Below are 136,170 nucleotides of genomic sequence, written 5' to 3' on the forward strand. Positions count from 1 at the left end.
TTCTAGATTTTTATTTGCTTTTCAGTAGTGTTTGTGGCATTTAACTCATATAGAAATTTCAAAGATGTATGTATTCAACCTAGTTTTTAATTATACAAGGTATAAGATTATTTTCACATATTATACCTATATTTCTTCTAATTCTTTTTACATTTTCACATCTAAATCTTTGTTCTAATGGAATTTTTTAAAAACACTGATATGGGGGTATTATCATGGTTAGCATTTTGGTAAATAAGTTTTCAGATATCTTTCAATGCATTAATATATACAGGGTAGGTTAAAGGTAGGTTAACAGTTGTTCATATGGAAAATAATACAATAATTAATAATAATACAAGAATAAACTATATTTTGCATACTTGCAACTATAAACCTACTTTTGCACCACCCTGTATTTACAGAAATGTGCATATGATTTTGTATAAGTGTGATCAGAGACAGCCTAAATAGGCCTATTGCCATTGATCTCCACCCCTCTGAATAAGAGAAAGCCTGGGGAAGGGGAGATGATTTGTAGGTAAGGAGAAGTCAAAAGTTTGCGGTGGTGAGTTTGTTCTTCTATCTACTGGGAAGGTTCTTCCCCAACTAACCCCCAAGCAATATGCTATGGATCTCCAAGGGAATCACTCACAGAGACAGACCTAAAATCCTATTAGGGAAGACCCACTTCTTGATCCCTGGCTGGGTAGTCAAACATGTAGTCCATTCTGGTGTTGTGGTGGGTTGAGGTTAGCTGAGCATTCTCAGGAGAGCTTGATGAGCATCCCCTGAAAGTGTGGGATTTCCTGTATCAGGGAGACTGGTGTCTAACTTATGTCTAGAGATCTCCAGAGGCAAGGGCTTTTTGGAATAGCCCTTTGGGCAGGGCAAGGAGGGACTGCAGCCTAGTGCAACTGGAAGGAAAAGCTGGGGGGCCTTTTCACCCCAGTTTCCTGTGGTTCTTGAAGAGCAGAGAAATGAACTAGTGTGTCTAAGCCTCCTTACTCTCCTATCATATCTGTTGCCTTTCCTTTGCTTCCTTTTGGGTGAAAGACTTCACCTCAAACCAAGTGTTCCCAACCAGGACTGAGGGTCATTGCCACCTTTCTTTTTTTATCCTTTACCTCTAGTCAACCACCAGCCCTTTCGTTGTATATTCTTACTATTCCCTCAACCTTTTTTTCTTCTTTTCCCTTAAGGCTTCTTCACTTATTGCTTGGGTTACTTCAAGAGGCCTCTCTTCCAGGATGAGAAAAGCCCTGACTTTAAGGCTGTACTCCTGAGAGAGTGATGGGAGATGTGCCCCTGTTCTCGCTGACTCCATAGCCAGCAAAACAAGGCAGTGAGGATGTCCCACGTCTCCCCTGGCCAGAAGAACAAATAGAGCCCATGCAGACAAACAGGAAACCCATTTTCCTTCACCCATTCCTGCTTTGAGTAGACCCTGACCTTTCTTTCTTTATACCACAAGAAGTCATGTTTACATTTTCTGCCTACATTTTCTTATCACTCAGTTTCCAATCATTGAATTATGGCTTCCACCTATTTTTGACTGAATTTGTTTTAAAGATTGCCAATGTCAAATACAACAGTGTAACAATTAGGAATTTTTTCTGGTGAGAGAGATAGAAATTCCAACCAAACTGATTTAATAACAAAAAAGAGACGACAAAAGTTTGTTTCACTTTCAGATTGTGTCCTAACTCCCTGAACCAATCACTGTTGCCATGGGAACGTGTTGCTCTGATTGCTCAAGGTTGAGTCACATGCCCTATTTTTAGTCTTTGAAGCAGGGAGGTCCAACAAAAATATAATGGGAGTCACAAATATGAGATACAGATGTAAACCACACATGTAACTTTAAATGTTCTAGTAGCCAGATTTTAAAAAGTTAAAAGAAATACAAGAAATTAAATTTAATGATATATTTTATTTATTTACTTTTTAAGGTTTTATTTATTTATTTCTGGAGAGAGGAAGGGAGAAAGAAAGAGAGAGAAACATCAATGTGTGGTTGCCTCTTGGACGTCCCCTGTGGGGGATCCGGCCTGCAACCAGGCATGTATGCTGACTGGGAATTCAACCAGCAACCCTTTGATTTGCAGGCCGGCACTCAATCCACTGAGTCACACAGCCAGGGGCAATGATATATTTTATTTAATCCAGTATATCCAAATTATTATCATTTCAACAGTAATCAATATAAAATATTATTAATGAACTATTTTACACACTTTTATTATACTAAGTCTTTAAAATCAGCATTTTTAACAAGGCTTCCAATGATGACAATGTAAAAGGGGGGTGTCTATAAGACATAATTTGAGAAACACTGTCCTACAGGCTCTTTCATTTCTTCTGTGTTCCCCAAATCACATTTATAATGGTAGGAGCATGACAGGAAAGTAAGAAGCTAGGAAAATTCCTGGGCAAGTGGAATGGGGAAACTGAGACAAGGAAATTAAACAAGGACAAATAATTGGAACAATTTACAGTCAGCTGATGAATCACAAGACCTAATCTCTCCTAACCAAGGATACTAGAGAGCAAAAGATTTATACCTCCCCTTCCTAACCAGAGAATACATAGATTAAATCACCCTGGTGGGGAAAATAGAGAACAGAGACCCAATTAATGCCATTTCTACCAGCTAAGCCCAAAGACAGATGAAGTCAGGGGAACAAATAACACAAATCCCATTAAAGCCAGACACACTGAGGATAAAAGTAAAACAATAAAGCAGACCAAAGAATAACCCTGCCCTGACTGGTACGGCTCAGTTTAAGGTGTTGTCCTGCAAAGAGGTGTCATCCTGCAAAGCTAAATGTTGCCTATTCAATTCTCAGTCAGAGTACATGCCTGGGTTGTGGTTTTGGTTCCTGGTTGTGGGGTGGGGGTGGGGGGTGGACATGTGAGAAGCAACCAATTGATGTTTCTCTCCCTTTCTTTTGCCCTCCCTTCCCCTATCTCTAGAAAAATCATTAAATAAAATCTTAAAAAAGAGAGAGAAGAATCCCAACCCCCTCATATACTCATTTTGATGCATTAGCACATTAAAAATGCATCTGGAAAGCCGATGAATATTCTAGTGAAAGCCCCTAAGATTATCACCTGCAGAAGAGAGATAAAAACCTCATGACAAAGACCCGGGGAGGGCGTGCTCTTGAGCGTGCCCAAGTTCCTTCTTGGGATGAACTTCTACTTCTTCCAAGAGTCTAAGGATTCCCATGAGACTTGCAACAAGAAGAGCAGTGGCAGTGGCACCTCGCTCTGGGCTTATCCTCTGATTGTGTCTCCAACGGCCCCTTTTTCTCTGACTTCCCAGTGAGCTAAAAGCAGCCCTGTCATGGGTCACTTTTGTCTCCGTGACCTTCACTTCCCAGTGAGCTAATGTTAGCCCTGCCTAGGCCCACCCCTTTCCTATAGGGCCCCAAAGCGGAGTACTGCCTAGGTTCTCCTGTTGCTTCTTCTACCATAAGTCCTTCCTTTGTTTCACTGTCCTCAGCTTTAATAAACATTCTCTCAAAATCACCTGGACTTGTATTGTAAAATCTTGCCTACATGAATTCAAGAACCTACACATTACAGGCTGGCCTGAGGCAGACCCACTCTAAGCTGGTCCCTGTCCAATAAAAAGAGTAGTGAGACATCTGCTGAACTATATTTGAACAAGTGGAAATTGAAGATTGAAGACAGGGTTGTTACTAGTGAGATGGAGCAGAATAGTGACATTTAATATTGTTGTATGTTGCCGCCACCTGTTGATTTTGGCATATATTGCAGCCACTTAAACCCAACAAGTTTTGGTCATTTGTGAGCCCTTGAAATTTCTGGCAACACACCTCCTCAATGGTATTGTGAGACAACTCTCCTTTGGAATCCCCCTTTATACCAGAGCACAGAAAGTCTTTGGTGGGGGCAGGGGGTGGGAACCAAATAAAATTCATTACTAAAATTAATTCCAGCTATTCCCCTGTACTTCTTTTTTTCAATTGCAATTTACATTCAGTATTATTTTGTATTAGTTTCAGGTGTGTAGCATTGTGGTTAGCTAATCATATACTCTACAAGTGGTCAGAAAGTCTTACTAGTTTGTATTATACATCTCAGACATATGTTGACCAGGATGGTTTTTTTCAGCCCATTGTGGCACACAGATTCCCCCCTCCCCTTAAACTCTTAAATCTATATGTCAGTAATCTTTTTGTCATTGTACCTGCTTTCTGTTTCTGTGGGTTATTTTTATTGCTATTCTTGTACAAGTTCTGAAGGTGGTGGTCAGAGGAAATTTTTCAACACCTCTAAGCTGTAGTTCCTTCAGCTGTACAATGTAGCATAATTAGCATTGTCACAGTGTCACTAAAGATTAAGTGGCATCAGGTTGTAAAGCGTTTGGCACAGTGGCTGACATGTATGAAGACCACTATAAATAATATTATTCATATTGACAAATCTTAAATGGGAATTTGAACAGAGACTGGATTATTGATATTAAGTTAATATTTATGTTCTAGTTTTTAAATCCTCTTTTAAAAACCTTATCTTTTAGAGACACCTAGTGAAACAGTTATAGATGACATGATATGACCACTGGGAATTTGCTTTAAAATAAAACAGGAGGAGGGAAGTGGGGTGATATGGATGAAACAATATTGGTCATGAGTTGATAATTGTTGAAGCTGGGTGATGGATATATGGAATACCATTATGGTATTTTTCTACTTTGTGTTTGAAAATTTCCATAAAAATTTCCATAAATGGTATCTAATGGTAAATTTAGAAAAATAACAAGTTTTTCTATTTCCTACAACACTGTATACAGTGCTAGACATACTGTGGGTATTACTTAGTTTGTTGATTAATTGCTACATTGGGATAGAATTTTGGCATTTTCAGGAAAGTGTTGTTATTGTCTTTTTAAAGGGATAAACTTAAAAGAATTGGCTGCACATGCTTCCAAAAAATGTTAAATGGAAATATATTTTAGCTTAATAACTAAGGCTCATTTTGTTAGAAAAATAATGGCATGGGGAAGATTTGCAATTCTATAGAAAATTCAGAAAGAATGAATTGCAGAAATTACCTCTTTGAGCACCTTTCTTTTTGATTCTAGTAAGTAACTGAAGAAAGTACCTGCTCAGCCTGTGGACAGGAATCAAAGAAATGCCTGATTTGTGCAGACGATGATTATGTTCTTTAGTGTAACAGGGAACCTACTTAATCACAAGGATAGCCACATTTCTACTACAATTACATCCTCACATCCACACTTCATCTGACCCCCTTCCATCAAGTTTATTTGTAACCCTGCTCTGGTGTGCCTTTCCATACTCCGTCATGTTAAGAACAAGGTGCAGTTTCTTCCTGCTTAATTTTTTAATATCTGACAACAGGTTTCTTCTATCTTTTTCTTGCCCTATTCATCCTTGGATATAACAACACACTTTCCACCTCAATGTGCATTTATTCACATATCCTAAGTAATTTTTGTCTCTTTAAAATTTCTTTTGTTAATTTTATTTTAATTAATGTTCAAGTACAGTTTTCTGTCCTTTACTCCCATCCCTCCCCACCTCCCTCCCATTTCCACCGTCCCCTACCCCCAGTTTTTGTGCATGTGTCCTTTGTATTTGTTCCTAAACCCTTCCCCTTTCCCCCTGAAATTCCCTCCCCTCTCCCCCTCTGGTCACTGTCAGCCTGTTTTCTATTTCAGTGTCTTTGGTTATATTTTGCTTGTTTGTTTTGTTGATTAGGTTCTACTTAAAGGTGAGATCATATGGTATTTGTCTTTCACTGCCTGGCCTATTTCACTTAGCATAATGCTTTCCAGTTCCATCCATGCTGTCACAAAGGGTAGGAGCTCCTTCTTTCTTTCTGCTGCATAGAATTCCATTGTGTAAATATACCATAGTTTTTTGATCCATTCATTTACTGATGGACACCTAGACTGCTTCCAGCACTTGGCTATCGTAAATTGTGCTGCTATGAACATTGGGGTGCATAGGTTCTTTTGGATTGGTGTTTCAGGGTTCTTAGGATATAGTCCCAGCAGTGGAATTGTTGGGTCAAAAGGCAGATCCATTTTCAGTTTTGTGAGGAAGTTCCATACTGTTTTCCATAGTGGTTGTATCAGTCTGCAGTCCCACCAACAGTGCACTAGGGATCCCTTTTCTCCACAACCTAACCAACACTTGTTGTTTGGTGCTTTGTTTATGATGGCCATTCTGACTGGTGTGAAATGGTATCTCATTGTGGTTTTAATTTGCATCTCTCTGATAGCTAGCGATACTGAGCATCTTTTCATGTGTCTCTGGATTCTCTGTATGTCCTCCTTGGAGAAGTGTCTGTTCAAGTCCTTTGCCCACTTTTTAATTGGATTCCTTGTCTTCTTAGAGTGGAGTCATGTAAGGTCTTTATATATTTTGGAGATCAAACCCTTGTCTGAGGTATCATTGGCAAATATGTTTTCCCATACAGTTGGTTCTCTTTTTATTTTAATACTGTTTTCTTTAGCCGTGCAGAAGCTTTTAATTTCAATGAGATCCCATTTGTTTATTCTTTCCTTTATGTCCCTTGCTCTAGGAAACATGTCAGCAAAAATGTTTCTGCGTGAAATATCTGAGATTTTCCTGCCTATGTTCTCCTCTAGGACTTTAATAGTGTCACGGTTTATATTTAAGTCTTTTATTCATCTTGAATTTATTTTTGTGTATGGTGTGAGTTGGTGCTTGATTTTCATTTTTTTGCATGTAGCTGTCCAGTTCTCCCAACACCATTTGTTGAAGAGGTTATTTTTACTCCATTTTATGTTGCTGCCCCCTTTGTCAAATATTAATTGACCATAGAGACTTGGGTTTATTTCTGGACTCTCTGTCCTGTTCCATTGATCCATGTACCTGTTTTTATGCCAGTACCAGGCTTTTTTGATTACAGTGGCCTTGTAATATAGTTTAGTATCAGGTATTGTGATCCCTCCGACTTTGCTCCTCTTTCTCAAAATTTCAGCAGCTATTTGGGGTCATTTATGGTTTCATATAAATTTTTGAAGTGTTTGTTCTATGTCTGTGAAATATGCTATTGGTACTTTAATAGGAATTGCACTGAATGTGTAAATTGCTTTGGGTAGTATGGACATTTTGATTATGTTAATTCTTCCAATCCATGAACACAGTATATGTTTTCATTTGTTTGTGTCTTCCTGGATTTCTTTCTTCAGTGTTATGTAGTTTTCTGAGGTCTTTTACCTCTTTGGTTAGGTTTATTCCTAGGTATTTTATTTTTCTTTTTGTTATATCAAATGGGATTTTTTTCTGATTTCTGCTTCTGCTGTTTCATTGGTGGTGTACAAAAAATGCCTTTGATTTCTGGATATTGACTTTGTATCCCACTGTTTTGCCAAATTCACTTATTAGGTCAAGCAGTTTTTTGGTGGAGTCTACAGGATTTTCTATGTACTACACTATCATGTCATCTGCAAACAGTAACAGTTTTGTTTCCTCCTTTCTAATTTGGATGCCTTTTATTTCTTTTTCTTGTCTGAGTGCTGTGGCTAAAACTTCCAGTACTATATTGAAGAGAAGTGGTGAAAGTGCACAGCCTTGTCTTGTTCCTGATCTTAGTGGAAAAGATTTTAGTTTTTGCACATTGAGTATGATGTTGGCTGTAGGTCTCTCATATATGGCCTTTATTATGTTGAGGAATTCTCCCTCTGTTCCCACTTTGCAGAGTGTTTTTATCATAAATGGGTACTGTACCTTATCAAATGCTTTTTCTGCATCTATTGGATATGATCATGTGATTTTTGTCTTTGCTTTTGTTTATGTGATGTATTACATTTACTGATTTGGGAATATTGTACCATCCTTGCATCCCTGGAATGAATCCCACTTGGTCATCGTGTATGATCTTTTTAATGTATTGTTGGATGCGGTTTGCCAATATTTTGTTGAGGAATTTAGCGTCAATGTTCATCAGTGATATTGGCCTGAAATTTTCTTTGTTTGTTGTGTCTTTATCTGGTTTTGGGATTAGGATGATGCTGGCTTCATAAAAAGAGTTTGGGAGCCTTCCATCTTTTTGGATTTTTTGGAATGGTCTGTGAAAGATAGGGGTTACGTCTTGCTTAAATGCTTTGTAGAATTCTCCTGTGAAACCATCTGGTCCAGGGCTTTTGTATGTCAGGAGTTTTTTGATTACTGCTTCAATTTCATTAGCTGTTATTGGCCTTTTTGGGCTTTCTGCTTCTTCTTGATTCAGTTTTGGAAGATTATATTTTTCTAGAAATTTGTCCATTTCACATAGGTTTTCAAATTTCTTGGCATACAGTTCTTTGTAGTAATTTTTTACTTTCCTTTTTATTTCTGTGGTATCAGTTGTAATCTCTCCTCTTTCATTTCTGATTGTGTTTATTTGGATCCTTTCTCTTTTTTTCTTGATGAGCCTGCTTAAAGGCTTGTCAATTTTGTTTTTCTTTTCAAAGAACCAGCTCCTGGATTCATTGATCCTTAGAATCATGCTTTTAGTCTCTATGTCATTTAATTATGCTCTGATCTTGTTTATTTCCTTCCTTCTACTTGCTCTGGGCTGTCTTTGTTATTATTCCTCGAGTTCTTATAGACATAGGGTTAGGTTGTTTGTTTGAAATGTTTCTATTGTTTTTAGGTAGGCTTGTATCGCTATGAACTTCCCTCTTCAGGACTGCCTTGGCTGTGTCCCATAAGTTTTGGGTTGTTGTGAGTTCATTTTCATTTGTTTTCAGAAACTTTTTAATTTCTTCCCTAATTTCATTCCTGACCCATTCATTGTTTAATAGCATGCTATTCAATCTCCATGATTTTGAGTGTTTGGGGTTTTTTCCCTTGGAGTTGGTTTCCAGTTTCAGTCTCTTGTGATCTGAGAAAATGCTTAGTATGATTTCAATTTTCTTGAATTTGTTGAGGCTTGTTTTGTGTCCTATCATGTGATCTATCTTTGAAAATGTTCCATGTGCATTTGAAAAGAATGTGTATTTAGCTTCTTTGGGATGAAAGGCTCTCTCTATATATCAGTTAAGTTCATTTGATCTAGGACATTGTTCAATGCCACAATATCTTTGTTGATATTTTGTTTGGAAGATCTATCCATTTTTGACAGTGGGGTGTTAAAATCCCCTACTATAATTGTGTTGTTGTCAATATCTTTCTTGAAGTCTTCTAAGATTTTCTTTATGTATTTGGGTGCTCCTATGTTGGGTGCATATATATTTTCAATGTTTATGTCTTCTTGGTGGATTCTTGAGTATTATGAAGTGACCTTCTGGGTCTCTCTGTATGGTCCTTCTTTGGAAATCTATTTTGTCTGATATGAGTATTGCTACCCCAGCTTTTTTTTCCTGTCCGTTTGCTTGGAAAATTTGCTTCCAGCCCTTCACTTTCAGCCTCTGTAGGTCTTTTACCCTGAGGTGGGTCACTTGTAAGCAGCATATGTGTGGGTCATGCTTTCTTATCCATTCAGCTATTGTATGTCTTTTGATTGGAGCATTTAATCCATTTACATTTAAGGTTATTATTGATAGGTACTTATTCATTGCCATTTATGTGCCTGTGTTCCTCTCTCTCTCTCTCTCTCTCTCCCTCCCTCCCTCTGTCCTTTCCTTAAAGCAGTCCCTTTAGTATCTCTTGCAGAGCTGGTTTGGTGGAGGTGTATTCTTTTAGACTCCTTTTGACTGGGAAGCTTCTTATTTGGCCTTATATCTTGACTAAGAGCCTTGCTGGGTAAAATAGCCTTGGTTGCAGGCCTCTGGTTCTCATTACTTGGAACATTTCTTGTCATTCTCTTCTGGCTTGGAGTGTTTCCATTGAGAAGTCAGCTGCTAGCCTTATTGGGGCTCCCTTGTATGTTACTTCCTGTTTCTCCATTGCTGCCTTTAAGATTCTCTCTTTGTCTTGATATTTTGCCATTTTCACTATGATATGTCTTGAAATGGGCCTCTTTGGGTTCCTGTTGATTGGGACTCTCTGTGTTTCCTAGATTTGTGTAACTTTTTCTCTCATCAAATTAAGGAAGTTTTCCATCATTACTTTTTCAAATAGGTTTTTGATCCCTTGCTCTTCTTCTTCTCCTTCTGGTATCCCTATTATACGGATATTATTACGTTTCATATTCTCTTGCATTTCTCTTAATTCTTTGTCTTCATTTTTCTGAGCCTCTTTTCCTTTTCTTGCTCTTTTTTGGTGTTTTTTCCTACTTTGTCCTCCAATTCGCTGATCCAATCTTCTGCTTCATCTACCCTGCTTTTCATTCCTTCTACTGTGTTCTTCAGTTCAGAAATTGTATTCTTCATTTCCTCTTGGCCCTTGTTGATAGTTTCTATTTTCTTTTTCATGTTGACACAGTTTGCAGGGAGTTCATTGTAATTTCCCTGTAATTTCTGGTAGCTCATTGTGAGCTCATTGAGCTTCCTGATAATCATTTCTTTGAACTCAATATCTGATAGTTGAGTTGCCTCCATTTCATTTAGCATTCTTTCTGAGGCTTCCTCCTTTCCCTTCATTTGGGGATTGTTTCTTTGTCTTCTCATTGTTCGTGAGACTCTTCTTGTTAGCCTCTGTTTCTTAAATTTATCTGTTCTGGTTCCCTGGGTTTATGGTGTGAACTTCTGTGGTAGAATACCTGTGAGATTCAGTGGTGCAGTCTCCTTCGGGTATCCTGGTGCTCACAGCTTCCCCCTATTCTTTTTTGTGATCAGCTGGAGGGGTAAGGCAAAATGGTTTAAGACAGCAAGAGAGTATTCTATGATATTTACAGTAACTGCCAGTAGAGAAGAGATAGGAGATCCTTTGGCTATGTAGAGTGTTAACCATGATCTTCCACCCCACTAGCCACTTTTTAGAAAGGAGGGAAAGAAGATAAGACTCTTGTTGGGGAGGAAAGGATTGTGAGTTGTATCTAGAAAGCAGTGAGGTTGAAGGAGGTCAGATTCTGAGGTAGGGTGAGAGTAAAGAATAGTAAATAGGTGTTATGTATGAGAGAATAGAGTTAATCACTACAGTAATAGAATTCAGAAAACTGTGAAGTGGGCTAAGATCTGGGAGGGGTGTTGTGTAGTATTTACAATTGTATGGAATAGCTCTTATTTACAGTAGTATTAGAGCAACAATCATATGACAGAATCTATGAGATCTAGATAACAAGAATAGGGAGTATAGGACTTTGAATAGTGTGCTAATGGAACACAATTGAAGGACAGTAAATTAGCAATACACTATTAATGAGATAACAGGGGAAATCTATCAAACGATACAATATAACCAGCCAAACAAAGAAGACTATACAGAAAGAAGAGGAATACCAAAATACTATTAAAATAAAAATGTAAGAATAATGAAAAAAAGATAATACAAATATGCAATAACTTGCAGGTTCAAAAAGAAAAAGAAGGAAAAGAAGCAGAAGATGGAATGAAGAGGAGATAAATTTGGAAAGGAAGAGGGATAACACTAGAGTGAAAGAAAGAGAAGCATAAGGAATTGAGAGATATAGAAATAAGAATTAAAAAATAAAATGTTACTTAAAAAACAAATAAATAAAATCAAACAATCAAAGAAAAAAAACCTCTTGTTGGTTTCTAACTGGACAAACCAGTTTTTCTGGTCTTGCTGGCTTCAGCACACTGAAGGGAGATTGGAATCGTTTTTCTCCCTTCCCATCAGAACTCAGTCGTCCTCTTGAGTACTGTCCCCAGAACTAGCCACGCAGTCTCCCCAGAGCCAGTCTGGTGCCTCTCTGAAGGGCCCTGGGTGTGGGTCTGGACGCTCCTAAGCACACTCTCCAGAGCTCACCGCAGTGGGCTCCCAGGCTCCAGGATCCTGCGGAGCATCCGTGTCTTTTCCCGGTTCACGGTGTAATCTCCCGGAATCCCGAGGGGGCACAGGGCACATTCTTCACCCAAGTTCTTGGTTCTGGGCACTGGGGATCCTGTGGAGTGCCAGTGCCTTTTCAGTGTTCAGGGCTGTGGGGTCTGTGTCTTCCACAAAACCATACTCTCTCTGGGTTGGGGGCACGGGTGCACGGCCAGGCCGCCCTTGGTCGCACAGGCTGGGGCACACACTCTTCCCAGGTCTAGGCATGGGTGCTCACAGCCCCTGTGTGGTTGTCTCTTAGCTCTCACTCCCCTCTTTGTGCCTTCAAGCAAGGAGGCCTCCCACAATTCTGCTCAATCCCTGTTTGGCTGTGGAGGGAGTGGTTGACCCAGCTTTCTCCTGAGTGCCCTGAGGCAGACCCAGGAGCACTGGGCCTGAGTCTACAACCTCCCTGGTCCCCATACTGATCCCTGGGCCCTTATTATCCTGAAGAACTCTCCTTACCATCTGGTTTTTCAATGTCTGCTACAATTTTTGATCTCCTATTTTCATAAATAGGAGATTTTTCCTAAACATTTCCTAAATGTTGTGATATTGTTGGCTTTTTGCTCTGTTCCTCTGTAGATTGGTTAGTGTTTCTCCCGTGTGTAAGGGGAAGTGGAATCTGCTCCCTTCTACTACCCTGCCATCTTCCTCTCTGTCCTTTTTTCAATTTTTTAATGATTAGGATGGATTCTTTCTTAACTGGAAATGTTAAAAGAAACACATATGATGAGTGAGATAAAGTAAAGGGTATGTCTAACTCATTTCCTCCCAAGTACCATTTCCACCAGAAGGGGTTAAAATTTTGTGAGAACAAAAACTATGAAGAGGGAATCTTTCATAAGCTGGCAGCAAGTGGCCTTGAGAGGCACACTCCAGTTCTCCAGTTCCTCTTATCTCTGTCTCAACAAGACAGAGACAAAATGAAGTCTAGGCAGCTACGGATTTGAGAAGCATCAGGAATTTTTCAACTGATTGAACAGATCAACAATATAATTGTATGGCTCAAATCTATTAAATGATTAAAAGTAGGGAATCATTCAAAGGAAAGAGTAATGGACATGAAATCAGAAGACCTGGTCATGAGTTCTGCCTTCATCTCTTAATATATTTGTGAGCTTAGACAAATAACTTCATCTCACTGATAGTACCCATGTCAGGGTAACTGTGTAGACCAGTGCTAGTATATGTGGGACGGAATTTTGTAAACTGTAAAGTGACAGTCACATATTCATTCTTAGAGATACTTAAATGTTCACATTTCATGACCACCACCTAATTTGTCTCATTATAGATGGGGAAATTCAACCCACTAAAACTGGGTAAAACAGTGAAAGTCAAGCAACTCAAGATGGATTTGTTTTTTTGTTTTTAAGATTTTATTTACTTTTGGAGAGGGGGAAAGGAAGGAGAAAGAGAGGGGGAGAAGCATCAATGTGTGTGGTTGCCTTCCGCCCACCCCCTACTGGGGACCTGGCCCACAACCCAGGGATGTGCCCTGACTGGGAATCAAACTGGTAACCCTTTGGTTTGCAGCCCATGCTCAATCCACTGAGCCACACCAGCCAGGGCTCAAGATGAATTTTGAATGTGACTTCCATGAAAGTGCCTGATAAATGTCCCAATGTATTTACAGCAGTGTAAATAATTTCTCTTTCTGGGGACCTATTATGTGCAAGATGCATTATTTAAGTTTATAAAAATAATTTTAACATTTAATGTAAGCATTATTCTCTCCATTTTACAGATGAGAAAACAATTTAGAGAGATTAGCAAATTTGTCCAAGGGCACAAGCAAATGGATTGCAGAAGGAGGATTTATGACTCTGAAGCTTTTTTTCATGACCTTTTCCTCTCTACTTTGGTGTAAATTATATTTTTCTGTCCTTTCTTAAATTAAATTTATTGGAGTGACATTGGTTAATAAAATTATATAGGTTTAATGTGTACAATTCTATAGTACATCATCTATATACTATATTGTGTGTTCACCATCCCAGGTCAAGTCTCCTTCCATCATCATTTATCCATCCTTTACCCTCTTCTATCTCTCCTCACCCCTATTTTCCTCTGGTAATCACCGTACAGTTATCTGTGTCTATGAGGGTATTTTTTTTGTTTAATCCCTTTATTTTTTTCGTTCAGCCCCTCAACCCCATTCCACTCTCTTCTAACAGTTATCAGTCTGTTCTATGTATTATAAGGCTGTTTCTACTTTGTTAGTTTATTTTACTCATTAGATTTCATATATAAGTGAAATAATATAGTACTCAACTATCTCTCACTGGCTTATTTTACTTAACATGATACTCTCCAGGTCCACTCATGCAATTGCAAAGGGTAAGATTTCTTTCTTTTTTTATGGCCGAGTAGCATTTCATTGTATAAATGTATGACAGCTTTTTTTTATCCACTCATTTACTGGTCGACACTTGGACTGTGTCCATATCTTGGCTATTGTAAATAACACTGAAATGAACACAGGGGTGCATATCATCTTTTGAATGAGTGTTTTGGGTTTCTTTAGATAAATTCCCAGAAGTGGAATTTCTGGGTCATAAGGTAGCTCCATTTTTTATTTTTTGAGGTATCTCCATACTGTTTTTCACAGTTGCTGCACCAATCTTCATTCCCACCAACAGCGCACAAGGATTCCCTTTGCTCCACGTCATTGCCAGCACTTGTTGTTTGTTGATTTATTGATTATAGCCATTCTGACAGGTGTAAGGTGATGTCTCATTGTTGTTTTATTTGCATTTCTCTGATGACTAGTGGTGTTGAGCATTTTTTAAAATATGCATATTGGTCATCTGCATGTTGTCCTTGGAGATTTATTCAGGTTCCTTTTTTTGTCCTTTATTCTTATTTGCCCAGATGTCTTCATACCTCAGAAACCACATTCTCCTGGGTTTTCCCTTTACTCTACTAAAATCCTACTTACCTTTCAAAGGCCAAATTAAGTCATTACTGTTGCATGAAGATTTGCTTCCCACAGGTTCCCAGTCCACCCTGATCACTCCACCTCCAAGTTCTCACAGCACATAGAATTACCTTTTCTACTTATTCTTGTGCATTCAACAATTTTTTTGAATGTCTATTATGTGCAAGGCAATGTTCTAGGCTTTGGGGATCTATCAGTGAACAAAACAGACAGAAATATTAGCCCTTGTCAGCTTAAATACTTGTGGCTGTAGAAAATTTTATAAAATAAACACAACTAAGTATTATACAATATGTTAGAACATGATAAGTGCCATTGAAAAAATTAAGTTGGATCAGGGAAAATGAGGGTGAAGGTCAGAGGTGGTGTCTATTTCTCGATGGACAGACCTCACTGAGAAAGTGACTTGACTGAAGACTTAAAGAAGGCAAGTCAATGAATGGTGGTTGGGGGAGACCTAAGATGGTGGAAGAGGAAGTGGAAGCTACATTAACACCCTCCTGGGACTAATCTGGAATTACAACTAAAATATAGAATAGTGGTTAGGAGTGGGAGGTGTGAACAGATGGTCCAGCCTGAGCCATCCTGTCGCCTCATATTTTTTTCTTGCTTAAGAAACAACTCTTGATAATTGTTAATTTATTTATTAAACATATCAATGGCTTAATATCTTTGTATTTAGAATCAATTTGAAAAGTTAATGGTAAATTTCTTCATCCCTGCCCCAACATACATACTTTGTTTTTGGTGTTTCCTGCTTTTTTAGAAGTTACCAGGTTGAATGACATGAGACAACAATTAGTTAGTACTGTGACTAGCATGAATGGATGTAACATGGAATTGTGGAAAGAGAAGGGTCACATTGGAGTTAGCCGCTTACTGACCGCATGACCTTAGGTATGTTATTTAAACTCTCTGAGCTTCTATTACCTTCCCTTTAAAAATGGTCTTGCAGTTATGAGATTAAAAAATAGTTCATTTTTTAAACTATAAAGTGACTCGTTTTAATAAATGGTAGTGTGTCAATCATGATTTTGGAGTTCAGGTAATCTCTGAGAAATAATTGCTGGTTCACTTTTGCAGAAAGGAATTTATGGGCAGTCTATAGGATCACCACAGGACCAATGTGATGTTTTGAGAAACAGTCCGAAAACTATAGAGATAGCCCTAGCTAAAATTTTCCACAGGAAGGTTCTAAATAGGACACTGCCATTGCCACCACTGGCCACAGACATGGGAGCCATGGAAACTGTCAGTGGGTGATTCTAAATTATTAATTTCTTTGTGTCATGCCTTTGACTCAGGTCCTCATGGAAATATCTAATTAGCCAGGGTTCTGTGCCTGCTCTACCTGCCCATGTCCCAAAAGGGCCAAAGGTGGCCACTTGGGCTTCCTAGTGGAGTCTGGTCTCACACTGTCACAGATTTCTTAAATGTACAAAGGGGGTTCCAATAGGCAACAGCCCCAGAAGTAACAGACATCCCCTGTAAATTTGTACTGTAAATATCTGTGGTTCTCTGAAAGCCAACTCTGCAACTCAATAGCATAGGTTTCTAGCTAGAAGGGAACTTGTAGCCTCTCATTTTAAAGTTTGGGAAACCAAGATCCTGAGAGATGACTTATGTTAGATTATGCAGCAAGTGAAGGGCAGTCAGGTCTAGAACTTGGCTCTCCTAATTGTCAGTCCAGTTCTCTTCATGGCATTCTTTCCTGTCTGTAAAAAAGAATAAGTTGCTTACTGCCCAGAACACTCCTACAAATTGTATGGATATTAGTTCAAGCATTGCTTTCTTAGGGGAGCCTTCTGTCCCTTGTCCAACTGGTCCAAATTTCCTTTTAGATCACCATAGCACTTACCATAATGACAACTTTTCTATCTCATTATGGAAGTATTTGGTTGATATAAGTCCCCATTAGGATGTAAGCTCGAAGAGGGCAGAGACTGGTTTTGGCTTTGTTCCCTGTTACTTCTCCAGGTTTCACCACGGTGCCCACCATAGAGTGGGCCCTCTGTGATTATTGACAAGTACAGAAGTAAATGGATAAAGAGAGCTTACAGACTATAAAGAAATTCAGGTTACGATTAGAGTTGTCACTACTGTTACTGCAGTGGTCACATGCATACACCAGGGAAGTATCCAGTGAAAGTCTTTGACTTCTCATGTATTTTGGCTTCTCTTTTCTTTTTGCCTATGCCTTTTACCTGCTGTTCACTTGTCATCTACTCTACTCCACTGCCCCCATCCCATGTCTTCTCAATAGGGGAGGATTCTCGGCCTCCAGAAGAATCCCCCCATACACTTGACAAACCACTTTACAGGGCTGGGGTGAGAATTTAATGGAGAAATGATGTCCTCTACCACAGGGTTTAGAACATCTGTTCAACAGATAGTAACTTCCTACTCTCTTTTCCCTATGGGAAAAATTATAGCCAGCAACTGATAGTTTATTTTAACAGAGAATGCTAGGGAAAGGAACAATAGGAGTGAATCTCTTAATGGGAAACTTTCAAGTCTGGAGTGAGGGCAGTGGAAAGTCATTTAAGGACCCCTTAAATGTCACTGTGTGGGTATCACCCTTGTCTGGGGCAGTTTGGAAAAGAGTAGCAGGATGTGGGGATTCTGCTTGTGCAACAGCCTTTTCTAGAGTGCCACATAGATCAATTAAGAGTAAATTAACAGCCCTGGATGGCTGGTTCAGTAGGTTGGAGCATAATCCTGTAGACCAAAAGGTTGTTGGTTTGATCCCAAGTCAGGACAGATTCATAGGTTGCAGGTTCAATCCCAGGTAGGGACACATATGGGAGGTAACTGATTGGTGTTTCTCTCACACATAGATGTTTCTCTCAAATCAATGAACATATCCTTGGATAAGGATTAAAACATTTTTTAAAGTAAATTAATGAACAGTAATTGGGACTTGCTCCATGCTGGAAAAATGTGTTAATTGTGCAATCCCTCTGATAGTTTCTTCTCACTCTCCCTCATAAGCTCCTTTTAAGGTGTTATCCTTAGTGAATTCATCTATTCCTACAATTTCAACCACTCTCTGTATGCCAGTAAACTTTCAAGTTCATGTCTTGAGTTTCTATGCTCTAGACTTATATTTTCAATAACTATTGAAGATCTCACCTGGGTTGTCCAGCTGGCATAAAAAATTCAAAGAATGTAACTCATTGTCTTCTCCTCAAAGCTGTTCTTTCCCTTATGTTGCCTATTTCTGTATTGGTTTCACTACCCACCTAGCAATCTAAGCTAGGAGCCATCTTCAATGTTTCCTTCTCTCTCATTTTCACACAGAATTGTTAAAACTTGGTAGAGACCTTATTAGTGTCTTGATTGTATCCTTCTAGCACTCACATTTCCCTGCATGCTCACCCAAGGCCTTTTTACTGCAAGCACCAAAGACTCTTTGCCTGAGCAATTTCTCTAGCTGCTGGCATTCACTCAGCCCACTTATTGGGCAGGCCAGAAGTGCCAGAAAAGTTAAAATCCCTGGGAGCAGCCCTCAACCAATGACTGGGCAGTTGATGGATGTATTTTGGGAACAACTCTGAAGTGCTCTCTATGCTGTCTCCTAGAGGCCGCCAGTCTCCCTGAGTCCTAATTGCCCATGGTGGTAATCTACTCATTAGTGCATCTGGAATGATTTTCATGCCTTTTCCACCCCCAACTGATGCTTCTTTGGATAATCTCTCAAGCAAACTCATTGCACCTGTAAGACAATGCTTGTCTGTGAGTCTGCTTCTACTTGTCAAATAAAACAGTGACCAATTAGATATTGGGATAAGGGGAGGAGTTGAGAATGGCTATAAATTTTTTACTATGTATGATTGGCTTTTTGTAGGTATCATTTATGTTTTAGATATAATTGAAACTGAGGTGTTAGCAGGACAACCCAGTTAGATTCAGGAGAGAAGGAAAGCCTGGAGATAAGGAACTATGAGTTATCAGTATACATAGGCAGGTGCTAAAGCCGTGAAAATGATTATGATGACCAACATGCTATGTTCAGAGGAAAGAACAGGGAGAATGAATATTGGATGACAAGTAGCAGTCTCTATAACAAAACTAAATATCATTCATGTCTTCTTCCCTAAAACTGAGGTAAGATGTAATTTTGAACTAGTGTTTAAATCCACAGAGCCCAGCACAGTGCCCGGGCAGTAAGCTTTCAAGAAATGTAGAATTACGTTTTATCCACACTGAAAGGACAAAGCCAGCCCCGTTTGCTATTGTGGCACCATTTGTCTAGCAGGCCTATGACCTTGTTAAACATAACTGCCATTTCACTCTTCTGAGGCTGTTCTGAGGACTGGAAATGACTGGAAAGCAAGAACAGAACTAACCACTATGCCCTATAATCTATAGGCAAACGATAACATTGGAACAAACTGCAGCCTTGTGTTACAACGCCTCAACAGCCCGGGGACCCCACGGCAGCAACCCCCCCCACCCTTTTTTAATCTAATTATAATCCAATAAAAATTCAAAGCCCCACTCCTCAATGCTGGGGTATCTGTCCACACCATGCCCCTCTCCTTTCTTGGTAAATAAAAAGTTTATTCTTGCACTTTCTTTCCTTTGTGAATTCTTTCACAGACTCCGTCTTGCACTTTCTTTTCTTTGTGAATTCTTTCACAGACTCCGTCACTGACCATCTTAACACACACTATATACACCATATTTTGCAGTGTATAATGCTCACCAGCGTTTATGGTACCCATGGTATGTAATCGTTATGATGTATAATATGCAGCCTTATTTTTCCTTCAAAATTTTGGGCAAAAAGTGCGCATTAAACATGGCAAAATAGTATAGTTATTGCAAAGAAAGAATCAGACCTTAGATCTTTTTGCTTAATCTTGAATACAATGTTTTTCTTATGAAACCCTAAAATCTTATCTACCACCCCACCCGTTATTTACTCTACCAGGGAGGTGTGTTGTCCAACTGAGAAGGTAGAAGACAGTGTGTTGTCTACATATTGCCAGTTAGCCTACTTAGAGCAAGATGCTGGTGGTGTCAGTCTGTGGCCCCATCCCTTACACGACATTTGATATGGGGAGGGGAGGGGAGGAGGGCTGTAAAGTAGTAGTTAAGACCAAAGGCTTTGACCTCAAAGCTGCAGTCATCTTTCCCTTGTGAGACCACCGGGATATAGTCGTAATGTGTTATATTGTTGTAAAGATGAAATGAGGTAATGCCTGGAAAGTGCTGAAATTCCTCGGCCTAACCCAATCAAGATCTTGTCAAGCTTTACTGTCTGCAGCGTGCATTAAACTAAGGATACTCTCGTTTATTTCGTCTTCCCAGTGGATCGCATTGAAATTCCAGATACTTTTTTACCATCACCACTCCCCTGCCAAATTGTCCTGCAATTCCCTGCTGTCAAAAAGCACTATGCTCTTTACGACAGTGTACGACGCTGAGCCTCAAAGGAACGACTTTCCCGTTGGGTCCGGACAGCCCGGGCCAATCGCGCTGCTTCCGACCCGTGACGACAGCTGCGCTCGTGCATGCGCAAGGCTAGGAGACCTTGGCGAGGTGGTGGAACTTGGCGGAGGTGAAAGCTTTGGCGGAAAGGAAAGACCAGCGGCAAAATGCAGAGCTGGAGTCGTGTATGTTGTTCCTTGGCAAAGGTGAGGACGAGTAGGTGGGGTCATGCTGAGCCAGAGGCACAGAGACGCGCTGACAGGGTCCGGGACGCAGCCTAACTGATGGGAGTGGGAGAGGCCGATGGCCTGAGTGGGACTGTCCGCGGTCCCGCCCGTGAACCGGCTCAGCCCAGGGCCGCAGCGTGGAGGTTGGGACTCGGGTTCTGGAGAGGGCCCGTCGGTTTCAGGGCGGCCAGCAGTCACACACACTGCACTCCACTTCCAAGTCAGGGCTGTGGGGCGTGCGGTCGCATAGAGGCCTCTGTACCTTTGCAGGCTAAAGAAATTGCTCTTGTCCGGTCTGGCCTGGCTCTTCAAACCTATCCGTTCCTAATTTCGGTCCCTGCCTAACTTTCTGCTGTGGGCAGGTGACCTTGGAGCCACTGCTTGAAAGACCCAAACCCAGTCAGCCCCTACAGGTAGCCCTAGGAATTCCTCAAAACCCCTTTGCCGCTTTAAGCTAATCTCCCTTCATCTCTTTTCATCCGCGTACCAAATATAGCCAAATTGTATATATGTGGGATCGTGGCTGAGTACTACGTTGCTGGAGACCCTAAAGACAATAAGGCGTGAAACTCTTTGTTTTCGAAGATGAGTATCCTGCATTCCTGAAATTTGATGTGACATTGCTGGAAGCCATACATTTAGTGACGGCCAGAGCTCAGTCTCAGGACTCACATTTAGTCTGCGCCTCTTTGGTCTACCTTCGTGACCACAGGTGCAAGAATTGCCTTGGAATAGAGAACATTACTAGATCACTGTAGGTTTTGTCACTGCCTCCGTTTTCCTGATGTGGTCGGGGTATTTGCTTTTTTTTGTACCTCACTGTTCTAGGAAATAGTAGCTATCCATATTCAAAGATTGTGTGAACATTATTATGCAGTTTGTAAAGCTGCAGTAGCTCTTGAATATGAATATATTAGAACATTTTCCTAAACTCTCTAATTTTCTGTTCCTAGTTGATAATTCAGGAACATCTGCATAGATTTTACATGGTAGATTTGACTTAAGAAACAATAATTAGAAGAAAGGATTGTCATAATGTAGATTAATCAGATGCTTAGGTTAAAACTTTATTTTTAGGTTAAAACTTATTATTTGTAAAATAAAATAAACTTTTATTTTAGGTTAAAACTTGGGTTAAGAACTTTATTTTTGGCATTAAAATGATCCCTGGCACCAACAATTAGCCATGGTTTCTGAAAATTTAATAAAAATTAGCACCATCAAATAACATTTTTTATTAGGGTAAACATGAGATGTTTGACTATTTATAAGAAAAAGATAATGTGGTAAGCTGAGGTTGAAAAGTTTAAATAATTGCTGTTATCAAAGAGGAGAAATGGATGGTAACCTCTGGGTGGCAACTGAAAGTCCATCGATAATTAGTGCTTGATATATTTGCCCCAAATCACATGGGACCTTAAGTAATTTTTTGTTTATATAATAGGAGCATTTACTGTTTTTCTTCCAGAGAGGCCATTTCAGTCGAATATCTCATGGCATACAGGGAGTTTCTGCAGTGCCTCTAAGAACTTATGCAGATCAACCAAGTAAGTACCTAGTGAAACAGTTTCCCCTCAAAATTGTTCATGTATTTATTCACTTAAATGTTAATTGAAAACCTGGTGTGTTCTAGGTAATGAACAAGGTGAAGCCCTGTTCTTATGGAACTTCTAGTCTGGTTCCATAAAAGACAAATAATACACAAGTACCACATAAATATTTTGGGTTGTGATGGAAAATTAAAGCAGGTAATTGGAAGGAAAATCAATTATTTTAGATAAGGTGGCAGAGCTTTTCTGAATAGATATGTCTGACAAGTGCCTCAGTGAAGTGAGGGAGTGAGAAGGTGATTTCAGGCAAAGGGGAACATTAGTAAGAAGGATCTGAGGTGAGAATTCGATTGTGAGGTTTAAGGAATTGTAAAAGGCTGGTGTAGCTTGGCAGAGACCTGTAGAATGTAAAATCAGAGATCAGATGATGGAGGATTTGTAAGCCAGGCCAAGGGTTTGGATTTTACTCCAAGTGTGATGGGAAATCACTGAAGGATTTTGATCAGGAGGGTGATTTTATATATTGACATTTAAAAGTTCATTCTACCTGTTGGCCAGTTTGTGTTGGTGGTTTAACACTGCTTAGAATAGTGAGATGACGTTTTTCAAATCCTAAATGAAAGTCTTGATGGGCTTATCAAATCACATTTTAAAGAGTAGAAGGATGTGCCTGAAAGGGAGCTGTGGATTATGTGTTTTTCTTCCTTAAAATTTTTTTATGCCTTTGAAGTTTACATGAAGGATATGTGTTTTATTTTTAAAAGTATTTAAAACAGAAAGTTAATGGGATTGTAGTAAGGTATATTGGCCTCCAAGTACCAATGATATTGATTATCTGAAATTATCTCTTCTGACATATACTAGAATCACCCATGTAATTACAAGTAAAGTTACATGTCATGTCTTACAGCTTCATTGTACCAACCATTAGCTGGGGGAAACTGTGACCATCAGTCTCCCTGTATTCTGTGAAATAATTTTATTCTGTATCCTTAACTGTTGTCAAACTGTCATCATTCTGGAGATTTTATTCCTAGAAGAAAAAGTAGGGGGAGGATTCTGTCACTTGTAACCAGCAGTGAGTGATTTATACTAGCTTTTAATGGGTCAAGAAATCCTTAAAAAAATACTAACTTAATGGTAAGGAAATAAGTTGGACCATTGTACCCTTTGCCCCCTTTTTTTCTTTTCACTTTTATTGAAATACAATTGTCATACACCTTTTGTCTGTTTTAAGTGGGAATGTTATTTATTCTGCACTTACACAACAGTAGAAATGTTAGATACTCACTTCCAAAGCATGCAGTTAAAAACTTCATGGCTGATTCTGCACTCTCGGAATTATTCAACAAAGATTGTCTAGTGCCTTCTATCTACCGGGCAGTTTGCAGCAGGAACTTAGATTTTAATGGAATGAGGGTAGCTGAGCCCTCATGAATCAAACAGTTTAGTGATCCCTCGACATTGAGTTAATTATAAATTCCTTAGTACTTGTGTAGATGTAGTATGTAAAGTCCGGTTGGATATAGTAGCAAAAGTTTTTGCTTACATATTTATATTAATCTGAGGTATTTATTTAATGGCCAGGACTGTGACTCTTTTTTAGTACTTAAAATGGCACAGTAGGTACTCAATACATATTTATTCATTATTTCAACAAATCAGACTATCTATCTACTCTGTGCTAGTTGTTTGGGCTAGTTGCTAGGATATAGCAATGAACAAGACAGACAAGGTGCAGCTTTTATGGAATTCATAGTCCATTTGTGGAAGACAACTATCCAACCAATAATTAATTGTAATTATAATAAGGACTCCACAGGCTAAGCATAGGGAACTATGAAATCTACCTATAGATTGGGAATGTTCACAGAATTCTTTCCTAAGGAAATGATTTCAGTATCTGAAAATGGAGTGATAGGGTGTGGGAAGAGGTGTTCTAGGAAGAAGGTACAGCATGTTGGAATATTTTGAGTGAGGAAGGAGCATAGCACGTGAAAAGAGCCACTGTGGCTGAAATCTGTTGAAGACTGTGAATTGACTCTCCAAGTTAGGAAAGACCCTAACTCTTTATTTTAAGGGTAGTTGGAAAGTCACTGAAGTGTTTTAAGCAGGGGTGTAATATGCTTAGATTTGTTTTTAAAGATTATTCTGGTTGCAGATGGGAATGTTTATTGTAATTCTTTTTCTTTCTTTCATTAGACTGTAAGAACCAGGGCTATTACATTTAAAGGTAGTCCAAGAGCTTAGAGTAGTGCTGGTAATGTGAAATGCGTGCTGACAGGATTTATCTCTAAGTAGATGGAAAGAATGTACATAGGTAGATCAGTGCAATTCTGTGGGCATAAGCTAACAGTAATTCACTGTTGTTGAAGCTTAAACTGCATGGTATTAGTAAATAAGCAGAATGTGGTGGGAGATGAGACTGGAGAAATAGTTACTGAAGAGATTTTGATGCTGTATTTACGAACTTGGATTTTATCCAAGAGACGGGAACCAATGAAAAGTAGGGGAATGAGGTCCAAATTGGGTTTTAGCAGGGAGTAACACTGGTATAGCAGTGTGTAGGGTGTTTTGGAGGATGGGAATGAGACTGAAGGTTCCAAGACTAAGGTGGATCTGAGAAGGGGAGAAATATTTATTGAGTGCCTAATAGGCACCTGGCATCCTCCCAGGGTCTTGACATGCATTATCTCTGACCTCACAACCCTGAGATGTAGGTATTAACTGTCACTATTAATCCCTGTATTACATCGAAGCCCAGAGAGATTAAATAATTTGCCCAAGAAAATAAGAGGTGGTAGGCCTCATCTTTGAACTCAGGTTGTATTACTTCAAATCCTTTTTTCTTTTACTGTATTTCTCCTTCCTTATGGACTAGGTGGTTATAGGGTTATGATCAGAAAATCAAGTATTAGAATTCAAGATTTCAGAGGCAGAGCAGTTTCAGGGGGTGACAAGTATATGGAAGAAGGTCACTAAAATAAACTGAAGATTAAGGACATTGATAACTTAAAAACAGCAACCCTTCCTCTGCAATAAAACAAGTAAACCTAATGAAGTAGCTTTATACTCATTTAGTGAATCTGGTAATTAATGATTACGGTCTTATATATCTCTTCATATTCCTGTTTTCTTTTTAAAAACAATTTTCTTTTGATTTATCTACATTTTGATATGTGCCTATTTTCCCTTTGATATGTGCCTGTTTTCCCTAACTATAATGAAACGTTATTGAAGGTAGTGATGTTTTTCACATAGAGTAGGCATTTATAAATATTTATTGATTTCATTCTGAAAATGAAGGAGGTGCTTGTCATTTTAGTTTGAGTTCCTGATTGCTTAGGAAAATAAGGGGTTATCTGAATGTTTGGGAAGGCATGAGGACATATGGTATAGGCTTTAGAATCTAAAGAACCTAGTTTGAATCTTGGCTGGATCATTTGCTAGTTGTGCAACTTTATGCAAGTTAGTTACTCTCAGCCTTGTTTTCTCCCTGGTAAATGGAGGTAATAACTATGTAATAGAGATAATAATGAGGCTTAAATATGACAACGTGAAGCATTTAGCTCACTGCCTGACACACAGTAAATTACCCAACATGGCAGATATTATTGCAGACTGACTTCTTAATATACCTCTTATAATTTGTTGATGATTACAGTTTATTTATAACCTGACACCTTTATTTCAGTGTAGCCTTAATAATGTAGTATCTTTGTTTTTCTCAGTGATATAAGTAACATTTGTATAATAATTGTAGGGCACTTCTTCCTGCTTTTTCTCTTTCAGTTCATTTTATGGCATTAACTGCCATGTTTCTAAAGTCCGTCACCTCTCAGTTTACCATTTTTTGAAGTATCAATCTAATAGCTTTCTTCTGGTATTTCACTGCCACCTGAAATGCAGCTTGCTGTCTAGCTGTCTGCCATTTTTGCTGACTTAATCATTTTTTCCTCCTTCTATCAATTTGTAGATCCTTTCCAGTTTTTCTTTTTTCTTTAAAATCTGGTACTAATTTTATAAAATTTTCTATTAAATATTCCTTAATGTGTTTCATTTAACGACTTTGTTATATCCTTATTTTAAAAACTATATATTAGAACCAAGCTGAGAAATATTTCTTGACAAGGTAAGTCAGAATCATGTATTGTAAACTTCCATTTGTATGCACCTTTGGTATAGCTGAGAGCTAGCTGGTTTGTTTTTCCCAAAATTTTGTTATGAAAAATTGCAAACATTAGAAAAGTAGAAATTTTACTCTACTTACATTGTCACATGTGCCCGTAGATTTATCCATCAGTACATCTTGTTTTTTGGTGTGTTTCAAAGTAAATTTCAGATATCAGTATACTTCACCTAAATACTGGTTTATTCTTGAAGTTTTGTCACTGGACCATACCCTCCTGTATTCTCAGCTTACAAATCTTTAGATAAAGACTTTTCTGTTTGCCATTTATTTTTTGCGTGCCCAAGTACTCTAGCAGTATTCTGGTGGAATGTTTCATCTTTAGTGAGAAGTGAACTGTTTTGAGTTTTTGGTATTTTTTGTAGTTAAAATTCTGCCCTGGCCAGGTACCCAGTAGGTTAAAGCGTTTGTCTTGATAATGCCACACTGATGGTTCAATCTCTGGTCAGGGCACATACAAGAAGCAACCAATGAATTTGTAAATAAGTAGAACAACAAATAGATGTGTGTTTTTTTTCTCTCTCTCCCCCCTCCCTCTTTCCCTTTCTCCCTCCTCCATCCCTCCCTCCCCCTTCCCTCTCTCTTTTCTTCCTCTCTTTCTCTAAAGTCAATAAATGAAAAATCAAAAAGAAAAACTTTAGTAAATTGGGAAATAAAACTCTAGTTTTTCTTAGCTTTTACATGTTTAAGTTTTATATAAACCTATATATTATAGTTAGAAAAGCTGTTAAAAGTACAGCAAAGAAACCTGTTTTTGTAGCTTTTACTTACATTACTGTGAAATTAAAAATTAGAACCCAAATTAAGGGATATTGTTTAGGTCATTGTTTGGTTGAAGATTTGAAAATATGGAAAGGAAGAAGTAAAAATGTCATTATTTACAGATGACATGATGCTCTATATAGAGAACCCCAAAGATTCTACCAAAAAACTACTATAAGTGATAAATGAATTCAGTGAAGTAGTAGGATACATAATAAATATTCAGAAATCAATTGCTTTTTTATACACCAAGAATGAACTATTAGGGAAACCAAGAAGACAGTCTCATTCACAATTGCTTCAAAAAGAATAAAATACCTAGGAATAAATTTAACCAAGCACGTAAAAGACCTGTACTCAGAATTATAAGACACTGAAGAAAGAAATTGAAGAAGACACAAATAAGTAGAAGGTTATACCATGTTTATGGATAGTAACAATTAACATCATTAAAATGTCCACACTACCCAAAGCTGTCTATAGATTCAGCACAATTCCTATCAAGATACTAATGGTGTATTTCACAGAACTGGAACAAATATTCCAAAAATTTGTGCGGAACTATAAAAGACCCCGAATAGCCACAGCAATCTTGAGAAAGAAAAACAAAGTTGGAGGAATCATGCTACCTGATACCAAACTATAGTACAAGGCCATACCAATCAAAACAACATGGTACGGGCCCCAAAACAGGTATAGATCAATGGAACAATATAGAAAGCCAGAAATTAACCCATGCCTTTATGGTCAATTAATATTTTACAAAGGAGGCAAAAACATAAAATGGAGTAAAGGTAGTCTGTTCAATAAATGGAGTTGGGAAAATTGGACAGATAGAAATGTGCAAAAAAATGAAACTAGACCACTTTCTTACATTATACATACTAATAAACTCAAATGGATTAAAGACTTAAACGCTAGACTTGAAATGATAAAAATCTTGCACATTTCTTGTAGCCATATTTTTTCTGATATATCTCCTTGGGCAAGGGAAACAAGAAAACAAATGAGTAGAACTATATCAAACTAAAATGTTTTGGCACAGCAAATGAAACTTGCAACAAAATGAAGACAACACATTGAATGGGAAAACATATTCGCCAATGATGACATCTGATAAAGAGTTAACATCCAAAATGTATAAAGAACTTATGAAACTCACACCAACCCCCGCCCCACGAACAATCCAATTAAAAAAAATGAGCAAAGGACCTGAGTAGACACTTCTCCAAAGAAGACATAAGATGGCCAATGGACATGTGAAAAGATACTCCATGTCACTAACCATCAGATAAATACAAATTAATGCAATATCACCTCATACTGGTCAGAATGGCTATCATCAGTAAATCAACAAACAAGCCACTGCGGAAAGCAATATGCAGTTACCTCAAATTAGATATGGAACTGCCTTATAACCCAGCGATACCACTTCTAGGAATATATCTGAAGAAACTTGAAACACTAATTTGAAAGAATATATGCATGCCTGTGTTCATTGCAGTGTTGTTTACAATAGTCAAGATTTGGAAGCAACCCAAATATCCACCAGTAAATGAGTGGATAAAAAAAGCTGTGGTACATTTACACATTGGAATACTACTTGGCCATAAAAGAGAAGGAACTTTTATCCTTTGTATGGTAAGCATGAGACTGCATGGTTGGACCTGGAGAACATTATGCTAAGTGAAATAAGACAGAGAAGGACAAATACCATGTGATTTCACTCATGTGGAATCTAATGAACAAACTGAACTAATGAAATTGGAACAGACTTATAGATAGAGAACAGACTGACCACTGTCAGAGGGATGGGGGTTAAGGGAGGCCGCTGGTTGCAGGGGCTGGGTGAAAAAGGTGAAGCAAAAAAAAAAAACACCATAGACACAGACAACAGTGAAGTGATTATCAGTGGGAAAGGGGGGTGAAGGGAGGTAGAAGAGGGTATAGAGGGAATAAATGGTGATGGAAGGAGGCTTGACTTGGTGAACACGTGATACAAACTACAGGTGATACAGAATTGTACACCTGAAACCTATATAATTATATTAACCAATGTTACCCCACTATAAAAAGGAAAAAAATTTTGAAAATAGAAATACACATTATTATACATTTAATTCTTAACATGACTTAGTGAACCAAGTAGTGTGGTTAAAAAGCACAAATGGATCAGTAAAAATAGAAACAATACTTTTTTTAATGTATTGGACTAGCTGTATTTTGTTCTTGTATTGAGTAGTTCTAATTATCATTGATATAACGAAGGAGAATCACTGCTTTTCATTTATTCAGTGGAAAGATTCATAAATTTTTGTGGATAATTGGGTTCAATAACTTCTTAGTCATCTTCCCGTACAGTTCCATTTCTGTTCAAGGCCAGCAAAGGTCTTTTTTTGTTGTTGTTGAATAATAATAGCACTCCCATCCCCTCAGTGTTGTGTGTTTTGTGGGGGATGGGATGATAAGAAATTTAAATTGCTTTTTTTTATGTCAGAATATAGCTACTATGTAGGGAATACTTACGTATCTTCCAGGTACTATACCAAGCTGTTTACATTGACTTTTTAATTCTGTATTACAACCCTGGGAGGTAGATATTTTGTGGTCTTTATTTTTCAGATAAAGAAACTGAAGGTGAAGCTGATTTAATTACTCACCTAAGGTTGGATAGCTAATAAAGCTTGATTGTTGCTCTTGGGGATTTTAGTTTTATGGTAGTTTAAATCGAGGAAAGGAAAATGACTATATTGATTAATGGAAAAACCCCTGGAAGTAGAGACAAAAAGCTTAGTTTGTCTCTGCTAGTTGCTTGCCACATGACCTTGGGCAAGTTAATTGACTTCGCTGAACCTGTGTTTCTTATCTGTGAAATGGTAGATATATGCCATTCTTACCTTTCTCATAGAAGGTCTGAGAATTAAACATCATAATATGTGAAAGTGTATTATAAAGTGTTAAAAACTGCTAAATGGTATTGTAATTGGGTTGTAAGGACAGTAGAGGGGAATGAGAAGGGACACTCTCCTAAATTATAAAAGTTGGATTGAGGAGAATGGGAATAATTGGAATCATTTTGTACATTTTTATTGTGATTATTATATTCCTAAAGGTGCTACTCAGAGTTAATTCTTAATTTTTTGTGTTTATATGATAAATATCGAGAATAGTTAATTGAATGTTCTGGTTAGCCTATTATCTTAAACTCTATAAAATTTCTCAGTATTAAAATAATGTTTAAAACATACTTGCCATGTGTTACAGGGAAGCTGATTCTCCTTCCCCTGATATCTTAGAAGTTAAGAACCTGAAAGAGATAATCACTCTTTAAGTTTATTCACCTTACTAAGTTATTACTTTATTTAATGCAATGTTGTTATTTCTGGATTACAGAAAAATTAAGTGACTTGGTTTTACAGCTAATAAGTGTCAGAGCTGAGATTGAAAGCCAGGTATGTCAGATTTGATAGCTCAGGTTCTTTCCTTTGTATAGATGTATGTATTCCAGTGTTACCAAATTCCTGTCCATTATCAGTAAGTAAAATCGTATGGAATTTAGCATGGTTGGTAGATACACAATTCAGTAGTATTTCCATATCCCACAGTGAACAAATGGAAAATGAAATATAAAAATCTGTGCCATTTTCAGTTATATCAGGGAAACTAAGTACCTAGGAATAAAACAGTAGCTTTTTTTTTTTTTTGGAATGAACTGTTTTTGGTCAGTATTGAGCAATTTACTGTTTTATATCAATTTGCTTTTGTTGTAGTTGATGCTGATGTGACAGTGGTGGGTTCTGGTCCTGGAGGGTATGTTGCTGCTATTAAAGCTGCTCAGTTAGGCTTCAAGGTAAGGGTGAGACTAAAACTGGGTTTTTATTTGGGGAGAGTTGATCATATTCACAAAATACTTGGCAGGTAGATAATGTAAATAATTTCTTAATCCTATACATTCTATTTAGTCCTGAGACTAATGAAGAGGGGGTTCATTAGTATTTTCATGAAATGGAAAGAGAAGCCAATTTTTCCCTTTCCTCCAATGCTTTTGATTTTGGCTTCTAAACACACTTTGAAAGATAGAGTAATAGAGCTGAAAGCATGTATTTGCTAATGGTAAACAAAAATATCTCTTAGAGTAAGTCACTTTTGGTGGGTTAGCTTGAGTTTTTTATTCAAATAATAGATTATAATGGACTATATTTTATTCTAAAAAACACAGCTTGAATAGCTTTTTTGTAGAGGAAGGAAGGCATTTTAGTGAACTGAAGCATGGCAGCTTATATGCAGTTAAATAATGTTTTCTTTGGTTGTAGACAGTCTGCGTCGAGAAAAATGAAACACTTGGTGGAACATGCTTGAATGTTGGTTGTATTCCTTCCAAGGTGAGCATACATTTTTGTACCATGAACAGGTTTCTTTCTTTGGCCACCAACTAGAAGGATATATTGAGACTAGATTTTAGACTAATAACAGTTATTAAAAAAATAAACAACCCCTGGACGATTAAAAAACATGGTTTCCATTTGTAAAACTTAGAGAGCTGTCACCAGTTAGCCATACATTCCTGAAAGAGCTTCCTTGTCTGAGAATACCTAGCATTTCCATTCAGCCAGCCTCTGATGTTACATTTTTTTCCCCCTTTCCTTTACCATTAAAATAGATAATAGTAAATTCTTTTAGGGACTTTAAATATTTAGTAAGCATGACTGCCTTTTGTACCTGCCACCCTGAAATGTGTACTTAATACCTTTGCTTTTAAAGAAAATAAAGATGTTTTGTTTTTTCATTCTTATTTGTTAAACATTTTAATGTCATTGTTTGTCTTAGATTAATTACAGAAATTGTGTTGGTGTGGTCATATGTACTGTTATTCTGTGTACAGACTGTCATTTTCTAAGTGTGGATTGCATATAGTCTGCATTTGAAAATTAATAGTCTTGTCTTATTTTAGGCTTTATTAAATAACTCTCATTATTACCACATGGCCCATGGAAAAGATTTTGCATCTAGGGGAATTGAAAGTAAGTATACTTTTCATATTTAGCGATATTACCAGCCATGCTTGACTTGACTTTTCTGGCTAAAGATGTGTGTCTGATACATGTGTAATAAATATTTAGTGAGGGAAGAGTAGGAAGAAGATCTTAAAAATGTAAAGAGATTTATTTAAGAAATGCGGCTTAATCCAGATTTCCACCATGACATCTTCTGTTCTTTTGTCAGCTTTTGCATGAAGTCTGTGTATGTGTAGTCAGTTTTAATTTTCCTTAAATCTGTAAATCACTGGGTTGGCTGCTGGATTCCTAAGTGCTATGGGCAGATGAAGGAAGGAAGGTCTACCTGAGTTGTTAGCAGTGGAAAGAACAGAGGAGAGAGGGAGGGATGTAGTATAGTGGAAAAAGACATTTCTTAACATTTTAATTTGGTTTGTCTGGTCTTCTGACATTCTTTTTGGGTGGTTATTTCATTCTTTCTCTCTAATGATTGTTGTTGACAATTATATCCAGAAAAGTAGTCTGTTCTAGAAACAGCTTTGACACATATGGGAAAGCTGTTTTTATTCTTCATTTGTTTCTTTGTAGCAGTAGGTTTCTGAAAGAATGAGCTATAATGTAGGCAGTGCTTTGAGCACAAAGGTGATGTGTATACACTAAAGCAAATACTGAATTAAACTAAATGAAGAGTGGAATGAAAGCCTATTTTCCTTACCTACTAAGGAAAGAAGAGACAGTGTTAGTCAAGAGACATGCATTGTAGGCACAGGTTCATGTTCTAGCTTGTGACCTTAGGTATACCAAATCTCTCAGGATCTTTGCTTTCTTACCTCTTAAGGTGCTTTTGATTTCATGAGCTGATTTCTAAGATATCCTTCTAAAGTTCTGTGAGTTGAGTTTATCTTATATTGTTGCTTCAGAGTTCTCTTCTGAGTTAAATGAGCGATTAAACTCTTAAGCTCCTGTATTTGAAGTTTTCTCTGTGTGTATTTTTACTAGTTTTTATTTCATGAAATTTAGCATTTTCTTTGTATTTAAAACTTCAGGTGATGATTTACTTTGCCATGTATGTTTAAATCTCTTCTAGACTTATGATCATCATAAGGTGTTTGGAGAATATGGTGTCACATTGGGATATCATGTTTTATTTTGGACTGCATTTTTCCCTAAGGTGGATTTTTTTATAGTGATTGATAGGATATGTTACTGATATGATGCTATTGGCCTTTTACCAGCTAGGATTATTGTAACAGTTATTAAATTTAAAAATGTTAATACTGCCTTTTATATAGTTCTGTAAGCATTAGGCTGAAATTTTCCAGACCTTGATTAGTGAAAAATGTCATACATTGCTTTAAGAATTTAGCTAAGTACTAAAGATTTATTTAACAAATTACAGTGTCTGAAGTTCGCTTGAATTTAGAGAAGATGATGGAGCAGAAGAGTAGTGCAGTAAAAGCTTTAACAGGTGGAATTGCCCACTTATTCAAACAGAATAAGGTCAGTGTGTTTAATGTTCATATTTTTGCTTTATTTCATATATACATTAAACATTGCTTTATGCTGATAGGGCGATGCCATTAGAACTTGACTGCTGGGGGATAGTTACTTAATTTAAGTATGCTAACCTGGAGTAGATTTCCCTGACATACATAACAAATGTCTTGCTGCTCCATGTATAATATTACCAAGTAAGGAAGCATTTTGTGTTGGATAAATTATTTAATAGAGTAATTTTTTGCTGTTAACCATGTTTGTCAGAAAATTTATTTTAAACTTGTGAATTTCTATATTTTATAAAGGTTGTCCATGTAAATGGATATGGAAAGATAACTGGTAAAAATCAGGTCACTGCTACGAAAGCTGATGGCAGCACTCAAGTTATTGATACAAAGAATATTCTTATAGCTACAGGTTCAGAAGTTACTCCTTTTCCTGGAATCACGGTATTTGTGTTTTTCACAATTGTCAAAACCTTCCTTCAGAAGTATTGGGCTGGCCAAAAAGTCCTTTAATGTTTTTTCCAGACGATGGCTCTGGTAGTGCTTAGTTGTCTTTAACTTCATTTGAAACAATATTGTTAGATTGTATTGTGACATCTGTCATACTAGTGTGTGTTTTTAAATATTATCAAAATTGGTGAATTTTTGTGTAGCCATTTTAATATTGAAGATAGAAGAAAATAAGCAATATTTTTGGTATATTATGTTTTATTATTTCCAGAAAGGTAAAAATGCAAATACAACTGATGCACAAAAAAAAGATTTCTGCAGTGTATGGAGAAGGTGCTGTGACTCATCAAACATGTCAAAAGTAGTTTGTGAAGATTCTTGGTACTACTGACATTTTCGCTAAATAATTCTTTATAAGAGAGCTGTGGGGCTGTCTTATGCATTGGAAGATGTTTAGCCGCACTTTGACCTCTACCCACTAGATGCCAATAGTGGGAGATGGCTGACATACTCAAAATATCCAGATCACTAAAGTTATTGGTGAAAATGAAAAAATGTGTCTTTTATTTTACAGGGAAATAGTAACAAGCTTTTTGACCAACCCAATACATATTATAAACTACTTTATTGATGTGATTTATGAACTTTGAGAGCTTTCTGACTAAAATACTGTATGTTGACAGTCATTCAACTTTGGGAAGTTGCCTGTCTTTATTCTCTAATGATTTTGACCAGAAATACAACACCTTACATTAAGATGTATTTCAATTTAATATGAAGTTTAAATTGACCATTTTGTTTTGATATGCTGAAAGATAAAATTTTAGGTATTTTAATTTTTAATTGAGTATATGGACAGAAGTCATAGATACTTCAAAACAAATAAATGACTTAGTATTTTTAGTGATTGTACTGAATGAAATACTAGTTTGTAAATCAGTAGGTTTTTAAAAATAATTTTGATTGTATCCTTTTTATTTAATAGATTGATGAAGACACAATAGTGTCATCTACAGGTGCTTTATCTTTAAAAAAAGTTCCAGAAAAGATGGTTGTCATTGGTGCAGGAGTAATAGGTGTAGAATTGGTAAGTGATGTCTTTTCTGTCTCTTATTAAGTCCTTGGGGTTGGAAGTGACATAATGATCCTCTGTTTGACTATTTGTATAATATTGCATGCAGAGCAGCATTGGGTTTTCCTTAAATACTTCTAATAGTAAAGAGTTTTCAAGATATTTATGTAATCATCAGGTAATAGAACATTCTCTTTCATTTTGAAATTTGTTTCCCTCTGTCTTCCACCTTTCCTGTTCCCTAGAACTTGAGTAATTTTTAAAAAATTGTTGACAGCCCTTTATCCTTTCAGAAGGCAACTCTCATTCTAAGCAAATTGCATTTCAGATAAAGACTATGACTTATATGATCTGGCTCCTCCCTTCCTTGCCATCCTCATCTCATTCCCTCTAACTTACATATTAGAACTGTCAAACTATTTGCAGTTCTCTGAATCATGCCATTTCATACATTCTCTCTGCCTTGTTCTTCCTTTTTGTCCATCTGCCAGCTTTGCTGTATTTCCAGTAACCTCTTCCCTCAATTTCAGTTCTCTTTTCCCAGGGCAATTTTACCTTACAATCACCAAAAATTGCTCTACTTCTAAAATGACAAATTTAGACATTTGATTCTCTAACCATAAATTCCTTTCTTCTCTTATTCAGTTATTTGTATTAAACAGGCTTTTTAACTTTATCAGGTTTTCTGGTCCATAGATCCCTCTTTGTTTTTACTGTCTTCCCTTTCCTGTCTTGACTGCTTTCCAGTTCAGTTTAGATTCCATAGTCCATCCCTTCAACCGTTGTCTTATAGGGGTTCTTTGCCTTGCTGTCATATGTGCTTGACAAAACTCTTGGTCCTGCCTTCTTCATGCTGTATCCAGGCTGTTGACTATACCAGGAGAAAAACATACCCTGCAGATTAACGCCTATATAAATTCTTGGTCATAAATCTCAACAAAAATCTCAACCTCTTGACACTCCCATTATTACCCTAGTTGGCACACTCTCCTGGTGTCTATAGTGACTGTTTCATTTCCCATTTGTCTCTAACCTCTGTCAGTACACACTGTCTTCCCCTGCCTGCAGATGACCTTGTTTGCTAACTATCACAATAAAGAGAAACCATGAGATAAAAACTACCTCAGTTTGATGCCCCAGGTTTGAAAATATTTTTACCTGTTGTCATGCCCATTCCCTTGATCTTCTCTTCTGTAACGGTGGAAATGCTATTTTCCCTAAGATGAAGCCCTTCACCTCTGCTTAGTATTGAATTGTCTCCTGCCCTCTCAGGATCTCAGCTTTGTGATTTTTATTTTTGCATTTTTTTTTTTAAAGATTTTTATTTATTTATTTTTAGAGAGGGAAGGAGAGAGAGAGAGAGAGAGAGAGAGAGAGAGAGAGAGAGAGAGAGAGAGAAACATCAATGTGTGGTTGCTGGGGGTCATGGCCTGCAACCAGGCATGTACCCTGACTGGGAATCAAACCTACGACACTTTGGTTCGCAGCCTGCACTCAATCCACTGAGCTACGCCAGCCAGGGCTGCATTTTTTTTTAATTCTTGAAACTCTCCCCTGCTTTCGCTTACTTCTCATTTATGTTTTTTTTATTTTTTTTAATCTTCCCTTGAGGGAATGTTTATTGAATTTTTTGAGAGAGGGAGAGGGAGACAGAGAAACATCATTGTAAGAGAGAAACATTGATTGGTTGCCTCCCGTATTGCCCCCACCCAGGGGTTGAACCTTCATCATTTTTGGTGTACAGGATGACACTCCAGTCAGCTGAGCCACCTGGCCAGGGCTCTTCTCATTTACATTTAAGCAAGCATCTCTGGGCATCCATGTGCTATTCATACATGTTCATATGCATTTGCACTCAGAGACACAAGCTGTGTGCACATAAATAAGCCTTCTGTTGATCCCACATCCTCCTTCAGTTATTCCCTTTCACCTTCTTTTCACAACCAAACTTCTTTGAAAGGGTAGACCAGCTGTATTGCACCAACTCCCACTCACTCCTTAGTCAGTGGCTTCTTGTGCCATCAAATTGCATTTGAACAGGACATGAGTGGATCTCTTACTTAGTCCAGTGAACTGTTTTCTTTACTGCTTTATTTGGTAGCAGTCAGCACTGCTGATTTTCTTGGTTTTGAAACTCTTCTCTGATTGCATACTCTGTTGATTTTCTCTCTCCCTTTGGGCTGACTTCTGTATTTTCTGTGTACGTTTCCCTTTCTTGGCCTTCCCTTGAATTATTAGTATTACCCTAGATTCTGTCTCAGTATTCTATCCCAGACCCTTTTTCTTGTCTTTCTACAGAGTATTTTCTTCACTCCTATCTCAGTTACCTAAGGACTTACAAATATTTGCAACCTAGTTCTTCTTCTTTGCCTCTAAACTTTATATCTGAATGCCTACCAGCATTGCTCTATTTGTAGGTCTCTTTGGTCCTCATTTCTGTAAACATATAATTTAACCTTTGCCTCTCCCTCCTCTGTCCTTTGTCCCAAAGCAAACAAAACCAAATCTATTCTGGGACTTCTGGCAATATGGAGGCATAGGTAGATACACTTTGTCTCCTCACACAACCAAAAGAAGGACAACAACAAATTTAAAAACGAAAAGTAACCAGACTGCCAGAAAATCAAACTGTATGGTAGTCTGACAACCAAAGAGTTAAAGAAGAAACATTCATTCAGACTGGTAGGGTGGAGAGGATACAGCAAGGTTGCCGCTGGGTAATGGGCGGGCAAGTAAGATGGTGGCTGGTGGACCAGGTGGTCCGACATTTGTGTGTAGATAAACCAGACAGAACAACTGGGGAGTGAGACACCATGCAACCCAGGGTTCCAGTGTGGGGAAATACAGCCTCAAGACATCTGATTGTAAAATCTTGTGGGGGTAGTGGCAACAGGAGAAACTCCCAGCATCACAGGAGAGTTCGTTAGAGACCCACAGGGTCCTAGAATGTACACAAAACCACCCACCCGGGAATCAGTACCAGAAGGGCCCAATTTCCTTGTGGGTAGCAGGGGAAATGACTGAAAGCCAGCTGAAAGCTGAGCAAGTGGCATTGTTCCCTCTCTGATTCTTCCCCCTATCCAGCACTATAGCTCAGTGATGTGGGTTGCCCTGCCCTGGTGAATACCTAAGGCTCTGCCCCGTAGAACATAACAAGACACACCAAGACAAGAAAATATTGCCCAAATGAAAAAACAGATCAAAGCTCCAAAAATAGAACTAAGTGATAAAGAGATGGCCAACCTATGAGATGCATAGTTCAAAACACTGGTAATCAGGATACTCACAGAAATGGTTGAGTATGGTCACAAAATGAAGGAAAAAGTTAAGGCTATGCAAAGTGAAATGAAAAGAAATGTACAGGGAACCAACAATGATGGGAAGGAAACTGGGACTCAGATCAACAATTTGGAGCAGAAGGAAGAAATAAACATTCAACCAGAGCAGAATAAAGAAACAAGAATTCAAAAAAATTGAATTCAAAGAATTCAAAAAGGAGAGGCTTAGGAACCTCTGGGACAACTTGAAGTGTTCCAGCAACTGAATCATAGGGGTGCCAGAAGGAGAAGAGGAAGGGCAAGAAATGGAAAAGCTATTAAAAAAATATGGAAGAGTACTTTCCCAATATGGCAAAGGAAATAGACTTCTAGGAAGTCCAAGTAGCTCAGAGAGTCCCAAAGAAGTTGAACCCAAGGAAGCACAAACCAAGGCACATCACAATTACATTATCCAAGATTAAAGATAAGGGGAGAATCTTAAAAGCAGCAAGAGAAAAGGAGAGAGTTACCTACAAAGGAGTTCCCATAAGACTATCAGCTGATTTCTCAAAAGAAACCTTGCAGGTGAGAAAGGTCTGGTAAGAAATATTCAGTCATGATATGGAAGGACCTACATCCTAGATAGAGTTATCCATCAAAGCTATCATTTAGAATGGAAGGGCAGATAAAATGCTTCCCAAATAACGTTAAGTTAAAGGAATTCATCATCACCAAGCCCTTATATGAAATGCTAAAGGGACTTATCTAACAAAAAGAATATGATCAAAAATATGAACAGTAAAATGACAACAAACTGCACTATCAACAACTGAACCTAAAAAGAACAAAGACAAACACTAAGCAAACAACTGGAACAGGAACAGATTCACAGAAATGGAGATCACATGGAGGTTTATTAGTAGAGAGGGGGTAGGGAGAGAATGGGGAAAAGGCAAAGGTAATAAAGCATAAATGGTAGGTACAAAATAGACAGGGGGAAGTTAAGAATAGTATAGGAAATGGAAAAGCCAAAGAACTTATATGTATGACCCATGGACATAAACTAAGGGGGGAAATGCGGGTGGGAGGGTGGTGCAGGGCAGAGGGAAATAAAGGGGGGTAAATGGGCCAACTGCATTAGCATAATCAATAAAATATATTAAAAAGAAAACCAAAACCTATTTTTGCATAACATTTCCCATCTTAGGGAGTGAGTGGTACTGCCATCCATCTAGAGGTCTGAGCAAGAAGTTTGGGAATTATGTGTGTTCTCCCATGCCTTCATGATCTGGATTGAGCCAGTTACCAGCTCCTAATGTGATACTACCTGATAGAGGTCTCATGAATATGTCCTGTTTTCATATACCTACTTAGCTCTGTGTTCAGGACAGCATCATGTCTTGCCCTAGGTCTCTCTGGCTTCTTTTATCTTTTTCTAATCTATATTGCTCAGAGTGGCTGGAGTGATCTTTTTACAACAAAAGTAATCACGTCCCTTTCCTGCAAAAACCTTTCAGTGACTCACTGTAGCTGTTAGGATAAATCCAAACTCTTTAGTGTCAGTTAAAGGTCAGCATGATGTAGCACTGGCTCAGATCTCCAGCCTCTTTGCTAGCCCTTCTCCCTCTCAAACTAGGTTTTAGGTATATTGAAATATTGATTCCTGAATAAGCTGTGCTCTGTATGATCTGTGGGCTTTCTGACCATTTGGAATATTTCTTCCCTCTAGTCTTTGCACTCTAATGAGTCCTTCCCTGACTATTCTAGATGCTCTTAGGTATTCTTGCTGAGTGTTCCATCACACCTTGTACTTCTCGTTAGAGTATTATCTCACTTTCTTGATATTACTTGTTCACTTGTCTCTCTTTCATAAAATCTTAAACTTCATGGGGACAGAGATCATGATTGTTTCATTTACTGTGCCTTTAGCATCTAGCATAGTGACTGACATATAATAAGTACTCACATATTAGCTTTTTTGTTACTACTCAAAAAGCATTTGTTAATATAATAACGTTCAACACTCAGTTTAGAAGATACCTTTTTGGTGAAGATTTCTTTGTTTTAGAAAAGCCCAAGTCTTTCATTTTTTTAGACAGTAATATAAAGTGTCTATATCTTTTTACCATCTAATAATACTATATTGCATTATTTGTTTATGTCTGTCCCACAGAACCATAAACTCCTTGAAGGCAGGTACTCAGTTATCCATACTTGGATCTCCACTGCTTTTGTTTGTACTTCTTACTAAGTCCTATAGATACCAAATCCATTATTTTGTCATCAGCCTTTTGATCCAGTCTGGTCTGTCTGGATCACTTGTAAATGGTGTTTAAAACTAAGCATAATCTGGATTTTAGAGAGAACATCTTTTGGTATGTGTAGTATACCTTTTCTGATGTAATCCTTTGAGATCAGTGTATTTATTTATTTTTAAGCACATTGGACTTGTAGTCAGATGAAAACCTTACACATCCTTTGCTTGAGGAACTCTGACTTTTTTAAAACCTAAATAAAGGACTTGGAACCTATAATTTCTCTTCAATTTAATCTACCTCACTTGTACCTATTATTTCAATCTATTTTCTTGACTCTATCATTCTTACACTTAACCTGCTTTTTCTTGCTTTGTGTTATTCATAAATTTGGGAAGCATGTTCTCCAAAGACATGTTCATATTTTCTAGTGACTGGTAATGTTCAGCATCTTTTTATGTACTTATCTGCTGTCTTTATATGTTCTTTGCTAAAGTGCCAATGTCAATATTTTGACTGTTTTTAATTGGGTTTTTTAAATTTTGTTACTGAGTTTTGAGACTTTTGTAATCTGAATGTAAATCCTTTATCACATAGATTTTTTGCAAATAATTTTTCCCAATTTGTGGCTTCTTTTTGTGTGTTCTTTTTTGTTTTTAAATTTATTCAGGGGGGTGACATTGGTTGATAATATTATGTAAATTTCTGGTGTTCAACTTTATAACACAACATCTGTACACCCCACTGTGTGCTCACCACCCGTAATCTTGTCTCCTCTTGTCGCTACATTTGGCCCCCTTTGCTTTTTTTATCCCTTCCTCCCCCTGCAAATCAGTTGCCCATATATGTGTGGGTTTATTTTTTTTCCATTGGTCTGTGTGTCTGCTTTTTGCCATACCATAGTGTTTTGTTTATTGTAGTTTGGTAGCGTACTGTGAAGTCAGGGAGTGTGATACCTCTGGCTTTGTCCTTTTTTCTCAGGACTGCCTTGGCTGTTTGTGCTCTTTCATGGTTCCATACAAATTTGGTAACTTGTTCTATTTCTGTGATAGATGCCATTGGGATTTTGATGGGGATTGTATTAAATCTGCATATCGTGTTAGGTAATATAGCCTTAATAACATTATTTCTTACAGTCTGTGAACATGAGGTGTCTTGCCATTTCTTTGTGTCTTCAGTTTCTTTCAAAAGTGTGTTATAGTTTTCAGTTCCAAGTCCTTCACTTCCTTTGTAAGTTTATTCTGAGGTAATTTATCCTTTTTGTTGCAATTGTAAATGGGATTCTTTTCTTCATTTCTTTTTCTGATATTTCATTGTTAGTATATAGGAGTGTGACAGCTTTTTGTATATTGATTTTGTATCTTGCCACTCTGTTTATTGTTTCTAATAGTGTGTTGGTGGCATTTTTAGGGTTTTCTATGTATGTAATCATGTCATTTGCAAATAATGACAGTTTTACTTCTTCATTCCCTATTTGGATACCTTTTATTTCTTGACTTCCAGTATTCTGTTGAAAACCAGTGGCGAGAGTGGGCATTCTTGTCTTGTTCTTGGTCTTAGAGGAAAAGCTTTCAGATTTCACCAGTGAGTATATAAGCTGCAGGTTTATCATATATAGCTTTATTATGTTGAGGTATTTTCCTTCTGTGCACATTTCATTATGTGTTTTAATCATAAGTAGATGCTGAATTTTGTCAAAGCTTTTCTTCATCTTGATATGATCATATGATTTTTATCTTTTGTTAATGTAGTGTATTACATTGACTTAGGTATGTTGATCCATCTTTGCATCTCTTTTAATGTATTGTATTTGATTAGCTAGTATTTGGTTTAGGATTTTTGCATCTCTGTTTATCAGAGATATATTGATTTTTTGTTGTTGTTGTTGATGTTCTTTTCTGGTTTTGATATCAGGGGAATGTTAGCCTTCTACAATGAGTTAGAAAGTATTCCTTTATCAATTTTTGGAAAAGTTTGGCAAGTATAGGTAGGTATTAAAGCTTTGAATGTTTGGTAGAATTCACCAGTGAAACTATCTGGTTTTGGACTTTTGTTTTTGGGGAGGTTTTTCTTTGTTATTTCAATTTTCTTACTAGTGATTGGTTTGTTTAGATTTCCACTTGTTCGTGGCTCAGTCTAGGAAGGTTATGTATTTCTAGAACTTGTTCATTTCTTCTAGGTTGTTGAATTTTGTGGTGTATAGCTTTTAATAGTAATCTTGTATAATCCTTTATATTTCTGTTGTGTTGATTATAATTTCTGATTTTATTTGAGTCTTTTCTCTTTTTCCTTAGTAGGTCTAGCCAGAAGTTTGTCAATTTTATTTGTCTATTCAGAGAACCAGCTCTTTGTTTCATTAATTTTTTTCTGTTGTCTTTTTTGTTCCCTATTTACTTCCACTCTGATTTTTATTATTTTCTTCCTTCTACTCACCTTGGGCTTTATTTGTTGTTCTTTTTTTAGTTTCTTAAGGTGAAATGTTAGGTGGTTTGAGATTTTTCTTGTTTCTTGAGGTAGGCCTGTCATGCTGTTTGCTTCCCCCTTAGTGCTGCTTTTACTGCGTCCTCTAAGGTTTGGTGTGTTGTGAATTTCATTTGTCTCTGTATCTTTTTATTTCTTCTTTGACCCAGTCATTCAGTGGCATGTTGTTTAATGTCCACATATTGTGGTTTTCTCAGCTTTCTTCTTGTAGTTAATTTCCAGTTTAATAATGTTGTGGTTGGAATATATGCTTAGTATGATTTTAGTCTTAAATTTATTGAGATCAGTTTTGTGCCCCACTGCTCCATGTTCAGTTGAGAAGAATGTCTAGTCCTAAGTACAGCTACACCTGCTTTTCTCTGGATGCCTTTTGCTTGGAGTTTAATCTTTTACTTCTTTACTTTGAGCCTATGTTTGTCTTTGCAGCTGAGAAGGTCTCCTGAAAACAGTGTATAGCTGGGTTTGCTTTTTGATCCATTCACTACTTTGCCTTTTGGAAGGCCGCCCCACCATTATAGCACCAACACTATTCTGTGCCTTTTGATTATTGAGTTCAGTACATTTAATTCAGAGTGATTATTGATGCATGAGAAGTTATCAAAACCATTTTATCTTTTATTTTCTAGTTGCTCTCTTTCTCCATTCTTTTTTTAAGAACACATGTTTTATCTTTAAAATGAAAATACCTTTAATATTTTTCTTTTTAATCATTTTTTTAATGTTCAAATACACTTGCCCCCGTGTTCCCACCACCACTTTCCCCGACCCCACTCACCCCCACCTCCCACCCTCAGTCCTGTCCCCCTTTGGCTTTGTCCGTAGGTCCTTTATACATGTTCCTTGATAACCCGTTTTCTTCTTTCCTCAGCTATTTCCCTCCCTCCTCCCCTCTGGTTACTGTGAGTTTGTTCTTAATTTCAATGTCTCTGCTTATATTTCACTTGGTTTTGTTTATTTGTTTTGTTAGATTCCACTAATAGGTGAGTTCATATGGTATTTGTCTTTTCACCGCCTTGCTTACTTCACTTAGCATAATGCTTTCCGCTTCCATCCATGCTATTGCAAAGGGTAGGAGCTCCTTCTTTCTTTCTGCTTCTTAGTATTCCATTGTGTAAATATACTACAGTTTTTTGATCCATTTATTTACTGATGGGCACTTAGGTTGCTTCCAGCACGTGGCTATTGTAAATTGTTCTGCTATGAACATTGGGGTGCATAGGTTCTTTTGAATTAGTGTTTCAGGATTCTTAGGGTATACTCCCAGCAGTGGAATTGCTGGGTCAAAAGGCAGATCCATTTTTAGTTTTTTGAGGAAATTCCATACTGTTTTCTATAGTGGATGCACCAATCTGCATTCCCACCAACAACATACTGGGGTTCCCTTCTCTCCACAACCTCGTCAGCACTTAGTATTTGTTGATTTGTTTATGATGGCCATTCTGACCCCTGTAAAGTGGTATATCACTGTGGTTTTAGTTTGCATCTCTCTGATGGCTAGTGATGCTGAGCATGTTCTCATATGTCTCTGGGTCCTCTGTATGTCCTCATTGGAGAAGTGTCTGTTCAAGTCCTGTGCCATTTTTTAATTGGATTGTCTTCCTGGTGTGGAGTCATATGAGTTCTTTATATGTTTTGGAGATCAAACCCTTGTCTGAGGTATCATTGCCAAATATATTTTCCCATATAGTTGGTTCCCTTTTCATTTTGCTAATGTTTTCTTTAGCTGTGCAGAAGCTTTTATTTTGATGAAGTCCCATTTGTTTATTCTTTCCTTTTTGTTCTTTACTCTGGGGGTCATATTGGTGAAAATATTTCTGTGTGGAATATCTGAAATTTTCCTATGTTCTCCTTTTTTATGGTATCATGACTTATATTTGTCTTACCCATCTTGAGTTTATTTTTGTGTATGGTATAAGTTGGTGATGAAGTTTCATTTTTTTGCATCTAGCTGTCCATATGTCCCAACACCATTTGTTGAAGAGGTTATTTTTAGTCTATTTTATGCTTCTGCCCCCTTTGTCAAATATTAATTGACCATAGAGACTTGGGTTTATTTCTGCACTCTCTATTCTGTTCCATTGATCAATGTGTCTGTTCTTATGGCAGTACCAGACTGTTTTGATTATGGTGGCCTTGTAATATAGTTTGATTTCAGGTATGGTGATCCCTCCTACTTTGTTCTTTCTCAGAATTGCTGTGGCTAGTCAGGGTCATTTATGGCTTCCTATAACTTTTTGAAATGTTTGTTCTATTAAGAAAACAAGATTTTATTTATTTATTTTTAGATAGAGGAGAAGTGAGAGATAATGAGTGCAACCACATATTGATGGTACCTATTAGCCACCTGACCTGCAACCCAGGCATGTGCCCTGACTGGCAATCAACAGGTGACCCTTTGGTTTACAGGCCATTGCTCAATCCACCGAGCTGCACCAGCCAGGACTCCATTGTTTCTTTTCCTTTGTGTTTCTGTCTGCCATTTGAGTTTGTTGGGCTGTGATTTTTTTCATTTTTTAAGAGAGGAAGGGAGGGAAAAAGAGAAGAAGAGAAACATCAGTCTATGGTTCCCTCTTGCCCTCCCCATACTGGGGGCCTGGCCTACAACCCAGGTATGTGCCCTAGACTGGGATTGAACCAGCAACCCCTTTGTTTGCAGGCCTGCACTCAATCCACTGAGCCATATTAGCCAGGGCCATTTCCTCTTTTTTTATGATGTATTTCAGCTCTAGATTTTTGTTATGTGGTTACCATTAAGTTTATGCAAAAAAAAAAATGTTTCATGCATACAGTAGTCCTTTTCCTTCTAATTGCATTTCATGTTCACCTGTGCAAGTTCAGTTGTTTTTTTTTTCTCTCCTTTTATGTTTTTGCTATCACAAATTGTCCCTTTTTATGCTGTGCATTTGTTTCCAAATTCAGGAGTTTTATAGTCTTTTAAACAAATTTTTCCTCTTTAATCTTTATGTCATAGGTGTACTTCTGAAGATAGCAATTTTCTGCTTCTGTCTGGCATCTTACTCACAGTTTTGTATACTTTTATCATTTTGTTTCAAGTAGAAGAGCTCCTTTCAACATTTCTTTTTTTTCTAAGACTTTTTTTTTTTTTTTGAGAGGGGAAGGGAGGGAGAAAGAGAGGGAAACATTGATGCAAGAGAGAAACGTCAGTGGGTTCCTCTCATACATGCCCTTGACTGTGGTCTGAATCTGCCACCCAGGCATGTGCCCTGACTGGGAATCAAACCAGTAACCTTTTGCTTTGCAAAGCAATGCCCAATCAACTAAGCAACGTCGGTCAGGGATCAATATTACTTATATTCAAATTTTGTGGTAGTAAATCCTCCAAACTTTTGTTAGGGATAGCCTTTATTTCTTCTCTGTATCTAAAAGATAATTTTACTGGATATATTATTTTGGGCTGGTGGTTTCTTTCTTTCAGTATTTTGACTATTTCGTTCTACTCTCCTGGCTTGTAAAGTTTCTGTTGAAAAATCCATAGTTATCTCATTGTTTCCGTCGTAGCTTGCAGTCTTTTCCCTTGCCTACGTTGAGAATTCTTTGTCATTAACTTTTGACAGTTTTCATATAATGTGTCTTGGAGATCTTTTTGCATGGAGATAATTAAGTGTTCTGTTAGCTTGTTGAATTCAAGGGTGTAGCTCTTTCCATAGGTTTGGGAAGTCCTTATCGATTTTTGTTTGAATAGGCTGTTACCTTCTCCCTCTATTCTCCTGGTAAACCCATTATTTTTACATTGATCTTTCCAATGGAGTCAGATAGTTCTCATATTGTTTTTTCAATTTTTTTTTTAACTTTTCTCACTTCTTTCACTGGACTCATTTCTAGATTTCTGTATTCAAGTTTGCTAATTATCTCTCCATCTGGTCTATTGTTTCCTGGGCTGTCCATTGCATTCTTCATCTAAGTTATTGAGTTCTTCACCTCCAGAATTTCTGTTGTTCTTTTTTTTTATAGTTTGAGTCTCTTATTTAAGTACTTGTTTTCTTTGTTGATTTTATTCCTGAGCTCACTGAAATGCTTTTATGTGTTTTGTTGTATCTTACTGAGGTTTTTTTTTAATAACTACAATCATTTAAATGACAGAGATGTCATTTAAATCACAGTCTTCCTTGTCTTTGAGGTCAGTTTCTGGATACTTTCTTTTTCATTGAGCTACCCTGTTATTTTGGTTATTTATGGTGCTCGATAGATTGTTTTCTCTGCCTGGCCATTTGAGGTAGTAAACTTACCTTTTTTTTGGATGCTGTTTTGTTCTGAACAATTTAGCATGGTAAGTAGATGCCTGTCTTTTGGTCTTCAGTAGATGGTGCTATAGTGCAAGTTTTTATGGTTTTCTTCTGTGCACTACTGGCACCTCTGAGATCTTGGATTGGTGTGACCTCAGTCTAGAAAAATACCTCATGTCACCTTTGAGGGTAGGCATCCTCTCTAGGTCCAAGTCACCTCAGTCTTAGGGTACCGTCCCTTTTGTGGGATGTGGCTGGTGATGGGGCTCCAGGCCTGTGAGTTCCTGGTACTGGCTCCACATAACCAGAGGCTGCTAACCAAGGTGTGCTATCTGAGGCATCTCTGCTGCCTCTGCCAGCTTCTACTTTGATGGGTGGGAGAGGGAGGGAGGTGGGCTTACAAGTCTGTAGCTTTGCTTTGATAGTAATGGTGGCTACTAGTCCACTGCTGCCACACTGCTGTGCTGCACTGAATCCCCACCCCTGTCACTGGGTTTAATAGCAGTGGGTGCTGGCTAGTAGGCTGGAATGGTGCTTCTGCCCCTCTGGCCCTGTGGATCACCATTTCAGGGCTACAGCCTGACCTCTTCCCTGCTACTGCATAAACTAGGGTTGTGGCAGGTGCTAGACTGCATCTGCAGCCCTGTCTCTATTCTTTTCCCCTCCTGCCTTCCATGCTTGTCCTGATACATCCGCCTTCAGATATCATACTGCATGGTGTGGATGTCTCTGATGTGTCTGTGTGTTGAGCAGGGGAATCATTTGTTGAATTGTAGTTGTCCAGCTTGTCACTTTAAGGAAAAACCAAGGTTTCTTCTCACTCTGTGGTGGTGACATCACTGACCTGTTTCTGTGTCTTAGTATTGTCTTTTGAAGAGTTTTTAATTTTGATGAGGTGTAATTTATATACATTTTTTTCCTTTTATGGACTGTGCTTCTGGTGTTGTAGCTAAGAAACCTTTGGTCACAGAGGTCACAGAGATTCTCTGCTATGTTTTCTTTTAGAAGTTTTATAGTTTTCTGTTTTACATTTAGGTCCATGATCCATTTTTGAGTTCATTTTTGTATATGCTTGTTACTTATGTGATGTGGACACTGGCCTGCAGTGTCTGCGGCATTATGGATGAGACGAGACAAATTCACATGGACTACAGAAATCCTGTGGAGAAAAAGAGATGACACGGCTGCTCTATCAGTGAAAGAGAGGACCTAGACCCCTGCCCGGACAGGCTTTTATTGCTTTTCTGGGCACATTACATCAAGGATGGTCCTTATTTACTAGGCACAGGTTCGCTTTAGGTGGTTACCTATTACAGAAGGCAAAGGAGAAGATGTTAACTAAACAAAAGAAGGGTATTTGCAAATGTAAAGGGAAAAGTGGTTGAACTGGTTACACTCATCCTTCGGAGGTTTAGCATAGATTTTAGGAGGTTACTTTAAAGATGTGCAGTAAACATTTGCTGCCTCAATTCAGGGTGAGGGAGTTAGCAAAAACCAAGTCTCAAAGTGGCCTAGGTACAGTGCAGGCCTGATTTCCCCCTGGGAGAACCCATCCATGGGCATGAGTCCTGTGTATCAGACCTCACTTTCCCCTGGCCTTTCTGAGTGGGAGCTGGGCTACATTTCCCACGCCAGGCAGAACGGTCTCCTATATTTATGTCTTTTTACCTGTTTCACATGTAAGTATTTAGAAGTTATCATTGTTAAAATGTTGTTTAAAAATCAACATTTAGTTTAAATTATAATTTGAATGAAAAAGTAAACATTTCTCCGTTGAGAAAACAAAATAAGCCAGTTTAGTATTTTGCAAGCATTAGTAATTAGTTGCAGTAGGAGGCTACTTCTTACCCCTCAGGACCTTCCTTCTCACTTGTTCCTCTTATTCTAGAGGATGTTACCAGTACAGTTCCTTTTGTGTCTTTCAGTCCTTGTATGAATGTCACTCCCAGGGAGGCCTTCCCCTGGTCGTGCTGTTTAAAATTGCCCTTCCTTTCCTTTCAGTGGTCCCAGCTCTACTTGCTGCTTTATTTTTCTCATAACACTTTACTAACTTCTTCATGATTTTTACTTGTCACCAGGATATAAGGTTCCTGGTATGCCTAGTACCTAAAATGGTGCCTGACATACTGTAGATGCTCAACAGATGTTGAATGGAGTGAATAAATGTATAAGGTTATAAATATTTGTCACAGTGTTAATTTTAAACCTCAGACCTTCTAATAAAAGCATATTAACAAAGGAAAATACCTTATAATAAACTCAGATAATTCAGTGAACATTTGTTATAGGAACCTTTATTTTTATGATTTTTTTTTAATTGTTATTTGCAGGGTTCAGTTTGGCAAAGACTTGGTGCAGATGTGACAGCAGTTGAGTTTCTGGGTCATGTTGGTGGAATAGGAATTGATATGGAGATATCTAAAAACTTTCAACGCATCCTTCAAAAGCAAGGATTTAAATTTAAATTGAATACAAAAGTTACTGGTGCTACCAAGAAGTCAGATGGAAAAATTGATGTTTCGTAAGTATGCTGCTTTTGATTTTGATATGATATCCTTGTCTTTCTTTAACAAAAATCTTCAGTTTTTCAGAATTACTTTATAATTTTGTAATTTTAGATTATTTTATAATTTAAGACCATTTTATTGCTTAGTATAAACTCAGTATTCCTTATCAAGTCAGTTTATTGAAATTCATAGTTAAGTTCATGCTGGAAAAATTAATCCAATATTCTCATTGTAATGAATGTTAATATACATTCAGAAAAATTTAAACTCCCAACATTTAGTAAGATGAAATTTTTTTTTAAAGATTTTATTTCTGTTTATTCTTTGCGAAAGGGAAGTGAGGGAGAAAGCAAGGGAGAAATAGGCAGTTGGTTGCCTCTTGCTCGCCCCTACAGTGGGCACCTGCCCACAACCCAGGCATGTGCCCTGACCAGGAATCAAACTGGTGACCTTTCAGTTCATAGGCCAGCACTCAATCCAGTGAGCCACACCAGCTGGAACAATAAAATGAATTCAATATTTTTAGATACTTATATGGGGAAATCAATAATATTAATTAGATTGTTTACTGTGTGCCTGGCACTCTTCATTAAACACTTTTTTTAACTTGATGAAATACCTTGCCTTACGTCACACAGTTAGTGACAGAGTCACTGCTTGTACTTGCATCTTTCTGACTCTAATACCTGTGACTCCAAACTGTGTTATACTGCCTGCTTTTGTGGGATTTTAATGACAGAACTCATGAGAGCATATTTTTTTCATTGTCTGACCTTTATGTTTATATAATAAACTTAACACTGTTAGAAGTGTCATCAGTACTTGAGAAATGTCTGGTTTTAGAATTTGAAGTGTATCAGTTATTTATGTAGATGTGTGTTTAACAGTTATAACATGTTCATTGTCTAGGATTGAAGCTGCTTCTGGTGGTAAAGCTGAAGTTATCACTTGTGATGTTCTCTTAGTTTGCATTGGCCGACGACCTTTTACTCAGAATTTGGGACTGGAAGAACTTGGCATCGAACTAGATCCTAGAGGTAGAATTCCAGTCAATACCAGATTCCAAACTAAAATTCCAAAGTAAGTTGCATAGTTGCTGCATTTTTCAATAATTTTGAAGTTTATGTCAAATACTGCTTTGCAAATAAGAGTTCTGTCGTGCTTAAGGAATACATTGGCTTTGGGGAAAAATAGTAAATTAATATGTGAGAGCAAAATAATTAATTGAATTTTTTCATTACCCAAGATTAGAACCCAAATCAGATAGTTAAAGAACTGTATTTAATATATTTTTTTGGTGACTTAATATTTAGAAACTTAGTTTTGTGAACATGGCATAACTGAAGATAAGTGTCTGCTTTCAGAAGTTCACTGTTTCTTTTGATCGCTATTGCAGTATCTATGCTATTGGTGACGTGGTGGCAGGTCCAATGCTGGCTCACAAAGCAGAGGATGAAGGCATCATCTGTGTTGAAGGAATGGCTGGTGGTGCTGTGCACATTGACTACAATTGTGTGCCGTCGGTGATTTACACACACCCTGAAGTGGCTTGGGTTGGCAAATCAGAAGAGCAGTTGAAGGAAGAGGTAATCCTGAAGTAGGGTAATTTTACTCTGTTGTGTGAATTAAGTTAATGACACTGAGAATTGTTTTATTAATGTATTATAATTACTATGTAGAACATTATAGATTAGTTTATATGTTTTTTCCTTTGCTAGTATTGTAAAGGAAACCATTCACTTGCCTGTATTCAAAAACTAGTAACGCTAGAGCTTTTCTTTTTGTCTCTGAAAAATACACAGATAGACCGAAATATGCATTTGTTTGTGTTTATACCAAAATATATTTCATTAACAAGTCTTCTGGTCTTTCCTCCTGTATGGTCTGTTAAGAATTACTTTCTTGGGATTTATTTTCTGAACAAATGGTAGATGATTTCACCAATGGGATGAACTTTTTCAGAGTTTGTATAGGTTGTCATTTTCTGTCTCTCACAGGGTATTGAGTACAAAGTTGGGAAATTCCCATTTGCTGCTAACAGCAGAGCTAAGACAAATGCTGACACAGATGGCATGGTGAAGATTCTTGGGCAGAAATCAACGGACAGAGTATTGGGAGCACATATTCTGGGACCAGTGAGTGTTGTAAAACCAGAAATCCCATTAGGATTTTTGAAAAGCACTGCAATTTAGTAGATTGACTTAAAACCACCAGGCATTTACATCCTGAGGTTATTATTTACCACTCAAGTTTGAGTATATAGCCTCTTTGTGCATCATTTCTAGCAAGGTACTGGCAGTACTCTGTCTTGCACACTGTGTAGTCTGCTTTCCACACCTGGAACTATGTTTATGTTTTTAAAACATGTACCTTGTGCCTGCTTACCACTCACCAATGGTTCTTTTCAATTGCAGGCTTACACACAACTCCCCACCAAATCTGGTCCTGCCTATCTTACTGACTTCATCTCTTTCCACTCTTCCTTTTGTTAATTCCCTGCCTCATGGGCCTTTTCTCAATTTCATAACAGGTCAAACTTTTTTCCATTTTAAAGCTTTGTGCTTATAGTAGTACCCTTTGCTTTAACGGTGTCTACCTCCAGATCTTTGTGTGATTGACTCCTTTATTATTCATGTCTCAGCTCAAATGTTACCTTCTAAGAGAAGCCTTTTCTACCACTGAATGTAAAGCATGCCCTTCCCCTAAGTATCTGATGTCACAGTAATAAAACTTTTGAGTGCTCACTCTGATTTTTCCTAAATACATGCATTAATTGTCACAGCTGTGTGGGGTAGGAATTGCTATTCCCAGTTTTGAGGTAAAGGAGTAGAATGAAGCACACAGAGTCTGCATAGTTGAGGTAGTAAGCAGTAAGCTTTAAGCCTAGAGCCCAGCCCTGTACCTTCTATGCCACCTTTTCTATTAAGCTTTTTCTGACTGGAGGAAGTTAGTTCATTGCTCTTACAACTAATCTGTCCCATTAGTGTAGTTGTTTTTGCCATGGAGGTAAAATTAATTTTTGGCTTGCTGTTTTAAAGGGTGCTGGTGAAATGGTAAATGAAGCTGCTCTTGCCTTGGAATATGGTGCATCCTGTGAAGATATCGCTAGAGTGTGTCATGCGCACCCGGTAATTATTCACAATACAGCAGAATTCATGGCTACTAAATTTTCTTCTGACCCCCCAGTCCTTGACTTGTAATATTACTTTTCTTCTCTTGCAGACCCTATCAGAAGCTTTTAGAGAAGCAAACCTGGCTGCATCATTTGGCAAACCAATCAACTTTTAAATTAGAAGATTATGTATATTTTTTCTGAAAATTCCTGGGAGTTTTTGTAGAGATCACATTTCTGAACAGGATATGCTTACAGCTCCAAGAATTTCTAGGACTGAATTATGAAACATTTAGAAGGTATTTAATAGGTTTGGACAGAAGGGAATAATCTCATATCTATATTTTCAATAAATTTAATATTTTGTTTCAGTACATTAATATTGCAAAAACCAAAAGCTACTTACAGTAGCATCCTGGAAAATTTTCTTCAATGCATATTTCCATGCTGTTTGCAAAAGGTTCAATTTCACTGAATTTATGTTACGTAGCTTTTATCTCTGGTATATAGTAAAATTGGATTTACCATGGATGGAGCTGGAGTATGGTATGTGAATAGCTGTGTTTGAAGCAAGGTGATCAAGTTATTTTAAACTTGGTTTTCATATTGGACATAAGAGTCAGTCATTATAAGATTAAAATATGTATAAACTGAACTCATGTAAATAAAAAATGATTGTCTCTTGTTTTATTTAATCCCTAAATTCTTGCAGTTTAGAGGTAGAATTTTTGTTTAGATTTTCAAGCTACTATTGAGGCTTGTAGTCTGAAGTATATAATTAATCAAATTAAGGAGGTATATCTGCAAAATTCAAACGTTGAATGGCAATTCAATTGTATTACAATGGAAAATGGAGATAAGAAAATAAATATTTCTTAAATATTCATTTGGTGGTTATTCTGAGTGTATATCAAGATGGTCCACCATCTTGATGGACTACCTTTTGTGTGTATTTTCATTGCTCTTTATTATAGCTCCTATAAACTTGGACGTATCTTTCCCCATATCATAGTATTAAGGCATTTAAAAGGTTATTACTACTGTGCCATCTATTTTAATGATACCTACTAAATGTTTAGTTTATATTTTTGCAGACACAGTGTGAAGGAATCTTTAATCTGTCTTTTCCTATGTAGATTTCCATTGGCTAAACAACTGATTCTTTAGAGTGCTATAAAATTGAATTCATTGGTAAATCTTTAAGATGGCCATTTCTTGAAGATTTTAAGAAAGTGTTAAATGACAAATAGACTTTTGCATATAACTAAATTTAAGAATCATTTCAGATTAAGTAGTTATCAAATCTGGGATAGTATAAATTTTTATAATACTTTATTTTTAGAGGTGGGGGAAGGGAGGAAGGAAGAGAGGGAAACATTGATGTAAGACAGAAACATTGATTGGTTCTCTCTCATTCACACCCCAACTGGAGACCAAACCCACAACCCAAGGCATATGCCCTGAGTGGGAATCAAACCAGTGACCTTTCACTGTGTGGGATGATGCCCAACCAACTGAGCCACACTGGTCGGGGCTGGGATAGTATAAATTTAAAGAGGAAAATAAAGTATCGTAAAGTACTAGAAATATGTTAACTAGACAGATAGTCACTTGATTGCAATTTAAAAGTTATGCTAGTCTTAAGGAAAGTTTGGAGAATATAATTTGTCAGTAGAAAGCTATATGGAGTAAGACACCATCAGTTGATCATAGCTAAAAGGAGAATCTTTAGTAGTCTTAAGGTTTTAATTGCATTTATATATGGGTCACAGTTTCCTTTTTCTTAATGTGTTCAGGGTCCTGGATTGTATCACAGTACTTATGAATGATACGGTGTAAAGACTGGATTCTGTTACACACCTCTGAAAAATAGTGATATCTCTCTTTTTGTTTTAGTAGGCAGTTAACTTAGCTGATCACCGACTCCAAACTTGCCATCTTTGTGAGGTACAGCAGCTGAAGTCTGCCCCATGCATGTGTAGTTCACTGGTCAAGCAGAAATTGGACAAAGTATATGCACAGTTTGGGAGTTCCTCTCATGTGCCTGTTTTCTGGTGTTTCCCTGCCTCATATTTCAGTTCCTATGGTTGCCCTAAATGCTGTCCTTCAAGTCCTTAACCAACAGAACTTGGCTTCTGCTCAAGTTGCCACTTACTGGGGTCTCCCCTCAAGTAAAAAGTTATTAAAAATAGAATTTCATTCAGTGGTGATCTTTTTTTGAGTGTCATCCTCTCTACCTTTTACCTGCTTGGTTATTCTCCATTTGTCTTTGGTGGGGAGCAGGTATATGTTCAGAGTTTGCAACTGTTATTACCAGGAGGGTTGGTCAGATACGTGCTATTTGCCATTATTGAAAATGAACTCTGCATCTTTTTAAAAATCTGAAATCCTATTATGTGAAGTGCCAGTTTATTTAAATATCAAACATGTCCCCTACTCTAGGGGAGAAGTTTCTAGTTAGGGAATAGTGAAGTATAATTTAGTATGAAGTCCTAGCTATACAGTCACAAAATAATAGTTAAATTCAACTTTAAGGGTTCCCATTCAATATGAGAATGCAAATTTATTTGTGTGGGACTGAAGTCCTGGGTAGAAATCAAATTTTAAATGTTCACTTATGTTTACTAAGTTTGCAGTATTTTCTTGGCTTGTGAAAGGTGGGGCTGAGTTAGTTGTCCAGTTCATTAAGCTGATTAAAATTACTGGTTTCAAAGTGAGGTCTTTAGTTGTTCAGCCATAAAAGAATGGGGAATATGATGGTTTCTATTTTAAGTACAATACCTAGGGGGGAAAAAGACTTAGTTGCTCTAGTAGGTGATGCAGTATGACCACTTCGTTAGTTTTTAGGATTCCTACCTAAAAAAGTGACTATTAATTGCCTTGAACAAGAGGGAAGTTGCCTTACTGTTTAAATTACAACTGTTTACATAACTTTTGTTCAGGCCCAGTTTCAAATGCAGCTGTGCTGGGTGTGTGGGTGGTTGTTAAGTAGTACACTGCATAGTTTTACTCTAAGAATGTGTGAAAAAATCCCTTAGGGCCTGGGCTGTTACCCAGTTAGTTCAGGGATAAAGTTGACACAGGCTTTGTATTCCAGCTGTTTTCTTTACCTTGTGGAATAAGTGATTGTCATGTGATTGTTTTGGCCTCACCTGCAGATCCTAGCAGAGAACCTTTAGTTTGTGAATTCAAATAAAATATAAAAGCTGTGAGATGGGTGGGGCAGGGGTGGGGAGGAAATGGAGACAACTGTACTTGAACAACAATAAAAAATACACAAAATAAAAGCTGAGAAATTACAGCGTCATTCTGTACTTGGAGTAGCACTGCTCACTTGGCACAAGCAGCACCTGTTGACCCTAGCCCTAGTTAACGTGACCCTTCCCCACAGCAACCCTAAACCCATTCAAAGTGGTAGTACTTAAAAGCCACAATTTTCTAAGAGTTGGTGCTTTTTGTTCTCTTCCCTAGAGCAAGGAATACTTATGGGAGTTCCAGAGATTAGAGCAACTAAGCAGCCATTGATACTATGCAAGTAACTCAGGCTCTACCCTTTTATCCAAAAATCACTGGGAAGTGATTTTGGGGTGGATTTGTGGAGGGTATTGACCTAGCAAACATGAGTAAAAGCTTGTTTATATGTGTAACAGAAGTTAGGGTCTCCATGGAGGCAATCAACTTGTCTATAAATCCTATCCACAGTGAAAATAACATTCTTTGTCCAAGGGATTCATGAACACTGACTCAGTAAAAGTAACAATTTATGAATTACACTAAACAAATTTATACAAAAGCAGAGTACTTTATTAAACTTCATACAAAATGTGGTGATTAAAAACATTAAATAGGCAATGAGTTTTACTTTGAAGTTCAGTAAGTCAGTTTTAAAATGTAGCTATTTTGCTTTGGTCACTCAGCCATTTCATATAGCCCCTCCTCCGTTATAAGCAGGTGCTATAAATAGTAACTTTCTGGCTTATATCCTTTAGGAGTGAACGGACTTCTCCTTCCAATCTTACTAATTCTTGAGCTTTATCTTCTAAATATTTTTGATTGTCTTCATATTTTCTTTCTAACTCTGTGGGAGATAAAACGAAAAAGTCTGAGCAATTTATATTATGATGATACTCAAGTGTCTTTCTTACAAGGCTCTGTTAAGCACCAAAGACCAAGTAAATAAATTTTCACTTTTAAATTAAAAAAAATGTGGATGCATTAATTCTAAAATTCTTTATGAAAGCATGAACCTAAGTGAAAAGACCTACCTTTCAGGAGTTGCAGCTTGCTGTTTGCTTGAGCCAAAAGTGTTTTTGCTTCATTTTGTAGCATTTCAGCTTTCCTTCTGGCATCAGCTGATTCTTCAGTTTTTTTGGCAATTAAATTTTCTACTTTCTTATATTTTTCATCAAGTTCACCATCCAGAGACTACAGTTCCATATTTAGATAAAGAAGTGATAATGTTAGTGTCAGTAACTACATTTAAGAGCAGTGTGTAGTCTAATTGTGGCAAGCTTGGGCTACATAGATAATGAACTTGAACAGCAAGCATTCTGGATTGAGGGCCACCATCAAGGGTACTCAGGCTATTCAATAAAATAATTGAAAACATTATCTTGAAATAGTGGAATTAAATACAACATTGAGAAGATTTTTAAGAACAAAAGATTTCAGACATTTTGGTGTTATAACTGGTCTCAAGAGCTGAGCTGGTTATTCTGCTGGTTAGCTTTCTGTGGAGACACTAAAGAGATTTTCTCAAATGTAGATGTGCTGGAATCCAAACATTTAGACCTCAAAAAAGGCCCATTTTGAAAAAATTTAAAGGACCATCTGGATTCTTGACTTGGGTTTGTAGAGACTCGGTATCCGGAATCAGAGTGAAAAGGCAGATATTTAAGGGAAGGAAGGGCAAGATTGTGGCATATGCGGGTGGTTGAGAGGAGGAATTGGGTTTGGAAAGATGGTTACACACTTAGAACAATAGCCATTGATAACAGGAATTTCATGTCAAGGGGTCTTGCTCTTGATTGTAATCAAATGCCATATTTATGCAAAATGCACTCCCATGCTCTCAAGACTGCAGAAAACTAGTGGAGGAGACAGAGGTGGAAGTGAAATTTTATTACTGTTTTGTTCTTTTCTCCAGATCAGAGGTACAGGGCCGTCAGTCACTGTTACGTAATACCCAAAAACCAAAGTAATTCCAGGAAATATCTTGATATTAATTTCAGTTTATAATTCCCTACTATTCATTAAATGAGTTGCAACACTCTTCCCAGGGTTAAAAAAGGCTTCTTTGGCGATAAAGCCCATACAATTTAGAAATTACTTGACTTTTAGTGGGGGGAAAAAGGGTCACATGAGATTTTCTCTGCAAATCAGACTAAGTGAAAAGCAAAGGGGTTGTTAATTCAAAATGAGTGCGGAAGGGGTGAGATGTTGGTTCCCTCCTACTAGCTGTTCTCTGCTATGAACTCTAAGCTGTTTCTATACTGCTTTTAAAGACTTCTCAAATGGCCAGGTATTTACTGGGTGCCATAAAGATCTTCCTAATTGAAACACAGAAATACAAGCTCAATATGCTTGTTTGAAGACTTCACCCCTGTGCTTTCATCTTCGTAAAACCTTATCCAAGATTGGATTTGAGGGCCTACGTCATGCTTATTGGATACTTTCATATCCACTCCCTTTCTTTTCCTTGTGTCTTTAAAGACTGCTGTGTCAGAACAAGTCATTTGGGATGTATCTGATGATTAACTGTATTAGGGCTGTGTTCCTTATTATTTCTAAGGAAGGCAGTGAGGAGACTAGTTGCTCCTGGATCAACATAGCTGTGAAGTTACAAAGATTTACTTACCTTCTTAACATCTTCTGCACTTTGTTTTACAGCATATACTACTTTTTCAATATATTCTGCCTCCCCAGAGTTTTGGGCTGCCTTCCGCTTAAGTTCTTCCATGTTCCTTTCCAGCTCATTGATGCGCTGGGAGGCATTGTACAAGGTCTCCTCAGAAGCTGCTGTTTCAGACTCAATCTAAAAGTAGAATGTCAATCAGTCAGCAAGCCATTAATTTAGGAAATGGTAGGAAATGCTATGGAACATAAGTTTAGAGGAAGATTTAAAAAATGCCATTTTACTATAGACCAAAAGAAGTAATTATTATAGAGAAAAACAATTTCAAGAAAAGCTTATATAAAGTGCCCAACTTTATTATTTTTAATATATTTTATTGATTATGCCATTACAGTTATCTAAATTTTTCCTACTTTACCCCCCTCCACCCTATACCCATCATTCCCCCCATCAGTCACCTCCTCAGTTCATGTCCATGGGTCATGCATATAAGTTCTTGGGCTTCTCCATTCCTATACTATTCTTAACATGCCCCTGTCTTTTTTGTATCTACCAATTATTATTCTTATTCCCTATACCTTTTCCTCCATTCTCTCCCTCCCCCCTCCCAGCTGAACACCCTCCAAATAACCTCCATATCTATGATTCTGTTTCTATTCTAGTTTTATTTTTTTAGATTCAATTTTTGATAGTTATGAATGTATTACCATTTTAATGTTCATAGTTTTTATCTTTTTCTTACATAAGTCCTTGTAACATTTCATATAATAATGGGTTGGTGTTGATGAACTCCTTTAGCTTTACCATGCCTGGGAAGCACTTTATCTGTCCATCCATTTTAAGTGATAGCTTTTCTGGACAGAGTAACCTAGGTTGTAGGTCCTTGCTTTTTATCACTTAGAATACTTCTTTTCAGTCCCTTCTAGCCTGCAAAGGTTCTTTTGAGAAATCAGCTCACAGTCTTATGGGAACTTCCCTGCAGGTAACTATCTGCTTTTCTCTTGCTGCTTTTAAGATTCTCTCTTTATCTTTATCCTTTGGCATTTTAATTATAATGAGTCTGGGAGTGGGCCTCTTTGCGTCCATCTTGTTTGAGACTCTCTGCTTCCTGGATGTGTATGTCTATTTCCTTCACCAAATTAGGGAAGTTTTCTTTCATTATTTTTTCAAATAAGTTTTCAATTTATTGCTCTTTCTATTCTCCTTTTGGCATCCCTATGATTCAAATGTTGGGACATTTGACATTGTCTGAGAGCTCCTTACCCTATGCCTGTTTTATTGGATTCTTTTTTCGTTCTTGCTGTTCTGATTGAATGTTTCTTTTCTTCCTTATGTTCCAAATCAATGATTTGATTCTCCGCTTCATCCATTCTACTGTCGATTCCCTGAAATTTTTTCTTTATTTCACTTAGTGTAACCTTCATTTCTGCCTGGGTCTTTTTTATGCTGAAGTACCCAATGAGTTCCTTGAACATCCTAATAACAAGTGTTTTGAACTCTGCATCTGATAGATTGCTTATCTCCATTTTGTTTAGTTCTTTTTCTGGAGTTTTGATCTGTCCTTTCATTTGGGCCATATTTCATTGTGTCCCCATTTTGTCAGCCTCGCTGTGTTTGTTTCTGTGTTTTAGGTAGAGCTGCTTTGACACCCTATCTTGGTAGAGTGGTCTACTGTAGAAAAGTGTGCCTGTAAGTTGGATGGGGCAGAGCCTTAAGTACCTCCAGTGTCACTGCTCTATGGCTCTGTGTGGGGGAGGCCTCAGAAAATGGACAAGGCCATTGCCTGGCCTATTGAGTTTTGTCTAGGAGGAAGCTGTCTCTCATCACTCACCCAGATGCTAAGACACTTCCATATCTCCCCATGTCACGAATGCCCTTCCAGCTGTTGCCCTAGTGTTGGAGCCCAGAAGGAGTGAGTCTGCATAAGCACTAAGTTCATTGTGGGCCCTTTAAGAGGAAACTCCTAAGAATCCCAGTTTCTTCCACTGCCCCAAACCTCCACTGGTTTTTACAGCCAGAAGTTAAAGGGACTTATTTTCCTGGTGCTGGTACCCTAGGCTGGGTGGTCTGGGATCCCTTATTCACAAGGTATCCCTTCTGATTTTTTTCCATCTCACATGGGTGTGGGAATGCCCATTCCATGTTTCCATACCTCTCCATGCCCATCTGTGCCTCTCTGCATCTCTGTCCCTTCTACCCATCTGGATGAATGTGACTTCTTTAATTACTTGGCTCTTGGACATCCATATAGCTTGGTTTTCTGACGATTCTGAGTGATATTTGTTTTGTAGTCTAGTTGTAATTTTTGCTGTGATTGTGCAAGGAGGTGAGCCGTGCTTGCCTATGCCTCCATCTTGACCAGAAGTCAATGTGCCAAACTTTAAACAGTCTTTGGATATCTCATATATTAACTTGATTCTTTTGGTGATCTAGGCTGAAATTCATATCAACTTTCTCCTTACAGTAACAACCCCCAGGCAGCTTGATGTGTTAAGAAGCATTTTAAGGACACCTGCAAACTGGTCCAATGTTCACAGATAAGCAGATATGAGAATAAGGATTTCCACATAAATTGTGAAGTTAATGTGGGTGGGAAAACTATAACTTCCAGTTATCTTAAGTTTTTTCTGTCAACTTTAAATGAAACTTCAGTGGTGGAGGTTATGGCACTTCAGAAACTGCCTTTAAAGTTAATTTTGGTGTTTTTAGCTAATTACTGAAGACATGGAGACCAGCGATGTTCTTTTAAGACTGAAAAGTCACTAAGATAGGGAGATGGAAACTATAAATAAAGTCATTTAGGGGAAAATATCTGCAGCTGGTGAGAAATCCACATTTGATTTCTTATCAAAAGATAATGAATAAACTTTTTTTTAAAAGCTAGCCAAAGTAAGCAGTCTGGCCCATGATAGGAAAAAGTTTCACTCAGTACTAGCTTTTTCTTAAAAATGATCTTTAGGGATGGGGCTATTCCCAGAGAATTATTTGAGGAGCCATAATGTTGTAATGGAACTAATGGGTGAGTATAGACATATGCTAAAATTTGTATTTCAAATCAAATGACTCTTGACCTAAAAGCTTACCTACTAATTAATTTAATTAGTAGGTAAGTAGGTAAGAAAAAAATTCTTAGTAGTTATAATTCTTAGGAGATAAGTTTACAGTTTTATGCATGAATAGTTTCTGACAAGCTTTTCATTAGCACAGTTTAGTTAGAGGTTGTCTTTGTTTCTACTGTTGCCAGTTTAAACCATTTGCTGCCTCCCAGGGTCCCTGAGAAACAGAAGCACCATAACTAACGTGCATCGTCAAGCCCAATACCTCACCTATCATTTGATTAATATTTTCTAACTTGCTTTTCAAAACAGTAATTTTTAAAAAGTTACTGAAATACTTTTCTTGTAGCCACATACTAAGAAATTTAAAAAACCTAGAGACAAAAAATAAAAATAAAGGGTTAGAACATAGCCTGATGGAAAAACACAGTTTTGTAAACTTGAACAAGTAGCCTGAAGAAAAGGCCTTGTCAATGCTCAAAGTTTCAGGAGGAAAAGTGGCTGATGAACTGCCAGGCCCATCTTAAGTGAGAGCGGTAGACTATGGGGGACAGGTTTGTTTCAACGGGTGACAGGAAAAATAGGCTGAAAAGTAAACATGAAGGGCTGGCCGGCCTGAGACATCTGCCAGTATTGGAAGCATCTAATTTCAAAGCATATCCTGAGAAGATGGGGAGGGACTGGATGAGTCATCCATTTTCTTCACCCAGTTTTATCAAAGAAATGAAATTCCCTGAAATTGGAAGGAAAAAGGTTTGCTTATAGACCTCTTTTGTTTTAAACAATTATATCTGCATTACTTTCAGAGAGGGTTTTTAGAATAAAGCATTAAATGCATGTGAACAGTTTTTTTGTTGTCTGGTACTGTTCACACTATTGAATAGAGCCTGTGGGATCTCTAGAAAGAACAGGAAGTTGTCTCAAGCTTTTTGTGGGGTGCAAATGAAGGTGGGCTTGATGTTCCAATGTCCTCAGAGTCCTTTTACTTCTTTGGAAACGTGTCACTTTTAGCCTCTGTGCTAAGGGAATAGTTCAGTTGTAAGAATTTTCTAACTATGAAACACACCTTCCTGATAAGAGTACATGCGAGTGTTTACACCTACATACAACAATGACCATGGTATCTCACCGAAGTTAGTAGGTTCTGGGTTCCTTGGATGTCTTCATCTGCTTGTTTAATTGCCTTTTCTGCTGCAATCTGGGCCTTTTCTGCTTCTTCCAGAGCTTCCTTTACCATGTCTGCAGTGACTTTAACATTTGTTGCACTTTTGCTGAGTGAAAAGAATGAGACATTATGTGTGAACATGAAAATAGTACTGTACTTCCTTTCAGAAAAGAATATTTCTTTTAAAAAACAGCCTTCCTGAAATAACCCAGAGATACTCTTAGAAATTTTTGTTGGTTGAATATTTTTTTGCACTTTTTAAAATGCCATATCTTCGGATACCTGGCTTTTTTAGCTTCTTCTAACAACATCTCAGCTCTGGCAATGTCAGCAGCACTTTGCTGTAGAATAACCTCCACTTGAGAAAGGCTTTCAACTCGCTCTCGAATATCTTCTGTCAAGTTCTGTAACTGCTGTGGGGTGCTAGGCATTTCCATTTTCAGTACTTCATTAGCAACGGCTTCAATGCTGTCCAAATCAGCACCATCCTCTGTTAAAAGCAAAGATGTTCCCATAAAGAGGTAAAAACATATATGGGTCACACATTCAGCCACTTACTGGTCATCTATGATGTGAGCAGCATGGTGGGGTTACACCAAGATGAAAGACATTTTCTGTTTATAAGAGTATAATCTAGCTGAGCAGGGAGATGAGACCTATGCACATGAGAAAGGAATGCAGACAGCAAGGACTAAGAGAATTTGTTGTAGTCTGGGACAGCCATGGATGTCTTTGTGGAGCACGAGGAACTGATCAGGTTTTGAAGGATAATGGTATTTGAAAGAAGAAAGGACATCTTTGAATGGAGAAACAGTATGAGCAGAGCCTGTTATGTGAAAGTTGAGTGGAGTGAGTGGTTCAGATTGTAGAAGACAATAGAGACCAGGGTAGAAAGCTGGGACTTGATCCTAACAGGCAGTGAAAACTTTCAATTGAGGTTGAAAAAAATTGGTAGGAAACTACTGTAAATGCAGATATAAAGTGTTGATATTCCTTATAAGTGATCTGGATTCAGGAAATTACAGAAAGAAAATCCAGTCAGAGAAGCAAGAGAATCAGGATGGCATATTATCTGTCAGAATCCAAGGAGTTTCAGATGTCAAATGTGAAACGAGGTAAGCAAAATACAAAGAGGTTAAGCTTTAACTATATCATTAGTTTTTAACCCTTTTTCTTGCTAACCTATCTTGTTCAGGTACCATAAAGTAAGGTAAGCTTATCAACAGATTTAAATCCTGATTGTGTTTCATGTACCCTTGAGTCAGTTCCAACACCTGGCGACTCTGTGAATGAGTGATGTCAATGTAAATCCTAATTAGTGTGCCAAAGATGGTCGTTCCATTCCATTTGCCAGTGACATTTATGCATAGGCATGGGACTCATTTCTGGTTAGTGAGATTTATGGAGGAGATCACTCAGAGGGTTCTGGGAAATATTTTCCTCCTTTAAAAAAATACAACAAAAGGACAGGTGGTCTTTCTTCCATTAGATATTATTGTGTCTTTATATGAAGTGTGGAACTTTTGCAGCTGCCTTGTAACCAGGAGGAGCTAGCCTGAGAATAAAGCTAATAGGCTTAAAATGGCAGAGCAGAAAGATGAAAAGTACATGGGTCCCAGGACCATGGAGCTATCCTACTACTGAACTTCTTGTTCTGTGTTACATATCTCTTTGATTAAGTCTATTTCAGTTGATAGTTTTCTGTAACTTTTAGCTGAAACCATCCTTACTGGTAACACTCAAACTGACCAGCAATACTTACAAACTAGATCACAAATTCTAGAGATTCTTTCTCTACAAAATACTTAAGGTACAGAGTTGTCTAACCATAGGTATAATATCCTGTAAATAAGAGCATTAGGAAGCTTTGGGGATAATGCCAAAATAAACTACTTCACTTAAGGTTCTAACAACATTATCTGTAATTTGCAACAAATTCCAAATGCAAGTCTCATAGTGTATGATTTGCTCTCACTTCTTGATTTGCAGCTTGGGTATCAGATCAGATGTGTCTGTATCTGCATAAAATCAGAGAAGGTTACTGACATACACATATATATAAACTTCTTAAGATAAGAAACATTTCTTAACGTGGAATTTTTTTAAAATTTGGAAATGTTACTTTATTCACTGCTAGAAATTGATTTTATCTAAAATGCAGATTTGAATTATGGCCTCTGAAACATAGACCCTTATCAGTTTTCTATTTCAAGAGAGGAAGAGACGTCTAAAAAAATGAAAAAGCTCCTTACGGGTCAAAAAGTCTCTGATCTGCTTGATCAGATCTCGCAGATCCTCATTGCTCTTGTCCACTTTTTCTTTGGTAGCATTGGTTTTCAACAGGACATCCTGAGCATTCTGTTTGGCCTCATCTGCCCTCAGTTTTGCTTCAGAGACCTACGTATGAGGAATAAATTATCCAGGGAACAAGTTTATTCTTTCTAAAGCAGATCAGAATATTATAAATGGTCCAGAAAATCATGTTGAAAAACTAACATTTGGAATCACAGCTTTTTGAAACAAATGTCTCATATGATGTTCCTATACAGAGTGAAAGTATTCAGTATACAGATTTTTATACAGTATTGTCATATAGATAAGACTAGCATATGAATTTTTTCTAGCTGTTAACTCCTTCAAAAACATTTGGTGACCTATATTTGGTGACTAATATTCTTTAGTCTTTTTCTCAGGTACCAACATAAATATTTCAGTTAATATGAGATTAATACTTCATGTATCACTTTAGAAGAATAAGTGCTCAAATGCTTAGTACAGAAGTTTTGTAGTGCAGCTGGATGTATTCATAACTCTGTACCCATGGTAAGTAACATGATTATCCCAAATTACTGTCATGATAAGAAAGCAAATTCTTAAACACCTATGAATAAAACTGCCTCATCTCTTTCCCTGACCTCACAAAAACTTGAATTTTCATACTTGGTGTGAAATGCACTTTTTATTTTAGTCAGTACTTTGAATTGATTTCTCCTTTTCAGGTCTCCCACTCCATATTGAAAGTAAACAAACAGTAAAATGGAGGCCGTCCACTAAATTACCATTTTGGAGAGCTGTTCGACCTCAGCCAGGGCACTCAGGACGTCTCGGTCGAAGTCCATGGCTTTCTGCCAGGCACTGTGTGCAGCAGTGACGAGACCACCACAGCCAGGCCCCCCACACTTCTTCTGTCCTTCGTCAGTTCTGCAGTTGGGGCCGCCACATTCAGTCTCGGAGCATGAGGCCCCTGGCGGCGTCCCACAGGTCTGCAACGAGCCAAGGAGCAGGCACAGGTTCAGAGAAGGAGTCTGCTGCAGTGGGATAGCTGTGCAGGACCTGGGTGGCCCCAGAGAGTGTGTAGGTGGTCCTCAGCGAGGGTGTTCAGGATGGAGAGAGGAACAGAGAGTTTAGGAATAAGCTAACCTGCTTATTTCCAAGGAAACAACAAAAATTTAGCACACACATCAATACCTTCTGCCCAAATGAACTGGAGCAGGGAGTTCTGAGCAGGAAACAACATTATCTGCTCTGTTGGGTTGAAGTCTGCCAAATCGAGAGCCACAGAATGCTTCTTTTCCCTTTGTTCTAACCAGTTGGATTAAAAAAAAAAGGTATTGGGGACCTTTTTTGGACTAGTGCCATTTTAAAAACCCTGGTGAATAGGGTGACACAAAAGGCCTGTTATCTGGCCTTTTAGTAACTTCCCATCTAGTTAGGAAGACAGGGTGACTACATAAAATAGCCAAGAACAGGTCAGATGCAGCAAGTATGAAGGGAAGGGAAGCACACAAAGGAGAGACTGCTGATGGCTCGTAGTTGTGACTGGGGAAGGATGTTTCTGGTGGGCTCGGGGAAGGGGAAGTAGGGGAACATTCCAGATGTGAGAGGGAGAGAGAAAGGAGTAGGGACAAAGGTGGATGTAACTTTTTCAAATAAGCAATACCGAGACTTTCCTTCTTTCTTATCTACCAGAAACTTCCAAAGATCAGGGCTCAGACATGGCAAACACATGGCTAATTGGTAAATTAGAAGTTTGCTATGTCACGTAAAAGCCTGAGCAGGAAGAAATTGTATTTAAAGCTCTACTTTTGTGGAAAATGCTCCTACTGAAGAAGCAAAAGATTTACTGCAGTGAAAGGCAGTTAACAGAATATTCCCAAACAAGGAAAGTATTATTTATAAGAAGTAAAAAAGTACTTTTTTATAAATACAATCAATTCTCTAGCCTAATAATTCTATGATAATTACAATACCATTACATTTAAAAATAAATAAGTCTTTCCTGTATCTGGTTTACAATGCATATCAAACTTCAGAAGATAAAACTTCTTCTGTGTGCTAAAGAACATAAGCTTTAATCCAGCAGAGCAGCGCAAGGCCTCAGGGACGCTTTCTAAAAACAATCTGACAGCATACTACAAGATCTGTTTTATTTCAACACACAGGGCAGCCGGAAAAAAAAACCCCAGCATGGGTCTAGCTAAATAGACATAAAGACAAAGAACCACAGGCACGTGAAAAAACACAAAGGGACCAAAATGTTCCTACATAAGAAGTGGCACTAAGGAGTTCTCACAGAATAATTAACCAAGACAAACATATACAGGGAGAGACAGGAAGGAGATGGCTAATCTCCAGGTAGCTCACCACATGGAAAAGCAAGCAACAGACTTGCCCCTTCATATGGCCAGAGGAGCCGGCCCACTGTCAACCATTCCAAGATACTTTCTCTGCTGCAAAGCAAACATCCTTTAGCATGCTTAGCTGCTTTTCATTTTAGTCTGTGGATTTCTTATTTGTAGTTACTGGTTTTTTATTGGAATTTGTAAGGAAGGAGTCAATACTGAAAGCAAAGAAGATTGAAAGAACTGGCATTTCATGCCTAACAACTTTGTGTCCTGTGAGGTACAATTTACACATTGCTCTGAGCCCCTGTTTTTCTATTAAATAGTGACTGCCTATTATTTACTTCCTATTTCCACTAGATGCTATAAGGTTTCTTAAAATAATGAGTATGTATTGTATGCATCACTTAAATTGGGCACAATACAGTACAGACTGAGTTTTTGTCTATTCAGAGAAAGGGGCTGTGGGGACAGAGGAGGACAGCGGAGGAGCCATCACTAAGACAGAGCTCTCCATTTTCTGTGCACTCACCTTCCCCTCCATTCACCCGCCCTCTGTTTCTAAGCTAAGACAGCACAAGCCTTACAAAATAAAAGTCTATAAAAAATACCCTCCAAACTCTCAGATAGGTGATCTTATATGAAAAACAATATGGAATCAAGAGGAAGAAACAGACATTGGGTTTTTTGGCCTTCTGCCTGATTTTCTTTAAAGTCACTGCTCAATTTCATTTGGCTCCAGAGTTACTGTTTAAAAGTTTCTGGAAAATGAATCTACTTTCTAGGCTGGTCTTAGGGTTAATATTCACCAGGTAAAGTTACTGGAACAAAGGCACATTTTAACTAACACCCATGGAAAAATTCTTTAGTGCTCTTTAACTTTTTTTTTTTAGGACAACCCTCCTAGAATACTCCACTGAGATGGAGTTTGCACTTCAAATCAGAACAAAGTAAAAACATAAATGTTAAATGTCCACAGTATAAAAAAGGATCAAGTTTAAATAAGAAGTCACTAAGTCAGTACAACAGTATGGGGGAATAGTCATGATTCTTGGGTTGTACCAGAAAACCCACTTGAAGAGATGGAAGATTAGAAGAAACACAATGGCTGTTGCTTTTGACCTGGCTTGGTCACCATACCCTACTCTGTGGTCCAGAGGTGGGAGCCTGGGAGTTGTGCTCCTGCTGATTCATTTGCAAAGTAAACAATATTAAAGACAAAACAGGGTGCTTTTCTTTCCCCTATAGCATGATGGCCTTGAGGCCAACCCCCCTAACCTTACCATTTCGGCAGCGGCTGAAAGGTCTAAGCTTTGTAGTTTGCCTGCCAGTTCATCCAGAAGGCGGGCCTGTTCCTCTTGTTTTTCCCTGAACTGGGACTCTCGCTCCAGCATCAAGTCTTCTACGCTGTCTCTGGTAAGCGCTGACTGCTCCACAGTACTGTTGGAATCTACGGTGGAGGCATTCACCCTCTTCTCTGCCTCTAGAGATGTCTGGAAATATTTGGTGATGCTGTCCAGGGCACCTAGGGCATGGAATGAAATCACTCACAGTTAATCCCCTTGTACCCAGTCTCCTCATCAAGCAACGTCCATATAGAGTGCCTTTCTAGCCCTAAGTTTACTGTATGGTTTTGTTTTAAAATTTTTTAAGAAATAAAATCTTTTAAGAACCATAACTTTCCTGTTATAACTAATGAATATACTGCATCCTATTAGTACCTACTCTGGCTCTGGAGGATGCCAAACACCTGAATGAATAATTAAGTCATTATTTAATGACTTAACCATGCAGATGTTTTGGTGCAGGCACACATCCAGTCGTTCTAGATGGCTGGAGTCAGGCACCCTGTAGATTACACATCCAGCTAATTTCCCTATTCTCAGTCATTTGTTTAGATGCACTCAAATGGCTAGTATTATAAACATAAAACAGCATGGCTGTTTAGCTTTAAGGACCTAGCACAAAAATTAAGTGATCATGCATTAAACAGGATGGACAGTGTGATCTGACATATTTTACTTTCTTTTGCTATATATGGCCTATGACAACAAGAAATGGATTTGCCAAAATTATTTCCTGACCAACCAACATTCTTGAATGTAAAAGGATCTGCGGAAGTATCAACCTAATTTCTTAACTGTTCAAGAGCCCTTTCCAAGAAAAGCCTAGAAGGTTAAAGCACTAACTGAAAAAAATCAGGAAACACATGCCATTCTAATGAAGGACTGTTGCTCACTCCCTGGGACCTCAGCTGTGACTCTTAAGTGTCTTTGTGGCTCAGCTCCCACATTTGCAAAATGTCCTCATTCGTGCCAGAGACACAATGGGAAAAAGCTTTAAGACAGGGGTGTCAAACTCATTTTCCCTGGGGGGCCACATCAGCCTCACGGTTGCCTTCAAATGGCTGAAATAATTTTAGGACTGTATAAGTGTAACTACTCCTTAATTTTTTTTCCTGAAAGTGCTGTATTAAAGAGGTTGTTGCACAGATTGTTAAATCCACTGTCCAAGATTGAAAACTTGCACAGAAAATGCTTACCCCGAATATCTGAATTTTTGATAAATTCCAGTTGTTCAGCAAGCTCTTGTACTGTGTTGTCGAGGCTTTCTGCTTCTGTCTGGAGAGAATCTAGGTCTTTGGCTGTATGGTTTCTCTGTGAAGCGATGTCAGATAATTTCACCTCTACTTGAGCCATCTTTTCCGTAACTTCTTTGGTTAGTTTCCTACAAGGGGAAGGGTAAGTTTACCCAGGTAAAATAAACCTTTTCACATTTTCTACTAATACTATAATTCTGTAATTTTAAACCAATTCAGTACTTGATAACAATTTATCTCTAAATACTGGTTTTATTCTCCTTATCATTATGAGACTGTATTAAATCTAACAATTTTTCTTTCTTCAAAGACTTTGAAGAAAAGCACAGAAGCACCACTCAGCTGTGTCATGGCAGATGGGCCGTCCACAGGGTTCCGCACCTCTGCTGTTAATACAAGCATACGTCCAGACTGGGGTTCTGGCTCCACATGTAAGCAGCTGCGAGCCCACACAATCTCACAGACTCAAAAGACAAAGTGACTCCAGTGTAGAATTATGCCTCCTAGCCCACCACCAAAAATGCTCATCTCTGAACCTCAGGGAGCTCCTTCAAGATGGGACATGCAGGAAAAAAGCCCCACAGCCACAGGAAGGCAGCAGGAGCCACCCTGCGATTCATACAGCACCCCCTTACTCAAGGTCCCATCAAAGGAGCCTCCTTCTTCCACCAACAAGCAACCCTTTTATTTTACAAAAGAAAGAAAGTGAGAATGAAATACAATGAACATTTAGCTTTCACAACATATTTCATTGGACTTTAAACCAAACAGCATTTTGTTCTCTATCTTTGTATCTTTAAAGCTGTGCTTTGGGCACTGACTTGTATATTACTTATATGTACAGTGCACCTGTGTGTATATCACAAAATAACCTTTGAGAAGTCCTTAGCTCTAGGTATTACTGAGTCACCGAATTGAATATAACTGTCTTCTCAGGGACATAATAGTATAAAAAACTGGAAAAAAAATGTAGGGATGCTGAAAGGTTGAGGACCAAGAGAAAAATGGTATTTAAGGCTGAGATAACATCATGACTCAATCCAATGAAAAAGTACTTTTAAAAGGATTTATAGGTTAAATTGCATTTTATAAGACCAATGGCTTTTTTCCCTTGGGCTGTTATAATATAATTTCTTTTTTCAGTGCTTTGCTCTTACTGACCTGTTGATTCAACATAGGCTTTTATTTCTTCTCAAGTCTCATACAATGTTACAATTTCTTTAAAAATCAAATCTAACATTGTACATTTTTAAATAATGCCACTTTGGATGTAAACCATACATCCTTGTATATCATGTTGAAAAAAGATGAATGAAACCAGTTTTCCTGAGATGCTTACAATCTATCTGATTGTGAAGTGAATAGTGAGGCTCAAAGAGTACTGTTTCAGGAATGTAAATCGCTTCTGATATGCTCTCTGAGGACGCTGTATTCTTTCATTCGTTTTTCAGTGCATGAGACCACGGCCAAGAATCATTTCCTGAATGTGCTTGCACTCAGAACACGGCCTTCCAAAACTTAGCAGTGTGTGAGGAGGCTGAGCTGCACTAGATTTTCTAATGAGGTAAAAGTCCTTACTAAGTGCATTATCACCCCATTAGACATTTCATAACACCCTGGTCAACCACATGGTCTGGACACAAAACCTGAGGTTTGACATCAAGGGACTTTAAATCTATAAGGTCTAGGAAGGACCTTGTACCAGGTACTTGACCTAATATCAGCTGTTTCCTTCCTGCAGCCACAGATAATGTTGAGATGAAAAGTCCATGTGGCTTCTTGGAGATACTGATTAAAGTCTCATCAAAAAATATTACTGTAATTTTATCATAATGTAAAATCACTTTAGTGTGTAGGATGTAGCTCTGAAACATCCCTCTTGCTCATGCCAAATGGTGTCTGCAATAAGAAAGCACAGCATTTGGGGTAACATAACTGCTTCTTAGTCTTTCCTGGTTTGTCCTTCAGCTACATCTTACTGTGCTGGTTTTGGGGGTCCTTTTTGGCAAAGGTGGTTGGAATATTTCAGAGCAGGAGAGATAAGGCTAGGAAAAACTGTAGCAAAATGAACCCTGGGAAGTTAGGCATCACTCAGCTCAATGCTCTCTGCTTTCAATGGCAAAACAAGCACTATCTAGTTAGACAGATGATTACCCAGAGAAGGGCTACAAGAGGATTTTCGTTGCAGAGAACTGTTATAACCAGATAAAGGAAGCACTGTTTTGGTGGACCCATGGCTGAGCAGTGGAACTAACAGTCTTATCTATGGTAATGGTATTTCCCTGGTAGTAGCAAAACATATGAGAATAACTTATAATTTTTTTGCAATTACATTATCCATTTCATAGATCGATCTTTTTGTTACTCTGTAAGGTAAAGGAAAACATTATCTTCCCCTTCTCCACAGGAGAGAAAAGAAGCTCAGGAAAAAGTGAGTCATTCAAGTTCACAAGCCTAGCAAGCAACCAAGCTGTGACTCATTATGGATCCTTTGTCTCTGAAGCCAGTGTTCTGGCCATGCTACTGCCTTATAGTGCCATTTACAAAAAGCAGTGCTGAGTATAACATGCGTACATTCTACAGTGCAGCCTCCACAATTTTGGTACCCAGTGATGTGCCAATGTTCATGCACCTGATACGCAGAGTAAAGACGGCCAGAAAATGAATGGCCCAGCATCTGTTTTCACTCACAGGACTAACCACACATTCTGATGAAAGCACTATATCCAATCCATCTCTGCTGTTTATTCATGAAGTTGAAACAATATTGTGAATTTTAACTTGTGCTCATTAACTACTTACTCTGCTTCCTCAAAAAGGTTTCCAATGTTTTTCAGTGGCTCTGCAGCTGGGCTCTGGGCCAGGATGTCTCTGATCTCACTGACTTTCTTCTCCACTGAGTCCACAGTCTCCCGGTAAGGCCCGATCACACCACTGATCTTCAAGGCCTTGGCTTTCTCCAGGAACTTCTGGGTCCTGTTGGTCAGCTCAGCGATGATCACGTCCCAGAGAGCAAAGCACTGGTGGCAGGGTGTGCAGTCAGGGAAGACCCCCGAGTACCCTCGAGTGCACTTGTCACAACGTGGACCCTTGACACCCTCAATGCAGACACACTGGCCAGTGGACTGGTCACACTGTGGTGTCTCAATGCCCCTGGGGTCACAGTCACAGGCTAGAAGGAAGAGAGCAATGCCAGCTGATCTACCAGAACACAAACCTCAGTGACAAGATTTGACATTTAGAATCTTCATGACTGTTACAATGGCACAGTGTCACCCACTGATGACCACTTACCAACAGCTTTTGGAGAGACCACAGCAGCTTCCTCCAGAACATGCATCACTTCAGTGCTTGCTGACAACTTCTTAACAATAACAGTAATATTGCACAATAATCTTTTAAGCTAACACTTACTGTTTCTGGCACTGCAGAAATGGTTTACATGCATCATTTCATTTAACCCTCATGATAACCCTGTGGGATAAGTGACCCGCCTCAAGTCTTATGACAAGGAAATGGCTGGGCCAGGGTTCAACTTTGCAGCTTAAGAGTCTGTGCTCTTGAGCTCTGCCCTGGCTCTGCCTCTCCCCTACTCTGACTTCTCTTTAGGTGCTGCCAGGGCAGACAATTCAGGTGACGTCCTGATGCCACGAGGCACGTGGCTTGAGATACAACACTATAAAGAGCAGCTCCTGCCCTGGCTGGGTAGCTCAGTGGATTGAGCTCGGGCTGTGAACCAGGCATCGCAGGTTCGATTCCCAATCAGGGCACATGCCTAGGTTGCAGGCCACAGCCCCCAGCAACCACACATTGATGTTTCTCTCTCTCTCTCTCTTTCTCTCTCTCTCTCTCTCTGTCTCTCTCCTTCCCTTCCCTCTCTAAAAATAAATAAAATCTTAAAAAAAAAAGAGCAGCTCCTCGCTTATATCACCTTACCTGCTCATGAAACAGAATGAATACTTGCAAAATGCACTAAACTTGATTTAAAAATGTTAATGTTAACCTGAATTAAAAATGTATGTTAATGTATGTGTGCAGGGGTGAGAGAGTGTGTGTGGAGCTGGAGCAGCGTTGTGACTTTGGAAGTTCACAGCATAGGTTGATACACAAACTGAAGGACCTATGTAAGTAGAGATCCTTAATGATGCCACTGTTATCAATCAGATTCTCAGTCTGCTCCTGCCTAGCAGGCCTCAGTGGGTGGCCTATGTGGGGCCTAGGTGTTCCAGTGGACCTGTGTCTACTTTACCATCCCCCTGTAGACTTGGGACAACTGAGGCAGATGTTTGCACCTGCTTTTAGTTTGATTACAAAATTATTTCTTTTTCGTAGGTAACACACAGGTACACTTTAGTTCAGTCCTAAAGAGGCTTTTTACTGGATTTATGCTTGGGATAAGAGCATGTGCCTCTGTAGATTTTATTTTTACTTTCTCTAATATTTTTTCATGTATTTCACTTATAAAGGCATGTCTTGCTCTCATTCTGTCATGGGCATCTTTGAGGAGGAAAACATTGGCCCTAAAGTGTAGGATTTAAAAGGCAAGAGCACTCCCATTAAGGCTTTCCTCATTTGTCTTTTACATAAGCACATTTTTTTCCATAAGGAGAATACCTGGCTATGACCTAATCTTGCCATATGCAAACAGTTAACAAGGTGATACCAGAAAGTCTAAAATTCTGCTACCTAACAAACCATTTCAATGGAAAAATTTGCAATTGAAGACATACTTGGCAATTAACTACATAATTTGAGAAAAGCGGCCATGTTCTTTTCCCACAGCTCCATCTAATTTTGGATGACACCTATTGTCCCTGCTGATTTCTGGATCCTGACCCTTGTCCCTTTAAGACCGGTATTCTGAAATACTGGCAGAAATTCAGCTATCTCCAGAAGACAAGGACCAGTCCAGCAGAACTGACCAACATTTCTTTCCTTCAGTTGAAAGTAGAGTCAAATTTCACAGATGCCTCACAGATGCAGTTTCATCATTGAAAAAGTTGATCCTGAACTCTCTGTGGAAGGATACCAAATGCCTCCTGTAACACATATAAGGTTTCAATTTCAAGCTAAAGCTGGGAACCTGCTAGAGCTCCTGTGGATGTGTGCTTCCTTCTCTGCCTATTGAGTTTCCAGAATTGCTTCTCCAAGGGGGTCACCTGGGAGGCGAGCCCTAGAAGACCTTCGTTTATGACCTTGTAAAGAGAACCCCAAGAATATTTCTGACTGATGCAGAAACGTCATTTCTCACCTGACAATTTAAAGATTCACACACTAAAATTATGAAGGAAACTCTCCAATCATCTCTCACACTCACTGGGATCTATAACATTATAAGCTAACTGTGCAGGCCGCCTCTGACAAGGTCCAACAGATTTTATCCTCCTTAAGGGGAGAAAGGGACAGGAGTTCAGGTAAGTAGCTAAGCCTGTAGCTTAGCCTTGCTTTAAGAAATGGGATTATTGGGCAGAGGATCAAAAACTTTCTCTTGGAAAGAAGGAGAGTGTATAATCAAAGGTGAACAAATCATAAAGATGAACAATATCACTTTGAAAATGAGATAATCATTTTAATGAGCTGTAAGAATTCTACCTTTATCTGTAAATACATTTTTGGTTATGTGGTTAGTAGGTTTACTCTACTTTTATTAAGTTTTCTCATCATTTACAACAGGGTGTCTGAAAGGTAGGTAAATGAATACTGCACCATTTTATAGATATTGAGGCCTGGAAGAAAACACTCGGAAGTTAATGACAGAATGAGAAACAGCCAATGTGCCTCTTTGCCAGTAGGTACAGTTGTTCTGCTTTCTTTGTATCTTCCCCCTCCTTCTTGAGACTGCCTCTGCCCCCTGAAGAAAGTCCAACCTCAATGGCTTGGCACTGGGGCTTTACACAATCTGGTGATACCAAACCTTTCCATGACTCTCCAGTAAGATGGTGTGTTTCCTGAGGGTGTCCCCCCCGACCCCAGTCTTGTTGCTAGATATTGTCCTTATTGTCCTAATTCAGCCAGGACAATACCTGCCCCCCCACTCTAAATGTCACTGACATCGAGGATCCAGCGGGTCCTCACTTGGGTTTGTCTTTGGGCAAGTTGCTCACCCTTCCTGAGCCTGAGAGTTCTCAAATATGAAGTGGAGATTATACTTACAGGTTGTTTGTTGTAAAGATGGAATCAGGAATATGTACATAATATCCCCCAAAGTGCTCAGCACATGGCAAATTCTCCATAAATGACCACCAGAGCTAACCTTTTCTATGAAACCTTGTCAAACGACTCCAGTTCCCGCCGGTCTTACCTCTCCTGGCAGGTGAAAAGGTGTCCACTTGTCTCCTGCCTCTGCCACCATGTCACTCACCCTTTTCAGTTATGGAATGACGCTCCAACCAACTGAGCCACATGGGCCAGGGCTAAATACTTTTAAATCTCTCAAATGTGATTTTGTTTCTCTTCACATCTTCTACCTCTTTCAGTCACACTTTTTTTTTGGCTTCAGTAATAATGGTACTTCGGTTTGGGAATGAGAGTTAGAGAGTGACTATGATTTCACCAGCAGAAATGAGCGGGCTGTCTGGTCCAGAGGTAAGCACTTTTTCTACAAAGGCCCAGAGGGTAAATATTTAGGCTTTGCAGGCTATATGGTCTCTGTCACACTATTCAACACTGGCACTGTAGCGTGAAGACATCCTGGACAATATGTAACCAACAGGCACAGCTATGTCCAGTGAAGCTTTCCTGACATAGGCAGTGAACTGGATTTGACACATGACCGTGATGTGCCTACCTCTGGTCTAGCCCAGCACTTCAGGAGTCGTGCTCTGTGATTAGGGTTATGGAAGACAAGCCTTCCTTGTACTAACAAGAGTGTTGTAGTTCTCTAAAGAACCAAATTAAATCTGATTTTCTGAGTCGCACTTACAATAAAGAATAAGGTGCTCAAAATGAATCCCAGGCTGAGAACCGAATACAAGCATTCTAAAAATGTATGTCTGAGCAAAGAAATGGACTTCATTTCTCTACTAAAACAATTTGAAATGAGAAACAAGCATGGTAGCCACTCTCACCTATGCCCCACACTTCAGTTTGCCTGGGTATAAGAGACACTGGCCTTTCCCAAGAGCCAGAGGCTCTTTGCTATCTATGAGTCAACAGCAAGATTCCTCATGTGACCCTTTGACTCCTAAGGGGCCCGATGCAGAGCTCCAAGCTGAGGTTTTCTCTGGCATGGTCAGCAGTGGGTGGATGAGACTCTCTCCACATCCCAGCACAGTGGTGGGCTTGTTCGGACTTGGCATGACTGGCCAAGAGCCTCAACCCACCCGGACAATAGGAACATTCAACAATTTGTAAGTTTGAGACTCTACTCATTTGTCTTTTACATAACTACATTTTTTTCCATAAGGAGAATTCTTAGCTATGACCTAAGTCTTTCTATAAGAATTCGTTAATGAGGTGGTGCCAGAAAGTCTAAATTTGTGCCCTGTTCAACTGAAAGACTTAAAATTGAAGACTGGCAGTTAATTGTGTAATTTGAGAAAAGTGGTCACATTCTTTTCCCACAGTTCCATCAAATTTCAGACAACACCTCTTCTTCTCCCGGATAATCATTGGGCCCAGCCCCTTCAGTTTTTGTCATTCCATTTCCATTTGTGACCACATTCCACTACATTGAGAGCCCTGAGTTCTACCTGCTTGTGCACCTGTGCCCCTGCCCTTACCAGATCACACTGGTCCTACTCCTAGGCCACCTGTGCGTATGAGGCTCTGCTGCTGGCGATGACTGCCCAGTGTTAATTCAAATCAGTTCTCACCCTCTCTGGGTGCTTTGGCAGTTGTGATCTTCCTCCACAGGGTGTCAAAAGCATTTGAGTCCGAACAGTTTGTTTTGTAATGAACTGACCTTTCTTATGGGCAAAACAAAGGATTTGGCAAACACTGATGTCATGGATTTCACTCTTTGCAAAGTTTCTAAAACATAATCAACTTTTGACTTAAAGAAATTGATACTGTTCCTATAAGCCATAATTTCTCTGGCAAATTTAGAGCCAAAAGCTTAAAGAAAAGATAGAAGGGTAAAGTTCTGAGTACTAAAGAACAACTCTCTGATTGGCTCTGGTTCTTGGTAACAGGCTTCTCATTCTAACTAAGCTTAGATGGAGCAAAAGGTCAGAAAGCTTTGGCAGCCAAAGCTATTTATCCAGTGACACATGCTAAGAGAATCAGGCTATAAGCAATGATAGAACCATTATGTGGAGAAAAATCAAGCCCTTGGGACATTAAGGGAATTGTGAGATTGAGGGATTTAACAGAATAGTGTTTAGAACACAGGAGAAAACAGATTTCAAGCACAGTTGCTTTTGCAGAAGATAGCTCGTGCAAGTGGTGCACAGTGTGTCCCAGACCATCGAATGGAAGTGAGAAAATCAGTTCCCATTAGCAATCAATATCTGGAGTGAGCATTGGTGAACGAAAAAGCACCTGTTTGTTGTCACAGCAAACATCTCCTCTGTGGAACAAACCTTACCCTAATCAACATGTTGGTCCAAATCCTTCTGGCTATGCCTCAGCTGGGAAAACAAACCATATGCCTTTTGTTCTGGTCTCATCCATGGTTTGAAATTTTCTTGCTGTTAAAGAATAGTTGGTTGACTTAAGGAACACATAGTATCTACCTTTCTGACCTTTACTAGGAGATAACTGAATGCACTGCTACCTTGAAGATCTGCATTGGCTCTCGCTACAGTTGTACCCCCAAAAGGAAAAGGTCATTTCAAATTTAGAGTCCACAGTGATCTAGAATTTCAGATACGTAACAAAGAAAATATATCAAAGAACAAATATAAAACTACAGAAGATATTTACCTATAGTTATAAACTTAAAACACAGAAAAGAAAGCCCAAATAGGAAAGAAAGAATAGGAAAAAATAATAGACAACCTATTAATCTTTTCTGTAAATGTATTTACTTTAAGATCCTAAAAGTAATCTGGCAGATCAAAAAAAGACTGTAACAACATAAAAATTAAACAATCCTCCAGGTGCTATGACCACGCCCTCCACTCCCCTCTTGGGGACATCATACAAAGTGCAAATGCTGAGGCTTTTAACTATCAGCAGAATCTACTTGACACACTGTGATCAAACCATCTCACTACCACAGCGCTTAGCTGGGCACATGCCAACAAGGAAGCTGGCCACACAACACTTTTCTCAGGGAGAACTGATCAACTCACCAAAATACATGGTTAATATAAGCCCATTTTGGTTAACAAACAACTCAGTTAAAAAATGGGCAAAGGACCTGAATAGATACTTCTCCAAAGAAGACAAACAGATGGTCCATAGACATATGAAAAGATGCTCAACATTACTAATCATCAGAGAAATGCAAATGAAAACCACAATGAGGTATCACCTCACACCTGCCAGAATTGCTATCATCAATAAATCAATAAACAATAAATATCTGCGAGGATGTGGAGAAAGGAGAATCCTTTTGCACTGTTGGTGGGAATGCAGACTAGTGCAGGCATTGTGAAAAGCACTATGGAGTTACCTAAAAATATTAAAAATGGATCTGCCTTTTAACCCAGTGATCCCCCTTATGGGAATATATTCAAAGGGACCCAAAACACTAATTTGAAAGAACATAAGCACCTCTGTGCTCACTGCAGCATTATTTACAATCACCAAGATATGGAAGCAGCCCAAGTGCCCATCAGTAGATGAGTGGATAAAACAACTATGGGGCATTTACACAGTGGAATACTACTTGGCTGTAAAAAAGAAAATTTACCCCTTGTGAGAGCATGGATGGACCTGGAGATCACTGTGCTAAGTGAAATAAGCCAGTCAAGAGAAAGACAAATACCGTATGATCTCACTCATATGTGGAATTTAATGAACAGACCAAACTAGTAAGGAAAATGGAGACAGGCTCCATAGATGGAGAGCAGGATGACAGCTAGTGAGTAGGGGGTGGAGGGATTGAGCAAAAGGGGAAAAGGACATATAATGGACAACAGTGTGGTGACTACCAGGGGGCGGGGTAGGTATAAGGGGACTAAATGGTAACGGAAAAAATACAATAAAGATTTTTTAAAAAGCAATTTTGTGTGTATTTGTGGTACATATGTGTGTTTGCACAGAAACAGACATTATCCTGAAAAATACAGCAGGTCCACTTTTTATGCCCTCGATTCTATGGACTAGATTGTTAGATTTTTTAACACAATGAGTGTGAATTTCTTTTATTATTAAGCATAGAATTTTTATAGACAAATTAATTTGTACTGTACTTTAGAGTTTACAAAGAGCTCTTACAGATGTTCCCTCCACTCTGATCAAATACCAAGCCAGGAATGCCCGCAGCCTTACCTCGGCACTCCACGTTGGGGTCTCCCCAGAAGAGCTCCTGGCATTCACTGCAGGTGCGGCCCCCAAAGCCAGGCATGCACTGGCACTGCCCCGTGAACTGCGGCCAGAAAACAGACCTAGGTCAACGGGCTGCAGGGCGGAAGCTAGTTGCACTTGCTTTCTTGGCTGCTAGCTAGGGGAAGTGGGACTGAGCTGTTTGCCCGAGAAGACCTCCACATCCTGACGAGAAGGGATTCTTATTTCTACCCTGGGTGCTGAGGGCTAACTGCCCTGCTGCAACAGAGGCCCAGAGCCCATTACACTCTATTCGCATGTTTCCTCACCAGTCACTAACAGGCCACTTAGGTCTCCCCTGCTATGGGAGCCCTTCTTTCTTAGTATGTGTCAGAAAACATGAGTATGTCTGACAATATTGCATATGGCTATTTGGTTCCTTTCAGGCTGTGTGGCCAAGAAAACAGTCTGATTCAGCAGCCAGGGACTGGAGAGAAACTGTACTCTCCTGTCCATTCTAATGTGAGTCTGCAGTGGGGGCCCTATATTAAGAGGCTATGGTTGCATCAGATGGAGCCTCCATGCCCGGTTATGTCCCAGCTGAGGGGACAAGTGATGGCTGACATCCGGTTTGAGCTGTGTTTGCCAAGCTGTGTGTCCTGTGGTAATAAAGGCTGTGACCACAGGAGAAGGTGCGTTTCTCTCTCTAACTGGGACCAAGGCACCAAATAGCTGTCACCTGGACTCATAAAGGCATCTTTCCTTATGCCTTGATGGCCTCACCCCAGCTATAGTGCCTTACCTCATTACAAGACGGGCCGAAGGAATGAGCAGCATCGCAGTTACATGGGTCACACCCAGTCCCGCTGGCCAGCTGCCAGGTGTTGGGTGCACAGCGGTCACAGTTCTGCCCGGCCACATTAGGAAGACACAAACACTGGCCCGTGGCTTTGTCGCACTGGCAGTCAGAGCCATTGCAATGTTCCTGCACGGTGCCCAGGGAGTTGCAGACACACTCTGAAAAAGAGCACAGCCACGTGTACGTACAAAGTTGCATTCATAAAACACACAGCCAATGGGAGATTCAGCTAGCTACGTCCCAAGGGCTAAGATTTTCACTCTGCAAATTTCAACCTGGAAATGCAAATAAGTAGGGAAAGGAACGGAGGTTGTTAAAAAAAAAGTCTACAACTATTGTTCTCCAGAAGTTCTGATGATGTCCTGACATTTCCCAGGCAGACATACACAATGACACACTCTGTCTAGCAGTATTTTCAAAATACGCAGATTTAATAAGCTGCTGGTGAATCATTGTAAAGTTGAGGATTTAACTGTAAATAATAAAAAATACACCATGGGAACTGAGCTATCTAATGATTTCAAACTCTTGGCAGGGAGCAGCAGTAATGGTTGTGTCAGACAGAGAAGGTACAAGCCCCGTAAGCTAGTAAGGCTGAAGGAATCCAGTCCTGCTGGTCCTCAACATTCCTCACGTGTTTGTGTACACAAAGACAGGGCCCGGGGCTGTGCAGCAGAGGCAGGAGGAAATGCTGGATCTCTTGCTAAGAGAGAAATAAGAAGTTCTGAAAGAGAGACTTTAAAGATGGTTCTTTCTTTTCCTATCCATCAATGACAGAAAAGGTGTGGACCGGAGTCGGTATCTAGAATCTACACATCCTAGCCAATCAGCAGGTTCCTGGGTAGAACTTGTATAAGATCAATATACTTTATTGGATAGCATTTATCATGGTGACAGCTACATATTTTATCTTTTGGTTTTCTTTCTCAGGCACTGGGTCATGGCTTGAGACTTCATTTCTGCTAGAAAACGAGGATATAAAGAAAATAATCACTCTCATCCTTCTTTTGTCAAAAGTGAAATTTTACCTCTCCGAACAAGTGACAAGTATGCTCCCAAAGGAAATAAATACCAGAAGAACGAAATCTTCCAATGAAGAAGCAAATGGAAATCATTCTAATGAGGTGGGAAAATGAACGTGCATCTTACTCCGACAGTCCTGCTGGAGGGCGTCCCCATAGTAACCAAATCGGCAGAGCTGGCAGTGCTCCCCTTCCGTGTGGTACAGGCACTTGAGGCACCTCCCAGTCTCCTTGTCACAGGCTTCTGGGTCTGTTGTGTCAATGTTGTGGTGGCAGTGGCAAGGCTGACATGTCCCCCCAACATCAGAGGGATTGCCAAAGAAGCCTGGGGCACAGTCATCACACCTGGAGCCTATTGTCCAATGAAAGCAAGCACAATAAACACCTTTAGCGTGCTGACATAAAGGTCTAGTCCATCCACATTCCTGCGGAAAGTCAACCCAGGCTGTGCTCCTCACCACACTAGTCACCCAGTCTGGGGTGGCCACACTTTCAGAGTGAAAACACAGCTTCTAGTTGTGAAAGAAAGAAGTATTTTGTCACCTGTAACACTGCTGCAGCCTGGCTCAGAGGCCACAGTGGGGCCAGGATGGCTGTAGCAGTTCCAGTGCATGGGACATCGAGGTTTGCATCATACAAGGGTGAAGCAGATTAGGAGCTAAATTACTGATCTAATAGGATCTAGAGGAAAGCTTAGCTTGGTGTTAAATCTTAATCCAAGGATTATACTAACTGAAATATTACTGCCCTTGCCTGAGCAACCCCCCAAACGGGGTCCTTCATGATCCCAAATTCCCTATCTGAGGAATCCCAAAACTAAAAGCAAATGTTCACTGAGATACAGATAAGCATATCTAGTGTTTGAAAGAGTGGCATCAAGTGTGAAATAAAAGGGAGTTTATTTTCACAAGTCACTACACTCCTTGAGTGTTGACAGATAATATAAGCATAACAAACAAGAAGAACGCTTCTAGCATTGACTGATTCAGTTGCCTGGGGACCCTCTACATCATATTCTTTTCCTTTTAGCCAGTGGCCACTTCACTACTTTGAGATTCCTCTGCTAGAATCTGCATTAGGGAAGAAGAAGTCAAATGGAAATTAAAATTTCTACTATTTATTAAGTGTTCATAGGGATTCCTTTATGGATTCAAATGAGCTTGCTCTTCTGCTGTGTATTGTAACATTATTATCATAGAGGCTCAAGAACTGATTCTTGCTCCACATGCCAAACAAAAAAAGAGCATCTTTTTTAGATCCCTTCACTTTTAATTAAGGACTATAAAAATGAAACTAAAAAGAAATAAAAATCTTTAAAAAAGTAAATAATTAAACATGAAACTAAATTGGCTCATTCTTCATCTATTTTCTTCATTAACAACTAACTCATAAAGACTCTTTTTCTTCAATAGTCTCAACATTACTTACCAATGTACCCCGGATTACAGACACACGCAAGCTGTAAAGTAACAGGATCTTGATAGCAGCCACTGGCAAATTGGCGTCCACTGTCGGGACCATCTGGGCAAGGACAAGGGCGGCAGTGATCTCCTGACCCAATGATGGGATCACCATAGTAACCAGCCAAGCACCTATATCCATCACAAAAGAGAGAGGGCCGTGAACCAGACTTGCAAGAAACCTGCTACAATAAAAAGTCTTGGAAACTGTGTTCTCTGTTTGGGAATGCTCATTCCCCATTCTTCATGTATCCACACGGGACACTTCCCATTAGAGCAGTGGTTCTCAGATGTTAGCTCTAACAAGAATGCCCCAAAAGGGCTCATTATAAATCAGATGGTTGGGCTTCTCCCCTGTTTCTCATTGAGGCAGTCCCAGGTAGTGCTGATGCTGCTGGTCTGGGGATCACACTTGCAGGGCCACTTTACACTCCTGGCATCACCTGGACCCTTTCTCACTCCTCCCTAGAGGAAGACATATGTCTCCCCATGTGCACCCTACTGTCCTATCAGGTGCCTGCCTGCCTGCCTGCCTGCTCAGAGCATTCCAGTTGGCTCCCTCCTTGCATTAAGGAGTATGGGGGCTGGGGGTAGAGCTTGTGGTTATCTGTCTCTGCCTCCACCTAAGAGGCTGACCTGTCAGCAAGCCCCTGGTGTCATGTTCTGTAATCTAGGGTGTACCAGAAATAGAGCTGATAAGGAAGCTCTCTAGCTACATGACTGTTGTGTCCCTCGGGTGGCTTCACACTTGGATAGGGATGAGGGGTGTTTTTTATCAACTCCCAAACCCAGCAGGTCATATCTCCTCTCCTCACAGATAGGGAACCCATGGAGGTTAATGATTTGCAAGGCTTACACACTTATTAGTAATGAGCCAGGGTTTGAATCTAGCCTCCTGACTTTTGGAAAGGAATTCTTTGACATACTGCTTCTCAATGTGAATGACACCTAGATTACTTTTTAACTTCCTATAACATAGGAGCTTAAAGGAATTTGAAGATCATCTAATCTAATCTAGTTATTCTACTCATAGGAGGTTGGATACTTGGAGAGGTGAGAGAACTTACCCCAGGTAATAAAGCAGGTCAGAAGCAAAACTGGGCCTGGAACTCAGGTCTAAGGATTTCCAATTCAGTTTGTTTTTCATGTCCCCCCACCCCTTTTTTAAGGCAGAGGTAATATTTTTTTAAATGGGTGTGGGGAAGGATGAAGAAATAGGAGGGAAAAGTTTTTCAGAGCAGATTAATCATGCGCTGGGGGAATTGGTGGTGATGAAGCAATTTCCTACAATGGTTTTTGAGAAAGTTTTCTAAGTGAAATAAATCCAAATATATCATGACAGAAATTGAGTGTTCGCTTCCTGCCTTCCCCTCTGCTCCCCACTGCAGGAACAATCTGAGCCCAGAGCTTCTTTTTCAATTCATGGGGTTGATACTAATTATCTTGGAAAAAGGAAAAGAATGACAAGGAATTGGCTCAAACTAGACAGCAGAATCCCAAATACTTTAATAAAGTTTTGTCATCCAAACCAGGGCTAAATATCTTCCCTCCTCCCACACCCTCTCTCATTCTCCAGCAATAAATCAAAGTGCTTTTTACAAGTAAAATCCAAGAACAGTCAGAAACACCAACGAAGCCATTCTCACGGAATGTTCTCACAAAGACATTGCTGAGTGTGCCAACTTCGAATAAGCATGTAAACAACCACCTTTGTTTATTGCGTGCCCCTTTTTAATTTGATTTTCTCATCTGTCTCTTTTTCTATAACTTATTTTCCATCTCTCATCAGAAGAATAGAAAACTTAATGCAGAAAACAAAAGATGACACCAATATACTAATTTCTTCCTCTCAATCTGGCATAACTGTTTCCTTGTAGTCTTTCAAATACAGTTTTGTGGTTGGAGGGAATAATTTTTACTCAAAGAAACAATAACTGGAATCTCCAAATTCGTGAACAGCCTCCAGCATGGAGCCAAGACCATACATCTGCCTTCATGAATGCCTCATGCCCTAGCCTAACTGCGTATTCATTTTTATTCACAGTTTCTTTCCTCTGATGAGCAACTTTTGTACTGACTGAAGCAATTTGCTGAAATTTTTAACACAAAAATCCTATATAGAGTAGATGAATATTAAAAAAAATTTATTGACACAGAAGGTGGGATATTAGTACCAAAAAAAGCAGGTTCTAATAGCATGCCTGCCTTTCTTAATTAGTGGTGAATAATGTAAGTTGGCATGTTGTTTTTTCATATATAACTATTTCTTATTGACTGAGCAGGGCTGTGATGTTATCAGAAGCACATTCTATGTCTTATTCTTACCGCATACAGTGCAGTGCTTTGCATCCACAATAATTATCCAGTTCACATTTGCTAACTGGAGAACAGATCTACTTTTGCACATTTTCTATGGTCTCCTGAACACTGCAGCTACATAAAATGTTTCAAAAAAAAGCTATTTAAAATGACTAACCCCACTTGGACTAGGTTTCTACATTGACCAAAATCAGGCATTAACATCTCACAAACCTCACCCTAGGCCAGAACCTGCTGAGATGGAGGTGAAGTCTGCACAGTCTATGGCAGTCACTAGGATGGCTCTCCAAGAGGGCAGATTCACGTCAGCTGTGTTCTCTGACATACCCACAGCCCCAGAACAATGCCTGGCACACGGAAGGTATAAACTAAGTATGTATTAAATGAATGAGTTCCTAGAAGATACTGAAGTGGTCAGAAATGACTGAGCCATCTGGACTGTGGTAGAGATCCATTCTGTGGTTTCTCTAAGCCCCTCTTTGCTCAGCCAAAAAGGATTTCATTCCCTTTGCTTTTAAGAGGCTTCCTCCACGTACCTTTCACAGTTATGGCCCGTGGTGTAGTCCTGGCAGCTCAAGCACTCTCCTGTTACTGAGTCACAGTCATCAGCGTGGCCGTTGCACTGGCATGGCTGGCAACTGGGAAAGCCCCAGTACCCAGGTAAGCACCGGTCACACTGCCGAGTGTACACTCCCTGGAAACAGTGGCACTGGCCAGTGATGGGGTCGCAGAAAGCATTGACAGATCCTTGCAGATGGCACTCACAAGCTGCAGAGATAGGCAACGGAGGAACCTCCTTGAGAGACTCATTAATGCAGACACACCCCTTAGATAAGCACCCTCGTGCCCAGGTCAGGATGCTAGTGGGTTCCTGTGATCGATGTCCAGAGTGAGGCACTGCCTTCAGACTACGGCAACCACACCAGTAGGCTTCAGATCATCTGAATGAGTATATTATAATTCTGATTAACCTACGTTTGCATCCACCGGGGCCGAAGCCAAAGTTTCCAGGAGCACATCTGTCGCAGGTTCTCCCAACCACATTCGGCCGGCACTGGCACTGGCCTCCGTTGGGGTCACAGACGGAGCTTAATGAGCCCTGAGGGTCACACGCACATGCTGCAGGGAAAATAGAGGCCAGAACCTGTGACACAGAACAGCTGCTACCCCCCAGGAATGAGGGCAGCTTGTCACACCTGGCTCTGAACTGGCGCATCCTTTCCCTTGGGCTCTCCCTGACCCTTCCTCCTTTACTACCTAGGCTTTTTCAGAAGTCCCACAGAAAACAATCTCATCCCTATGGAAGCAACAGGAGACAGGATTGGCAGATACAAGCAGCTTCTTTAGGAAGAGGCCATTGAGGTCTTCTCCCTTTGCCTCCAAAGCTTAAATATCACAGGACCTTAAGAGAAGAGCCAGATGACCTCTGGGGGTTGGTCGGGGGGATTTCTCTTTCAAGAGAAAAACACATTTCAGTTCTGTGCTGCTCCTCTGATTCCATCCTCATGGACTTTCCCCCTAGTCACCTGTTGTGTATTTCTTGAATATTGATTGTACTGGCAATGGTGCTCTATCACTGAAATATTCCTTAAAAAATCAATAAATAAAGACAGACTATCACTGAGACACTATTTTCTTTGTGCTGACAGAGTTATAGGGCATGCCTTCCAACATACCTCATGATGCCAAGTGTGCTCTTGGCTCTCAAGAAAGGAGCAGGAGCAGCTGCAGTAATACGTACCCAAGCCTGTCTGGTGTAACAGGGCAGAAATGCTAAAGATTATGTTTCTGCAAACGTCAGTCATCGGCGTTTTCACAACGCTTCTGCTGTTCTCCAGGCATCGGTATCTCTGAAAGGTTTCCCAGGCACTGTTGGTGATGGACCCATCTCCCGAACCTCCCACAGTGAAGAGGTCCAGTGATTTACAGAATGGCATGAGGACAAGCTATGAATAAATGAGAATAGCAAAGTGTTCTTACAGTGGTATCTGGTTCTGGTGTCATCAATTAAAGCCAAGTAAACACCAAAACCCAAAATGCTCTTGACTCTTGAAAAGAAAAAAAGATTAGATTCACTTAATAAATCTTCCCATTCTTAAAATATTCTTGCCAGAAAGAGTTTAGATAGCCCTTACATAGTTTGATGGGCATTTTTTAAAGATTTTATTTACTTATTTTTAAAGATTTTATTTATTTATTTATTTATTTATTTATTTATTTATTTATTTATTTATTTATTTATAGAGAGGGGAAGGGAGGGAGTGAGAGAGGGAGAGAAAGAAATATCAATGTGTGGTTGCCTCCTGCATACCCCCACTGGGGACCTGGCCTGCAACCCACGCATGTGCCCTCACTGGGAATCGAACCAGTAGCCCTTTGGTTCACAAGCTGGCACTCGGCCCACTGATCCACACCAGCCAGGGCTATTTACTTATTTTTAGAGAGAGGGGAAAGGAGGGAGAATGAGTGGGAAAGAAACATCAATGTGTGGTTGCCTTTTGTGTGCCCCCTACTGGGGACCTAACCCACAACTCAGGCATATGCCCTGACTGGGAATCAAACCAGTGACCTTTTGGTTCTCAGGCCAACACTCAATCTACTGAGTCACACCAGCCAGGGCTAGTTTGATGGTTTTTGAAGTGTTATTTTTAAGATACTTCATATTTTCAGAAAGAATCAGCTTGAGTAAATCCTTCCCAGAGGGTGGAGTTTTATTAAAATAAATGAGCAAATCAGCCTTGGAGGTGAAAAAAAAAGAGATTCTGCCTAGCCTCTCAGCATTACCCCTCCACAAACCCTCTGGGAAAGCAGATGAACACTTTCTGCCCAGTCTTCCCTGCTTGTGTCTGAAACGGCCTTGCACTTACTGAATCGATAAGCGTGTAGGGACTCTCCACACCGCTATCGGAGGAGGTGTACTGGGGCAGCTCTAACCTGACTGTGTAGTTCACACCCTTCTCAAAGCACACAGGGCGTGGAAGGACGACGTACCTGCCCCAAAGCAAAACAGAACAACGAAAGACAAACTTTAAGTAACCAATCAATTAATCAAAGTGCTACACAACTCATTCTGAAGGAAGAAAGTCAACAGTCAGTGGTTGTATAGTAACTGTACAACATGCAAGGCAAGATATAATAATAATAATAATAATAATAATAATTTATTAGTTTTATTGAGCTGCAAACCACTGTCACACTGACCTCGAACCAGGTGATAAGGACACCACCTGGTTGTCATCATCAGGAACTGTGTTACCACATCGGCTGCTGGTTGGAATCTTCCCAGGTCGCTGGACCGTGATGACAGCTTTTTCCCAGTGGTCGGGTAGCTAGAATAAGAAACAATCAAGCAAAAGGACCATCTGCACTGGCTCACTACTGCCTGTTAATAAAAGCATCTCCTGATCCATCATTTGCCAAGTTTAAATGGAAAACACTCTCTTGCATTGCCCTTCCCCTCTTACCATTTCCTCTGCTACAGCCCCAGTTCCCCCCGAATACCTTTTCACCTGGACAATGAAACAGCTTCCCAACTGCTCTCCTTGCATCTCCCAAAGTCCCATTACTTCCACTTTAAAACACGACTCAGATCATGACAACCCCCTGCTCAAAGCCCTTCAAAAGCACCCTCTTAAGAGAGAGCCCATGTCCATTTACTGATTTAGCATTTTTCCAGCAGCATGTCTGACCACATCCTATATCCCTCACCTGGCTGTGTAGAATGACTCTCAGAACACTCTCCTCTCCTCTGCTCATGCTATTCCTGACTTCCTCATGTCAAGATCCCATCTGTGTTTAAGGCAAGGCCTACATCTGAGTCTCTTTGAAACATTTCGGCAGCTCCTGGCCCGGCCCAACTGGTGTGAAGCTCTCATCTTCTAGCACTGTTTGTCTTTCTGCTCTTACACTGCCCACCTCCGGCCTTTACTACACTCAGGGTGTGTGCCTGCCCCTGGGCAGTGCAGGCCCTGAGGGCAAGGGGAGGATCTGATACAGGCTCATCCCATATCAGTTCTTGGCAAGGTTAAGTGCCTAACAAGAAATTGCTAAATGTTCCTGAAATTGAATTGAAAAAAAAAATGTACATTGCATGGAGGCTAGAAAGTCAAAGAGAAATTCCTCTATTCCATTGCAACCTTCAAATTTCACAAAAACAAATTTCCCTTAGGTTAGATTCTTCTACCAATATCCTCCCCACCCCCAATAATTCACCAAAGGTTGACCTGTGGTTCACCTGTGGTTCATATCGAATTAGGATGTCGTACTCCATGGAATATGGTATGTTGTCAATGAAAAATTCCAAATAAGCCCCTTCGGGCACTCGGACAAAGCCCGCTCCAGTCCAGGAGGGAATCCGGTCCTGCACATACTGCCGTTCCACTATGGTGACCCCCTGAGGACAAGGACACAGTCTTTATGTTTTATGTGAAATGCAGAAGTCAAAGAAATCTGAGTTCACCCAAAGGTCCAAAAGTGTATATATTATACCTAATTTTTACAGTAACATTTCCGAGTAGATTGAAAACATTTTGAATGTATAAACAGCAAATTGGCTTCTTTTTAGTTTTGTGGTTGAGTTGGTCTCGGGACATTAGAGATGGGACTCAAAGGCTTAGGACAGAGCTTCTATGATGTAACCAGGGCAATGAGCATTCAGGAAGGAAAGAGAACATCCGAATTGCTGTTATCAGCAGGCCTAGGAGTGACGAGGAATTTCCCAGATTTTCTACAAGGTGAGTCCAATATTTAGTGGATTTATTTCTGTCTTCCCCATTGGCACTCCTTTCAGGCTTCAAGTACAAGCGAAGAAGCTTGATATAATCATGCAAGTTCACTGCTGATGGATGTTCAATCATGAACATTCACTACTGATAAGTTCATTGTGACTCACTGAGACTGAAAATTGATCAAGTCGAGCTGCTTAACTCAAGCAAGCATGTGAGTTTGTTCACAGGGGTATATAATACCTGTGATCTATCATCTCCAAAGATCTAGTCCTTCATTCCCTGAATGTACGTGTGTGCAGCTCTCCCCATTAAGAGGTAGCACCTACATTACCCCACCCTCAGATCTGGTCTGGTCTTATGACATGACTAAAAAAAGGTGAAAAAATGACATTCTAGGATTTCTGAGCCCAGATTTTAGGAGACCTGATGGTTTGCTTTCTCCCTGGAAGTAAGAAGTCTCACTATCCTGCCTCTCCCATGCTGTGAGGAAGCCCAAGACAACTGCTTGAAGATGTCATGCAGAGAAAAACAGCATGCTGAAGTGCCAGATATACATTTAAGCCACTAAATTTTGAATGGCTTATTACACAGCAACAGCAAATAGAAACAATATCCTCTCTGAGTAGTTACTATAGAGATCAACAATAATTGTGGAGTGTAAGCGGAGAGAAGAATGAAGAAGAAAAAAATACCCACAAACATCAAATGTCCCAGGGTCTCTGAGTTAATAAGTCTTTGATTTATTTAGCTTTAAACATGGCCGTTCTCAAGTCAGTATGGTCCTGATCCTTACTTTGGGCTGAATGACAAAATATGTCTTAACTGATCTGTTTACAAATGTGTATATGCCATTACCGCTCCCCAAACACTGTGTTACTAACCTGCCAAACACCCACTACTTACAGGCCCAAAGTTGGCTTCCTCTGCTTCATAGATGTAGTGATCCAAGGTGGTAAAGTAGTACCCCGGTTCCACCTCGTTGCACTGACGTCCAATCATGTGGGGTCGGCATATGCACTGGCCCGACTGCGAGGAACAGCTGGAAGGGAGCAGAGCTGGGTCAGCATGGTCACCGCTAATACAGGAACCCACTGGATGCAGTTGTACATTTGCCATTAAATATTACATGGGTAAAATATTCAGGTGTTTTTTTAAAATTTTCTCTAGAAAGTAAGTACTTAGAAAAAATACTGCCTGTGAATTAATTCCAAACTCTGCAATTGAAAGCTCAGCATGACCTGGTCTTTCTCTTTTATCTCCCTTGCCCGGTTTTCACTGTGCTCCATCCACACAATGTTAGGGTTTTCTGTAGATACAACAAACGTTTTTGTTTTGATTTTTTTTTGCTTAGGGTGTTTGCCTTATTTTCCACTGCAACCCCTTTCTTGGGCCCTACACAACTCCTAGAAAGGATAGTTCTAACTTAGCTACCCCAGAGGTGAACAGCAGATTCAAAAGGATAGCACTCAATCCTGCTCACGTTCTCCATTGGGGAGATGACACTGCCACCCGCTGAGTCAGCCACGTCAGAAATGTGGAAGTCAGTCTTCATATTGATCAGACACCACCTTCTGTGATTTCACCTCCTTGCACCTGGTAGTCTCTTCCCCTTTCATGGGCTATGCTTGCCTTTCTTCCTCCTCTCACTCACAGTAAAAGCAGTTACAGTCTTTTAATCAGCATCCTTGTGGCCAATCTTCCAACTTCCCAACCCAAACCACCATGCCCAGAGCTTCCCAAACAAACCTTTCTAAGATGCATTAACCATATCACTTCCGGGCTACAATGGCCTGGGAGCGGTGCAACAGGACTTCCACAATCTGGCCCTTCTCTATCTTTCCACCCTCATCTCTTCCCTCAGCTCTCCAATCACACTAAACTACTTACAATTTCTGAAATGCACTGGGTGATTCAGGACCCCTTGCCTTTGGTTATACTGTTCAGCCTCAACTGCCCTTCTCCCTGATTCACCCAAAAAAGGTCCACCTATTCTTTCCAGAGAGAGCTCACCAATGGCTCCTGCTATGGCATTTCCTGACCATCATCCCACTCCATAGAATGAACTGCCTTCTCTTTCATGCCACCACCTCCTTGCCAAAGAAATGATGTATTCACAACATCTACAACAAAGCTTGTCAGGCAGTAGGTGTTCATTAAAGTTGAGACACTGTAACTTCAAATCCTATTCAAATCCTTTGATTGGTTCCCTCCCTCTACTATTCTGGTGCTTCCCGAGGCTTCAGCTGTTCCTTATCTGTCCTGTTAAGACATTTATTGCCTTCTTTCTAGTAGCATAACTATTGGCAGACCTATCTAAACCCTACTGGCCTATAAACTCCAGGGTCTGGACTGTGCCTTATTCACCTCAGTCAGCCCTGCAGGGCTTGGCCCAGTGCTCGGCATGCAGAGTACACTCAAGCATTGGTTCAACAAATAAGTTTGTGAAGGATAGGAGATTTTGAATTAAAAAATAGGAGATTTAATGTAATAATAAAACTTCAGATCTGGCCAGTGTGGCTCAGTTGATTGAGTGCCAGCCTGCAAACAGAAAGGTTGCTGGTTCAATTTCCAGTCAGGGCACATGCCTGAGTTGTGAGCTGGGTCCCCAGTTGGGGGTGTGCAAGAAGGAACCAATCCATGTCTCTCTTGCACATTGATAGTTCCCTCCCTTTCTCCCTTCCTTCCCCTCTCTCTAAAAATAAGTAAATAAAATCTTTAAAAAAATCTTAAAAAATTAGTCATTACTCTTTTAGGTAATACATGCCTTGGGATAAAATATAATGCATTCATGTTGTTCTCCGTCTGTGTCTTTTTCCTCAGTATCATGACTTCATGTACATGGTAAAACCAAATTACACACCTCATTTTTACTTCATTAAAGTCAAGATGTGGTTTGAAATTGTTACTTTAAACACATTCTCAGACTTCTCTTTTTTTCCTCATCCCAAACTTCATTTTAAAACAAGTACCTAAGTCCCAATGAAGTCTTCTTCCGTATACCATGGAAATCATTTTTATCCTACAGGAATCTGAACACTTAACATCCTGTAGCCAATTCCCTGAGCAGGAAACACTATTCCAGTAAGGACCTAGCCTTCTTTGGGCACAGTCCACCAACAAAAGCCATTTTCAAAAATCCAGGCATCAGACATTACATCATATGGACAAAAGAAAATATTTCCTCCCCAGATGTTTACTGAGGGAACAAATGTCCAAAACACGAACCATTGAAGGAAACAACTTGGTCCTTTATGTGCCCTCCACAGAGAATAAGCAATAAAGCTGAGGAAAAGGACAGTGGGCAGACTCCTGGTGTGGCCTTTTACCTGCTGCCCAATTGTAAAGAAGAAACAGTGCAGGAGAACCCGATCATGTGAAAGGAATTCCCTTAACATCTGCCCTGGCAATCTCTCCTCTTTGCTAGGCATGGCTCCAATTCAACACTTACTCCTTTAGTGAACGCATTCACTTGTGGCTTTACCTGCCCCTGCGCAGATGGCCCTCACACCTATGGCTCCTAGCACCCATTCAGCTGTGCTTTGGTGAGACACTTCCATCCAGGAACAGGGCATTTCCATGGTTTGTCCACCTGTCATCTCTAATTCATCTTGTTGCCAACTGCTTGTCGCTTCTCACACTGACTTCTTATCTTCAGTTCTGCTATTTCTGTCAGCAGATTTAAAACTCTGCTGATATGGTAGGTAAGACATAAACTTCCCTTTCCTTTATCCTCAATATCCAAGTCTTATTTAAAGATGTTTCTCAACTTAGTTTCCCCTCACTGTCACTGCCACTATCCTCATGCAGTGTGCCATCATTCTATACCGCTGCTGTAACAAACTTACAAACTGACCTCTTGAGCTAGATCTTCCCTCCCCCTGCCCAGCCCATCCTGCCTACACTGCTGAACCAATTTTCCCATAGCATTGCTTTCATCATTTCACAAAAATCCACAACTGTTTCTACTTATTATATCAAGTTATGCTGTCCCTGCCTGGTTTCCAGCGGCATCTAGAACCCATGCTTCTTATTGTGGTGTCCGCCTTTTGCTTTCAGATTAGCCATCCTCCTTATACTCCTCCACAAATATTTACTGAGCAAATATTGGCCCTGGAAGCTGTGCTTCCTGGTGTTAATACTCTCACATTTTGGCCCATTGTCAACTTTCTTCTGAATCTATCCTTACTTCCTTAGTAAAGTCTATTGTTTCTGCTAAATGATAAGGAGAAAGAAAAATGAGGGAAAAATAGTCCTTGTTGTAAGGAACTTATAATCTAATTTGGAAGATAAATAATAAAGCAATTGACCAGTACAACAAATCAAAATGTTGTAAATACCTATACTGAACTACGAGCAATGTACTATGGGTTACAGGGGTGTCCAACCTGCAGCCCATGGGCCATATGCAACTCAGCATGGCTATGAATGCGGCCCAACACAAAATCATAAATTTACTTAAAACAGTATGAGATTTTTTTGTGATTATGTGTCAGAATGTATTTAACATGTGGCCTAAGACAACTCTTCTTCTTCCAGTGTGGCCCAGAGATGCCAAAAGGTTGGACACCCCTGGAGAGAAAAGCATTGTTTGTCCAATTAAGAGCAACATCATAGAGAATGGCAAGAAATACTTCAGGTGATGAGAACCAGAGGTCTGCAACCAAGGCTACTATATCCAGCAAGTCTCTCAATCAAGATAGAAGGCCAAATAAGAAGCTTCCCAGACAAAAGAAGTCTAAAAGAATACACCTTCACCAAACCAGCTCTGCAAGAGATTCTAAAGGGACTGCTTTAAGGAAGGGAAGAAAAAGAGAGAGAGAGAGAGAGAAAGGAACACACGTACATAAAAGACAATGAATAAGTACCTATCAATAATAACCTTAAACATAAATGGATTAAATGCTCCAATCAAAAGACACAGAATAGCTGAATGGATAAGAAAAAATGACCCACATATCTGCTGTCTACAAGAGACCCACCTCAGGATAAAAGACCTACACAGGCTGAAAGTGAAGGGCTGGAAACAAATCTTCCAAGCAAATGGACAGGGAAAAAAAAGCCCGGGGTAGCAATACTCATATCAGACAAAACAGACTTCCAAAAAAGGTCCATAAAGAGAGACCCAGAAGGTCACTTCATAATACTCAAGGGAAGAATCCACCAAGAAGACATAAATATTGTAAATATATATGCACCCAACATAGGAGCACACAAATACATAAAGAAAATCTTAGAGGACTTCAAGAAAGATATGGACAGCAACACAATTATAGTGGGAGATTTTAACACCCCACTATCAAAAATGGACAGATCTTCTAAACAAAAATATCAACAAAGATATTGTGGCATTGAACAATACCCTTGATGAAATGGACTTTACTGATGTATACAGAGCCCTCCATCCAAAAGAAGCTAAATATACATTCTTTTCAAATGTACATGGAACATTCTCAAAGATAGACCACATGATAGGACACAAAACAAGCCTCAACAATTTCAAGAAAATAGAAATCATACCAAGCATATTCTGGGACCACAAGGGACTGAAGCTAGAAACCAACTCGAAGGAAAAAAACCAAAAACACTCAAAATCATGGAGATTAAATAGCATGCTATTAAACAATGAATGGGTCAAGAATGATATTAGGGAAGAAATCAAAAGGTTTCTGGAAACAAATGAAAACGAACTCACAACAACCCAAAACTTATGGGACACAGCCATAAGAGTCAATTTTTGAGTACATGAAGCTTGCTCAATGAATTCATCATGTTCTCTCTGGGAAAGTTCAGGGACAAAGAAACATCTGCCTGTTCTTTGAGCAATCACTCACACTATCTACACCAGATGTTCTGAGTCTGATCCAGTAACCAACAGAGTTTTCGTCTCTGTTGGTAACCAACAGAGACCAAAACTCTCTTTGAATCAAAGGTAGTTCATTAAACTTCCAAAAATTTAACATCTTGTCAAACATGTATTATGATAATTTCTGGTAGAGCTTCATGTCTCATCTCTTCAAGGAATACCAACGTATTTAAGTAACTACAAGTTACTATATGTAATTTTCATTAATAGGCTTGGAAATGGAAAAATAAAAGAAGAAAATGAAAAGATTCTTTACACAAATCAAAATGGGAGTTCCTTTTTCATCTTTTACATTGCTGAAAAAATGTTTGATAATACCAAATGCTGGTGGGAATAGAGAAAGAAGTACTTGTACAACCAGTTGGTAGAAAAATAAATTAGCACAACCCTTCTGCAGAACAACCTGACATCCACTTTGACTTCAAAGTTCCATCACTGGGAACCTAATCTGCAGATGCATCTAACACTCATCAAGATATATCATATCTACAAGGATATTCACTGCAACATTTTTAAAAAGCAAAAAGACTGGAAATAAATCATGGCACTTTCACATGACAATACAAAACAGGGCAGATGAACACACTCAGATGTGAAAAAGATCTCTAGATAAAAAGAACAAGTTGCAGAATTGTGTACATAACATCTATTACTTTGATTTTTAAAAAATGTCAGTAAAACAAAGTGGGAAATCATGGACTATTTTTTTTGTACTTGACTGTTTAAAAAAATAAAACCTAACATGTTATTTTAAAAGCAATGAGAAGAAATTGTAATTTTTAACATGTATTCTGAGCACTATTATTAATTTCTACGGAGATAGAAGGAATTGCTAACAGTGGGGCTTCTAGGTAGTAGAACTTGGGTAAAGAAAGGGTAGGATAGCTGTCTGAACTGTTTGAGATTTTTGGAACTATGCTTGTACATTGTTCCCATAATTTACAAGAATATTAGAAATAAAAGCACAAAAACAAGGAATAGCAACACCATTAAAACCAAGAAACACAAGCCCTGGCTGGCATAGCTCAGTGGATTGAGCGCGGGCTATGAACCAAAGTGTCACAGGTTTGGTTCCCAGTCAGGGCACATGCCTGGGTTGCAGGCCATGGCCCCCAGCAACTGCACATTGATGGTTCTCTCTCTCTCTCTCTCCCTCCCTTCCCTCTCTAAAAAATAAATAAATAAATAAAATCTTAAAAAAAAACAAAAACAAGAAACACAAACATACTAGAAAAATGTCAAAGTTATATAACTCTTTGAAAGCATTGAGACCACAGGTAAAAGTGACTATCAGGATTCAAACCAAAGGTGAACATTCTCTGCATATGTTCTTCAGAGACTGAATGTCACTCCTCCGGGGGATCATGAGGGCCTCCCTGGGTGACGGAGTACAAGAGTGCGAGTGAAGCCCCACTCACCTATTGTTTAAGGCTCCCCCAATGTCACAGTCACAAGGTCGACATCCATCCAAATCATTGCTTAAGCCCCAGTGCTCTGGCTGCAGAACAAAAGAAACAATGCAGCCTAAGTGGGTTCCTGTAATTACAGAATAGACTCAGCAAGAAGCAAGTTATGGCATGTTTTGGTTGTTCCACCAAATGTTCACTTGCACTGTGAAAGAAGAAAGCCTACAAAAGAAATGAGTACAAATATTCTGAAATAAGGACACCCAAACTGCAAGTCAATGGGGTCAAACAGGGTGTCACATAATTGTGTGGTAGGCCAGATCTGAGCAGTGTCTTTGCCCTGCAAATAGCTTGCGTCCAATAATTACCATGAGAAGGGAGCAAAGATGATAATTTTCTTCAGTAGAATTGCTCCAGCAGTAAGAGAGTTTTGGCAAATATCTGGTAGGCCTTTAAATTTTTCCTAAGTTCAGTCTGTCATAAACTCCAGAAAGCAAGCTTTTTAAGGATTTGTTTATGTGGAAACATAGTCTAAAAAGCTAGAACTATTTTCACAAGGGAATGTTGAGGAGATCGCTATATGCTGAACCCCTGGAGAGGGAGATAAAAAGAAATGGCACAGCATCTATATACCAGGGGAAAAGAGCTTTTTGTGCCTCCACAGGCACACATTTCCTAATGAGCAGGTAGGGACCAGGTTCACCACTCAAATCAGACTTTCAAAAATTTACTTCAAGAATCTAACAGGATATAGACACTATGCATATTCAGTGATCATAAATATAGTTTGGGTTCAGTAGACCTCTTCTCCCAAATTATAAAAACAATCACAAAAATGTTATAAAAGATATAAAATAATTTTTTAAAATTACTCTCATAATTATTCCACCTGGAATCACTGCAGCGAACTTATTGGTGTATTTCTTTCCAGATTTTTTCTTGATGAATTTTTTTACTATGTAACCAAGATACTACTCATATCCTGAGTTCTTTTTATATCACCATAAGCATTTCCTCACATTACTGTTGTTTTCAGTGGCAACCAAATGTCACACTGTATAGAGCCCCAACTGTACTCAACTATTTTCTCCCACCATTGCTTCTAAGTTTTTTTGCAATGATTAATAAAAGATACAATAATTTATTGGGTGATCACTTCATTAGGTGTATAAATGTCTAAACACTCTGTTGTACACCTGAAACTAATATAATATTGTATGGCAACTGTAATTGAAAAATAATGTTTAAAAAGATAATAATTCCTCCTTTGTGAAATGTCTACTCATGTTTTGTAACATTTACATATAAGGGTGATGATAAAATCTCTATCATAGGGAAAAGCATTCTCTGTTAAAACTTGTCATATCCACAAGCTAACCATCCCATGCAATTAGGATTTACCTACCTGACACTGGTCACAATGCTGTCCTGTCACCAGACGCTTACAGTAGCAGTAACCACTCTCGGAGTCACAAGGATTCCCACCAGGGATTGTTCCCAGAGGATTGCAAGCACAAGCTTTATTGATGATAAAACAAAGTAAAGAAACATAAACCAAGTGAGTCTTAAGCAGCTGTCTGGGTTTAGACTGCAAAGTAGAATGGGGCTTATGCACATCTGAAAACTCCCAAATTTTGTAACAAATGCACTTACATTTACAACCAAATGGATCTTCGGCACTTAAGCCATAGAAACCTTCTTTGCATATATCACAGTGTTCTCCTTCGACATACAATTTACATCGACACTGACCAGCAATGAGGCCAGCAGAAAAATCTGTGTAACTGTCACAGATTCCCCCATTCTGAGAACCAGCTGGGTCACAGGTACATGCTAAAAAGAATGAAAAGCACCAGGTTTGTATAAATACATACATATATTTCCCTTCATTTTTCAAATGTCACACAAATAAGCTAAAGATGGCTGGACTTCCAAGTAAATTCCAAACCCAACATCCTACATAGCAGATAAAGTAAGGCTGGGTCTAATGCCCATATTATGAGTTCCAATAGAGGGCCAGTGACTACAAGACTATTGAAACTGAAAGGTGACCTTCCCCACTTACGCTCACAGAAGTTAGGGTCGCGGACGTCTCTCTCCGGGTGCTGGTAGTAAAAGGGTTTGCACTGCTCACAGCCCCGGCCCATGGTGTTGTGCTGGCAGTCCTCACACACTCCCCCACTGACATTGCCAGTGGCCAAGTAGACTGCCATGTCAAAGTGGCACGAGCTGGAATGTTCATTGCAGTTACACTCTGTGTAGAAAGACAAATGTCAAGAAAAGTCTTTTAGGTCTATTTGCCAATGGAGGAATGGGCTGGTAAGAAGAAAGTTCATTTTGGAAACTAGGGATGAAGTTCAGGCAAACCAGCAATGAACAAGAAGGCACTTGTGCTAAAAAAGGATATATCCACTTATGACATCAGTTTAAATCCTCTATCATGTTGGAAGTCTTCCAAGTGTAAACTTTATGAAATAAGCTCAATAATCTGCCCTCCTTGGAAGAGAATGGGCTACAAAAAGATTAAACCCTTTGGGGAAATTCCCCTCAGAAGCTCATTGGCAGGAAGGATGTCATTGCACAGAGGACACCTTTGAGTCCCACTCAGGGTGGGAGGGGAATATATCACTCCAGAGGATTTTCTAGGCAATTGGTTCCTAGAAAAGCCCGTGGACTACCAGCTTTGAGAAACAGGGTATGAAAATCTGACTCCCTTCCTCGCATTCCCACCACCACAGGAGGCCAGGCTCTTTAGTGAGAATTAAGGTCTGCTTAACAGCCAGACATCCAGCTGGCTTCAGCGGCGCAGTCTGCTCCTTCCCCAGCCCACTCCACAGGGATCGTGGTCCAGCCCAGCCTTAGTCATCTCACTCCAGGATCAGCAATCCACATGGGTTCCTCTCATCTTCTCACAATGAAGCTGAACTGAGCTTGGCCCTCACGGGACTTTACATTCTGGCCTCATTTGTCTCCTCTGTAACACAAGTCGGTGGAGACAGCAAATGTGTCTTATGTGTGCTGATGTTTCCTCAGTGCCCATCAGAGTCTTGTCCTTGATACCTTGGCTGAATTAAACTTCAGAATCATTTCCCAGCATAGACTCTGTGCTGGTCACCAGAATGTCCTTGGGGCTTTGTTCTCCTTCCCTGAACTCCCTTCCACCTTCCCCCTCTCTTTCTTTCTTCTCTTTACCTAAACAATCTTAACTATTCATGCAGTGCTGGCTGGGCTGTATCACTAACAAAACCTTGACCACTCCAGCCCTCACAGCTTCCTGAACTTAAAGAACACCCCTTCTTAGTGGGGGCAGAGGCAGAGGGAGGACAGCTTATGAGAATCACTATGTGGGGGGTTGAGGGGGTGGTGGTGTTTCAAACAACACCTCTGCCCAGAGCATACCTCTGGGGTAGAGGGGTAGACGCCCGGGCGGATGGAAGGATGGATGTATAGATGGAAGTAAGGCAGAGGCTGCAGCTGGGCTGGCAAAGAAACAAGGCCAAACATTCTATGCCATATCTCAACCTTAGTGATCAACCAGGCTGTATTTTTCTTTCATTTTCCTCTCATGGGCATCTTTCTTTAAAAATGTACAATGTCAGGGACAACATCTTTGTTTTCTACTGAATCTGCTAAACTCATAGATGCTGCTCAGTAAATAGTAATTTATTACTTTAGCTGAGTGAATATTGGTTTCCTAAGGAATATCAGGGTGAAGCTGGGAAAGGGGTGGTAACGTCTCTTCCTTTTTATAAAACAATATACTGTTATCATATCTCTAATAAAAAAATGGACAGCAGAGTCTGAATTGATTCAAAATGTCCTTTTGATTGAGACTTACTTTTACAGGCATTGCTGTTTCGACCTTCAGCCGGTCTCCAGGGTAAATCGTGGTAGAAATCCAGACACAGCTCACAGTTTAAGCCCTTGGTATTATGCCTGCACATGCAGTGTCCATGAACCTTGAAAGTTGTACAAACAGGAAAGAGCGAGGTAAGAGATATGCCAGTGACTAGATTTTCTCCACGATCAATGGAAAATATAAACCCCTTTTCATACAAATTCTCATCTCTACTATACCACGATGGGGATTTCTTTGTTTTTAATTTATTCTTCCCCACAGTGACTTCTATCTATTTTGTTGATGGCTATATATTCATCTCTAGGAACTGTTCCTATTATATTATGTATACTCAATAAATATCTTATTAAAATATCAATGAAAAGAACCCAGATGAACAAAATTAGTAAGTTGAGAATTTAAAAGCACACTACTTACAAGTTAAAAAATGTATTATGATAGAAATCAACAAAAGTTAAACGGAGAATTAAATGTATACCCCCCCACCTGGGAAGCAACTCACATTACTGCAGGTTTTACCACTAAGCCAGATAAGAGGTTTTTGTTTGCTTATTTTATTTTTGACTTCGGACACAGCACTTAAAAATTTTTTTGACCAATTATTTTACATTTTTCTTTTACATTTATTTTTTCCTTTAAGAAAGGAAATATAAAATCTCAGAAAAAGATACACATTATTTGGCTTTATGAGGGCCCATGACGCATTGTGTCCCTGCAAGGCATGCTTAAACCCTCAAGGCACATAAATTCTTTCAGTCTACCCAATACACATGTCAACAGCATCTCACCTTAATGCTAGTTTCTATGGAATGGAATTCAGGAACAGGACAGACAGGTCCACCCTGGGCCCACTTTGATAGGAATGCAGTTTGCAGAAGACTAAAATCCTGTCATTCCAAGGTGGTTTCACACAGACTAAAATATAGCTCCAGAGTACACATCACAGGACTCTACAGTTTCTGAATAAACAGTTCAAGGTACTGCGAGATGTGTGACTGTGACATGACCACAAGACACTAGCTATACATCCAATGTGTTACATTAAAAAGTAAATGTAATCTTCATAGGGCTCTCTGAAAGATACAGCAACAAGACTAGGATAAATCTCCCTTTTAGGCTCCGTTAAAAATTCTCCTTTATCCATGCAATAAATTTCTAAATGGAAGTAAAGGAAGACAAGTTTTAGAGAGTCAACTACACTCAATCCTGCACCTTCTTAGATGAAAACTAACAGGCTTTGAAAAGGCAAACAACAAGTGGGCAAGGTTCTGCCTTCACCAGGATGGGAGGCCCACAGCCCTGGGGCAGACTCAGGAGAGCCAGATTTGAATTTCCACCTGCATTTGCTTATTTAAAGCCCTCTGGCAAATTACTTACTCTCTGGTTTCTTCTAATAAGGACAGTTGGTTTAATAATTCTTGTCTGGCTTTAAAATCCTATGGGTCTACAAAAATTATGAGCACTCAGAAAGTAGTAAAATACTCTAACTTTATCCATTTTGCAAATCTCCCAAATTTTTTAAAGTACAAAATTTGAAAACACAGGGAAAAGCAAAACTAGAAGATATAAAGGAACAAAGCCCATTTGATTCCTAAATGGTGTCCTGTGGTTCAGGGTTCAAATTGCCAGGCTCTGTGGACTGGGATCAATTTATGCCTTCTACCATAAAGATCGGAGTGCTTGTGATTTTTCATCTCTTCTAAAGTAAAGGAAGAATATTCTTATTTAGAAAACATTTTTAACATTTATTGATTGAAATATCTACTGTAGCAACAGTCCACAGCAACAAATTCCAAAAATGAATTCAGTGCCTATGAGCAGTCCTTACACTCTGATAGCTAAGAAAGTCAGCAAAGAGAAAATCGGCTATGGTACAAAGGCCTAACTGTAAGTCTGGAAAAATAAAACCCCTAGAAAATGTGAAAGGCTGAAGGTATGACTAGCTTCAATTTTCTTTTTCCACCTGTATAAAGCAGAAAGCCACATGGAACGTGTGCTTACCATTCCTTCTACCTCTTCACTGACTCCATCCACAGGGGCGCATTCGCTGGCATGGCCGTAGCAAAAGCAATTTCCACGAACTACCATGTCATAAACGGCATAGTAGTACTTCTCTCTGATTTCCATTCTGGAATCCAGAAGGTTATCTCCCAAAGTATGCAGTTTCACAAATTTGATTCTCAGGTTGGTGATTTTTAAGAGATCTATAAAGGCCACCAAGAAGATGAAAAGTCTAATACAATGAGCAAGACTTCTTTTGCAATTATACATCTTTTGTCTTCATAGAAAGACTTGACAAATAAAAATGACTTAAGCCAAGTTTACCCCCCTTGTCTGATGTAGATGATCACAGCAGTAAAGTTTAACATAATGTGACACTCTCTGGAAGGAAGAAAGGTCATGACCTTCTCATGAGTTTAATGAGAATGTTTATTCTATGATGGATTTATTTGCAGACTGATGTTTCAGGAAGAACTACAAAAGTGGAGAAATTTAAGAATGTGGTTGCATGATTACCAGAACCTACTAACACATAGTAAGCTAAACTGTTGCAGTGCCATCTGGTTTCCATAGCAATTAGTATCATTCTCAAAATCAGAAAATTCCATTCAGGTGGGAAAGGGTTTACCACAGCACCCCAAATTCTCATTAATAGTTGTCCGTATGTAAAATAATACAATAATTAACAAATAATACAATAATAAATGAGGTTTTATGTACTCACAACGTAAACCTACTCTGGCCCTACACTATATTTCTGTATTTATTTTTGCGGAGGAAAACTATTGGAATTGCCCACCATTTAGATGAAATCCAAGTTACTAAAACAGATTTAACATCACAGGAGAAACACAATCCAGATACAGAACTTCTCAACCAATTTTTCAAGCAGCATGACGATCTATAACTTTTTTGTCATATTTTTACATTACAAATTCACCAATACAATTACCAACACAATGTAGGGGCAGAAGGATAAAAAGAGTTTAGTATTAGGATGTTGGGGCAGACTGTTCTCCTACTTATAAGTTACTTGTAGATCAATTTGTCTTATTTTATCTTCTTTTTCCTGGGTCTAAGACCTCTGCTGATTATGGAAGCTGGGCTGTCAACTGCACTCTAGTCACTTTTTAAGAGCCATGCCACGTTCTGACCGTTTTCATTAATTACTGCATTGCTCTAGTTAAAGTGGACCCCAGAAGATTGATTGGTCCATCTGCCCTCCCACTGAGCTCTGTAGCCCAAAACTGCTCCTACGCTTTACATTCGTCTCTGCTGACATATTGTTATCATTTACAGCACAGGGTAACAGGGAACTGGCCCAGTGCATCAGATACTTTCAAAGCCCAAGTACGATTTTAAACACTTATAATATATGCATAGCTTACAATAGAGACTATAGAAAGAGCTGTGGGTTGAAAGAGAAAGTCCATGAGTCCATGCATTAAACTTGGGCTCTTTGTAAAATCAAAAACTAAACAGAGAAACTGTGGTCTACTGAGCTGAATGGAATTTATGAATGCCAGCATTTCCTCCTGCACAAATGCTTCTGCAAGGAAAGAGCACAAGTGCCTATTGACGAAAGGCCAAACAACAAACTTGAAGAGCAGCTGGAGTATTTAGAAGCCCTTGAACTGATCTTTGTGGAAGCCTTCAGAAGAGCAAACACACTCCGCTCCACTTCCCTGCCATATTTAACAACTCAGCCTTGCACTGACTGGTGTTCTAAGAGGGAAAATCACTTTTGAAGTGAATCTCAAAGGTCTCGACAATAGAAACAACTAAAGAGATATTGTTCCCTTGGTTACAAAGTAAATCAAAAGCATGGAACAGCTGAAATGGATGCCTTTTTGATATAGAAGTAGATTTTTCTGACGCCATCTAACAATAGAAGAGAACAGAATTATAATGTCAACACATTCCCCAAGTCCCACAAATTTCACCTAAAGAGAGACTGTGAGTCCTTTCAGGGACTTGGTGTTGGTGGGTGGAGGACAGGTTGTCTCAGGGGCCCAGGGGACATTTCTCACAAATGGATTGTGAGAACAGGGCGGGCAGACCTCACAGAGCTCACTCATAAATGGCACAGGACTGGACACACCATTAAATATTTGTTTTACAACAGAATGAAAGAGTAAATTATAGACCAGAGGCATCTGGGCCACAGGTAAAATTAAGTGAGGAAACAGCATTCTTCTGGCAATATTCCCTGGATTTCTTCCATTCTAGCCTTCCATTCTTCAGGCTGGTAGTTCCATGGGGCCTTGGTTAAAACAGGCCCCTGCTCGGCAGGGAAATAAGAATCAGCCTGCCCCTGCTCACCTGACTGCGTGCACCTCAGTGGCAGGAGAGGGGCCTCACCCTTTCACCTGGACCACAGGACCAGATCTACGCAAGACCCCAACCACAGTTGATAGCAATAACAATAGTAGCGCAGCTTCAATATGCCGGAAACTTTCTATGTCTCAGGCATTTTGGTAGGTGGTTTACATACATTAACTCTCTAAGCGACCCTAAGGTCAATATTACTCTCCCCATTTACAGATGAACCCCCCCCCAAAAAAAAAAACAGAGGCTTAAGAAAAGAGGCTTTAAGCAAATGACTTGCCCTAGGTCACATAGCTATTATAATATATTACACTGGGATTTAAACCTAAATCTGTCTGACTCCAAAGCCCATTCTTTTAATTTAGTGCACATTCTGCCTCCCAAAAAGATCAAAATGTAATTATGAAAAAAACATAGCAAAGTTACTGAACACTACAAAGAGCTCTGAACTAAGAATCCTAACATAAGGGTTCAGGATCTGAGTGACATTACTTAATGTCACCTTATACCTGTTTTTCAACTGTGAGCCTCGGTTTACTCAGCTGTGAAATGGAAATACAACCCTCACCTTGTTGAGCACATTGAGCATGGCTAAGACTTCTGATTTCCCCTTACTATTCTTTCTTCTCTTCCTTTGACAATAAGAGCCCCACTCAAGAGTATGAGAGAGCAGAGGGGCAGCTAGTGAGAGATCTTCCACAGAGGCACCTGCAGTGTAGCCATGTGGCTAACTATAGCCAATGGAATGCAAGGAGAAGTGATAACAGCTTTGTGTCACTTGCCCTTTGCTTTCTCCCCTCCCACAGGTTGGGACAAGTACATTGGTCTGGCTCTAACTATATGGACAAAGACAGTAAGGCAGAAGGAACCTGGGAATCTGGGTCACCTACTGGCTAGGGTTGCCAGATTTAGCAATAAAGATACAAGATGCTTAGTTAAATTCGAATTTCAGATAAACAATCATTTTTTAGTATAATTACATCCCAAATATCACATGGGACATAGTTATACTAAAAAAATAATTCATTGTTTATCTACAAGTAAAATTTAACTGGGTGTCAATCTGTATTTTATCTGGTGAGCCTACTCATGGCAATTGAGCTACTCTTCTCCAAAAATCCCCATGGGTGATTTTGTAAGAGAGAAATAAATTTCCATTTATTTGAGCCATTGTATTTTGGGAGACCCTTTGTTACAACAGCTTTATCTAATAGCTTAATCTATACATATATATACACATACACATATACTGAGCAATAAAATAAATAAGGTATTGTGAGACGCATAACTGTTTGAGTACACATGACGAAAATTTTTCACTCTTATCAAAATGTGTTCCCCATCAGTGAGGGTTTGATTATTGCTGATTTTAAGAGCTTCTGGTAGGGTATTGCAGAGAAAGAACAAATGAAGAGGGTAGATTTAGCACTGAATATTTAGATTCTGGGTAGAAGTGCTCTGGGTAAAAGTTTTTCTATGATTGCTATTTTCTGTAAACTTTTATTTGAAAATAAGCTTACTCTGTATTCTTGGACTATAAGGATCTTCTATTTTGAAAGCAGGATCTAAAGCACGAAATATCACCTAAAAATAGATAAAAGAGTAATTGGCATTTTTGCAATAATCAAAAACTATATTTGCAAGTAGGATGTAATACAAAAAAAGCAAACAAACCTCTCCTTCTGTTGATGGTTCGATGTCAGAATATCGGGAATCACAAATTATATCGTCAACTTTCTTCATGGGGCCGGTTGAAATGCCTGGAAAGGAGCTCTCACAGTCATAAGCAAAGTATCTGTACACGCCCCACGTCTTCCCAAAGTCAGAGGACCGTTCTATCAGCATGGCGGCTGGGCGGAATGTCTAAAGACAGGGTGGAAAAGATTTATTTAATGTTTTTTATCTGTAATGGGTTTTTAAAAAAAACCCTCAGATGACAATATCACTCAACTGACTGCATGTGGTTGGTATTTCAGAATGTAGCTGGATTTCAAATACTTCAGATGGTTCCATGGAGCCTCTTCTCAAGAGGAAAGTGTCTAGCCTCTAAACCGCACTTCCTCCCACCCTACCAAAGACTAGTAAGCTGTTTCTCTTTAGAAGCTGAGTATAAACGGGGCTTAATAACAGACAAGTCTTGTATATTTAGTCACCAGACACATAATACGATTGTTCAGTTTGAGTGCTTGTTCTTTTAACTGTTCATTTAATTATCCAATAGATGTGTAGTAACTGCTACTCAGTACCACACATATGCTCTAGATAGTCTAATGAGGTATCAATATGGGTATAAATCATTTACACACAATATGTCAAACATCAGAGTAGAGTCACATGTGGTGTACTTTGGGAAAGCAAGAGGGAGGAATTACTAACTCAAGAATCTGGGAAATCCTACAATTCCATTCCTAGCTATACACCCAAAAGGACTGATAACAGACTCAGACCAATACGTGTACAAGAACATTCATAGCAGCATTATTGACAACAGCCAAATAGGAAAAACAACTCAAATGTCCATTAACAAATGAATGGATAAATATAAACTATATACCTGCAATGAAATGCTATTTGACCATCAAAAGGAATGAAATTCTAATATTTCCAACATAGATGAGCCTTGAAAACATTACAGTAAGTGAAACAAGCCAGGCACGAAAGGACAAATATTGTATGATTCCACTTGTATTAAATGTCTGGAATAGGCAAGTGCACAGAGACAGGCAGTAGAATAGAGTTTTCCAGGGGTTGTGGGAGGGGTCAATGAGGAGTTGCTGCTTAATGGTGCAGAGTTTCTATGTGGAATGATAAAGAAGTTCTAGAAGTAGTGGTGATAGTAACACAATATTGTGAATATGCCTAATGCCATTGAACTGTACACTTAAAAAGGGTTAAAAAGGCTAATTTCGTATTATGTATATTTCACCACACACAAAACTGGCGAATGCTTCAGAGAGAAGATGGCATCAAACTAAATCTTAAAAAGGTAACTGGGGGTTTCCCAGGCAGCGGCGGAGGAAGCTGCAAGTGGCAGAAGAGGTCACTTGGGGCAGAATAGGAAGGAATTCGTCTGCCGTGCAAAGGGGTTTACTTTTCATCTTTAAGCAATGAAAGGGAAACACAAAGATTTAACTGAACAAAATGAAACCAAGCAATAGAGAAAAGATGAAGGGCTTAACCCAAGCTTTACAGTTTGAATACAGATAATAGGTTGGAATTGACCGTTCTGAAAATTTATTAAAAGTAAAATATATTGAATTATATTTCAGTGGAAAGGGAGGGAGAGGAAAGAAACACAGACACCTGAGCTTGGGTAGCTGGGAGGACTGTGCTACTAACAACAAAGACACAAACAACTTTGTGTCTTTGAGATGCGAAGGCATTTGGTTCTGGACTAATGACATGTGAGCCATCCATATGGTGACGCCCACTAGACAATTAAAAAGTGGTCAAGCACGTGGCTGCAAGAATGGAGCGTGAAACATGGATTTGGGATTCACTGTATACTTACAATATTTGAAACCTCCACACATATAATTTCCCCCCAAAGAGCAACAGACAAGATAAAAGGGAGCCAAAGTTGGAGCTCCAGGAAAATGCATCAACAAAGGGCTAGACAAGGAAGCAAAGAGAGTGGTGCCCAGAACTTTAATTACATTATATCATTTAACTTTCTGTTATGGGCTGAACTCTATCCTCCAAAAATTCTCATGTTGAAGACCTAACCCTCAGTACCTCAGACTACGACTGTATTTGGAGGTAGGCTCTTTAAAGGGATAAAGTAAAATGAGGTCACTGGAGGGGGTCCTAATCCATTATGACTGGTGTCCTTATAAGAAGAAATTAGGATACAGACAAGAACAGAAGGAAGGCCATGTGAAGACAAAAAGAAAAGACAGTATCTGTAAGTCAAGGAAAGAAAAAGCCTTAGAAGGAACCAACTTTGCCAATACCTTGAGCTCAGACTGTTGTTTAAGCCACCCAGTCTGTGGGACTTCCAATGGAATGCTAGAGAACCGAAACAGCCTCACAACACACTTATCTTAATGGATGAGGAAGCTGAGGCTGAGAGACATCAGCTGACTTGCTAGCTGTCTGTGGAGCTTAGATTCAAACCCAACACCAAACCTACCTTTCTGTCTCACTGGCTAATGGCATAATAGAAGACTGAAAAGTGGATTTCAAAGAAGAAGGAATAACAGACAAAAATCTTGGAAACAGACGCAGGACAAAGGTTTGGGGGGTTGATGTGAGCAGAAGCAACTGGAAATAAGAGGTGAGGCAGAATGAGCAGTAAGAGTAGGCACATGCTTAAACACTGATGAACAAGTAAAGTGGAAGCCAGGTTACGATGAAGATCAAGGAAGTTAAACAGAAGCTGAACAAAGACACTTCTGAACTAAAACTAGTCCTTGACAGAAATTCGGGTGACAACTATGGTATAAACTAGCACATCCCCAGGCCTCCGCTTGCCTCTCTTAATAATTCTGCTGGTCTTTTCCATTGATAAAAGGAGACAAAGGTAAGGAAATGGAAGATCACATTTTGACAGATTCTTTGACTTATTTGATTACTAGTTGCTCAGGTTCCTTCTCTTCTCTTCTCTTCTCTTCTCTTCTCTTCTCTTCTCTTCTCTTCTCTTCTCCTCCTTTTCTTTTCTTTTTTGACCAATTCAGGAATATAAACAACTATACTTAATTAGAACTTTAAGGTCAGGGGAAAAAACCCAGTAGCCAACTGAACCAGGGCAAACTCCCCGCAAGAACGGCTCCTAGGTGGTGATACCTGGGGAGAGACTAGCCTGATGTCTGTGTCACAGGGGAGCAGAGAGGGAAAGCCCTATAGCCAGTTCTTGCTATGCTTCCTTCTCCCTCCTTCCTGGAAATGTCTAAGTCCCAAAGGACCACTGGCAGGTTATCCAATTTCCTGTGGTGTGAAGAAGCTGCTGGAAATGAGAACAACACATTTTACCGACAGAACGGAAGACTTTCCACACTCTTTGCTTAGTCACCAGCCTTTTCAAGTCCTCACAGTGCTGCACAGTTGCCTCTGAATTTATACTAAATAAAAGGGCTGTGGATTTGGAAACATCTGGCCATATACAAAAACACTGTATATATGCTGAATGAATTTTGCTAGCTTAAGAAAACGCAATCCTCTTAGCATTCAGTCATGACCATGTCAAACAGGAGTAAGCAAGACATGTATTCATTCTCATCCCCTTCCTATCCTCACTATTGTCGCCGATATCACCACCCTCCTAGTCACTCAGCTTAGAACACGAGTCATCTTTAAGCTACTCCTGTCCTTACTCTTCCTCTCACTGCTCTGCTTCTAATCTTTCTCTAATTCATGGTTTAACTTTTGATTCTAAGGGTTCCAACTGACCTTCTTAGAAAACAGGCTCCACATCTTGGCGATGATTCTCAGGCAGCAGTAGCAGGGTAACAGGGGATATGTGCAATCTAAAGAAGCTTCCCGTAATGCTGCCGAGACATCTGGGCTGAGGATCCCAGACAGCCTCTGCATGGACACCAGCCCTCTCCTGAGTCAGCGCTTTTTACACACTGACCTCAACAAGAACTGTCCCAGGCCCTCCTTTGCATTTCTGCTTGCCTCCATCCCTGAAATACAGGTCTCATTTCCTGTCAGTTGCTCTCTGTTTCCTATAAAATTCACAATCCTTAGGAAGTAGTCAAGGTCCTTCTGTCCTCTTACTTCCCTTCCTCCCCTCACCACCCCAAGGTCAAGGTAAATCTACATTGTTCATGCTGAATGAACAGAGGTATGCTCTCAGACTGTTTCCTCTGCCCAAGACGGCTTTTCTTCCACCTCCTCCCACTGAAATCCAGCTTGTTCTTCCTGGCACAGGTCAAGGGCAGCCCCAGGCCGCTCCTCATGAAGCTTCCTCTCGTATCTCAGGCTAAAGTTAATCTACCACTCCTCTGTGCTAATGTACATTATCTGACCTTTTTCTGTAGCTGTTAGCATACTCAGCCGTGAACGATGAGTTATGTGCAAGTATGTTTCTCCCTGAGAAAACAGGAAGTTCCAGGAGGGCAATAACTCCACTATCTTTAAAATATCCCATAAAGCTTGGAGCAGTTTCTGACAAATGGAAGGTGGTTAGACTCATTAATTTACTTACTCATGTCTCAGTAAATATTTGCAGAAGCAATTCTGGGCCAAGCATTAGCATATATAAAAATGGTCACAGTCTGACTAGGGAATCCCACTGGGGCCTATCCCACTAGGTCAGGGTAGTGAGATTACCCCTATTCCCAAAGCAGAGGGGTATAGGGGTCACACAACCCTATAATGTAGCTGTTACTGCTGTTCCCACTTTCTAAAAGGAAAAGCCAAAGCTCTGGCCATGCACACCGGTAAAGGGCAGAATGCAGGTTCACACCCAAGTCACAACCATAGAGATTGCTTTTCACATATGGACTGGAACCCAAAGATGAGTTCTCACTCATAAAGTATGATACCTTGTTCCCATTCTTCACATCTCAGTTAAATCACCACCTCCTCCATCTGACCTTCGGTACTCCTGGGCAGAACTGCATCTCTGGCCCCTTGTACTCACTTGAATGAGTTTCAACTATAGAATCTATGCCCAAAGGACCTTTGTATGTAAAGGAACTCAGAACTACCCATATATGTAAACAGTTGCCCTTTCCAGAGTAAAAAATAGGACCATTAACATTAATAAAGATGACTGAGTATATTCAGGTGTCACATTACAGGAAGGCAACATCCTCGCACGTAGCTGAGTTTTAATTCTACCTGCCAGGTTGAGTGTGTGATAAATGAAGGGACAAGGAGTAAATGAGGAAGGTGTTTAGGGGAAGCCTTCCCCACCCTCTCAGTATCAGGTGTCACTGTGTAAACTTTCCTCCTCAAGCCCAGAATTCCTCCCAGTCACGTTCTGACCTCCACACCCACGCATGCCCCAGTCTCGCAGGCTTCAGGAGCAGATAAATATGAGACTTTCATGGCTACCTGCCCACATGGTAAATCTACCCTGGCACCTTTTCCTAACCTGAGAGTGTGCAGATAAGGCCCCCAACTCCAACTGGAAACTATTCGCAAGTGATTTGAATCTGAGAAGTAGTAAGTAAATTATGGGCTTTGTGTGCACCAACATGTACTCTAAGCTGTGTGAAGCCTGTCATTTCCAGGCAGCTGCTTGAGAAGAAACAAAGGGACTTTATGCAGAGACATTCCCCCCTCCTGGAGTCATTTTACATCTCAAAAAGAAAAAGGATGAGAAAATCCACATTTAAGAAGACATACGCAATTCTTAAGGAACTGTAAACTGTTCTCACAAATTTTGCAAAACCTTGGAAACTAAAGACAATACACTTCCTTTTCAGTTACCAAACTCAGCATTAAACCACTGACACAAGCAATCAGATCAGGGATTTACTCTCCAGATGTTTTGTTGTGGTTTGGGAAAGTCAGAGCTGCCTCTCTCTGTGAGGAAGTAAGAAGACACCTGATTAAAAGTTTACAGTTGAATTACCTTAGAATAGTGGCTTTCTCTACTTATTGCCATGAAGATAGAGTATTTGTTAAGCATAATTATTTATGCCCATGTTTAAAAAACTGCCCAATTCTCCCAACTGATGGCAACACTAATATTTAAGTTCCCATTCAGGTCAGTTCACAACAGACATCTGTTTTGAAAGGGGGATTGCACAGAATCCTCACATGTCCCTTGTGAGGAAGTTATGGATTCCTTACCTTGAAGGTCATAATGAGATGAGTAAAATGGAATTCTGCTTCCAAATCCAGTTGGATGGTTACATTTTCCACGCCTACAGATTAAAAAAAAAAAAAAAGGAAACAGTAATGTAAACAGGAACATCTGTGAACAGTTGAGGCTATTTTCTTAAGTTATCATTATGCTCCTCATAGAAATCCTCTGTGCCTGAAGAGGCAGATACGATTACAATAAACCCATGTCCTGACTAAGGTGGTGAAGCACAAATCGGAAGGATCCTTCAGCCTTCTACAAATCCTTCTGGAGCTTAGCATGTTGAATCTGCCCACTGGAATATGCCATCTGGCAGCATGCCTCTAGCTGTGTCAAGGACATCTTTACTTAGGAAACAGTGAAACATCTTCCCATCCCTCTAAGCCAAGAAGCTCTCCAAGGGGAAAGGAGAGGGGCACTTCCTGAGCACAGTAGGGGCTCGGTTTGCAGTCTAAAACACAGGACACAATCCTCCTTCAGGAGAAATACAGATACTCCTTTTTTTTCTATGTAGCAGCAAGGAAAATACGAGTTATACTCCAGTTTAGAAAAACCCATCTCTGATGGGGAAGGCTTTGGATGCATTTCCACAATTGAAAAACTATGCCAAAGAGACAAAGCGTTGGTCCAATAAACAAACTAGCCCAGACAAATACTAACATCTCCTCTTTGAGGGGAAAGCCTGAACAAACAAATGAGCCTTTGCACCATGTCCCGAGGGTACATCAGACCAACTGTAACACACAGAAAGGCCACTGGAATTCCAGAGATGGACTACATCTCTGCCCCAATCCCTTGTGCCCTGCCTGTTTGGTAAAGGAGACCTTCCACCTTTCCTGTGCTTCAGAGAGCCTTTAGGGCCCATCTTCCAAAGCAAAAGAAGCCTCAAATGCTAGAAGACAGGAATGGGCCAGAATGAATCATGTCCCCAGCTGGTGTATTTTCAGGAAATCAGTCGGACTTTTGAAATAAACTCTCCAGCTGGGAAACTACCAAGGCAATTGGGGGAGGGGAGAGTGATCACTGGAACGGATGTAAGTTAGCTGGAATGTTACAGAAAAACATTATAATCATCCTAACTTTACTAAATTATTAAAAAGAACCATTATTATAAACCTGTTCTGGACATTTCTTTTCGTATGAAATGTTAGCCAAGCAACTATATGTCTCTCCTCTCCCAAGCTTTTAAAAACGTGAAATATTTGTTCAAAATGAAGAGATAACGAAATAATAGAAAGTACAAACAAGACTGGTACCATTCCTGCAACGCAAGACCACACGCTTCGACGCATGGCCTGAAAGCACATTCCACTTTAGATTTATGACCTAGTACAGCACTACAGTTTTTTTAATATGGGAAGAAAAACCCAGCGAGAAGAAGCAAGACCATTCTTAGACGGTGTATTTGATTTCTGTCAGACCTAGGAACAGATCACCACACAGGGGAAATTCAAAGTTAGCCAAGCCCGAGAACTGATCATTTAATGCCACCATGGAAAGCTCAGTTTGGACAAAACACACAGAAAGTAGATATAATCACATTTACAAAAAAAAGTCCTTAGTTGTGCACCCTCACTATCAGATGACAGAGAAATGACAGGTGATAGTAACCACTGGTCTGACTTTCCAGAGACCAAGCCCCATCAGTCTCATGTTGTCTAACCTTGTCTCAGAGTGACAGAGAAATCAAGCCCCTCTCATTGGAAAACCCTTCTTTCTGGCATTTGGTTTCTCTTGTCATACAAATTAAAAGCTGTAGAAAATTTTTACTGATGTAACCAAGAAAAACCTCTTCTTTAGAACCATAGCACAAGATGAACTATTTTACTGTCCATCACCTAAAATGGGAACAGTCTTTCTTCTAACACTGAGGTGTCCTTCTGTTTCCGTTTCCCTAGAAGAATGTGAGCAGTCAGGAGATGCTCCTCAATTAATTGTAATAAGTTCTACACTATCTCAGGGGTCCTCTGTGTTCAGGTGCAGATTTACAGAAACTTTCACACTGATCTATGGACCAAGAGATCCTCCTCCTATAAGAATTAATAAGGCTCTAACAAATACATGCTTTCTGGGAGCCAGTCTATTTCAATCAAGCTGGTAACCACTGGAGTTCCAAGGCCAACCAGTGAACAATTCAACCCTCTCCAGAAACCAACAGTCTTCTAGAAAGCATGTGGGATTTCCTAGTCAATGATGAGGAAATCTACTAAGGGAGTTCTTTACAGAATGATGAATGACTGCAAGCATCCCAAAACATCTCAGGTATAGGGGGTCTAATAATCAGATCTAGTAGTGTCCATGCTTTCTATAGCCAGGCTTAGGTTCACTTCTGAGAGCCCTTACTCATGATTTTTTTAAAAAAATCTAATGATACCTGGTTAATTAACAAACACAGTAACTCTACCTTTATTCCCCAAAGCTCAGTATTCAAGTTTAAAACAAATGCAAAAATAATTTTGGCTTAATTTCACAGTAATAGTAATACCATATTTGATGAATTTATTAAACCAAAAGCCAAAAGGCAAAGAGGAGATGACAGAGCAAACTGACATACTCACTGGGGAAACTGACTTGGGGTCATACACATGTTGACCGAGTCTTTGAAAAATCACATCTAGTACTTATTCATCGTACTATCAATTTTTCTTTAGATAGAAGGAAGGTGGTGATATTGGTGGGGGCTGATTCTGGCCTTTTACTTGGGGTTGATCCAAACGAGAGATGCTATATTTTTGTGCAAGAATAAGGGCCTGAGATAGTACAGGCTTTCCCACGCCCTCTTCAGCACCTACACACTCCCCAAAGGCCCCCCTCAGAATGAGGACTAGGAATTACTTTGGTCTAGCATGAAAGACTGCTTTCTTATAGGGAGTGCATGCTTGGGAAGAAGGATCAGATTTTACCAAAGAAGTTAGTGCTTCAGGCAGTAAATGTATCAAAGGCCATGATCACAGGACAGAGGAACCATAATTACAAGTACCCAGGAGTCTGTCAACCCCTTCCAAGTGACCAATCACACTCCACAAACTTGTTCCCACAAGAACCACATACCATTTTCAGATTGCCACCACATCTTAAGGCGGTTTGGAGCAAATGTAGTGACCACATTTTCAATGAGATGACTATCAGGATTGAGGGTCTCATGGTAAGGATCTTGTGAATTGCATATGAAGCATTTTTTGTCCTCCTGAAAGCAAAGTGACTTTCATGAGTCTGGGAAATAATCACTCACATATACACACACACACCCCACAATAAAATTCAAGCCCATAATACAAAAATCAAACCTACTTGCTTAAAAAAAATGGATGCCAAAATTACTTAAATAATGTATCACATGCCCTTCACTTTAATTTACAGTGTATGAAATTCTCCTGAAAATTTCCTCCTCTTTTGCAAATTCAAGATCAAAAGTAAAAGGTATTGTTTTCACCACCTATTAATTTAATCAAAATGAAATTTCTAGGCCTAAGCCTTAATCTCACTAAATAGCTAGACAAGCTTACTCTTCAAGTGAAATGCAGAAGAGGTATTAGAGAATTCTTGCAGACATAAAGCAAACTGAAAAGGAAAAGGAAAAAAAACCCAATTCACTTGGCCTGATTTCCTAAAACCTACATAAGGCAGAAATCAACTATCAGGCAGATGTATTCAAGAACCTTCGGGAACTACAGAACAAGACTTCTTAGCTTCTACTCTGCCCAAGCTGTGAACCAGCAAATGAGTGGTGGTGGCCTACAAACGACACACTCCTCAGGATATCTGGGGACTGGGGTACCAGGCTGTCCCATTGTGCTGGGAGCACTATAAATTGTGACCAACTCAAAGAACACCAAAGTGGACCTGAACTGGAACTGAGGAATACTTCAGGTTGTAGAGTAGCTCTGAACTGCTCTCTTCTCACGCTCCTGCTCCCTACAATGGGGGCCACAGTATGGCCACCCTGGCAGTTGGGTCAGGAAAGTTCAAAGAACGCTCTTTGTATTCCAGCATGGTAAATCATAAATAACATGACTTAACAGTTCCCTCTTCCCCACAGAGCTCTGGTTTCTACCTAAGTTTTCTGAAATGCAGATTACCCTTAAGTCTGAGAATGTACTGAGACTGAAATCTATAGAGACCCACACACATCTTACAAAAACATTTAGCAATGGTGGTATTTTTAGGAGGACAATATCAACTGGCAGCACTTTACAATTCTATTTATTTACCTTCTTCCTCCCAAAAGAATTTAGAACCTGGCAAAATGTGCTAATGAAACTACAGAGACCAGAAGTCAGGGGTGCAGTGGGACCCTGAACAAAACATAAGCTTCCTGACTTGTTTTTCACACCCGCTAAATGCCTGAGGGAAAGTGCATGCCCAGCCCCTTTCTTTAGGATCTGGTATCTATGGAGAGCACTCCACAATTTCTTGGCTAATCACCTAAACCAGAGAGTCTGGTTCTACTTGCTTTTAACACAAATAGTCCAAATCTCATTCTGGTCAAAACTGGTTTCAGAACTGGGCGATTCATTACAGAATGGCCTGGCCTCTGCGGTAAATGCTAGCATAATATTTTAAGTACAACGTGTATGCTAATATTAGAAGAGGTAACATCTACTGCCTTCATTAACTTTTCAAGGACACTAATACTGAAGAACAATTACCAGAACTTACAAAAAGTTTAATTATAGCCTCTCTCTTAATCAGGAGGAAACAGTCTAGACATCTCTGCATAAATCTGGAAGCAAATGAGTGGAATCCACTTTACCACATTCCTTTGGTTTAATTTATCACGTTTCCAGAATGGGCTCCCCTTCTGCTTTGTAAAAGTGACTCCATGTTAAGGAATCTGCTATGTAAACCACACCACACCATCTCACTTCTAAAGGGCAGGCATACAGGTGGATGAAGCAACCAAAATTAGACCAATTGGTTTGGAACTTGCCCCACTTGTGAGATTAACACCTGCTTGCCTGAGAGGCCAGAGATATCAGTCTCCTTTTTAAAAATCAAGGAAAAGGGATTCTCATTCTGGATAGTTTCCACTCTGTTTTCTTCTAGAATGTGTTGAGTTTATAAAAATGTGACTTCTGAAATCTAAAATCTAGTTCTACTTCTGGAAACAGAAAACACCCTGAAATTCCATTTAGGTCCTCATCTATCAGGGTACCATGGCAACCAGGTCATTTTTGAAAGCATCTGATCCTGGTATCTAATAAAGGTGGATGGGAGAACAGCACCAAACGAGGCGAGAAAAACAGGTCTGATGACTGGAGTGACCTTACAAGGTCAGCGGTGTAATATCCTTTATCCAAGTGCAAAATTTGAAAAAAAAATCCAAGATCACTTCTTGTTATTTAAAAAGTAGCGAAAAAAGAAAGAAAATAAAGAAAAAGAAAAGAATGTTTCACCCGTATTTCCACAGGGGAAAGATTAAGTGCTCGCTCGAGCACGCACACGCACACGCACACACACACAGGATTTCTGGAGCCCCTGGAGCGGGTGGGTTGCAGCCTGCGAGTAGGGCAGTAGCAGGGGCCAGGTCTGTCTGCAACCCTGTCTTTCCATACTGCCTGTGCCGGCAGCGGTGACCACAGGAAGCGTTTGGTGGATGCAACTGTGCAAATTGATATGGGGCAAAAGGGTGGGCTACCAGCGGAATCCCGGGCCTCCCTGGTTTTGCCGACTTCCTGTCTGGATAGGTGGCAGGATGAGGAGTCCCCTGTGCCAGCCGCTTTGGTCTGTACTGGAGGACGTGCGCTTAGAGCGTCCAGCTGGGCTCTCCGAGCTCACCTGGAGGTGGCTAACGATGCAGTAAGGCTCGGGCGTGTGCAACCCGCAAGTCGAGGTTACCGAAAGCCTCTGTGCTCGGCCGATGAGAAGGTCGCCAGTGGCTGGGTAGCAGCTGCCATCCGCGCAGCCATAGCTGAACTCCGGTTCTTGAGCGCGCACTCGGACCCCGAACACCACTGTGGAAGGGGTAGATGGGGGTGGGGAATGGGGGATTGCGAGTAGAAAGCGAGTCCGAGCAAAAGGAACAAGCAGGGGCCGGGATAGTGTAGGTTAAGAAGAAAGCAGAACGCACAGAAAAGAGACAATGGAGAGGTGAGTGAGGGAAAGGAGGGGAAGGCGGGGATGTGGAGAGGCGAATTCGGAGAGAAACAGACAGGATCTCAGGCTTATCCAGCAGCCAAGGGCATCGCGCCCACCCTGATTTGCCCCGGAGGTGGGGGCAGCTTGGGACACAAAAGACTATGTGCAGACCCGCCACTTCGACGTGACTTGACCTGGGTGCAATGTAGCGAGCAGGCAGCCAAACGCTGCACATCAGCGCTGGAGTGTGTATGTGAACCCGCGTGCACGCGGCAGCCCGTGCATCCTCGCTGTGAATGCGAATGTGTGTGCGCGCGCGGAAATCTGTGATCATGGGGGCACAGGGGAGAGTGTGTGCCTGTGTGTGTGAGCGCACACACGTGCACGAGCAAAGATCCCTAGATGTGGGGCAGTGGTGGAGGGCTCGCGAGGGAGTCCGCTTTCTCGAGCAAGGAGCGAGCAGAGAATTCCCGAGGCTCTGGAGCGGCTTCAACGCTTTGCCGTTCCAGGGTAGCTCTGCGTCCAGCTGTTCCTGGCGCCATCCGGGGGCAGACAGCGCTAGTTAATTAAAGCCACATGGCCCCAATCTGTTCCCAGGACGAAGCCTGCGCTCAGCTCAGGCACTTTCCTGGGAAACGGGCTCCTAGGAACCTTCCGCAGCGGCCCATGCCACCCCAAGGAGCCTTCCCCCACGCAGTGGAGAGCCCCAGCAGGAATATGTCAAGTCCGGAGCAGCGGCCGCTGGACCCAGAGCTCTGAGCACAGAGCCGGGAGTATGCGGGTCCGCGATGATCTTCGCGCGCCGTGCTCAGCAGCCACCGATGGCGCGGGCGTTTAATCCCAGGGCATAATTTCCATTCCAGTCCCTCTTCCTATCCCCCAGGTTCCCTCGAAGCTGGGTCAAAAGGCTTTGGGGTTTTCTTTCCCCACATCCAAGCCCACCCCTTCCCCCACCGTTTCCTCGGAATTACCTAAGACACTGAAAGCGAACACCTGGAGCAGCCCCATGTCCAGTCCCTGCAGACGAGGGGACACGGCAGAAGAGCGATCACCGAGACGCTTGCCCCGTTTTCCCGTGTTCCTTTACGGAGCAGTGGAGTGGGGGGGAAAAAGGCAAATGTTCAGAGAGAAGCGAGGGGCCCTTCCATTTCCTGCCGCTCCCACGGAAACGGGGGTGGGAGGGTGGGGAGGGGGAAATCGCGCAGCCACTTTGTTCAGCTCACCCGACGAAGCGAGCGCTCTCCCAGCGGCCGGCAGCCCAAGCCAAAGAAGGGAATTAGAAAGTTTAGCCTAGGGAGGAACCGAGGGAGGCGCCTCTGCTCATGCGCATTTGGAGAGTCAGCGGAGGGGGAGGGCGGCGGGAGGCCACAACTTGGCCTGGAGGGGCGCTTTTGTTTTAAGGACGCGCCCGCCGTCGCGGCAGGGTTTTGGCTCTTCCAATACCCCGCGAGGGGCTCCGGGGATGCCACCCCGTGCGGGTCCCCAGCGGTGTGCAGGGGGCGGGCTGTGCCTGGATTGGTCTTGGAGCTGGGTGTTCAGATCCGTGGGCTTGGAAGGCTGGTCAGGACCTCCCGCGCTCTCGTGCAATTTACTTTTGTGAGGAGTGAGTCAGGAAAAGGTGCACTACGCTACTAACTCTTGCACTAAGCACTCCAGGAAGGCCGGTTAAACTTTTACACAGGGTCGACAAGTCAGGCTGGTTCCTGAGAAACGAACTGTCTGGAATAGGTGTCCCTGAGCTTGGACTAGGCGGGACATCTGTGTCTTCGTACCAGGGAAGAAAACTGCTCTTCACTTCGCTTCCTTTGCGCACACATTTATCCAGGACCTGCCCAAGTGGCCACGGCATTGCATTAGCCACCTGATTCCGTTTTTAAAAATAGACTTCTTATCTGAATCTAGATAATGGCTCTAATTCAGTTAATTTCTCGATAGGCACTTTTGTTAAGTGACGCCTTTTCCCATCTCACCTTGACAGGGTTGACATAACAAGGAAGCTGGAGGTCTCTTCATGAGACGCACTTCCCCACAATCTTAAGCACCACGTCGGCAATACTAGAGAGAAACTCTATGGTACCTATACAAATAATGAGGTAGGGGAGAGGGGCTCTAATGAAAGGTCTCAAGCGACACCGTGTGTGACCTGTCTGGTTAAATAAAAGGTAAAGGTAAGCTCACTAATCTCCTAGGAGTTGGAGGGGGAAGAGAGAGGTGGGTGGCAGGACTCTGCCTCCCTTTCCATGAATTAGCCCAGTTCTGCTGCCTTAGCAACGGAGTGAGTCAAGGCTTTAGCTTTCCTGAGTCCTGCTCTGGGCAAAAGTGCCTGGAAGAGGGAAGTGTAATTAGTTGTTAGTCCTAGTCAGGAGATTTCGCTTGTTTTCTGATTAATCACCCAGGGAGAAGGGGTAAGTGCCCAGTTAGTTGGTCAGTTTTTAACTTAGCTGTAATGAAATAGGGCCCAAGAAACTTTAATCATTAGACCATAGAGTAAGTTGCTTTATGAGTTTATAAATATGTTTTAGCTGAGGGAGGCAGGAGCCGCAAGTTTTAGTGATGCATTAATTATTCACCAAATCAGCACTTACCCTGCTGCAACCTCTAACTTGCTCAGGATCCTTCGTGCTGGCTGGGCAGCCCTGGGAGCACTGAGAAACCAGGTGCTCTTTGAAGGTTTAATGTTGCAATGCAGGGTCTTCAGAGCTTAATTAAAAGTATTAAATGAAAAAATCTCTTTTACCCTTGTCCAGTTTTTAATATCCTGGGCCAGAGTTGCTTATTACAGTTTTTCATCCATACAAATTGCAAGCATTGTTCAGTTGTGCCTCTTTCCAGAGACTGCCCTCTGCTGTCACAGCAGCTGAGCCCTGCTGGTTACAAGGCAGTTACACCTGTCCCTGGCCAGTGTCCTCTTCGAGGGCAATGAGTTCCTCACCCTCAGCACTCTTCTGAAGCCCCTCACTGTCCAGACCACCTCACTCAGTAGTAAACTTAACACTACTAAGAAAATTGGAGATTTGTTGTTGTTGTGTTTTTGTTTTTGTTTTTTTGCAGGTATATGTGCAGGGGGGAGCCTGTGTAACACTCACTCACCTGCCCACTCTTTCTATGAATTTGTCTCTCTTTACTCCCACCTTTATCTTCTGTGCTTTTGTCCTGGAAGTGTATGCCCTCTTCTCACCTCCTAAGAGCAGTGCTCTCACACACAAATCTGCTCCATTTCCCCACCGTAAGGGAACTGCCCGCACCGCCCCCCCCAGCCAAACCTGCCTTTATCCTATGCATCCTCCACTCTCCTCCTTTCCTCCCTTTGTCTTCATAGCCCAGGTGCTTGAAGGCATAGTCTGCATGTATGGTTTCCTCCTGCTTTTCCCTTTTTCCTATCATAATGACTTCCAGCTTGACCAGTAGTCTCAGTAATTACAACCGACCCTCTGGTCACCAAATGCAATGGGCATTGCCCTATTAGATCACTTTGTGGCATATATTTTACAGGATCACTGCCTCCTTCCTGAGATCCTTTTTTCCTTGGCTTTCAGGACACAATTCACACAGGACTGTGACTACTCTTCCATTTCTCTTTCCCTTCTCCAGTCCCTCAAACTTTGGTGTTCCCAAGTTTGTCTCCATCTTTTCCTTCTCTACACTTCATCCACATCCAGGATCTCAACCACCTTGGACTTGGTACTCCCCACATCTATAACTCTAGCTTGTGCCTTGCTGAGAATTTACATTCAATTTCTAACAGCCTACTGAATATCCCTACTTTGATGGCCCATAGGACATGTGTTATAAAACTGAACTTGGCTCTACACAGAGTGGAGTGGAACAAAATATGTTATTTTTCCAATTTCAATTACTGGCACTGGATCCACCCCTTAGCTCAAGATAGAAACCTGGAAAGAGGACTGGCTATAGTGTTTGTAAGGCGCAGTGCAAAATGAAATTGAGCATATGGGGCCCCTTGTTCAAAAGTTATTGACTTCAAGATGGTGGCAGTAGAGCATTAAATCAAGTCTGGGGCTCTTCTTGGAGGAGCAGGGCTGGGAGATCAAAACCACACAGATCAAAGTTGAAGTCAGCTCAACCTGGGAATCATGCCTGGTATTCCCTCTGCTTTTCTAGCACCTAGTCAACATGCCTCCATTGCTCCCATCTCATTGCCTTAGGTCAGTCTCTCCTCATGTCCCAGTGCCCACAGGAGCCTCCTGGCTAGTGTTCCTACTTCCAAACTTCCCTTCTCCAGTCTAATCCTTCATAACATTGCCAGGAGGATTTTTCAGAGGCACAACTTTTGATCATATTGCTTCCTTGTTCAAGTTATCAATGGCTCTCCTCTGCCCATGAGAGCTTCCTGAAGTTCCCTATACATGACATACATTTTTTTCAATTTTAATATTTTAATTAAATTTTATTTATTTTTAATTGAATTTATTGAGGTGACATTGGTTAATAAAATTATATAGGTTTCAGGCATGCAATGCTACAATATATCATCTGCATATTGTGTGTTCACCACCCCAAGTCAAGTCTCCTTCTATCACCCTCCATCCCCTCTGCACCCTCTCCTACATCCCCCCACCCTCCTCCTTCTGGCAATCATCACACTGTTGACTGTGTCCATGAGTCTTTCTTTTTTTTCCCCTTTGCTTAATCCCTTCACTGGTCTTCCCCATCCCGCAACTACCTCCCCTCTGACAGCTGTCAGTCTATTCTCTGTGTCCCTGTATCTGTTTCCACTTTGTTAGTTTATTTTGTTCATTAGAATGTACATATATTACATACTTTTTATACCTTCATTTCTTTGTCTCTTCTACTTGGACCCTCCTTCACCTCATCAACATGGTGAAACAATACACCTTTGAAGTCTCCACTTAAACATGACTCTCTCTTCCTCCTCCCTCTTTCCACCCCTGGCCCTTTCTACTAGCACCTTCTAAAAGCCTGTTACAGCATGAATGACATAATGCTGTGACTATGTGTTTACGGTCTTATCTCCCCCATAGACAGTGAGACACGTGGAGCACACTGTAGGTGCTAAATGAATGTTTCTTGAATGAAAGTAAATGAAGACTAGACTCCATGTTTAGGTCCAGTTTCTACCTAACATGAATTTGTAGTCAAGAAAAAGAAGTCAACAGACTTCAGTTCATTTTAGGAATACTTTCAAATTTCACTCATAAACAAAGTCTTCCTTTCACAGGGAGTTGTATTTCATATAAAAATGTTACAAATCTAGGAGGAATAAATCACTTTTGTTAGTAAAGTCCATCATCGAGGCTCTACTCCTGCTGACATGACTCTCTCATCCCTATGTGTACTTACCTTGATCCACCTGCCTCAGTATAAGGATCCTTTACTGGAAAGTTCTGTGGAATTTTGAATGGCAGGTGGGATTATTTATGGTTGGCTGCTCCTTGGCCAAGAATGCATGACATTTATCTCCCTGAGGCATTTATTATTTTGTTTGGAAAAAAACAAATAAACATAAAACTGCTTTCAAGGTCACCTTCACATAGTCTTAGAACCACTTATGCACCTCATTTTAAATGCTGATTGACAGTGAAACAAGGATGTGACATTCTAGACTTTGAACTTTAGGTCCTAAAATACGGCTATTTATTTAATATAACTCTCATGAAAAATAGTAGATTTTTGCTTTTTTGAAATAGATTTAAGTGTGCTGTGCAAGTTCAGAATTTATCTAGAAAAGTAAGTCCCATGACTGGAAGAATTTGGGACACATGTCACACACACTTTCCACATGCCTCTTTTATAATATGCAGGACAGGGATTTGTAATTTTGTGTTAAATGTTTTTGACCCCAAGAGGTTTTTGAAGTCAAGGATTGTATTTTATTGGGATTTATATTTCCATCAGGTGGCAGAGTTTCTGATGTACTGTGTATACTCAATATCTACTTGTTGGATGAATAACTAAAATTGAATAACCCCTCCTTATAACCATTATGGGGGCACACAAGGGTCTTTGCTGCCACTCTCTGTAACATGGAAACCATCAGGGCCTGAATCATGCAGAGAGTCAAAGCATTTTCAGTCTCTGACCATACAATAAAAACTGCTGTTCGGGCTTGCATTAACATCCCTTCCTCGGGTAACAGAACCTAGATTTTTTTTTGAGGGAACTAATCTTTTCACATTGTCAACCCACATAACTCAGATGCAGCTAATCCCTCCATGGGCTCCAGGCTAATCAGTGCATTTACATCTCCCTTTTCCTAGCAATTGGTTCAGAGATGGGTATGCAACTCAGCTGTTCCAGTTAGGTGACTTCTGGGACTTTCGTGGGAATTACTGTGATTTTCATGTGAGAGAAGAAAATCTTTCTCTCCCCCTAGACTTGGAGTTGTATGGATGTCAGCCGGGAACTGGTGGTGGCTGGTTGAGACTGGGGCCAACACAGACAAAAACAGAAATGAGGGAAGCAAGAGAGCAAGTCCTGAAGGACCACCTTGGTGTATCCTGATCTAGCTATTCCTGAAGCAAGCCTACTTTACCTTAGCCAATTAATTTCTCTGTATATGTAGCATGAGAGAGTTATAAACTTTTGTTGTTTTTGCCTGCAATTTGGGAATTTTTATTTTCTTTAAACTGTACCATAAACAGTCAGTTTATCCTGGCTGATTCAGGCAGATCTTTATCACCACTATCTTAAAAATGGTCATCTGTCTATTCTTAAATATCCCAAAAGAAATATCACAAATGAGAGTGTACCAAAGTCTATATTTTAGTGCTTTACGACAGTCACTAAAATAGGTGTAAGAAGGCCTCACCCACACTCTTTCCAGGCCTTCTGCAAGGCTATGCTCCCATTACATTTCACCTCCCAGAAACGTGGCAAGATGGCACTTAGGTTCAAGATGGCATTATGGCTGGAACTGTAAATAGGGTGGCACTTTCTACCCATCTATGCCCATGAATTCCAAATCATTTTTTAAAAATTTTCTCATCTATATTTAACACTCTAAGTGGGACAAGTTTTTTCAGTTCACTGTTTGTTCTTTGTTTATGGAGTTTACTCTTTTGTTGCTAACCCGGCACTTTAAAAATGAGTAGGAGAGAGATTAATGTCAGAAATAAGGCTAGAGAGCTTTAAGAAAGCTCTTTAAACATTTTATCAGATGCATAGTGGGACTAACTTAAATATAGTCAATTAAACACCTTAAGACTTGACTACTAGTCATAAACCCAAGTTTCATTTTTTTCTGGCATATCTTTACCTTCCTTCATGAGTGCCTTGCCAAAAAATGGAAGGGCAGTAAGAATTTTAAAAGTACAAATACTTTCCAGTTCACAGATAATGAAATTTAAGGCCTTCAAACATAAAGGTTTTTGTTTCTCTGGTCATCTTTTGTCACCTATAATAGTCATAGTCACAGACTTTTAAAATTTGTATAATTAGAAATTTAAAAAATTATTACAACTATTTACCATAGAAATATTTGATCTAAGCTATATACTTGGACAAAATACATTGGCATCTAAAATTTGAGGTCTGTTAAGACTGCTTTTTGTTTTAAAATGTTTATTGAAAGTTACCAATGATAAATTGAATAGGCAGCTAACATTCAATGGTTGATAGTTCAATTTTAGAAATTCACTTTTTTTAATTAAGCTCAGTTTATCTCTTATAGGAACCCACCTAAAATTGTGTTTTAAAGATTATTTTAAAACTTTTATTTTAGCTGATGATGTTACTTTCCTCAGCTTTGTAAGGATGCTGAAATCCAATAATAGCCAGAGGAGGAAAAAAGGAATTTCTGTATTCCAATATTTTAAATTTTAAAAATCCTTCTTCACTCTGATTTTTCTCCAGATTCTGTTTTTCTCCATTTGAGAGGTTAAGTTCAGCTTCCAGTGGGCTCCTGAAATCCTTGTCATATCTCTCTGTGAGTTCCTAGTCCCTTGCCTGGCACATAGTAGATACTTAGGATATGCTTATTGAATATTAAGCACTTCTTTCCTAACTTATATTTTTTGAACCTAGGTAATATATTTGTACCAGAGGCTTGAAGTGACAGTCTAATCTCCTCTCATGCTGCAAACCTATCTCATAGTTCTGGGTTAATTATTACCTACAGTGATCCAGGAAACTGGATTTAATTAGCAAGTTAAACACTCCACTACTATTTATGGCTTCTACTGCAAGTGGATCCTAATTCTCAATCCAGTATTTTTGCTCTGGGAAGGTTGGGGTCTTTGATCAGAAGTGATGGAAATGCTGGTAAAAGCCATCCCCTCTCAAGTAGCAGCAGTTCTGTCTCATCTCTGCCATTTGTTGATGCCCTTGGCCTTCTAGAAGAATAAATTCTTTAATAGCAGTTCCTCTAAAAGAGTAAGACTGCTCTTCTGGAAAGAGACTTCTTTCACTATGCTGCTTCACTTGTTGCTGCCAAGGTTGCTAGTCAGGTTTTTGAGCGCCAGCCCACCCAGAGCTAGTGCTGTGTTTTCATCACACCAGAAGCAAGTCAGCACTAGGTCTCACTGCAGGAATATGTGCTGTTTTACATATTGCACTGTTTGCCAGACAAAAAATTTATAGTATGTGTTCAAGATGGCAAATGAAATGCTGCTATTAACCTCTAGGATGAAGTGATTTCTTAGTGATCCTTTTTTAGAAATCATGGAATATGGAGCTGACCATTCATTCAGTCATCTACTTGAATAATCCAAGAGGCAAAAATCACCACTATTTGGCGGGCCTTTGACTTCAGGAACTCCATTTATCTGCCCAGTTAGTATCATAAGCCTTAGCATCAACATCTCTCTCTCATTTTTTAATATTTTTTGAGTGCTTGCTATGTGCTGAGCACTGCTATGGTCTAATGGTTTATATCAGGGGTGTCAAACTCATTTTCACTGGGACCCTATCAGTCTCGCAGTTGCCTTTAAAGGGCCGAAATAATTTCAGAACTGTATAAATGTAACTACTCCTTAACTGTTGAGGAGTTGAAATTACATTTGGCCCTTTGAAGGCAACTGTGAGACACATGTGGTTGGCCTCCGGTGAAAATGAATTTGACGCCCCTGGTTTATATTCTACATTTAGAGAAGTTTAGGGTTATCTTAAATGTATACACTATTGGTAAAAATCAATAGGAATTAAATTCTAAAATAAAGGAAGAACATTACAATTTTCTATTTCTATAAACACAAATGTATATGAGGGGGAACCCCCCAAAAAACAGAATTTAGTTATAAAAAATTGTGTACTTATTCTTACACTTTTAAACTTCAGCTACCTTCAAAGCACTCTCAATCTGATGCAGTACACCTATTGATATGTTTTTCCACTGCTCAAAACAGTTTTTGAACACATTGATTTTGATGCCTTTTAGTGCTTCTGCTGTTGTTTTGTTTCACTTCTTCCACATCGGCAAAATGTTTCCTTTTGAGGGCTTTTTTACATCCCAGGGAAACAAAAGAAAAAAAAAAGGTTGCTCGGGAGGAGATTGGGTGAATGGGGAGGGTGGGGCACAGAGGTCATGTCGTTTTTTGGTCAAAAACTGCTGAACATTCAGCACAGTGTGGGCAGGTCTGCTTGTAAATGACCCATCATGAAATGGGCAAATGTGTTGAAAGAGTCTTCAAAAAAATTTCACTGAAGCTGAAGTAGCTTCTCACAACAATGCCAGTTGGTAAAGAGATACAGATGGGTTCCCAGAACACTCACCTAGCTGAGGAAGCCTGTACTACAAGAGGCCTGCCCTCCAGAAGATAATTGCAGTTTTTTTTTTAGTCCCCCATCATATACACATGAATAGACAATGATAAAGTTCTAGGAGAGGCATAGCAAGTAGATAAAAGTATATCCTTTAAGAGAAGGTTCAGAGATTGTGTTTAGGGTGGGGTTTAAAGGGAATTTCTGTCTTATCTGTAATGGTTTTTTTTTTTAATTAAGGAGACCATATTTGTCTACAACTGGTGTAATTAAAAACAAAAGTTCTAACCAAAAGTCTTTTTGGAGTATAAATATTTGTTATACTTTGAGTAAAGCATACTATAAATGTTGACTATGTCTGGGTTCTTACCTTGAAATTCAAAGACCCATTAAATTTGTTATTTCTAGTCACTAATAGATTTACTGAATGACATGACAAGGTTCTTAAACCGAACCATGCAAGTCGCATTTCTGTGTGCCTCAGTTTCCTCATCTGTGAAACAAGTACAAACTTCAGGGACCTTAGCATATGATATAGGATCTTTGAAATCTGGCCCCAATATAATCTCTCATCTCTGTATTCTCAGCCTACCTGCCTCCCACCTGACCAAGCTCTAGCCTCGATATACTCACCATTCTCAAAACCCAAACACTATTTTTTGGCTCATCCAGTTCTTTCTGCCTGGAATGTGTTCTCACTCTTCTCTGCCAAGCCAGCTTTTACTCACGTTCAAAGTCTACCTCTATGATACTTCACATGTGTAACTTTATGAATTCTACTGCCCAGGTACAATACTTGGGCATACATGTATTGCAGAAGGTCTTCTAGATTGTTCTAAAAGAGATGTGCTACACATGAGGCCAAGCAATCCACCTCTCGCACTCACTTCTCTACCCCAGCACCAGCATGGCACAGAGCACATGGTAGGTGTGCAACAAGTATTCACCAAGTCCCTGGTTAGTGCATTAATGTATTTTTCATGTGTGCTAAATTGCAAGTACTTGAGAGCATTCTAACTTCCCTAGCACTGAGCCCAGAGCTCACCAGATATTTGTTGAATGCATTCATTTAGCAAATGCCTGGAATGGTACTCATGTGCTCTCTGGGGAGAAAACATTCATAGGTAGTTCTTTAGCCAGAATGAGTCATCCCCAATACACATTAGTGCTTTAAAAGACAGATAACATGTTTAATTTTATTCCATGGGAAAAGTTTAAAAGTGAGCAGTGCTATGATTTAGGTACATGAAGCACTCATATACAAGATGTTAAGTAACGTGCTCAGGGACTGCTCCGTATGGTAATGTGCAGAGTGTAAACATACATGAGGATTACCGAGAAATAAGCTGCACTTTGACAGCCATGTAAGAAGCCTCAGGGTGGAGATGATAGAATGACAAGTCAATAACCCCAAGTTTTGTGACCTCATCTGTAATCATGTTCATGGGGGCAATAGCATAACTGATCATTGGAAAAGTGACACTATACCATAGAAAGGCACATCTGTAATATATTAAAATTTAATATATAGGGGACTTCTGGCCAAGATGGAGGTGTAGGTAGACACTCTGTGCCTCCTCACACAACCAAAACAAGGACAACAATTTAAAAATAAAAACAACCGGAACTGACAGAAAATCAAACTCTATGGAAGTTCAAAAACCAAGGAGTTAAAGAAGACAAAGTCATCCAGACCAGTAGAAGGGGAGGAGTCAGGCAGCTGGGTGGAGAAGGCTCCCAGCAAAGCAGCAGCTGGCAGACCCAATGAGACAGTGCATTGTGGAGCAGGGCACCTAGCACAAGGCGGCAGGCACACCAAATGGTCCCACATTCATGCGCAGATAAACCAGGCAAGGCTGGGGAGTGAGATACACAGTGCAACTCAGGGCTCCAACTTGGGGAAATAAAGCCTCAAAACACTGATTGAAAACACCGGTGGGAGTTGTGATGCTGGGAGAGACTCCCAGCCTCACAGGAGAGGCTGTTGGAGAGACCCACAGGGTCCTAGAATATACACAAGCCCACCCACCTGAAAATCAGCACCAGAGGGGCCCAATTTGCTTATGGGAAGCAGGGGAAGTGACTGAAAGCCAGCAGAGAGTGGAGCAAGCGCCATTGGTCCCTCTCGGACCCCTCCCCCACATACAGTGTCACAACACTGTGATGTGGTTGCCCCGCCCTGCTGAACACCTAAGGTTATGCCCCTCACTACCTAACAGGCGCATCAAGACAAAAAAAAAAAAAAATGGCCCAAGTGGAAGAACAGATAAAGCTCCAGAAAAAATAAAACTAAGCAATGAAGAGGTAGCCAACCTGTCAGATGCACAGTTCAAAACACTGGTAATCAGGATGCTCACAGAATTGGTTGAATTTGGTCACAAATTACAGGAAAAAAATGAAGGCTATGCTAAGTGAAATAAAGGGAAATGTACAAGGAATCAATAATGATGGGAAGGAAACTGGGACTCAAATCAATGGAGTGGACCAGAAGGAAGAAAGAAATATCCAACCAGAAAAGAATGAAGAAACAAGAATTCTAAAAAATGAGGAGAGGTTTAGGAACCTCTAGAACATCTTTAAACATTCCAACATCCGAATTATAGGGCTACCAAAAGGGGAAGAGGAAGAGCAACAAGCAGAAACATTATTTGAACAAATAATAAAGGAGAACTTCCCCAATCTGGCAAAGGAAACAGATTTGCAGGAAGTCCAGGAAGCTCAGAGAGTCCCAAAGAAGTTGGACCCAAGGAGGAACATACCAAGGCACATCATAATTACATTACCCAAGATTAAAGATAAAGAGAGAATTTTTTATTTTAAAGATTTTATTTATTTATTTTTAGAGAGGGAAGGGAGGGAGAAAGTGAGAGAGAGAGAAACATCAATGTGCGGTTGCTGGGGGCCATGGTCTGCAACCCAGGCATGTGCCCTGACTGGGAATTGAACCTGTGATGCTTTGGTTCACAGCTCGCGCTCAATCCACTGAGCTACACCAGCCAGGGCTTTAAAGAGAGAATCTTAAAAGCAGCAAGACAAAAGGAGAGAGTTACCTACAAAGGAGTGCCCATAAGACTGTCAGCTGATTTCTCAAAAGAGACCTTGCAGGCAAGAAGGAGCTGGAAAGAAGTATTCCATGCCATGATAGGCAAGGACCTACATCCAAGATTACTCTATCCAGCAAAGCTTTCATTTAGAATGGAAGGGCAGATAAAGTGTTCTCAGATAAGGTCAAATTCAAGGAGTTCATCATCACCAAGCCCTTAGTATATGAAACATTAAAGGGATTTATCTAAGAAAAAGAAGATAAAAACACATACAGTAAAATGACAGCAAACTCACAATTATTAACAACCACACCTAAAATAAAAACAAAAACAAACTATGCGAACAAGTAGAATAGGAACAGAATCACAGAAATGGAGATCCCATGGAGGGTTAGCAACAGGGGAGGGGGGCCGGGGAGAGGGAGAAAAGGTACGAAGAATAAGTGGCATGGATAGTAGGTAGAAAATAGAAAGGGGGAGGGTAAGAATAGTATGGGAAAAGTAGAAGCCAAAGAACTTATAAGTATGACTCATGGACATGAACTAAAGTGGGTGAATGTGGGTGGGAGGGTGTGTGCAGGGTGGAGGGGACTGAAGAGGGGGGAAATGGGACAACTGTAATAGCATAATCAATAAAATATATTTTAAACAATTTTAAATATATATAATGTATTTTTCAGACCATAAGATGTACCTAGGTTTTAGAGGAGGAAAATAGGAAAAGATTTTGAAGCAAAAAATGTGGTAAAATATTTAATAACATAAAAACATAATATTTCACCAATGTAAATGTAAACAGAACTCAACAGCAGCATTAACAACCATTATTCCTCCCAAATTGGGGAGGGGTGTCTTATAGTTTGAAAAATACGTAACTTTAACAGGAAAAAACATGCCCAATAATGCATATATTTACATTATAGTTGACAAAAGAAAAACTGAAAATAACCTAAAATGATTATCAGTAAGGGACTAGTTAAGTAATTAAACTAGACCCATATAATGGAAGACTAAATAATTGCCTAAAAAGATGGGGCCTGGTCCTGCCTGGCGTGACTCAGTGGGCTGGGCATCGCTCTGCAGCCTGAAAAGTCACTAGTTCCACTCCAGGTGCCTGGAGTGCAGGCCAGGTCCTGGATGGGGGAAGTGTGAGAGGTAATCAATTGATGGATGTTTCCCTCTCTCCCTCCCTTCCCTTCCTTCTAAAAACAAACAAACAAACAAACAAACAAACAAACAAATAAACAAATAAAATAAATCTTAAAAAAACTTTAAAAAAGGAAAAGATGGGGTCTATTTCTATGATGGAGTAAAGGGGGGATCACCCAGGAATCTCTGTATATAAAGCCCAAAATATTAAATAGCATTTCCCCTCTTATTTTATGATTTTTTTCATAATGAAAATATATAGCCCTTTTTCTAAAACGTTATTTCAAAATTAAGGTAGTTTCCTGTGGTTGCATTCTCAAATTAACCTTTTATATTTAGAAGTTCAGTTCACTGTAACAGACTCTGCAGCCTACATGGAGATATTGGGCAACATTCACATCCTTAAGAAAAGTTTGTCTTCTGGCCAGTGAAGACTAGGGAATAATAAACCAAGCTTGCTGCTGCCTTTTAAAACATGCAGCTACTTGATGGAAAATTGAGTTTGAGTTGAGTAGGAAGTGCTATGGCCAATACGGGTTTGAATGTGATGTTATAGTGGCCATGGTTAATTCTTGTCAACCACTTCCTTTCCTTCTATGTTCTAATCAAAATATGACAAGCTGTCTTCATGGTTGAAAGTTGATATTTTTTCTTAGGAAAATGTGTTCACATAAATGTTTAAAAATTTCAAATTGTCTGTATATTAAAGTTGTGCCCAAAATGGGTTAAGAGAAAATTGAGTTTAAGGAGAAAATTTAGTATACACATTTCCATATATGTGTTGTAGAGAAAGATATGTAAGATGTATATATGATATTGTGGTCTGAAGAATTGAAGAGCAGGTTTAATGAAGTAAAAGTATTACTGAAACATACCATATCTAACTACATTGACCTTTTATACTTATTTGTAAGAAATGTTAGACTTCCTCTTTCCAAAAGAAAGCAATTGTTCTCTTAATCTTGAATATTTAATCTTTACCATTCATATTTTGCTTTCCCTAGATGAGTCATAATGCAGTGGGGCCAACACAAAGCTAGGCCTGAATGGCATAAATATTTCCAAGTGTTTATTTATTTTATTTTTGTATATTTTAAGGTTATTTTCATGTCTTATAATATTTAACAGTTTATTTTTTATTTTTTCCATTACCATTTATCCTCCTAATACCTTCTTCCACCTTTATACCCACCCAGAGTCACCACACTGTTGTCCATGTCCATGAATCCTTTTTCTTTTTTGCTCAAGAGTTTATCTTTAGATATGGGATGTTTATACAGCTTTTCCAAGCTTTGGGCTTCTTCTATCACGCAAATCTCTGGAATCCTCAAACAATAGTTTGTTAGATTTCTTTTTCTTTTTTTAATATATTTTATTGATTATGCAATTACAGTTGTTCCATTTCCCCCCTTCATTCCCCTACACCCTGCACATCCTCTCCCACCCACGTCCTCCCACTTTAGTTCATGTCCATGTGTCACAAGTTCTTTAGCTCCTACATTTCCCATACTATTCTTGCCCTCCCCCTGTCTTCTACCTACCATCTATGCTACTTATTCTCCATACCTTTTCCCCCTCTCTCCTCCTCCCACTCCCCTGTTGCTAACCCTCCATGGGATCTCCATTTCTGTGTTTCTGTTCCTGTTCTAGTTGTTTGCATAGTTTGTTTTTGTTTTTGTTTTAGGTGTGGTTGTTAATAATTGTGAGTTTGCTTTCATTTTACTATACATGTTTTTTCTTTTTCTTAGATAAATCCCTTTAATGTTTCATATACTAAGGGCTTGGTGATGATGAACTCCTTGAACTTGACCTTATCTGAGAAGCACTTTATCTGCCCTTCCATTCTAAATGAAAGCTTTGCTGGATAGAGCAATCTTGGATGTAGGTCCTTCCCTTTCATGATTTGAAATAGTTCTTTCCAGCCCCTTCTGACCTATATGGTCTCTTTTGAGAAATCAGCTGACAGTCTTACGGGCACTCCTTTGTAGGTAACTCTCTCCTTTTGTCTTGCTGCTTTTAAGATTCTCTCTTTATCTTTAATCTTGGGTAATGTAATTATGATGTGCCTTGGTGTGTTCCTCCTTGGGTCCAACTTCTTTGGGACT

General features: G+C 39.8%; 2 protein-coding genes across 4 annotated transcripts; one reads left to right on the forward strand and one right to left on the reverse strand.

Moving 5' to 3' along the window:
* The first annotated feature begins 20,288 nt into the window (after positions 1-20,288).
* Positions 20,289-53,729, forward strand: DLD (dihydrolipoamide dehydrogenase). Of its 2 annotated transcripts, none has more exons than XM_045828270.1 (14): positions 20,289-20,447; positions 21,937-22,015; positions 30,737-30,819; positions 31,283-31,351; positions 31,921-31,990; positions 33,363-33,463; positions 33,766-33,909; positions 34,901-35,002; positions 49,555-49,745; positions 50,641-50,811; positions 51,128-51,317; positions 51,729-51,866; positions 52,770-52,859; positions 52,954-53,729. In XM_045828270.1, exons 1-14 carry the CDS (start codon positions 20,409-20,411, stop codon positions 53,017-53,019), a joined length of 1,533 nt encoding a protein of 510 aa, XP_045684226.1. In that variant the 5' UTR covers positions 20,289-20,408; the 3' UTR covers positions 53,020-53,729. The 2 variants fall into 2 exon arrangements, with proteins under 2 accessions (XP_045684226.1, XP_045684227.1); XM_045828271.1 differs by having other exon boundaries at positions 30,740-30,819.
* Positions 53,730-56,625: 2,896 nt separating this feature from the next.
* On the reverse strand, positions 56,626-121,548 carry LAMB1 (laminin subunit beta 1). Of its 2 annotated transcripts, XM_045827525.1 has the most exons (34): positions 121,418-121,548; positions 121,166-121,275; positions 119,895-120,070; positions 117,168-117,303; positions 114,104-114,177; positions 108,032-108,220; positions 107,878-107,941; positions 104,030-104,232; positions 102,008-102,128; positions 100,235-100,423; positions 99,823-100,002; positions 99,575-99,687; positions 98,182-98,261; positions 91,804-91,939; positions 90,408-90,566; positions 89,375-89,502; positions 89,041-89,164; positions 87,915-88,119; positions 87,149-87,292; positions 86,710-86,941; positions 83,823-83,986; positions 82,522-82,746; positions 81,316-81,530; positions 80,520-80,616; positions 72,942-73,311; positions 70,083-70,267; positions 68,824-69,065; positions 65,978-66,181; positions 65,171-65,315; positions 63,201-63,408; positions 62,883-63,024; positions 58,701-58,877; positions 57,109-57,268; positions 56,626-56,921 (listed from the first exon to the last, which is right to left on the reverse strand). In XM_045827525.1, exons 2-34 carry the CDS (start codon positions 121,200-121,202, stop codon positions 56,785-56,787), a joined length of 5,361 nt encoding a protein of 1,786 aa, XP_045683481.1. In that variant the 5' UTR covers positions 121,203-121,275; positions 121,418-121,548; the 3' UTR covers positions 56,626-56,784. The 2 variants fall into 2 exon arrangements, with proteins under 2 accessions (XP_045683481.1, XP_045683482.1); XM_045827526.1 differs by lacking the exon at positions 121,418-121,548 and having other exon boundaries at positions 121,166-121,397.
* Positions 121,549-136,170: the final 14,622 nt, after the last annotated feature.

Source organism: Phyllostomus hastatus, unplaced genomic scaffold (genome assembly GCF_019186645.2).
Source record: "Phyllostomus hastatus isolate PE091 unplaced genomic scaffold, TTU_PhHast_1.1 phas_scaffold_78, whole genome shotgun sequence".
Classification (NCBI taxonomy): Eukaryota; Metazoa; Chordata; class Mammalia; order Chiroptera; family Phyllostomidae; genus Phyllostomus; species Phyllostomus hastatus.

Excerpts from the sequence above, each read along its gene's own strand:
- DLD (XM_045828270.1), top strand. The coding sequence starts at position 20,409 with ATGCAGAGCTGGAGTCGTGTATGTTGTTCCTTGGCAAAG. Across the intron at positions 20,448-21,936 it reads TATGTTGTTCCTTGGCAAAG|AGAGGCCATTTCAGTCGAAT; the intron begins GTGAGGACGAGT and ends TTTTTCTTCCAG. Across the intron at positions 50,812-51,127 it reads TTCCAAACTAAAATTCCAAA|TATCTATGCTATTGGTGACG; the intron begins GTAAGTTGCATA and ends TCGCTATTGCAG.
- LAMB1 (XM_045827525.1), bottom strand. The coding sequence starts at position 121,202 with ATGGGGCTGCTCCAGGTGTTCGCTTTCAGTGTCTTAG. Across the intron at positions 82,747-83,822 it reads CTGTAATCCGGGGTACATTG|GCTCCAGGTGTGATGACTGT; the intron begins GTAAGTAATGTT and ends ATTGGACAATAG. Across the intron at positions 65,316-65,977 it reads TCGAACAGCTCTCCAAAATG|GTCTCTGAAGCAAAACTGAG; the intron begins GTAATTTAGTGG and ends CCTCATACGTAG.